This window comes from Canis lupus, chromosome 14 (genome assembly GCF_003254725.2).
Source record: "Canis lupus dingo isolate Sandy chromosome 14, ASM325472v2, whole genome shotgun sequence".
NCBI classification, from domain to species: Eukaryota; Metazoa; Chordata; class Mammalia; order Carnivora; family Canidae; genus Canis; species Canis lupus.
In genome coordinates, this window is record NC_064256.1 from 30947323 (window position 1) to 31091264 (window position 143942).

General features: G+C 37.3%; 2 protein-coding genes across 5 annotated transcripts; one reads left to right on the plus strand and one right to left on the minus strand.

Moving 5' to 3' along the window:
* Nucleotides 1–293: 293 nt before the first annotated feature.
* On the minus strand, nt 294–37308 carry ANKMY2 (ankyrin repeat and MYND domain containing 2). Of its 2 annotated transcripts, none has more exons than XM_025464258.3 (10): nt 37000–37308; nt 31755–31819; nt 24224–24362; nt 22205–22303; nt 13225–13385; nt 8732–8946; nt 7859–7994; nt 4830–4958; nt 2723–2852; nt 294–1445 (listed from the first exon to the last, which is right to left on the minus strand). In XM_025464258.3, the coding sequence occupies exons 1-10, from the start codon at nt 37064–37066 to the stop codon at nt 1261–1263; spliced, it is 1326 nt and encodes a 441-aa protein (XP_025320043.1). In that variant the 5' UTR covers nt 37067–37308; the 3' UTR covers nt 294–1260. The 2 variants fall into 2 exon arrangements, with proteins under 2 accessions (XP_025320043.1, XP_048949603.1); XM_049093646.1 differs by lacking the exon at nt 37000–37308 and adding an exon at nt 34389–34450.
* A 313-nt stretch (nt 37309–37621) lies between these two features.
* Nucleotides 37622–100950, plus strand: BZW2 (basic leucine zipper and W2 domains 2). Of its 3 annotated transcripts, none has more exons than XM_025464262.3 (12): nt 37622–37779; nt 61681–61745; nt 70006–70182; nt 74879–74982; nt 76955–77020; nt 80364–80499; nt 83768–83877; nt 88564–88734; nt 91076–91222; nt 92575–92713; nt 99399–99521; nt 100488–100950. In XM_025464262.3, the coding sequence occupies exons 2-12, from the start codon at nt 61688–61690 to the stop codon at nt 100514–100516; spliced, it is 1260 nt and encodes a 419-aa protein (XP_025320047.1). In that variant the 5' UTR covers nt 37622–37779; nt 61681–61687; the 3' UTR covers nt 100517–100950. The 3 variants fall into 3 exon arrangements, with proteins under 3 accessions (XP_025320047.1, XP_025320046.1, XP_025320045.1); XM_025464260.3 differs by lacking the exon at nt 37622–37779 and adding an exon at nt 59067–59090; XM_025464261.3 differs by lacking the exon at nt 61681–61745 and having other exon boundaries at nt 37630–37779.
* Nucleotides 100951–143942: the final 42992 nt, after the last annotated feature.

The window sequence follows — 143942 nt, forward strand, 5'->3', positions numbered from 1 at the left end:
GAATTCGCTCACCTGATGTCTTTCTGGAGCAGCGTGCTAGAGGGCGTGCAGAAGGTGTGGTGCTGGGGCTGGAAGAAGTCACTGAGAGGAAGGAAGAAGAGAGCCAGCAACTCAGAAGAATATGACCAGTGCAGTGAGGTGGGAAATGCAGTCATTTTGATTTACAATTGTACACATGGAAATACTCATTACTCTGTTTTCTAGTCTTGGCTGAATTTCCCAAAATGTAAGTTCTCTTAATATTTCTCTAATATCTGCCATCCCTCGATAGCAATGAGCCAGGAAACAAGATGTGGAGCTGGTTATATCAGTAGGCACGATTTATTTGACAATCATCACAAGAAACTCTGAAACGCAGTGCTATCTTCGGCGATCAGGCCCTAGCTCTGCTTCTGTACTGCATATGCTAAAAACTGGTGCCAGCACATTCTAAAAGTGACAGTTATAAATCAGTCTCTGGGCAGGAAGAGCCCAATGAAAAGCTTACAGGAAGATAAAAGTCTTTCAAGTAGAATATGGCACATGAATTGGTGTTATAACTGGGGACACACTATGTTTAGCCATTATTTAATCTGAAATTTCATGAAACATCCTTTTTAATGCACATGCTGAGATAATCGTGGCTAGGCCTTAGTTCTGACATTTCTGAAGGTACAAATACTAAAGATAAAACGTGACTGCAAGAACCATATAAAGTTTAGACTGCTCAGGATTGTTTCTATATAAATCTACAGTGAGCTGAACTGTGACAGATCCTGTAACATACAACTTTTTGCTTCATGTCATTGCATCTAAATAAGACTTCACTATTGTAAATGCTATTTATATGCATCTTATTCACATATAAGTTATGATTCATTTACCCATCTCAGTGGCTAGAAAATCCTTTCTGAAGATCTCTCTCCTACACCTGTTTTGCTTGTCCCTTTGTTCCCCAGAGCCTATATTTCTTCTTTAAAGGGATTTCTTTGGCTTTGAGAACAATGGCTGGGAAGCTGGCCTCAGAAAGGGAATAAAAATGTTTCTTTGATACTTTGAAATAAAAATTTTCCCTTGGAGTATCTGTCCAATTACAGTACAGCAATCATTAGGAAATCAGGGCATGGTAGACAGAGCTTTGCTTGAAGGCATCTATTCTAGGAAACATGGAATCCTGCCATGGTGCCATGCGGTGTCACGAGGCAGTGAGGACACAGTCACATGAGCTTTCCAGCTACCTGCCAGGGTATGAACCGTCCATGATGGCACCTGCTCTGGCTTTCACTCCTCAGATTCCTGTGGACCTGCAGGAGCATCCTGTAAGCCATCCAACCCAGCTGCATTCTGAGGGTGTTCTTTCTCCCCTTCCACAGAATCCTTAGGGTTACAATCCTCTTGGGAGATTCCTGCTTCAGCCTCTGGCTGCTCTTCATTAACACAATTAGAATTGACATCAAGTTTGCCATCTGATAAAAAGGGGGAAAAAAAGGTCATTTTGTTATTCCTACCAGGTATCAGTCTCTCTTCTAAATGCTTTACTTGTATTAAACTATTTAATCCTCACAACAGCCATGTGAGGTAAATGATTTCTGCTATCATTATTATCATGATTTTTAACAAATGGGGAAAACGAGAGAGAAGGGTTTGGCAACTTGCTCAGAATTTCACAGCCAGTACAGCAGCAGCAGCAGGATTTGGACTCAGGCCTCTGGCTCCACAGCCAGGCCTTAAATCGAAATGCTTGTCTGGGTCTGACAAAATGTGCATTCAAATCCAGCTTTGCCATGAATTAGCTTGAAGTCTTTGGGTAGGTTATTGCCTGTGCAGGGTTGTTTCCTTGGTCCAGAAAACAGAAGAAAGCACAGCAGTCAGAAGGCCTGACTATTCTGTTAACAATTTATTTGTACAAATTAAGTTTAATTTTGTGCAAATCATTCAATTCTACTAATAGCATTTTTCAAGCAGGTCGTAAAGGCAATGCGGTCTTCTGAGGGGGGATGTGGAAGTACTTTGTATCAGAGTCAACTGGGCAACTTTTTCAAACTAGATGCACTCTGCAGAACCTATGATATATTCTCAGGGGTGAGGCACAGGAGTGGAGGTGGTTTTCCACTATAGTCTGTGAATCATTGCTGAAGCAATTCACTTTCTGGTAAAAATGAGTCATACACCTCATAAGGGAGGGAGAGAAAAAATAATATGGAACTCAATGCCCAGACACTTATAGAAACTTAATCTGTACATTTGATCTGCAATGTAATCTGTAATTTATAAATTTACTCTATAATTTCACCAAACCTTTGTACTTTAATTAAAATAAATAGATAAATAAATGTTCCCAACCTTGAAATCCTTGGGTAGCCATGAGGGGAAATTTAATTATTTCCTTAGTCAAAGACCTTAACATCCTTTGTGAGCAAATATAAGTAAATACTTATCTAGAGTCCCATTGCTGCAGAGCATTCTCATGAGTCAGAATGTAGAATACAGAATAAACTATTCCTTAGAATTCTATACCTCTCTGTCTTCCAGTGACTTCTAGGCTAACCATATTCTATACATTATCCCAACAACCCTAAATAAGTACACATTTAAATGTCATTCTTCTATTGGTCATCTCCAAGTCTCCTTGGTCCCCCCCACCCCAAAGAAGACTTGGTTCCTTGGTGCCTGTGTTAATATCATTAATAATATCATTCTTCCCAATGAGGAGCAGTATATATATCGCTTTTTATATACTTACTGTTTTCCTCTTCACTCTTTTCTTTGGCAGCTTCCAATTGTTGTTTTTCATAAATGTCCTTTAGATTCTTACAGATTTTCTTATGTGCAAACCAGTGTGTTTTCTGGCAGGTTTGATCACAATATATTACCTGAAAACAGTTGTAAGTTTATTTCACTTCAAGAGCTGTGATTGCATGATATTCCAACTACGTCATTAAACCAAGAACTATACTGTAAAAAAATGTGGTTTCCCGTGCTTTCCTTTATTTTTATTTTTTTAAAGATGTATTTATTTTGATAGAGAGTGAGCATGCCAGAGCAGGGAGAAGGAGGTTGAGCAGAGGAAGAGAGAGTCCCAAGCAGTCCATGCTGAGTGTGGAGCCCAACACAGGGCTTGATCCTACGACCCTGAGATCAAGACCTGAGCCGAAACCAAGAGTTGGACATTCAACCAACTACACCCCCCAGGTAGCCCCAAGCTTTCTGTTAAAACCATGATGCACACTAATTTATATTTTTAATTTTTAGCTTACACTTTATAACAATGGATATATAATAAGTGGTCTACCAAAGACTAACAAATGATTTATGAAGAGCCTACTATGTGTCAGAATTATACAATGACAAGGAAGATAGTTGTCTCAGAGGAAACTAGGGTTGAGAAAAAGCTGGATGGAGCAGCATTGAGAGAGGCAGATACTCAACAACATGATTTACATCCTAGTATAGGTCATAACAGTGATAGGAGCACAGAGGAAGCAGTGACTCACTCTAAATGAAGGGAGTCAGTCAACAGAGAAATGGGAAAGAAGCATTCCAAGCAGAGAGATTATCTTACACAAAAATGCAATTAGGAAAGTGAATTATATGTTGAAGGACAGCAAAAAGTTTGTATAAATGGAGTTTAGAATTTTGCTAGATTATATGCCAAACACCATGCTAAGCCCTTTATATAAAAAGAACATATACTATAGATTGTTTCATTGGTCCTGACTCTTATTTTTCCCTTCATGTATACACTTTCCCATGTGACTTCAAAGTTCTTTTCACTGAAGGGAAGGAGAATTCACTTTAAACTTGGCTATGTGGTGTGTTTTGGCCAAAGGAATGTCAGAGCATGACAATTTCAAGACTAGACTTCCAAGGGATCTCATGTGTTTCTACTTGTTCACTTTTACCTCTGCCATCATAATTAGAGCCGGCTCAGCCTGGTCTGCTGGTCCAAAGAGGATAAGCGATATGTGGAGAAAAAGTGCCCCAGCTAACCCCAGCCAACTGCCAACATGGGAAATTAGCAAATGATTGTTTTAAGTGTTTTATATGCAGCGACAGTTAACCAATGTAGATGGTCTCAATGAATTCTCACAACAACCCCATTTCACATACAAGGAAATTGAGGTTCAAAGAAGTAATTAAAGGAGATGAAGCTGGAGGACTAATTAGTTAAATCAAAATGTAATGGGTATGATGAAGATGCTTAAGAATGCTAACTTTACAAACAATAGGAAATTAATATAATTCAATTAATTAATTAACATAATTTATAGGGTACACTGAATGTACAGATGAATCCTTGTGATAGTGTGTGTGAGAAGATACATGCATTCCAAAGATAATGCTGCCAGAAGTGGGGAGTATAGTTCAGAGAGCTTAAAGATTGGTGGCAGTAGGAAGGGAGTTGTAGTTTTACAAGGGAGAGATGACGAAGAGATTACAGTTCAAGTCACCATCAGAAGATTTAAGATTGCATATTTATGAACTGTCCTATTCTAGGTCCTTATATCAGCACCTGTCTCAATCCCTTACAGAGAATCTTTCCCTCCTTCATTCCTTCATTTACTCATATTCTTTCTCTCCTAGAAGTGGTCTGTGCAGAAGCTGGGGCAGCCTACAAGACTGACAGAAGATAGGGCACAGACCTACATTTATCCCATACTTCTCTTCCAAAATTACTTTTAAGTATTAGATGCATTGAATTAGAATTTACACTATATTAAAATGTATTAGAAAACTAATGTCAACCATTATATGTTTTTTTCAACCATTCTATTTAGAGAATATTAAAACTTCAAGTTGGATATGAAATCTAAGCCAGATCAATGAACTTCAAAGAACTTCACTCTTACCATCTTGCATACGGAACATCTTTTACTTGCTCCCTTTTCGCCACAGGTAGTGCAAAATTCAACATCCACAAAACCCACCTGACCAGTGATGGCTTGGGTAAGTACAGAGAATGCAGTAGGATCAGAACCCTAGAATAGGTATGAAGAAGAGAAAAACACACTTGAAAATCACCATGGAAAGACTACAGAGATGACACTTCATAAACAATGTTGTCTAGAAGCAGGCACACAGAGACAATATCTATATGGCTAGCAATGACACAGACTTTATCTGCATTACCTTATAAAAGCATGGCCGTTTGTGTGAACTACTGCTTCAGAAACGAATTGATGGTATGGCTGAATAACGACATGGCATCTTGTCACTGTTAGGTGGCAAGAACTCTTTCTTCTTTTTTTTTTTTTCTAAAGATTTTATTTATTTATTCATGAGAGACACACACACAGAGAGAGAGAGAGAGGCAGAGACATAGGCAGAGGGAGAAGCAGGCTCCATGCAGGGAGCCTGATGTGGGACTCGATCCCGGGTCCCCAGGATCAGGCCCTGGGCCAAAGGCAGACGCCCAATCGCTGAGCCACCCAAGGATCCCGAACTCTTTCTTACATAAAGTCTCATCCTCTACCTTAAGTAAGAATTTGTTTAGGTTACCAGAGCTCTTCCCATGGAAAGATATTCAACTTAAAAATGAACAGGATGCTTTACTCAACATACCCTATAAAATCAGAGACATTAGCTAGTCTTTCAGAAGTTAAAATATATGCTGTCAGTTGATAAAGCAAAACATCTTTAATAGAATTCTCTGTTACAATGCTGATGCAACACTTCTTAAATGCAGCCATGCCCCACACGTCCTACTGAGCTTTGTGACAGGGAGAGGCCACAGACCCACCGCAGGCAGACAGGTCCAAAAGCTCTGCAGGAGGGCCCAGGCATCCACGGTGCGAGAAAGTGCCACAGGGGATCCTCATGGCACAGCAGCCAACCCTGAGAATTACCAGGCCACAGGAAATAATACTGCTTCAGAGGCTTGTGAACTCGTGAGTTGAACAAAACGCATTAGAAAGTAAAGAGTGGCTAACTGGGACATTCACAACCACAAGTGTTCCAGATAAATAAAGTTTTCAAGAGAGAATATGTAACTCTTAAAGAACAAAAATTTTAAGGAGAGAAAGTTTTCTAAAATGCATGATATACCATCTCATCTCTATTCATAAACCTTTTCTCAATGACTCATATCACTAAGATAAACATTAACAATTACACTGCATAAACTTGAATGATAATCATTCCATGATACAGAGCTACAATGAATTGTTCAACCCCACAATGGTCTGCTTTGACTTTTTTTAAAGTACATCTGGGCTATTTTTAGTTTTGCTGTTTTCCCCTTGGAAGGTGGAATGTCAGCTACCTCTTGTTAGTGTTGGAAACACCCCCTGGAGGCAGTGCTAGCTGCTTCTCGGCATCTGTTCCCACAACCACTTCACTAAGAGAAGCATAATTTCATTCAGCATAACATGGTTTAGGCCAGCCGAAACTGCTCATTGCCCCCCAGACAACCTGTGAAGCTAAGAATAGTCACATTGCACAGGTTTCTGAGAGAGCTCGTGTTTGCCACGATAGACCCCTTTCCTTTTTCTTGCCTGCCTGAGATAAAAATGTGAGCTTGGAGGAAGAGCATCCGATGCATTGCAACCATGAGGTCATAAGCATGTGTATAATCATCTTTACAGCTAAAGAATATTGGGTGAAAAAATGGGAATCGATTCTTGAGCCACTGTGACAGATCTTGCCTACCTACTTTTACACTTCTGAGTATATGGGAAATAATAAACCCTACTGATTTAATTTGTGGTTAGCTAGAGTTTGATAGGTGTACCAAAACACATTCATAATTGACAAACCACCCTCATAAGCTGCTAAATTTAATCTTCTAAATGCCCAAATGCCAAATAGCCAACTATATTAAAAAGTAAGGGTAAAAAAAAAAATCTCTATATGAAATCATGGAGAACTCTCAGGGACAAATCAGTGCGTGAACTTCATGAAACCATCCAGTCTCTTGAGGTCTTTCTTATTTCATGGTTCTGAATAGATTCTTAATGTAGGAAGAAACATCTAGAATCCACTTGTCCTTATTTTTCTCACTGAGAAGGATGGGACAGCCTAGAGGAGGCAGAGAAGAACCCACACTGCCTGAGGGCAGGAGGAAGCCATGGATGGGACTAGTGTCAGGGTCAATTTCTTACCCAATAGAAAAAGGCTGATAAAGGTTTTGATTGAAATATATTAAAGCATGACTGGTGTAGCTACAGTGAACAGAAATGTGTTCAAACAGGGAGTATCTTAGGAAATACTACTTAAATATATGGAAAAAGGGCAATAAATAATTCAAAGAACAGATAATAAGTTGACATTTACTTCCTATAGCTGGGAAGTATGAATGTAATTTTGAGAAGTATGGAAAATTTGTATCAGAGGCCTGAAGGTAGAATATAAGAAGCTGAGATATACCTTGAGACTGTATGAGGACATACAATGAGCCTCCCCATGACTCATCCCTTCATATCTCCAACCAAGCAGACACCATCAATAATCATTTCCTACTTTCATCCAGTGTGGGACTTTGTACTGGTTTTTCATGAGTTACAAGTGTACATGTGTGTATCTGTATTACATAGCAAGTGTACCCACGTTTACAGATTTCACAGAGGTCTTTAAAATGTAATTTTCCATGTAACCATCTACATTCCAACATAGGAAAATACTATTTATTAAACCATGAGCTATATATATAAAAATGAAAGAAGGGGATCAAGAGTGGGAAACAGATGAACAGAAACAGGGTTAAAGGTATATCCATTGCCATGTCTATTCCTGAAAACTGTCCAAAATAACAAATAATTATTTTTCTGTTAAGTAAATAAATTATTAATAAACTAATGCTAAAGAGAACTTGCCTGTGATTGTACAAAATAGGGTAATTAGGTCTTACTGGTAGAGTTAACTTAGTTATGAGGAGCCTTACAATTTCAACAGGAGCAATGCTTCGCACCAGCTGCTGGAGGAGTGTGGCTTCACAGTAAGGAAATTTTCTGATACTTTCTCTTATGATCTTTTCTTGATATACGGGAAAGCCATCAGAAGCTCGGCCTTTTAACAAGCTGAAAGATATTTTTTATAAAGTAACTGAAGTTGAATCTCGAAGCATTTCCTCCCAACTGAACCCATGAACTTTTAGTTTCTTTGCTACTTAAGATTTTCATGGTCTCTTCAAATCATGAGGATAGACTAATTCAAACTGCTGTTCTACCTGCATGTTAGGCTAGCCCATATCAGGTTTACAGGCCCTGCCATAAAACACACTAACCACCGTTACCGGATTAGCTAGTTACTTATTACCATGCCAGTTATTTGTACAAAGTGTGAAAACTCTCATTAAGTTACACCCTTCTGACATAGTTCACTTTTCTCAGTAAAACTATGGAGGAATTTGACCCTTGGTGGTCAGAGAACAAGGATAACATGCAGCTCTCCCAGGTTCAGTAATGGAGATAAGCTGAGCACCATTATGAATCCAGAGCCACAACCTACGGCATGGCATACCCATCCTCAAAGTTGGACTTGGGTTACTTTCTACCTTTTACACATCTACTTAACTTCTCCAAACTTCAGATTCCTCACCTGTAAACTGGGGATAACAAAAACATCATTGAAAAAGTAAAGTACTGAAAAATCACTCAATCTAAATATAGCATTGCCTCTTATTTCCTACAGACTATGAACCCAACAATAACAACTACTGCTAAAATGCTTAATATTTTAATCTATAATGAGTCTTCATATAACAAAACATTATCCATTTGGGTATATTTTACACATGACATGGGAGAAACAGTACCTTTTGATCAGAGTGTCCAGTTTATTCTCTCCATCTTTTAAGAAGTTAATGCATTTCTGAAAGATACAGCTGATGTAATGCATTTTCATAGCCAATACTTCATTCATGTCTCTTTGCTTCATACATTTCTCACAAATTAAATCCATCACTTTGTAGCATTTATTCAGAGCGGTTTCTTCTGCCAGCAGAGGATTCTCATTTATAAGCATCACGATCTAGAAGAAATTCCAATGACCTTAGAAATTCCATGAGAGGCTTTTCATTGTACAAATTAGATTTTTAGTTTTGGTTGATTTCAACAGATAACCAAATAAAATCTTTCTTAGGGTTATACATTTACTAGGTTAATTCAAATTAGAATGCAAATTGCCAATGATCAAAGTGAAAAAACTAATATAGAAGGACCCTGGCATCATGAGATTTCTTGAAATCTGTATATATAAGCTGTCCCATGATCTGTCATCAGGCTGAACCAGGTGTTAGTATTCCACTGAGAGTTATGGCTTTAGATTCTCTGTTAAAAGCACTTTTACTAAAGCTAAACACAGCATATTTACATATGCTTTATATACAGAATCAATTCAAGCAATCACTACTTATAGCTAACATTACTAGAATTTCACAGCTAGGAGTACTATAATTCTCATTAATTCTTATTAATTCTAAGGAAATGAAATTTTAAAGGAACTAAGTCTAAAAATAAAAAGTGTATTACTTTCCAATTAACTATATTTCTCTGTGGAAATTTTTATGATATGCTTCTAATCTTCTATGGTGATGAGAATAGGTCAAAGAGGAAAGCAAAAATAGCCTTAAAAAGAGGAATATTAGAGAGTTATCAAATATGATGCATTATGAGTCCCACACATCTTATATATGCACAGATTAAGTACAAAATCAGTGTAAGGAGTATTTTTTACTGGCTTTGTAATCGGATAATTACCTACCTGAAGGTCTGCACAGGGTATGACATAACAGTAATGTAAACACATGCATAACATGGGCACAATTGTATTCACAGAGAAGTCAGTGTTTGTTAACCTATGTGTTACAGCTAACTACCTATCCTGGGTAATGTAAATGTCAGGGAATTACAGATAGCAGATTTCATGAATTAGATCCTTTTCTTCAGACATGAAGAAAGACCATTTGTTAACTTATGTAAATCCTATGCCTAGTCTCCCACCTGGAAATTTAACATAGATTAAGTATTCTTGTGAAATCAAAATATTATTTGTACTTATTTTTGATACTACTAGATTAATATATAATCTAATATTTTACTTAAAGTGTAGCACTCAAAAATAAATGAGGGGTCAAGAAATAAGTATAATGAAAAGCCTTGTTGATAAATTTGCCGATGACTTATCAAAAATTAACTTTTGGCAGGGAAGGCTCATTAATTACATGTTTATATTTCTACTGTCAACTGCCACCATTTGAAACTATTCAATATTTTTGTGTAAAGCATTTATTATCAAACCATAGGATGTTAAACTTAAAAGTAAAAACTTAAAAAAAATCTCAGAACCCAGACTAATGATTTTTTCTTTGTTATGACAGTAGGCTTTATTTATTTCATAATATGCACCACTATACCTAAAGAAAAATGATATACAACTACAGCTTTACTATGAGCTTACTGAAACATTTCATAGATACACACAAAAGAATAATATTTGAACTAGTTTCCTTCCTTTAATCTCTGTAGCATTATAAAGCCATCCATTATAAAGAAAATCTCATTATTAATTAGTGAAGAGAAATAAACATATTCCATTAAGCATAAAAGCCTGATACCACTCATCTCCCAAAGAACGTTAGAATATATTCATACAGTGGCATTTTTTTTTTTTATACAGTGGCATTTTGAATTATTTTTATTTTTTAAATACCTTTAAGAAAAAATTATCAAACCAACGATTCTGGGCTTAAAAAGTTAATAATCAAAGACAGGATCACTTGGGTACATCTGTCTCCTGACTACTTAGGGACCCTGCTCAATTCTGTTGTAATTTTTTTCTGTGATTCTGTTTTTTTTTTTTTTTCCCCTATAACCTCTGTATTCCAGGCATCAGCACAATTCCCAGAGTCCCTGTTGAAAACAAACATCCTTAATGCTACAAGAGCCATTTACCCTTGACGCAAATACAGCTGTGTTAAGTGCACTGTAGTGAAAAGGTGAATTGTGTATCGAGGAAGATTTCTGTGCTGCTTTTTAAAAGGTCTGGGACTTTATAGAATGGCTGTTAGTTACTTTTTTATAATATACCCCAGGAAGACCGTGGCTGGCTTGGAAAGGGGTAAAGCATTGAAAATAAGGCACCACAAAAGCACTGTACAACTTTTATCCAAAGTGTGGGAGAAAAAAGGTTTTCAAGTGAATAGATCATTTATACCTACAAAAAGCAAGGTCTGATGTGAAGAAAGGAACTATAATCATAGAATAATGTCTCTTATAAGACCAAGTGTGCTAAAAAAACAAAACGTAGGCTATTTCAGTTTCTATATCTTTACCATTTATTGCCTTCATAAATATACCCTTATTTTAATTTATTCAAACATGTGCTTTTAAAAATAATTAGAGATACAATAATTCTTAAGCCATTTAACTTGAGAGTCTAGGTTCCATGTAAAATAAAAAAAATACTCCAAAGGCTCAATTATCACAATTATTGAGATTATTGCAAGCTCAAGGGGGTAGAAACATAGATATAAAAGACAGTGAATCAGAAAAACAGAGAATTTCTTTAGTCTAAACTAGAAGATCCTATAATGCTCAGGCTGGAAGGACCACAAGGGCCTTGTAAAACCACACATATTTTCTACATCGAGAAATACTATATCCCTAGGAAAATTCTTGTCTTCCCACCCCAGCCTGTCCCACCTCTAAAAAAAGAATGCCATGGACAAGGAGTTAGTTCCTATATAGAGGTTCTCTCTTCACCTTTATATGCTGGGGGAAAAAAAACAAACAAACTATTGATACTGAAGCTAAATATTTTTTAAAGGTTAAATTCTAAGTTCCATGTAATCTCCATCATAAATATAAACATTCAGTTCATGGCTGAATTTCTTTTTTTCCCCACTTAGGTTCACAACAAGTGTTACCTCCTGGGGTTCTTTCAGGATGTGTAGTAAAACATTTGAGTTTTGAAATAAAAAACAGAATAGACTCCACTAGTCTATCTTTTGGAAGAGGATCTGCTAGTTTGTCATCCTTCTTGCTGGCCAAGAAAACTCATTTGGGTGGAATGCCATATGACAGGTATATTTTGTTGGTTTGTTTCTTAAGCTTCAAAGTCTGTATGCAAAGTGAAACATCAATAAAGTAATAACCGGACATATAATTTGGAACTTATACCTTCAAAATGAGTGTCAGTCTTCAAAAGAGTCACTTTATGAGAACTGTCCACTTATTTTAATGGTGTTCCGGATGTTCCACAGATTCACTATAATAGACTTTAAGGGAAATCTATTTCATTGCATTTAGAGTAACATTTTGTATTAAGGGAAAACCTCAATCTTTGATCCAATTTACCATCTTGCTCACCAGATAGTTCTGAATTACTTTCAAATCTACATATATTATGAACAAAGATATGAATAATTGAAATTTGAAAAAGAATTCTTTTTTTTTTTTGAAAAAGAATTCTATGGGTAGCACACACAGAGTTTTCTGTAACGGTTCCTTGAGAAAACTATACTCATTTGGATTGATTTATAAAAAATAAAGTTAAAAAAATTTTTTGTAAACAAAAAAAGGCTGTATGTAAACTATGAAGAAAAGAGCACTGAAAATAGTTCAGAATGGCTCTTGAAGTGTCTCTGTTAAGCCAAATGAACTTCCAGGTTGGTCTAAAAAGTTGGATCATCTGTGTGATTTGACTAATACTGGAAGAGCTATATTACTTAAGGGCATCAAATAGCTACTTGCATTAAAATACGTGCTCATGATTTCAGAACATTTGCTGATAGGATAATTGTTATATCCTACCCTTCCAAAATCCCCACACCAGTCTGTGTACCAGGTTCCAGCTTCTGCGAGTATTGGCTGCTATGGGCTCAGAGCTGCCTCCTGCTCCAGAAACCTGCCTTTATCCATCGGTAGTTGCCTTCTTGGTTGGCAGTACCTGGGAGCATGTCCTCTCCTTCAGGGGACAGGCCTCAGTTAATGGCAACTGAGTGATACAAAAGCCTGCTCCCTTGCCTCTCTGGAGCCCTAACAGCTCAGAGCTCCCAGTGAGATGAGGTGGAAGGTAGGCTTCAGCTGAATCCACCTCTTTGCCTAGCTTTTCCTCCTGGTCCAGTCTGTGTCCCTCACTCTCTTTCAGGTTTCAACTGAGAGCACCCACCCCTTCACTGTAACAACTGAACAACAGGCCCCATTTCAAGCTCCACATCGGCAAGATCCAACCAAGACGACGATGATCTTATATAATTAAGAGCAGTTTAAACTCTGAAGCAATATTTAAATAAAAAGCAAACACTACCTTGACAGGATGAAGGTTTGTTGTAGTAATAATTTTGTGCAGTGGGCCTGCCAACTTTGGAGGCAGTTTTGGCTCTTTATCCAGTCCCTGGGGTTTAGTGTAATAATCCAATCTCTCTCGAGGAAAGAAATTGTTGATTATAGTCACACAATCATGTTGACCTTTTAATAGAAAAACAGGAAATTTGTTATTTTATTATTCAAAATGTGACATTTTCCATTTTTTTATTATTTATGTTGCTGTATTCTCATGAAGTAAACATGCATCAACGTCTTTAATTTTCAAGAAAAGAGAGTAGAAGAGGAGAAGGAGGGGCAAAATGTTTTGAGGAACATTTATAAGCATGCTTTGTGAAGTCCAAAACATAATTCCCTTTTAAAGACACAGAATCTATAGTACATATGAAGATTATGTGGATACAAAAAAAATGGATTTCAATTTATAATTGACCCTAAGTATTTGATATAAGTTGCTTGTTTTCAATTAAATTTAAATGTATCTTCTTACACCCTTACAGAAATGGTCATTCTTTCCTAATCACATCTAGCTTTCTTTACACAAAATATAAATTTATTCTATAAAAAGTTAATAATAATAATAATAACAACAATATACTCATCTCCCCAAATTTGAGAAAAGCTTGGTCTCTTTGTAAAATGAATTAGAGGGATCCCTGGGTGGCGCAGCGGTTTGGCGCCTGCCTTTGGCCCAGGGCGCGATCCGGGAGACCCTGGATCGAATCCCACGTCAGGCTCCCGGTGCATGGAGCCTGCTTCTCCCTCTGCCTGTGTCTCTGCCTCTCTGTCTCTCTCTCTATCATAAATTAAAAAATATATATATATAAAATGAATTAGAGAAAAAGTTTTGCTGGCATAAGCTTGGAATTCACAGTATGGCTTCTTAAAGATCCCTATGCCACTTGTCTAAGCCATCTCTAGAGGTAAAACTGGTTCTATGAAAGCAAAACTGTCTATGGAAAAGCTGGTGGCCTGAATGTGTATTCCTGTCACTTCCCCATCTCCAGCTCCCTCACCACTAACTCTCTGGGGCAAGGAAGTGGCCACTCTAGGACAAGCAGGCCGAACCTGCAAGGCACTTTCACAGGTGCAGGCTTTTGGGATCTTTGGAGGAGAGACTTCTTCCTCTTTTCTGCCTGCAGAAGGCAAAGGAACCTGCCTCCCAGCAGCAGAGAGTCCTGGGAAGTAGGTTCAGGCACTGGGGCTCCCAGAGAGTTGGGTGGCCTGTGTGGTCCCTAACCACTTGTGCATAGTCTTAGGAGTGTCTGCTTGATCCAGCTGACAAAGGTGATCTGCAGGGGGATGCACTGCAGACAGGGTGGACTGGGGTACTTGAGGCTGGTAGAGAGCCCTGCTTGCCTGGGATTTCATAGAGTACAGCAGTTTCCCACTTGTGTCTCAGTGAGGGCAAAATATCTACTGATTTGCTGACCCTGGGCCCACAGGTGTAGAGACAGTGGCCCTTCCCTTCACTACTCCATAATTATGTCAGCTCTACCTGGCTGCCTAGAAGATATAGAGCAAAGTACCCAAGGGGATCCAGCATCACAGAAGACTATGCATTGCCTCCAACAGATGGCTTCTGTGGTGGGAAGTATACTTACAACATGGACCACAACCACAACCGAACCACAGCCGTATCACCAAATTAGAACACTGAAATTAAGTAGACCAATTACAAAATGTAAAGTTTTGTGGACTACAGAAAGATTCGAAAATTTAAAATAGACAAAAAAAAATTAAAATAAAATTAACAGACAAACTGAAAGAGGTAATCCAGGTTACTACTGAAGACTAGAATAGTAATGTTGAAGATGGAGTAGATGTAATATCTCAAAACAGAGAAAAATGAGGAAATGGAAATAAATTATTATGGAAGAGATGAGAGCTGTAGGGAGGATCCAGGAAATGTAAAGGTGAAAAATAATAGAAATCCCTGAGAGAAAAAGAGAAATGGATAGGGAATTAATAATTAAACAAATGATAGAAAAATATGTCTCTCATGTGAAGGGAAATTTTAGTGGTGATCACAATCTCGTTTTTGGTATTCAATGCTGTTCTTAAGTACCGAAACACCAGGTTGGTTTGTTTGTTCTTCCTTTTTGCCTTTCCTTTTTTTAAATTGATCAGAAAGCTCCAACATATGTATCTTGAGAAGTCAAACGGTAATAGCATACGTTAAAAATATGAGATGCTCTGTTAGGCAAACAATCATCTCCACCTCCATAATGTTCATAAAGGGAAAGACACTTAGAATCAAGCAAATCCCCTACTATAAGCAGGAAATGAACATGACAGCATCAAAATTAACACAGGTCCCTGTGTGTGGGAATTTATAACTGTACAGGAAGGAACGAGAGATGAAGACAGACTACATTGTTTTCTTAAAACACAACCTATATCCAGCTTCCATTAGCAGATGTGTGATGCTATTTAATAATAATAATTTTAAAAAGCGTTCTAAAATCACTACTAAAAGGGAGTGAAGGGATGGGGTAACTGGATGATGGGCATTAAGGAGGGCATGTATGTAACGAGCACTGGGTGTTACATATAACTGATGAATCACTGAACTCTACCTCTGAAACTAATAATATACTATATGTTACTTGAATTTAAATAAAATTAAATTCAATTAAAAAAATAAAATAGCTCCTACAAAAAATCAAAATCAATAGAGAAAGAGCTGAAAGTAAAGGAAATGGGGGGAAATATGGACTAAGCTTGTTGCTATATTTTCTTGTCAATCTCTCCACTAATATAGTCAGGAAAATCCCCATGAACAGTTGGCAATATTTGTACGTAAAAATACTGATATAACAATGACACTATCATTGGACTAGGAGTCTCTTTTGTAAGAAGGACAACATAATATTACTTTATTTTTACTTAACTTCAGGGTTAATCTTTTTTACATTTTAGATAATGCTTAGATTATCTTAATATTTTATTTTAACTAATCTGCTAACAATTAATGTTATTAGAGTGATATATATTTAAAGTTCATAAACTTTAACTTAATTTACATTTGTGTTTACAATTGAAACAAATATTTAGTTTTACTGGTGTTAAATTAAATTACTTAATTCTGAATAAATACAAATAAAATAGTACTATTATTACAGAAAATAAATGCTGGGCGGGACGGTGGGCGGTCAGTGTATCATCTGGGGCCAGTATTACCTTCTCTAGACTTGAGTCTTCCTGACTGAATGGGCTCACTGAGTTGGTCCTGGGCAGGATTAATGAGAACACGCACACACACAACTAAACACATCTTAGTAAAAATTTTTTTATTTTTTAGGATAAACTGAAATTGAAACACCCTTCCAGAATGAGAAATGGAAAGTTTACAAAGGAAAATAAATTCTCATTTCCAAACATTTACAAAAGCATGAAGTAACTTCTATATATGACTGAGGAACAGAACAGATACAAGGACCATGAAACTAGCCCTGGTACAGCTCCCATTCCAGAGAGAAAAGTAATTTCGGTTATGATAGGTTCCAAACCATATTCCAACCATATTCAATCTGAGAAGGTCCTGTAACCCAAAACTAAATGGGAACAGAGAGCTGAAGATGGTGGGGGAATGGAGCACACCAGCCGTTAGCAGCAGAGATGGTTAACCCGAATAATGGGTGGCAGCAACACGACTCAGAAATTATTGTGTTGATCGTGAGGATTAGTGAAAGAGAAGTAACTCATGGTGAATGACAGTCTAATAACATTTTGATACTAAAAATACTAAACTCTCTCAGCAAAGTCCACAGCTGGTAGCAGTGGTGGAAGAAGAAAGGAAAGGCGTGTTGTCTGACAAGGCAAAAACAGAAATTGTGGAGAAATACATGACTTAGGAGGATTTTCTCATGTTAGAACTGCTAAATAGGCAAATGCAGTGCCTTGGGGGTGGGCCATGGGGATAGTTTTGTTCTTGCTTTCAAGGAAGTGACAAATACGGGTTTAATTAGGAGTACTGTGAATAGGAGATAAGCATTAGTGGAATGGGAAAGCATTCTTGACCTTTCAAATTAATAAAAGAAGAAAAAGATGTACTCTGATATGACCAGGCCAGCCATGTTAAGGAAACACACACACACACTACACGCAAGCACAAGCAAAAACATCCACCAACCATGAAGTAAAACAAAGCGTAAAAAAAATAAGGTAAAAGAGGAGGAATGCAATCAAGTTTATCAGTAATCCTATATACACATAAGCTAAATATCTGTTAAAAACCAGAGACTATCATTTTGGGTTAGAGAACAGAGCACACCTACACGGGTTTATAAACATAGGAGTATAGCAGTAGTTACCCTACTAAAATGAAATAATAAAGATTGAAAATAAAGAGATGGGCAAAGAGATTATTGATAAATGCAAAAACTCAAAAAGGAATCAAGAATGGCTATAACATGTAAATTGGTGCAGCCACTCTGGAATGGGTGAGCGGGCAGGGTAATTTGGGTGATGAGCACTTGATGGATGTTATTTGCAATTGATGAATTGCTAAATTCTATCCCTAAAGCAAGTAATACACTACATGTTAACGTGAATTTAAACGAAATCTAAAAAAGAGAGAGAGAAAAGAACAGTCTATCAGAAAAAGTAGAAATAAAAACTAAAACAAGACAAAGAGTGGCATTCAGCAATCTAAAAACAATAGCAATATCATAAAAAATAAAGAGCTAAAAATACTTCTATTAAAAACAGGAGAAAAAAACAGACATGCCAATTTTCACTATTATTTCTTCTTACTTGGAAGCCTGGAGCTAATTCAAATAGAAATAAACTCCAATTAAAAAATATATAAACAACAAAAAAAAGAAATTGAGATTCTAATAAAAATGACAAGAAAAAAACAGAAATCCATAGCTTTCTCCTTATTACCTGTAACCAGCTAGAAATGACAGTGTGGAAGTAGTGGGGGGAATTCTCCTTACAACATGAGCAATAACTATCAGCTATTTAGAAATAAACTTTAAAAGAATGTAGTTTTATTTAAAAGAAAGAACATATGTGAAGGGAATCTGATGAATATGACCAAAGGACCAAAAACAAGTAAAAGAAACAAACAAACAAAATATATATATAGGTATACCATGCAATTGAATAGGATATCTTATCATAGAGTTGTCAATTCTCTGCCAATAATTACATAACCATTTAATGAAAGTCCAATAAGAACAAACAACAAAAACAAAAAAACAGGGGAAACAATGAAGGAGGAAAGTATTCAAAGAGAAATAACTGAAGGGAACATTTTAAAGTCAATGTGATCAAGGGGGATCCCTGGGTGGCTCAGCGGTTTAGTGCCTGCCTTTGGCCCAGGGTGCGATCCTGAAGTCCCGGGATCAAGTCCCGCATCAGGCTCCCTGCATGGAGCCTGCTTCTCCCTCTGCCTGTGTCTCTGCCTCTCTCTCATGGCTATCGTGAATAAATAAATAAAATCTTTAAAAAATAAAAATTAAAAAAAATAAAGTCAATGTGATCAGACAACGTGGTATTAATATAGAAAATGACAAGCAGCCCCATGGAAGAGAATATGGGATCCAGAAATAGATACCACATATAAGAGAATTTAACGAACCACAAAAGTGGTATTTCATTTTCAGTGGGAAAATGTTGAGTGGTTTCGTAAGTGGTACTTCACAATTAACTAAATATCCAGGGGGAAATGAACTTTAAAAAATTAAATCTTGAAAACACACATACACATAATCTGAAGGATATTTAGGAGAATACTTATCTAACCCATACTCAAAAACTCTTTTGTCAAGACAAGAAACATGGAAGCTATAAAAATGAACTATTTGAAACACATTTGATAAGAAGTTAGCATCCAGGGATCCCTGGGTGGCTCGGCAGTTGAGCATCTGCCTTCAGCTTAGGACATGATCCAAGAGTTCTGGGATCGAGTTCCGCATTGGGCTCCTGCATGGAGCCTGCTTCTCCTCCCTCTGCTTATGTCTCTGCCTCTCTCTGTCTCTCATGAATAAATAAATAAAATATTAAAAAAAAGAAAGCATCCATAATACACATAAAGCTCCTCAAAGCAATACGAAAAAAGACAACCCAAAGAAAAAATAAGTAATGAGTATGAGCAGCCACCCACAGAAAAGTACAGATGACCAACAACAAAAGCAGCTGAATTTCATGAATAATAAGGGGAAAGTACATTCACAATGTAGCATCTTTGCAGCTATTAGATTGGCAAAAATGAAAGAGTGAAAACACCCACTTCTGATGAAGACATTAATAGGAATGTGAATTGCTATGTCCTCTTGGAAAGCAATAAAGACTTATACTAAAATTAAATATATTCAGACCCTGTGTTTGAGTCATTGTACTTCTGAGAATGTGTTGCATGTACTTCTGACAATGTGTTGCACATATTAAAGCATCACCATGTAAAAATGGAAGATCAAGGATCATTATTACTTTATTCATTGTGAAGTGATTTTTAAAAAATTGTCAGCTGGGCATCTGGCTCTTGATTTCGGCTTAGGTTGTGGTCTTGGGGTCATGGGATTGAGCCTTGCATCCAGCTCTGTGCTCAGTGGCAAGTCTGCCTGTCCCTCTTCCTCTACTCCCCACTCACACATGCTTTCTCTCTCTCTTAAATAAATAAATATAATCTTAAAAAAATAACCTGTAAAATTTAGCGATAGGGGAGAGCTAAATGAACTCTGGGCACCTGTATCAGAGAATATTATGTAGCTGCTGGTATCACTGAATTGAGAGCTACGGAGATGATGAGAGGGACTTTCAAGGCATACTGGTCAGTGAAGGAAACAAGTTACAGGAAATATATTTGTATGATAAATCTTTAAAAGATAAAATTTTTTAAAAGATAAAAATCCTGCACATGTGTGCACATATTTATGTAAACCTTTCTGCTGGAGGGCAATAAAAGGGGACAATGACTTTTTAAAAAGAGTAACCATAATGGAAAATATGTCAATCAAAGAGTTTAATTTTTGTCCATGAAATTAATCTATACAGATTAAAATGGAATGAAAACATCATTCTTAGTTCTTTCATTTTAAGATGGGATTGTGGCCAATTTCTACCTTAGATTTTTATGGATATAGTAGTGTTAAGAAAAATAAAAGGAAAAGAGCATTGGATTTATTTTGGAAAAATAGGCTCCTCCATTTCTAGCCCTGTGATCTGAGGATAGTCAGCAAATCTCTGTCTGAGCTCTGTTTTGCTACATTGTGAAATAATGAAAACTTACAGAGTTAGGTAGAACTTTCTTTGATCTAATTGTTGAGCATCATGGCACAGGTCAGAAAATGGAGGTCTCTGGAGGGGAATGGATTTGCCTATGATCTTGTAATGATTTAGCAGCAGACATGAACTAAAATATGAGAATCAAGATTCCCAGATTAGTCTTATTTTCCTCTTGTACTGACACCCTCAAAATTAGCTTGGAGGTGAGTTAGGGACAACCAGAGCACCCTTAATTGTGGCAAATAAATATTATTCCTCTGAAGTTTGTACTGAAAAACTATACTCTTCTCAAATCCTCCTAAAATTGAGATAAAATAATATTTGCTCTGACAGAGGTGTCATACAGTGACTCAGTGACTATCTGACTTTACACTGGTAGCTACCATTAGCTACCATCTAGTAGTTTTCAAATAATTTAATAACAAAATTAAACAAAATATTTGGTTAATGCTTCCTATATCAGACTAATTCCCACTAGATCTCAACTTAAATGTAATTTCTCTCGAAACCCCCTTGGAATAGGATAAAAGATCCCTCTCTTTGGTCTATTTCTATGAAACTCTTAAGTTTTCCCTTGAAGTATATTTCTACAATGCTTGTCACTGCTGTTAGCCTCTAACTGCTATGAACACCACTGTAACCAAAGTACCTAAAGTGATGCTTGGTGTGTAGACTATGAACATTAAGTATTTGTTTAACAATTTATTAGTCTCACAAAAGCCCACTTGCTGCATTCTCAACAAATCAGATATTTATATATCTGCTTCTCCATTTATGGGCCATCGTCCTTAACTGCCAACTCAATGGGACCAAAATACCAATGATCAGATATTCATGCCACTTTCTTTAAACCCCTCATATTATGCCCAGTAAAAGGATTAATATACCAAGAAATACTAGGCACACACAATAAGTGTTTGCGCTTGATGAGGATGATAATGAAGTGGCTATATATTATTGCTAATGTTCCTTCCTATGAAAAAAATTGTACTGTTGAAATTTTTATTAGGAACAGTAATTGATGGCATCCATTCAGTGGTACCTGTAAAGCTCCTTAGGTCAGCATCTCATTTAATCTTTTCAATAACCATGAACCAAGATACGATGAGGAAAGTTAAGTTTAGAATAATTAAGTAACCTGCTACTGAGTGGCATAACTGGAATTTCAATTGAGGATTATTGACTTCACAGTTCATGTTCTTGACTTTAGATTAAACTACTTCCCTTAAAGAAATAAAAGAAAAAAAAAGAAATAAAAGATACTCATTCAAAGCATTTAACTACAACTAAAATGGTCCCATTATTCTTTGTATTTCATGAAGTAGAAATTCAAAATAGCTTTCTCATTTTCTCCAAAGTGTCACTGGATAGTTTACTAAGTTAGATAAACCCTAGTAAACTGTAAACATTTTTCTTTTTAAAAAATAAACAGGGCAGCCCTGGTGGCTCAGTGGTTTAGCGCCACCTTCAGCCCAGGGTGTGATCCTGGAGACCTGGGATCGAGTCCCACATAGGGCTCCGGGCATGGAGCCTGCTTCTCTCTCTGCCTGTGTCTCTGCCTGTGTCTCTGCCTCTATCTGTCTCTGTCTCTCGTGAAATAAATAAATAAATAAATAAACAAACAAACAAACAAACAAACATGACAGCATTTGCACTTTGAGAAGCAAAATGATATTTTTTCATGGAGGACACTTTGGATACAACTTAAAATTGCCATAAAAACTCACCCACAAAGGCTGCCATCTGAGCTGCTGTTCTTCCTACAGAGTTTACAACATCTGTCTCAGCACCAGCTTCCAACATTACCCACGTGATGTCTTTGTTACCTGACGTTAAAAAGGAACATATCAGTTAATATTAAGGAATGGATAATTCAAATACCCTCTTCTAATTTACCTGTACCTTTTTCTCCATTTAGTTTTAGGTTTCTATCTTGTGAATATTTTCATTTTTTAAAACATCATAACTACAATAGAGGAAAATAATATAAAAATTCTCATAAAAATTAACCTAATTTTTTATAAAGCCCCTTCAGGCAATACAAAAATAGGATAGAATTATCACTTTCTGTTAACAAAAAAATATATGTTTCTTAAATATAATGCTTAGTGTAAAGTCAAAACAAAAAGTATCAACAATAAAGAGAGATAAAATGAAGTCTCAACTTAGAATCTACTAACCCATCCCAACCCTCATACCCACAGGCCCTGGAATAATGATTTAACAGGTGATGGTCTATTTTTCTATATTCTTTTATCTCTAAACATCCATTTGCCTTTATTCTATTTGCATTCTATTACTAATGTAATCATTACAGATATTTTGCTATTATAAACTATACTCAGTGGCCAGCATTTTCCATTAATTCTTGCAAGTTCAAACTATGATTTCCTTAGGAACAGTTCCTAGAAAACACTGCAGAATCAAAGTTATGCATATTTTAAATGCATTTTGCTAGGCTGACTTCCAGTAAGGTTGGGCAAATGTGCATATCCCAAAATGGTACAGAGAAGTCCCTATGCCAGTGCTGGATATTATCACTCTTTCTTAATCTCTGCCAATACAGTAAGTGACAAACGACCATTTATTCTTCTAATTTGCATTACTTTGCTTATTAGTGAAAATGTCTTATATGCTTATTAGCCAGTTGTATTTCTTTTGCTCTCTACTCAACTTTTGGTCCAATTTTCTATTGCAGGACTTGTTTCTATATGATTTATGAGAAGTCCTAATATATACTGATATAACCCCATAAGACATGAAATAAATATTTTCCTTAGTTTTTCACTTGTATTTTACTCTATATATGGCATATTCTATATTTGGAAATGTTAAAATTATATATAATCAAATTGGTCAATGTTGTTCTTTTTTTTTTTTTTTTTTAAAGATTTGTATTTATTTATTTAAGAGAGCATGAGAGAGAGCACAAGCAGGAGGAAGGGCAGAGGGAGAAGCAGACTCCTCGCTGAGGAAGGAGCTTAATGTGGAACTAGATCACAGGACCCCAGGGATCATGACCTGAGCCGAAGGCAGATGCTTAACAGACTGAGCCACCGAGGCACTCAATTTTGTCCTTTTTGAATTATATATTTATATATCATACTCAGAAATGCTTTCCTGTTCCAGGCTTATAAAAATACACATTACTGTTTTTAAAGTGTGAGAATATTCTATTACATCTTAATTTTCTTTAAAAAATGTACAATTACAAAAAAAATAAAAAATAAAAAATAAATAAATAAAAAATGTACAATTACAGATTAACTCCACTTAATTTTAAATATTTCCCAGTTGTCTTTATTCAAAATCATAAGCAACAAGAGTGAGTTTCTGATTAGATCAGCATAATTTAGTACATAAATCTAAGTGAAGCAAAGAGGTCTATCATAGCAGCTATTTTCTTAAGAGAACAACAAAGAAGTTTTCAAATTACTTCAAAATACAAAGATACAGAGCATCAATATAACTAACCTGAAAGAATAATGATCCAACTCCTTAACTCTACACAAAATAAATTGTCAATACAATCAGGTAATTTAAATACATAAAGAAATATAACACCAAATTAACTATATAACATATTTCACACATTATAACTTTTCAAAAACCAATTCCTACATTTTCTATAAGAACTGATCTTAAAATTACTAAATAAACATATACTTTAAAAGTATTCATGTACTTATAACAAATTAGAATGGGTGACTAAAATTAATATATCAGAATAAATGTTAAAACTTCACCAGAAAGTGCAGCAAACATGAGGGCTGTGTATCCATGTTCGTGTTGATGACAATTTACATCAGCTCCATGTCGTAAAAGTAATTTGCACATATCAAGTTTTCCTTTATATGCAGCATGCATTAGAGGGGTCATTCCATTCTTTAACAGAAAGGAAAAAAAGTATTAATTTTACTTATTCACCTCTTCCCCTATAAACAGCTCCTGCAATTAAATTAAAAACATAAAAAGAATATGAATTAATAAATTCATCTTTATAATCTGTTAAGTACTTTTATATTGATTCCTCACTTGGATCTTCCATAAACTGCTGAGGAAAATCAATGGTTTTGTTACTGATTTTTTTTCATGGGTTAGCAAACAGATTTAGAGACTTGCTCAACCTCACATAACCAGTAAAATGGCCAGGCAGGCACCAAATCTAGATCATCAGGGCTCTCATCTCTATCACATATATTTAGTTCCTGGGAAAACAGATGAACCAACAGATACAAATACATAAATATATATTTTTTTAAAACCCTCAAAACAATTAGAATGCCTATCAAAGAGAAAGTTGAATGAAGCATGTTATATCCACAACATGGAATACTGTGAAGCTATTGACTGAATGCATCTGTCTCTATTGAACTGGGAAAATTTCCATAAATTACTACTGTCAATGAGAAAAACAAGACGCAGGAAATGTATATTAAATTAATGTACATTAAATTAAGTTAAAACAATGATCCCCAAACCACATATATATTTTAATTATATATATGATTTGGTCATACATGTGATTATATAAATATGAGAAATGGTGGTATTTACACTACCTTGTTTAGTCTTCATATGTTTTGTGCATATACAGTGTAACATCCAACCTTATTTGTTCTGGGTATCTGACACTATTTGGTAGATAAATGAACAAGCTGTTCTCTATAAGTGAATTTCCAAAGTAAACCAGGATAAACTATATAAATGCTACAATCTCAAAGCTGTTTTTCATTAAAAAAAAAAAAAAAACACTCCAAAACATAGAATCTGGGGATCCCTGGGTGGCGCAGTGGTTTGGCGCCTGCCTTTGGCCCAGGGCGCGATCCTGGAGACCCGGGATCGAGTCCCACGTCGGGCTTCCGGTGCATGGAGCCTGCTTCTCCCTCTGCCTATGTCTCTGCCTCTCTCTCTTTCTCTCTCTGTGACTATCATAAATAAATAAAAATTAAAAAAAAAAAAAAAAAAACAAAACATAGAATCTCTTGCTGTAGTAAGTCTCTGAATGTTAAAATACTTTGAATTATTCTTTATGATTCCACACTATTATTATGAACATAAGCCATCAATATTCTTGAAGGACTACTAATGTGAGAATTATAGGAAGGCTAGAACCTTTCAAGTGGCTCTCCAGGAGATATCTCAGTAGTAGTCAATGTCTAAGAGTAATAAAACATTAATAAGATTATAATGTTAAGACTCCCTTTACACAAGTATATACAAGGATGAGGTATTTCAAGGTTAGGAGTGGCTTGGGTGGATATAGGTAATCAGGATCTTACTACAGAGGCAGCTTTGAGGAAGTGGGAATGAACTCTATGGTTATTACCTTTTGAATAAGGCAAAAGTGTATTCAGAACAGGACTAGGGTGGTAGCCCCTGAAGGATGCGATAATCTGAATGTTAGAAGCTAGCATGCAGCATGGGTGGGGGGAGTGGGAAGGAAGGACACGGTACAGGCAGGTGGGCAGTTAATCACACAGCAATTTCATCCTACAAGGAAAGGTTATCTAGTTCTGAGTGAATAGCCTGACACTGCAGTACTGCCATATGTGTGTGTGTGTGTGTGTGTGTGTGTCTGTATGTATATATATACATACATACATACACACACATATAAATCTAAAGCAGCTTTCAACACAATGTGAAAAGATGCTTAAGAATGAAGATGTGCAAAAATTTTGGATATTACATTGCAAAGTGTCCTCATTTATTTATGTCTGCTTGTGTTTTAACTGTCCTCTGTATTGATCACTTCTGTCCATTTACCTGTCTGCCTCCCTGTTTCCTGATACTGTTTCTTCTTTTTTTTTTCTTAATTTTCTTTCTTTCTCTTTTTCTTTCTTATTTACCAGCAATCTTAACAGGGATTGATTTTTAGAGCCAATCCATGAGAGATTTTTAAAGAGGCAATGAGTAAACCCAATCAAATCATTTGTATAATCTCCGAACTGGTTATTTCTGTCATGTCTATAACACAGTGTATGTTTTCTCATATCAAATTTCAGTGCTGGGTTGGTTGAGCCTGGGTAATAGAAGCCAAACATGTGTTAAGTGATAGTTTACACTAAGCTTTTCTTTTCTTTTCTTTTTTTTTTTTTTTACTGAGGTACAAATACATACAGCATTGTGTTAGTTTCAGGTATACAACATAATGATTTGATATTTGTATATATTATAAAATGTATATAAGCTTTTCAAGTAAGTGGGTATCACATATACTTTCCTATTTCTTAGTTTAATAGGTTATAAGAACAAAAAAAATTACACATTTTGAATTCAATGATTACTATGCACTATCTTACTTATAATACTGTTTGTTATTTGTGGAAGCATTTCAATGGGCAAAGAAAAAAGGAAGTAACATTAATAAATTTTGATGTTCTACACAGATATAAAGCTACCATCCTATAAATTATCTAGTCTTTCTAGTATTTTTATGTTTTCCAGTATAAATATACCAAGAGAAGGAACTGCATAATTTAAAAAGCTGTCAATCTATTAGACATAGAATATTCCCATGTTTAAAAGAAATTAAATTGAAAATGTCATATTCTAGTTATAAAAACAGACTAAGTTAGTATCAGTTAGAAAAATAAAATACCTAATGTCCATCCCTGTTCAAATTAGGAAGGCAGAAAGAAAATGTTTCATAAGATATTATCATAGTGTTATATATAATTCATCAGTTATAAGGGTTTTATTTTCATATTTTAATATCTTAATATTTAATATCTTTAATATCTGAAATTGAGTTGTACTTTATAAACACTGGAATCTTACATATTATCACCAATCTCCACCCCCTTCATTTTTTAATATCTCTGAAATCTGGATGAGTCTTAAAACCTATGGCATCTTAGATTCAATGAAACACCAAGACTAAAAATCCTCGCGCGGGATCCCTGGGTGGCGCAGCGCTTTGGCGCCTGCCGTTGGCCCAGGGCGCGATCCTGGAGACCCGGGATCGAATCCCACATCGGGCTCCCGGTGCGTGGAGCCTGCTTCTCCCTCTGCCTGTGTCTCTGCCTCTCTCTCTCTCACTGTGTGCCTATCATGAATAAATAAAAGTTAAAAAAAAAAAAAAAAAAAAAAATCCTCGCGCTTCCTTGTCATTTCCCAAAGGCAACTTTGGAAGAAGTCTGCTTCACTGAACTATATGAAAAGCAAGCAGTTACAATTCCTTTGATATTAATGACCCTAAAAAGAATTGAAGCTTCTCTCCTATAATTCTTATATCAAAGAATTTATCAATATTAGCCAATTATGTTACAATTCTCTATCGTTACCTAAAGCATTCATTCAGCAAACATTTATTGAGTGCCTAATATAAGTCAGACATTGGTGGGTAGCAATGAACTGATTCCATGCCCCTCCAGTCTAAGTCCCTGATATTTAAATTTCCATTGAAGTTACAAGGCAGGCAGTAATACAAGTGCTATAGAGAAAGAAAGTCGAGTAAAAGGGAAACAGAATGCCAGAGAGTAAAAGGAGATTATTATTTTTAAAATGACAGTTAAGAAATGTCTCTCTGGGCAGGTGGCATTTGAACAAATCCTTTCCGGAAAGGAGCAAAGACACAGAGGATTTAAATCACTAGTGGAAGAATGCTCCAGGTAAACAGAATACAGGTAGGAGACTCTCGGGGAGAGGAGTACTGCCTTCAAGAAACATCAAGAGGGGATCCCTGGGTGGCGCAGCGGTTTGGTGCCTGCCTTTGGCCCAGGGCGCGATCCTGGAGACCCGGGATCGAGTCCCACATCGGGCTCCTGGTGCATGGAGCCTGCTTCTCCCTCTGCCTGTGTCTCTGCGCCTCTCTCTCTCTCTCTGTGACTATCATAAATAAATAAAAATTAAAAAAAAAAAAAAAAAAAGAAACATTAAGGAGACTAAATCTGTCCCCAGTTTACTCAAAGCATCTCCAGGAATCTCCTTGTCTTGATCCTCATTCTTCTAAGGTTTTAACATTAAGTATGCTATTGTTTGTGGATAAAGGTTTCCACAAACCTTTATCTTTTATCAAGTTATAAACACACACACACACACACACACACACACACACACACACAAAACCTATTCAATCCTCATCTGTTAAGTGCTTTTACCATCAATGGATGTTAAGTTTTATCATCTGTTGAGATGATCATATTTGCTTCTCTTTTATTCTGTAATATAATGAATTACATTGAAAGATTTTCTAAAACTGAACCATCCTATCATTTCTGAAGAAACCTTACTTGGTTATTATATCTAATTATTCTTTTTTTTTTTTTGTGGTAAAGTTTTTTGGTAATTATTCTTTTCACACCTATTGGATCAATTTGGTAGTATCTTAGTATTTTTATGACTGAGTTATAAACTGAATTGGGGGTTTTCTTCAGCTTTTTCCTATTTTAGCATTAGTGTTGTGCTACTTTTATTAAATGAGTTGGGTAACTTCTTTTTATGACCTAACAGTACACTTTGTGTAAAATGAGAAGTCCTTGAAGTTTTTGTAGAGCTAACTCAGGTTTGCAGCTTTAGAAAGTGGTTAGCATTTAAATACATTTATACAAATTTTCCTTAGTTATTCCAGTTTTTCTGCTTCTATATGAGGTGAATATATTCATTTTTATTTTTCTATGAAGCCACTTTTATATGAGTTTTCATATGTCCTGGCTTAAACAAAAAACTTACGAAAATTTCCTTTATAACTACAGTCATGATCTTAGTTTCTTCATGTTTATTTCACTATTTTCTTTCTTAGACTTTCCAAACTGTGTCTAATATTTTGGTCTTTAGGTTGATAACTTTGTTTTTTCTTTTCTTTTTAAACAGGTTTATTGAGCAATATAACTCACATACCATACAATTCACCCATTTAATACATACAATTAAATGGTTCTCAATATATTTGCAGAAGTTATACAAGTATCATCACAATCAATTTTAGAATATTTTTATTAACCCCACAAGAAACCACATACCATTATCAGTCATTCTTATGTACCACACCCCCACCCCAAGCCCCTACCCTCTATCCCAGTCCTAGGCAAAACACTAGTCTAATTTCTGTACCTATAGACTTGCCTATTTTGGACATCTCCTATAAATGGAATCATATAATATTTAGTCTTTAGTGACTGGCTTCTTTCACTCGGCAAATGTTCTCAAGGTTTGTCCATGTTATGGCACTTACCAGGACTTCATTCCTTTTTATGAATAAATATTCCATTGTATGGATATATGACATTTTGTTTATCCACTGGTCAGTTAAGGGACATTTGGGTTGTTTCCAGCTTTGGCTATTAAGGATAATGCCACTATAAACATTTATAAGCAAGCTTTTGTGTTGACATATGCTTTATTTTTCCTAAGTATATCCCTAGGATTGCTCGGTCATATAGAAACTCTATATTTAATCAGTGGAGGAATTGCCACCTGTTTCCGGAGTGGCTGCGCCATTCACCCCCCAACAATTAATGAGGGCTCCAATTTCTCCACCTCTTCACCAGTACTTGTTATTATTTATCTTTTTTATTATAGCTACCTCAGTGGGTGTGAATTGGTGGTATCTCACTGCAGTTTTGATAGCAGCTAATACTGAGCATTTTTTTCATTTGCATTTTTATTATAGCCATCACAAAGGGTGTGAACTGGTATCTCACTGCAGTTCCTTGGCAGCTAATATTAAGCATTTTTTCATGTGCCCATTGGTTATCTGAGTATCTTTTGGAGCAATATCTATTCAGATCCCTTGCCCATTCTTTAATAGGATTATTTGTCTCTTTTTATTGAGTTGCAGAAGTTTGTAATAATTTATAACCTATAGTTATAAGGCCTTTATCAGAAATGATTTATGAAACCATTCTATGGGTTATCTTTTCACTTTTTTAATGATATACCTTGAAGCACAAAAATTTTTATTTTATTTTATTCTTTTGTTGCTTGTGCCTGATGGCTTTTTAAACTGTTTATTTCTATTTTAGTTCACTGGTTCACTTTCTTTATTCTTCGAGTATAGCCTAATCCTTTTTTAAAATCCCAAGGTAAAAGTTGAGAACACATAGATTGAAAGTACAATAATAAATGCTGAAAAATTTCCTCTGAATATCACTCTGGCCACATAGCACAGCTTTTGATAAATACTAGATTTTGATGAATGTTGTATTTTCAGTGTTAAATGGTAGACAATTTCTACTTCTATTCCTTCTTTTACCTAAGAATTATCTAGAATTAAAATAAAACTTTCAGGTTGTTTTATTATTTGGATCATATTTTTGTTTATTTTCAATGTATTCTGTATTAGTCGTACTTTGAAATTAGCTAGTTTCCTTTATAAAACAGTAAATAATACATAGACTAATTTTTATCAATGTTCCATGTAAAAGAAAATGTACTATTTTTTTTTCCATCTTACATACAGTGCATTGACTATCAATTAGCTATCCAAATTTTCTGCTTCTTATATTACTTTTTTGTTACTTAATCTGGTGGTTTCTCAAAGGTGTTATTGTGGCCTTACAAATTTCTTGTTTGAATTCTTTTTCTTTATGAATCTCAAAGCTTATGAACTTAGAAGTGAAGGTTTACACCTACTATATTCTTGGTGGGTTACTGATTATTAAATTAATCTATGAGAAAGGCATTTTATCTTTTTAAAAAATTTTTTAAATTTTTTGCTTTAAACTTTATTTTGTCTGACATTAATTTTGGTACTCATTTTTGGGTAAAAGGTCAATAAAACTCCTTCCCCTTTCTGCACGAGCAACTGACATTCAGTTAACTTTCTAGTACTAGAGCCACACTGTATCATAAAGTAGCTACTAGCTACACATGGCTAATGGCTGATATTGGACAGCTCAGAAAAGACATCACCATCATCACAGAAAGTTATTTTGAAGAGCAGTTGTTCTAGAAAGTTGGGTTTAGGTTTGGTTAGCTTTCCCTAGAAGTAGAATCACTTTATCAAAAGTATGCACATTTAAAAATGACAACAATTCCAAAATTTTCTCCAAAATGTGATGCCAATCTACACCTAATCCATTAGTATATAGAAGTCCAATATTTCCCACACTTTACAGAAATGATGATTTAGTTTAATTTCTTCTTATTTGATTAATAAAATTAAACATGTTCTTACATACTTTTTTGTCTTTTGTAAACTGTCTGCTTACATTTCGTTTAGAGATGAGTATAACTTGAGCACAAATGCTAGAAAACAACTCTTACCATTGTATTTTATATATTATCAATTCTTATAAAAATAAGCATTTTATTCAGATTTTTAAATTTTACCTCATCCAAACAGTTGACACGAACATTCTTGCTGGCTAATAATGTTCCAGCTTCTTGGACAGTACCTTTAAAAAAGAAAGAAAAGGAAAAAAAAAAGGAAGAAAAGAAAGAAATACAAAATTAGTTATTTATCATTACAACAGAAAAAAAACTAACATCATGGAAACAAATTTTAAAGGGTTATATGTAAAACTAAAACTAGTCTGGTTAGCTTGTTAGGAAATAAAGCATCAACATGTAGTATTTTTTCCACAATGTAATTATCCAGAAGAATTGATTTACAGAAGCCAAAATAGCTCCATCTTGTTTTTACTTCCAATGACCTTAAAGTATATTAAATTGGCCATATTTTCCCTTTGGCAGTGATACAATAACCACAAAGCATAAATAAGACTCCTAATACTGAAATCTTAAAGAGCATGTAGTCCAACCCACCATCTGAAGCTTAAATTCCAGTCAATGTAATAACTGGAGTTCAAAATGTAGTCAGTATTTATATGCCCTGTCATCACGAGGCCCTGTGAATTGATAAGAGCATTCTTATAATAGAATTCTTGGTTTAGAAATGCTTAGGTAAACATTTCTTTAAAGCCTGCTTCCATATAAAAGTGCCTTATGGTCAGCACTCAGACTGTCATACTGAACGTCCTCTAACATAAACCTGAAGGTTAGTCCTTTGTAAATTTGGAAATACACTGTAATTGGGCTGCACCTGTCAGGTTTTTCCAGTCTTCTGTAAGGCATACTGACATAAGCAAGTAGTTAAAGAGAGAATGTTGCTATTATCATTAATAACAGTCAGCCCACTCATTCTGCCAAAAAATTTCTGGTTTGACAGGGAAGGGAACAATGAAATTGAATGTTCTCAGAAAGAAAGGATGAGATAAGCCTCTCCTCCAAAAGGACATAAAAGAAAAGGAGCATCCCACAACTAGGAGTTATTTCTCTCTATAAACTGAAAATTACAGTTGCAGAATGTGCTAAATTCTGCTAGTTGCCCAGAGTTAAATGTGGAATGCAGAATAAAGATTAGCATGCTTCTCTCTCCCTGACCTGCTCCTTAGGCATCTGGTTGCCTCATACCAAGAGGGAAAAGACAGAGAAATGTCTCCCAGATTGACAGAGAAATAGCTCTGCTGGGAAAATGTGTCAAGTGAATGATTTACAAGTCCCTGGGTCATGACAGCAGCTATCTTGTAAATAGTGCATTTTTCTGACAGTGTACTCCATCTGAGGGCAGGTAATATCACTGGCTATAGCTCTGAAGGGCTACAGAGTAAGTGAGTAAAGCCCTCAAGCATGTAAGCAAGTTCTCTATGGAACATTATCCACACCTGGCCTTCTCATCAGAGACTTTCTCCTCCACCTTTAGAAAGGAATTATAACAGAACAAAAACTCCAGCGCCCCAATTTCACTTCAGGAAGATACTTTGGCTGATATCCATTATTCAGTGAGAAATAATTGAAGTTATTTTTCCACCTAGTCAGGTGTTCACTCAGTAAAGGGACAATACTATAGGGACTGTGAGCATGTCAAAGCATGCCACATGTTAGGGGGAGGATAGGGATTCCGATTATAAACATTTGGCTCACGTGAGAGAACAGGTCAATGATTCTATGAAATGTTTATCCCAATGGCCAACAATCTAAGTTAAATCTGTCTTGTTAGGGAGTAATTTAAAATAAATAAGTAAAGATGAGGCGTGTATACATATACCACTGAATACCAGTTAGCCTTTTGAAATGCAGGGACCAGGATGGAGTTTTTTTTCTCCAACTGTTTGGGCTTCCAGATTTTGGAAAACAGATGAGCAAATGAGGAAAATGTGTAATGAATTCTAATTTTATTTTCCTAATATAATGACTTTGGTAGAAAACTATAGGTCTAAATACACTAATATGCACCATCTATCATACTTTAATTATACCTAAACATAGTTGGTGAAATAAACCTTATTGTCCAAGTCTACTTCATAAATCCTTTTATGTAAATAATGAAAAAAAGTAGTAAATTTATTTTCTCATTTAGTCAACAATCTCAGAGATTTCAGGTACTAAACAAGTAATGGAAGATTTTCTGATTTATGCCCTTAAGGAAAGTTTAATGTATTTTGAAATAGTGCTTCTTCAGTGCTTAACAAAAACTATATCAGAATTTAGAAGAATGGGTCAATGTACACGTAACATAAACTCATCAGCTGTGCTTCAGTGATCCTAATTTTCTCTTCTTAAATGTAAAATGGATGCCATCATTAACTATGATATGAATGGTATATATGAAAGAGCTTCTGTTTTATCTGGAACTTCTTGGCATTCCAACAAATAGATAATCTATAAACTACCTAGCATTTGATTTGAAGAAGAAAGTGTTCTGAAAGTGTCTAGAAGCAATGTGCTGTATTCTCTGGATTGTAAGTCTCACTCACAGTCAGCTTAACTTCTGAAGGGCAGTAACTGGCAGAAAAGAGATACTCAATAATTTGCTGAGTTTATTTTGGATTGGCCAAAATGACAGGTCACACTTGGCTGAAAATTTATTGTTAGTTCCAACTACTAGTGCTGACTAATCTAGCACTTCTCAAAGTTAAGAATGTAACCAAGGGAAAAAAAAAAGAATTAAAAACTTCTACCCACCCACTTTAAAAAGTTTCTTATGCGTATTAATACAAGCTTTGCTTATGATCTTCATTCAACTGCAAAAAAATTTACAAATTAAACGCACACAAAACTATAAAATCAGTAACAGTTAAAATTAAATTAATTTAAAAACTAGTTAATTTTAAATTATTTTAAAATATTTTATTTTAAATAATAAGTTAAAAAAAATAATAAGTTAGATTAATTAATACAGATGATACTGCGTTGCTGAAATTAAATTGCCTCTAGAAGTGAATATGGAATGGGCTGCTATGGTTCTGGTTTCAGTTTTAGTTTAGTTTGTTTTCAAGTCCAGTGCATTTCTAGGACCACAGGCCAAATGATATCTCTGCTTTGCCACTTATTTTCAGTGTGACACCGGACAAATTATCTAACTTTTCAGTTCCTCCGTTTCTATGACTATAAAGTGGAGATCACTGTACATACCATAAAAACAGATAACACAAACAGCATTTTAAATGCTTTACAGGCACTAACTCATTTGATCCTCCCAACAAGAGTGTGAGGTAGGTACCATGGAGAAACGGAAGCTCAGTAAGAGTAAGTTGCCCAAGGCCACGTGACCAGCAAATGATTGAGATAGGATTCCAAATCAGATCTGCATGGTGAACCACCACCCCATGTGGTCTCAGCATGCTGTTGCTTAAAAATAATTCCTAGGGCATCAAAATCAAATATATCAAGAGATGTAAAGTGCTAAGTATTATGATGTAAAGTGCTATGTATTATGTCTGGCTCATATTCAATATTCAATAAAGGTAGATTATAATTGTTATTTTCTCATATCTCCCATTATTTTTCTTTGAGAGTACAGTGATGTCCCATGGACCTTCACCTGAAAAGAATGTATCACCGACTAAGTCCAGTCTCATTTCTTCATGGCTTGGGCCAATGAAATCGGTGAACCATACTGTGTCTGTGCACAAATGCAACGTGATGTACACTGTGGATCCAGAAACAGCAGCAGTAACCAGACTAAACTTTACATTAATTCTCGTTTATACCATCTTCAAAATAAAGACTGGTGTACACCCCCCCCCCCAAAAAAAAACCACAAAAGCATCCAAGGCTTCCCTTTCCACTTTATAAAACTGCTCACTTGTTCATACTTTGACAAACCGATAGCTCTGTACTGTTTAAAAGCAGAACGTGCATCTCTGGTGGATTCTGAGCGGATCCTGTTTCCTTCTGCCCAGCACAGTACCTGGCTCACAGCTGGCGCTCACGTGTTAGAACTGAATCCCAGAGCCAACCCGGGGAAGGGAGAAAGTAACCGCAGGACACAAAGCATGCAGTACCAAAAAAAAACAAAAAAACAAAACAAACAAACAAACAAACAAAACACAAAAAAGGGGCCAGAACCGTGCAGCACAAACGATAAAAGCACCAACTCCATGTCCTACAGTCCTGGGCAAAGATCACTTAGGATAAATGTAGCTGTGACTGGTTTAAAACTGTTGAGATCAGACGAGGTGGCCTTGGGCTCATCTGCACCAGTGGGGTTCAAATCCGATTTTTTTTTTTTTCTCTCTTTTCCGTCTAGGCTTCCCCTTGTCAGTATTAAGAATAAATCTGCCTTACTCTCCGAGGGTCCAGATTTGAGTCAGGCTGCCCGACAGGAAGAGGGCTGGAAAGTGGGGAGCCTGCATGGACAGATGTGCAGATGTGCCTGCCTCCATCCTGGAGCGTAAACTGTGTCCGCGGTGCCTGTGCAGGAGAAGCCACGTAGTCACGCTGCTGTCACCTGCCAGGTAACGGGACTCGGCAGGGGACTCCTCCGGGACGTCCACTCGGGGGCAGAGGGGAAACAGGGCCCCCGGCCGGTCCCCGCGGCCCTCGCGGCCCGGCACCCGAAGCTGCGGAGGTGGGACAGGCGCCGGGAGAGCGCCAGGGCAGGCGCTGACGAGCACGCGGCGGGGAGCGGAGCTGGGCGAGGGCGCCGAGGGCTGCGGGCGCCCGGCCAACCTCCTGGCTTCCCCGCGGGTTGCAAGGAGGCCGCGGAGGCCGGGACGCAGACCCCTCCAGGTAGCAAAGGACAGACCTAGTTCTGTGCCCTTAGAAAGAACCCTTCTCTAGAGGATTTCCCTCCCACCCCACCACCTCCCCCCCAGGCGGGGGCGGGGACGGCCAAGGCATCCAGATTCTTCGGCCTCCGGAAGTCGAAACGGCCCTTTAGACAGACACCCTTCCAAGAACCCGAGGCCTCCCCCTGTCGCCAAGCCCGGCGAGGGTCAAAATCACCTGGAGAGTTTTGCAGAAGGCGCACCATGGGACCCGCACCCAGGGGCCGCTCGTTAACGATCTGAGCCGGGGCCTGGAAATGTGTTTCTTTCCAAAAATCGGATTCGGAAGACGAACCGCCGCGGCCTCCAGCTCCTGTCGCAGCAGTGCTGCTGGCTCCCCTCCTCGCCACCCCCGCAGCCGGTCCCGGGCCAGGCCGGGAGACACGCTGCTTTCCCGGTGCGAGGCCACCAACGTCGCCGGACCCGCGGCGGAGGGTCCGCCCGGCCAGGGCCGCCTCCAGGCTCCGCCACGCCTCCAAGACCAGGCCTGCGAGCGCCCCGCCGCAGCCCAGCAGCGCCCATACCTTTCGCGATGACTTCTAGCAGCTCCTTTTCTTCCCGGGTCAGCTCGCCTTTCGTTATGTGCACCATTGCTCCCGCCAGCTTGAAGACGGTTCTATTTCCTTGGAGGTATTAGAAAAAGAAGCAGTGTGTGCGCGCGTGTTAGGAACGCCGAGCGCAGCGGGGCAACTCGAGGCCGGGGCGCTGAGCAGCCAACCGCGGAAGCGCCCGGAGGCTTGGCCCCCTCCCGCGGGCTGGCGAGCAGCTGGCGAGCTCCGGCGAGCCGGGAGGTCCTTGGGCCGGCCCCGCGGCCGCCGCCGCCCGCCCGCCCGTCATTGGCCAGGCCGGGGGGCGGAGCCACAGGAGGCGGCAGCCGGAGACTCCCATTGGCGCAGCCCGGCCGGGAAGAACCCAACGGAGAAAACCAGGGGGGGGGGATGGAAGTCGTCTTCCGCCTTCCCCGCCGCGCCCTGCCGCTCCGCTCAGAGGTCTAGGCGCACGCAGCCTTCAGGCTCCCTCTCCTGAAGTTCTGGGCCCGGGCCTGGCTGCTCGGGGCGCCGAGGCCCCCGGCTGCGGCGACGAGGCCGCGGGTTCCCCCGGGAGTGGCGCGGCCCGAGCGGGGGGCGGCCCGGGGGGCGGGGCGGCGCGGGAGGCGGGGCTGCGCCGGGCTCCGTGGGTCGGTGTCAATGTGTCTGTCCTTCACTCCTCCATTGTCTGCCGCCGCCACTGCCGCGGGTGCCACCGCCGCTGCCGGGATCGCCGCAGCCTGCAGCCTCGCGCGTCGCCGCTACCTCCTCGGACAGGTGAGGAGCGACTCGGGCGGTGCGGGGGGCGCGTGGGAGGCTGCGGGGAGCGCGGCCGCCGCCCCGCCCCGCCCCGCCGGGGGCTCCCCTCCGGGCCGGAGCCGGCGGCAGGAAGCATGTGCCCGCTGGGGCGCTTCCCGGCCCCGGGGTGGGGGAGCCTGCCCGCCTCCCCCGCGGCCGTCGCAGATGCCGCGCGCCGCGCCCCAGGCTGAGGACCCGCCGCTCGCCACGTCCGGCCGCCGCGGGGAGACCCCGGGACCGCGAGGCGGCGGGGGCGGGCCACGCGGCGGGACGCGGTGGGTGCAGAGCGGCGGGGGCGTGGACCGCCAGATGCGGCCCCCCGGAGGCCGGGGCTGGGGCCTCGGGCCAGGGGCGCGATGGGGGAGTGCGGGCGAGCTGAACGCGGCGCGGGAGGGCTCTCCAGAGGGGGTAGTTCTCCTTCGGCCAGCCTCGACCGCCTCCCCCCCTCCCCTCCCCACCCCCCTCCGGCCAAAGCACACACACTCTGCTTGTCATCTCCTCCGGCCCCTGGGGACGCCGCGGAGGAAAACCGGATCTGAGCGCCCCGTGGTGCCTGTTGAGGATGTTTGGAAGCAATTCACACTTAAACTAATACTTGGTTTAGGAGCGATGGCCCGGGGGGAAGGGGGAAGGAAGGGCCTCCGCTCGGCTGGAGTTCCCGGTCTCTTTGTAACTCAGATCTTGAGATTTATGGAAACAGGGAGGGGAGGGGGAAGAGGGCGGAGATTACATTGGTGTTGCTGTCTATATATAGCCGTAGATTAGCCTCCTAATCCAACCTTCATTCAACCGTTGGAGGTTGCCTCGAGCGAGCTTGCAGTTTCCCCCGTAGGTAGTAGCTAGGGGGTAAGTACAAGTGTGAACCCTCCTGCGGCTCAGAAGCGAGACTTAGTAGCTAAGACGGAGTCTGTCGTTGCTCCAGGGCGCGCCTCCGCAGCATATTTACGGCATCAATGAAAGCTTCCTTAGAAATTAACGTTCATGTGTTACTGTGGTTTTCTCTGCCGACTTGTATTGATTTTTCTTCCTAGACGCATCTACTTCAAAGAGAAATATTTGAATAATTATGGAGACTTTTTTTTTTTTGCTAAGCATCCCCACCAACCACTCTTTCTCCCCACAGTGCCACATATGAAATGAAATGCATTTTCATCTGGCCTTATAATGCTTCTATTTCTTTTTCTTTCTTTCTTTCTTTCCTTTTTTTTTTTTTTTTTTTTTTTAAGCATTCACGAAAGCTTCTGAAATCCTGGAAGATGTTCATCATTATTTCCTGCATTTAGCAGAATCTTTTCTAAACTCCAGCTGTTTTCTTTTTAAGGCTTCATCTTTACAGGCTGAGGCAGATCCGAGCCAGAACATCTCACATGAAAATACTTTGTAATTATTCATCTCAGTGTATAACAAAGAAACTGTTGTGTGATGATGCTTTAATAATGATGTCCCTGTTCAAACGACCAAGTAGTAAGGCTTTTGAGAGTGACCAATCTTTTGTAACGCTCAGAATGCTGTTCCTGCTACAGTTACAACTGATTTAAAACATAAGTAGCATGCAGAAGAAACCCACAAATGCTTGCAGAGTAACCTCCTCTAACATGTGATGTAACATTTTCGGCGGATCCCTCTCTAGAACTGGGTACTTCATTGCCAGTATTTCCATCTCTTGTGCCAAATTGGGGCCATGGTTGCTTGAAGGTCACACCTGTTTGTCTCACTGAGGTTGTCAGTTCCTCAAGGATAGCAACTTATTGCCTATTTTCTTGTTGCTTTATGGCATCTGGGTGGCATTTAGTCCTCTGAATACATGACTTCAGTGAATTTAGTCAATGCCATTTAAAAAACTTAACACCTACCCAGAAATGCAGATAAATACTATGTTTAAATTCCTAGAAACCGGTGCGTAATGGATAGCATTCATCTGATGGATTACATTAATCATTTTGTACAGGGCAAATATTTAATGTAGGAATAAGGTTAGCTAATGAGCATACCTTAAACTTGATCAAGGAACTTTTCTTGTACTATGAACGTATTCATGTCAAAGAAGTTTTATTGGTAATAAAATAGCTACCACCCACTTACGGAGTTTTTAGTTTGTGCCAGATATTCTAGCAGATGCTTTATTGTATAGAATCTACTTTTACCATTGTTATAGTGACCTGAGTTAGTCAATGTTACCTCTATTTCAGCAGAGAAAGAGGACAGAAACTAAAAGAACTTAGTAAGTTTGCCCACAGCCCCACAGTTAGGAAGTATCAGGGCCAGAATTGGAATCCAGATGTGCCTTCAAAACCTTTCTCTTTCTGCTATTTTCTGCCTACGTGGATGGCAGTAAAGGGGAAATTCTGTAATCTTCAAGTAGTCAGGAGAGAACACATCTGTGTGGTTCAGCATGCCACAGGTACAACAGCCTCCTCCCTACCTCTTTTCCCAGTCTTTTCTCCATGCCCAGCAACCATTGGTATCTGTTTCTCTCAGATCCTTCCTGAGAAGTTTCATATAAACATAGTTTATATGGTTATAGCTTATATGTATATTCCCACTTTTTGAAAGAAACTGGAGCATACAAACACACTTTTCCACACTGCATTAAAAATTTGCTTTGGTCTCTCTTTTTCTTTTGTCACCTTTTAAAAAATAATATTTTCTGAAATGTCTGAAATTGTTGTGTCTCTTTTCTATTACTGCCACCCTAGACCTCTCTCCTGGCCTGTTCCAGCGGGTTCCTAAGAAGCCTGCTTCTCTCTCAACTCTCCTCACCCAGCTAATTCAAGATGCCACCAGTTCCGTAAACCTTGAACACCCACCCATCATCCACCCAAGCATGATGAGACATAACTCTGTAAAGACGGAATTGATTCACTTAAAACATGTCAATAGCTTTCCACTGGCCACAGAACAGAGGTTCAGTTCTTGCTTGGAAGGCTCCAACTTCTGGTCCCAGCCGGCATTTCCAGTCAGCCAGCCCCTCCCACACACTAAGGTCACCACACTTCTGGTTCCCTCACATGCCAGTAATTTCCACCTCTTTGTTCCTGCTTTTCTCTTCCTGGAATGCCCTCCCTTCCCTCACCACAGGGCTCTCTGTCTCCTCAGATCTGATGGACTGCTTAACTTTCAAAATACCACTTCATGTAAACTCTTCTCTCCAGCTTTCATGATCACCTCTCCCATCTCATTCAGTGAGGGCATCACAGGTGCTAGAAAACACATTACTTCATAGGTTTGAAGGGGGGGTAACTAAAAAGCTCAAAGTCTCTACTCTAATCATTGCTTCTTCATCTGGCTCCCCATGAAAATACCTGAAGCAAGTACCTTTTTCGTGACATTCTATGACAGTTCTTATTTATCTGTTTGACCCCTCCTCCTTCTCAACTATGAATTAACTAGGACTAATTTACTCTTGTTTCTCAAAATCGTAACCTAGTGTCTGGCACCCAGTGTATACTCACTGGTTGCTGAGTTGAATTTAGTTTGATCTCTGAGTTATTTTAGGTGGATTTGTTTCCCTACTTGACTAATCCTTCCTGGCAATATGAGGTGATGTGGCACGGAGCGCACACAGCCATAACCAAGGGCAGAAGGTCTTTAAATGTTTCATTCTCAGGCTTCTTGACATTCTGATTGATGAATGCTGTCAACCAAGGAATAAAAAAATGTTAATATGCACATGTTACACATTTTGCATGCCATTCCTGGATTTCCCCCATTATAGCCCCAGACCTCCAACTCTCTGCTTTTAGAGAATGCTGTTTCCTTTTTGTTGCAGGGGAATAGCTTGTTTTTGAGCGTTGCATCTTTCAGGATAATGTTTCCTTGACGTTCGATTTTCTTTTCTTAGGTACATTTTTTTTTTTTTTGAGAGAATATTTGACACTTTTAAGGAATTTCATTTTAGGGGATCCCTGGGTGGCTCAGAGGTTTGGCGCCTGCCTTTGGCCCCCAGGGGTGCGATCCTAGAGTCCCAGGATCGAGTCCCACGTTGGGCTCCTGGCATGGAGCCTGCTTCTCCCTCTGCCTGTGTCTCTGCCCCCCCTCCCCCCGCTCTCTCATGAATAAATAAATAAATAATCTTTTTTTAAAAAGGAATTTTATTTTATTTTAGGTTTGAAAGAATTATTGTAGCTATATTTTTAAAAGATCCCTTGTTGGGATCCCTGGGTGGCGCAGCGGTTTGGCGCCTGCCTTTGGCCCAGGGCGCGATCCTGGAGACCCGGGATCGAATCCCACGTCAGGCTCCCGGTGCATGGAGCCTGCTTCTCCCTCTGCCTGTGTCTCTGCCTCTCTCTCTCTCTCTGTGACTATCCTAAATAAATAAATAAAATATTTAAAAAAAAAAAAAAAAAAAAAAAAAAAAAAAAGATCCCTTGTCTTTTAGAGATATACTCTGAATTATTTGAGAGAATTATATGGCATCTGAGATTGGCTTCACTATAATTCTGTGACCATAGGAGACAGACACCGAGTAAGAGTATTAATGAAGAAATTGACTTGTGTTAACACTTGAAGCTGGGTGATGAGTACATTGATTTCGTTAAACTGTTCTACTCTTGGGTATGTTTGAAATTTTCCATAATGAAGTTTTTAAGAGGAGGATTTGGAAGTATTACAGCCTCTAAAAATTGTTGTTGTTGTTTAACAAAGCAGAAGAAATAATATGAATGCAAATGTTCTTTCTCTATACTTGGAATTTAGCTTATGCAATTATTCATTTAATGTTAAAACAGTTATACCTAAATCTGCAAAGGATGATCTTGTGAACAATGCATTTCCATAAACTGTTCACATCACATTTTAGCTTCTCCACAAAACTAAGAGGTAGGTGGCATTGCTCAGTGCTTGTGTCACAGGCTTATGAATATCTCACTGGAAGCTAATTTTCATCTTTTTTGGAAAATGACAAAGTAATTTGCAGACGAGTCTGAATAAGGGGTGTAAATATATTGAATTTAAAGGAAAAAAGCAAGATGTGAATGAAGTGGAGATACCGATTTTCTTCTATTCCTTATAAACCATTTCCGAAAAAGAAGTACCAAAACTGTTGTGAGCAATATCAGCATTTTTAGGACAAGTATATTAATGTAGGAATATAAGACTCAGAACTTGTGCCTGCAAGATTCTTACTCAGGGTTTGCTTAACTAAATGCTTATTTTCACACTTACTTCCTGGATTCTTACAACTTTATAATTTAATATATCCTGGTATTTAGGTTTCTTTTATTATGTCTTGGACTTTTTAAATGTTAATGATTCCCAAGGCCGACATGGAGATTTTTTATATCATTTTTAACATGTCTTCCCAGACTTTGACGGATTTTTAAAGATTTAATTAAGCTTCAAGGTGAAGTCTTCACAATGTCTAAGGACAATGTAGCCAATCCAATATCACTGCCAGATATTGCTGAAGTACACATTAGTATATCTCTAGCTTCATCTCATATTTACATTACCTATATCACTGTGCAATTTAAAACTATGCTGGTGCCTCTTATCTGTGTGTAACAGAACTGCTCCAATAATTAAAAATAGAAAGCTATTTCTGTATCAGAAGAAAAAAGTTAGTACCCCCTTCCCAATATTAGGCTAGAAAATTGATGGTTTTGTCTCTTGTCATTTGATTGTCTATTGTGGGATTGTGTTAAGCCTAGAAGACAAAGCAGCTCTTTAAACTACGTTGATCACCCTCTGAGTAGAATTTCTTCCTGGTCTGTTGATCGTGGAGTAAAGCAGGCCCACTAAGTAGCCTCTTCTGATCTGGTAGGAAATGATTATGGATGGTCTCTGGGAGACAGCCAAGCACAACCAGAGCTCTGGGAATTGGAGGGAGAAAACTTTATTTATTTATTTATTTATTTTATTTATTTATTATTTATTTATTTGTTTATTTGAAAGAGACAGAGAGACCTAGTACAAGCAGTAGGGAGGTGCACAGGGAGAGGGAAAGGGAGAAGCAGACTTCCCCCTGAGCAGGGAGCCAGACAATGATGATGCATGGCTTGATCTCAGGCCTTGATCTCAGGCCCGTGAGATCATGACCTGAGCCCAGGTAGATGCTAACTGACTGAGCCACTCAGGCACCCCAACATAAAAATTATTTTTAAGGAGACAGTCACAAGAGATACAATTCTAATAATTAAATCTCAGAATTGATATGTTATTAAGAAAAATCTTGGTGTACATCTGTTATGACCAATGAGTCCCAAAGAATAAGACATTTTTTCCTCCAGGAGGATGGTATGATATCTTTCAGGAGATAGGCCAACCCCTGAACCAATAGGAACTGAATGAAGTAATCATCCTAAAGCTTTGTCCTGCTTATATCAGTCCATAGGTTAGATACCTTTGAGAACCCTTTGCTTGTTCAAGTGGCGTCTCTGATACCTACCTGCCTTTCAGTTCTAATTGGAGCAATGTTTTTACTCCTCTACCCATCAGGCTTCCTGATCCTGGAATGCCCACCTCCACCCATTTCTGTATCAAATTTATTCAAATCCTTCTCAGCTCAAATGATCCCTCCTCCCCACAGCCTTCTCCAATCCCCAGCCAGAGCAGTACAAACAGGAGTGTGAATTCCAGAAGGAGTGGAGCTCAGTGGGAGGGCTAATTCCTGGACAAAGTGGGATTTTGAACGAAGTCTAGAAAGGACTGGTAAATTTGGCAAGCCAGAAAATGGACAGCATTCCAGGGAGAACAACCCCCTAGAAAACCAATTATAAAAAATATAACATTAAAATATTTCCAAGATAAATATGGGCTGCAGTTTTAGGGTCATCCATACAGGAACAAGCAATGATTTCACTCAAAGACATGTTTTTCTCAATGTCAACTTTTTAAGATCATAAAAGTAGTAGATTATGTTTTAAAGCATACATTGATGATGTTCTTACTCTCAAGTACTTTATAAAGCGTGACGTCACATGTTAAGACTAAATCAAAATTACAAACCACCGCGTTCAGCATTGGTGATAGCAGAAAGTTGATACTAGGCATGAGAATACAATGGAAAAGAAAATCATATACCTATTAGAATTTTTTGCCCTTGATTACACAATGATTTGAAGTTATCCAAAACGACTAGAATAAACAGCTAGAAAATAAGTAGGAAATTCTTTGTGAAGCTTACTTTTTAGATAAATTATATGAATATCTGATCCATGGAATTTTAAAAATCTATACCTTAAAGGAATTTTAGGACTTTTTACTGTCTCAATTTGACTTTGTTTTCCGTTTGGACTATTCTGATTTTGATGTTGATTTTTTTTTTTTTTTAACACTTTTACTCAATGGAATAAGGCCTTGCTGAAACAGTTAAACCTGAGAGATATGACAGGGATTTAATAATCAGACTAATGTGAATCACTTTAATGCAAGATTGTGGTTGTCATTAGGAGTTTCTGCAGCATTTTCCCATGGTGTCTATTAGGGAATAAAATATTTGATGATTTAGAATAATTTCTGGGTTTTTAATAGAAAATTGTACTAATATTAGCAGAATATACACAAGAATACTTTTCATTCTTAGCGCACTCTAATGTTGATATTGATGCCGTGAGTCTCTTTAGAAAATGTTTTTTGGATAGTTAAATGCCAAATGGAATGATTGGGCTTATTCTGAATTTGACATGCATTGACCAAAGAGTGCCAAAAAAATGTTCTGAGGGTCATATTTGTAAACTATCTACTTCGAAAATAAAGGTTTAAGTAACTCACTGAATGAGCTATTCTTTTGGCAAATGCAAAAGAGACCGTGCTTTTGTTATTCTTCCTTGATTTTTTAATATCAGGTGTATCTTTTTTATGCAAAAGAAACAAAAAATAATGTAATGATAACATTTAAGAAAGCATAATGGCCCACATTAATAGTAAAGATAGTGTCTTAGGGCACCTGGGTGGGTGGCTCAGTCAGTTAGGCATCTGACTTTGGCTCAGGTCCCGATCTCAGGGTCCTAGGATCCAGCCTCACACTAAGCTGGTAGCCCACTTGTCCCTCTCTCTCTGCACACCCCCATTCATGCACACACATTCTATCTCAAATAAATACATGGGGATCTGAAAGAAAGAGTCATTTGGGGCTACCTTTAGTTCTCTTAATTGTGCAAATAACATTTTAGTAGGAAAACAGTAACTTACATCTGTGAAAGATGTAGAATTATATTTAGTCTATTCATATTTCAAGTTATTTTTATGTTAGATGAGGACTTTCAAAAAACAGTTGTTATAGTCACCTGGGTGGCTCAGTCAGCTGAGCGTGGGACTTTTGGTTTTAGCTCAGGACGTGATCTCATGGGTTGTGGGATCAAGCCCCACCTACAGCTCCAGGCTCAGCCAGAAGTCAGCTTGAGGATTCTAACCCTTTGCACCTTCTCCCATTTACATGTGCATTCTCTCTCTCCCTCCCTCTTTCTCATAAATAAATTAGATGGATGGATGGATAGACAGACAGAGAAATGCAGTTGTTAGATGTGCTGTTATATTTGAGGATTTCTAAATAAATCACAAGAAAACTACTGGGCAGAAGTGAGTAATAAGAAGGAATACCAACCCTTAAACACTGCAGGGAATATATCATAAGCCACTGTGGGGTGAGCAGTTTTAGAATATTCTACTATTATCCTGTTCTTATACATTCATGCAGAGGACCTTACTGCTTTTCAAACTTAACTACAACAGTTTCCTGGGTTTGTGATTTCTTTTTTCTGCTTTTTTTTTTTTTTCTTTTTTAGATTTTCTTTAAATTCAAGTTAGTTAACATATAGTGTATCTTTAGCCTTAGGGGTAGAATTTAGTGATTCATCAGTTACATGCAACACCCAGTGCTTATTCCAACAAGTGCCCTCCTTAAGGCTCCTCACCCAGTTACCCCTATACCCACCCTCCTCCCTTCTGGCAATCCTCATTTTGTTCCCTATAGTTAAGACTATCTAATAGTTTGCCTCCCTCTCTGTTTTTTTATCTTATTTATTTTTCCTTCCCTTTCCCTAAGTTCATCTGTTGTCTTAACTTCCACAAATGAGTGAGATCACATGGTATTTGTCTTTCTCTGATTGACTTTGCATAGCGCAATACTCTCTCGTTTCATCCCTGTCACTGCAAATGGCAAGGTTTCATTCTTTTTTTGGCTTTTGGTTTCATTCTTTTTGATGGCTGAGTAGTATTCCATTGTGTGTGTGCACATATATATATCAATTATAAGTTTTTTATGTATATAAATATATATACCACATCTTCTTTATCCCTAGTTTTTTATATATATATATATAAATATATATACCACATCTTCTTTATCCCTTCATCTGTTATTGGACATTTGGGCTCTTTCCACATGTACCCATTCAAATCACTATTTTTGTATCCTTTGGATAAATACCAAGTAGTGCAATTGCTGGATGGTAGGGTAGTTCTATTTTTAACGTTTTTAACCCTCCATACTGTTTTTCCAGAGTGGCTGCCCCAGTTTGCATTTCCACCAACAATATAAGAGGGTTCCCCTTTCTCCACATCTTCCCTGACATCTGTTATTTCCTGAGTTGTTTATCTTAGCCATTCTGATTCCTGTGAGTTGGTATCTTAGTGTGATTTTGATTTGTATTTCCCTGTTGCTGAGTGATGTTGACCATCTTTTCATGTGTGTTGGCCATGTGTATGTCTTCTTTGGAGAAATGTCTGTCCGTATCTTCTGTCCATGTCCTGGCTGGATTTTTTCCTTTTTTGTATGTTGAGTTTTGATAAGTTCCTTATAGATTTTAGATACTGGCCCTTTATCTGACATGTCATTTGCAAATTTCTCCTCCCATTCAGTAGGTTGTCTTTTAATTTTGTTGATTGTTTCCTTGGCTGTGCAGAAGCTTTTTATCTTGATGAAGTCCCATGTCATCATTTCTAAGGGGGAAAAAAATAAAAGATGTGTGTTTTCCTCAGTATACAAGGTAATAGAACTGGATTATTATAAACAAGAAGGAGAACCCCACATTGCTGGGACAGAGGAAACCGCTGGCTAGGGGAAGGGATGTGGTGTTATTATTCAGGAGTGGGAAGATTGTTTTTGGTAGAGGTGAGCCTCTACAGGAAACAATATGATAATCAGCTTCTATAATACTAGAAACCATGGTGCCATAAATTTCCTATTGTTTACATGTCCCTCGGAGGCAGAGCTTTTGTTAAATCCTCTCACTAAGGATTTTTTTTTTTTTTTTTCTTAATAGAACTCTGGAAAACTGTTTGGCATTTAGGAGATGATGAATGCCAATTCAGTTTATCCAAGTGCTGAACTAGACTTGAAAATTAATATTTATGCTTTATCTAATTCTAAACCATAAAATCTATGAGGCAAATAATGAAAAAGGCTGCCTTTGAGTATCATAGAAATAATTGCCCAAGACACGGCAGCAATTTTGGTTGACTTTTAGGAAAGTGCACTAAGTGGAGTCTGGGTTGATCAGATTCTGGCCCTGACTGTTCCTTGTATGTAAGCTCCTGATACACAGGAAAATTTTTTTTTTTTTTTTTTTTTTTTTTTTTTGCTTTTCTCTCTTATCACCAATGTTAGGATGGAATGCGTGACCTCAGGCAAATGGTATGGTACCCCAGAGCCTTATTGGATTGTTAGATGAAGATCTGGTTTTAAGTCCTTGGTTTTCAAAGTGTTGCATGCTTCATGGATATCAATTATAAGTTAAAACATTAAAAAAAATGTATTTAATTATTAAAACCCTCATAAACACAACTGCAGCTCCAATGGATTGTATGATCACTTTAACATCTTGAACACCATTACTTCTTGTGAACTCATACTTGCCAGGCTTTGTGCAGTGCTTGAGTACAATCTCCACCTGCTAGAAAGTAAGAACCATGCAACTTGTTTGATTGGCCCCTGTTGAATTCCTGTTGTTACGTTTGAGCCTTTAAAAAATGTACTTGAGAGAATCTATAGGTCATTGCTGGTTTGTTTTGTTTGTTTGTTTCATTTTGGGTTTTGGGGGGCTTTTTTTTTTTGTATTTTCAATTTTGAGTTTGTGTAGTCCACTGCTATAAAATTATGTCAGGGAAGACAGTCCCATATCATCAGTGTGCTGTGTGTCATTAAGTCCTAGGCTTGGCTTTGGCATTTCTGTACAGTACATGCTCTGCCCATTGTGAAATACTCATGTATGGTAAGTGTTTTTGTTGTGCAACCCTTCAAATAAGGCTTCATCTGCTAAACAGGCTTGGGCAGGTCCCCCCCTGGGAGGTTTGGTGGCAGGAGTGGCTTGGTTGAGAGAACTCATAAATGCGGATATTTGGATGCCTGCCCACTACCACTTTTGAGTTTCCTGAAGGTCCAGTATCATGTTTTTTAATTGAATGCTCCAAAGCAAAATTCTCCCATTGGTTACTAGTCAGGGTGGTTTGTTTGTTTGTTTGCTTTTTTCTAGAAGATTCTATTTTCCTCCCCTTTATTAAAATGCTGAGAAGAATGGAATATACTTCAATCCCGTTTGCCATAGTTACATCTTCTAACTTCCCACTTAAACTAGTAGTCATACACACTCTTATAAGTTTTTCATCTGACAGAAAATCAGCTTCAAAAAACTGAGTTGCTCTCTGGCATTTGGCATCACTCCCTGCTGATTCTGTCTTTTTTTTTTTTTTTAAGACTACTTTCTTTTTTTAAAGGTTTTATTTATCCATGAGAGGTACACACACAGAGGCACAGAGACCTAGGCAGAGAGAGAAACAGGCTCCACACAGGGAGCCAGATGTGGAATTCGATCCCAGGACTCCAGGATCACACCCTGGGCCAAAGGCAGGTGCTCAAATGCTGAGCCACCCAGGCATCCCTTATAGACTACTTTTTTAGAGCAGTTTTAGTTCATAGCAAAATCAAGAGGAAGGTGCAGAAATTACTATATACCTTCTGCTCCACACATACATAGTCTTTGCCATTATTATCATCCCCTTCCAGAGTAGTACATTTGGTACAACTGATGAGTTTATGGATCATTTGATAGCACATGGTCTGGCATATCTTGAGTTCCCATTATAAATCTTCCACCCATTTTCTTTCTTTTTTTTTTTTTTTAAGATTATTTATTTGAGGGGGTGGGGGAGGGGCAGAGGAGAGGGAAAGAAAGTCTAAAGAAGTCTCGTGCATCTGGCGCCAGGCTCTATCTCCAGACCCAAGATAACAACATGAATGAAAATCAAGAGTCAGCCACTCAACCACCTTGCCACCCAGGCACCCCTCAATGTATTTTCTATACAACCATGTATGTGTATTTGTTGACATAAATGCATAGACATTTTCTGAAAGGATACATAAGAAAATGTCAAATTATTTGTTAACTGTTTCTATGAGTGGGATTCCACTTTATGGACATATATCATGAGTGAAAGTTGGAAAGTGTTCTTTATTTTTTTACTGTTATGCCCTTTTATACTGTAGTAGGTTTTTTTGCCATCAGTGTATTAATAATACTTTACAGATTAAGAGACCTATAGGGGCAGCCCAGGTGGCTCGGGTTTAGTGCCGCCTTCAGCCCAGGGCCTGATCCTGGAGACCCGGGATCGAGTCCCACGTTGGGCTCCCTGCAGGGAGCCTTCTGCTCCCTTTGCCTATGTCTCTGCCTCTCTCTGTGTGTCTCTCATGAATAAATAAAATCTTTAATTAAAAAAAGGTATTTTTATACCTTATTCAAGTAATCAAATGGCATGCATTATAACCTATAAAATATATGACCATATATTAATGAGATAAATAATGGGTAAAATAAAAGGCATATCTTGGTAGATATTGCCCTCCTAGATCATCACCTTGTGAGATTTTACATTTACCCTGTTGATAATTCAGTTGATCAAAAATGTGTTACATTTATTTATTTATTTTAGATAATCTCTACACCTAATCTATGACTTGATTTGCAACCCTGAGATCAAGAATCACATGTTCTACAAACTGAGCTAGGCAGACACCTCATCAATAAATGTTTTATTTTTTTAAAGATTTTATTTATTCATGAGAGACACACAGAGGGAGGCAGAGACATACAGAGGGAGAAGCAGACTCCCTGTGGGGAGCCCAATGCGGGACTCAACCCCAGGAAGGACCCTGGGATTACAACCTGAGCCAAAGGCAGATGCTCAACCACTGAACCACCCAGGCTCCCTCAATAAATGTTTTAAATTACTTTTTTGAAAAGTGTATTCAGGGGCCCCAGGGTGCCTCAGTTGGTTGTCTGTCTGGCTCTTGGCTTTGGCTCAGATTGTGATCTCATGATCATGAGATCCACATGCTCAGCACTGCATCCACTTGGAATTCTCTCTCTCTCTCTCTCTCTCTCTCAAGTAAATACATAAGTAAATTTTTTTTAGAAAAAATATATTCATTGCCTTTGAACATTATACAAAGGAGGAAATTTTTAAAATATTAATTAAAAGAAATTTTGATTAGTGGCAGCATAATTAGTTTAATGAATAGTTATCCTATATTGAAGGAGGGAAATAATTTGACAGGTAAATTTTGGGATGTAATCTTTTTAAATCAGTTATTGTATAACATTTTGTACTTGCATGTTTTTTGCTTTGATAAGTATTTTTTTATGTATATACAGAAACAAAAATGGACTGTTTTATTTAAAATTTTTAAAAGCCTTTTCCGTTCAGGAACTGTAACTTTGCCTTTAGGTATTTGTTTGAATCAGTAAAAGTTAGAACTTCTTACTTTTAACAACCTTACCTCTTAATTTGCATACATTCATACATACACACTTTTTTTTTTCCACTGTTGCCTTTATTCTTTCTATGATGGTAATCTTTAATAATACTCTTTCATTTTATATAATTCTCAATCTCTCAGTCAAGACTGTAGTATAGAAGATGATTTCCATGGCAGGAATAATACATGTAGTTCAGGACATGGTTAAACAGGTCATGGCTTGCTTATGCCAAGGATCTTGTGTAGTCTGTGTATACAACAGTATAAAGAATCCCCATTCTGATGTTACAGTAAGGATATTTGAGGGGAGTGTTTTCTTGTATCTTCAGATAGTCAAATACAAGGAAATATGCTAACCAGAGTAGTATATTATAGGCATCTTCAAATCAAGATTTGACTTTTGCTTTGCTTGCCTTTTTTTTTTTTTTTTTTTTGCTAAACTGTGCAATCAGTACAGCAGGGTTAATTTAATTTTTACTTCACAGCTGACCATATTCTGAAGTATCTGGGGAGATATAGTAAGTCTCGTTATGGCAAGCTTTATTTCTAATCAGTCCCAGAAAATAGAAAATCCTCATGTTATTTAAGTTCCTGGCTTTTTCAGCCCCCTGAATTGTTCTCCTTGCCCATCCTCATTCAGAAAGTACATAGGACTTCAAATGGATGTTTGCCTTTGCTCCTTGGTTCTGTATGTATATGTTCACTTTTTTTCTGAACCATTTGAGAGTGGGTTGCATGCCCTTTGCCCCCTATTATTAGAGCATACTTTTGATAGAGCCACAGTGCAATAATAAAATCCTGTGAATTTAACATAGATATCATACTTATCACCATAGTCTATACTCCATCAATTGTCCTAGTAATGTCATAAAAATATGAAAATTGTATATATGTAACATGTATGATTACCTCACAGCACATACACTCAAGGATTGTATGCTGCATTTAGTAATGTCCTTTTCATTCTCCTTTTATTTGCTACAGTTCTTTGATTTTTATTTTGTTTTTGTTTTTTTAAGACACTGACATTTTTTAAGAACACAGTTGTTTTGAAGAATGTCCATAGATATGCATTTGTTTTCTCATCATTAGATTCAGATCATTCATTCATTTTTGTTTGGAATGCAACATAAATAATATTCTGTTATAACTGCAAACATCCAGAGCCACGTGATGTCTGTTGTCTCTTGGTTAAGGTGTTATCTTGTTTCTCCACTGTGGAGTTTTTCTTTCTGTAATTTATGCAAAGATACTGGAGGCTCTCTGAATATCCTGTTGATCATCAAGCATGCCTGCACACATGTCAGGGCACTTTTAGTATACATGGATGATTCTAGCAAGGATCCATTTTTGGTACAATGATTGCAAAATGATGATTTTCTACTCCGTGTTTCCTTCTCTCTGTATCAGTTGGCATTCTACTGAAAAGAAACTTTCATTTCTGCCCATTTACCCTCCTTTCCCTTGTGCCCTGATGTATTTTTCTTTCTCTGAAATAAATGAGTATAGGGGATCCCTGGGTGGCTCAGCGGTTCAGTGCCTGCCTTTGGCCCAGGGCATGATCCTAGAGTCCTGGGATCGAGTCCCATGTCAGGCTCCCTGCATGGAACCTGCTTCTCCCTCTGCCTGTGTCTCTGCCTCTCTTTCTCTCTCTCTCTCTCTCTCTCTCTCTCTATATATATATATATATATATATATATCATGAATAAATAAATAAAATCTTTAAAAAAATAAAATAAATGAGTATACACATATAGATTCTTCCTTTATTCACTGAATTATTGTCCAGGCCGTTTTCCATTATTTTGATGGCCACATTATCTCAATTATCCTCAGGATGATTTCTATGTAGTTTGATCTGTTTTTATCTTTTTTTGTTAAAAGCAATTCACTGTTTTTTTGATATAAGACATCTCTAGCCTTGGAATCAGCCATTTATCTTTTTTTGTTAAAAGCAATTCACTGTTTTTTTGATATAAGACATCTCTAGCCTTGGAATCAGCCATTTATCCAAAAGATCTTTATTTCTTTTAGTAGGAAATGATACTTGGATCTTGTGTCATATTTCTTTTTATGCACAGATGATATTATTACTTGTGACCCTTTAGGGATTGGTTTAAATTTCAAAAGAGGTTAAAGAGTTTCTGTTTAAACATATATAACTTTTTAAATTAAAAAAATATATATCCTTATATTATAGAAAATATAGACAATTAATGTAACAGGAATAAAATGCCCTTTGAACTTAGTGCTCATGTTGACCACTATTGAGTGCTAGTGTGTTTTATGTAGCTTAGATCACATAATAAATATATATATATAGAGAGAGAGAGAGAGAATTTGTTGCATTGTTTTTGTTTTGTTTCTGTTTTTTGTTTGACTGTTTTTCAGGGTATTCTTGCTGTTTTTACCTAACGTATCGTTTTCTCCAAGTTTGAAAAATTAAACAATTGTAGTTTTCAATCTTCGTTGTCTTTCTATACTCATTACTGTGATATCCAAAAGTAGGAAACATTTATTTACTTGGCCTCCTCCTTTTCTGCCTCCCTCTTCAATCCCATATTGTTATTTATACTCCATCTTTCCCCTGATCATCAGAGGATATAAAATTATCCATGTGGAAAGACAGCTATTAGTATTAAAGACTGTGGGAATAATTTATTTTGTATACTAATTGCACTTTTGATTTTAGCTATGACAAGCTACTCAGTGATAAATGTGTTTTCTCTAAAATTAACATCACTGTTTGGCAAACAAATAAGTGATTCGAGGAAATATCCGCCTGGTTGTTGCTCTGGTATGTTTCGATATATGTGGATAGTTTTTAAATAGTGTGAACAAATCTCTGGTTTTGCAAATAGTATTTTTCCTTTTTAGTGTAGGATTTTTTAACCTTAGCACAATTAAAATTTTGGACCAGAGAACCCTTTGTTTTGGGGGAACTCTCCTGTGCATTGTCCATTACTTAACAGCATCCATAGCATCTACCTAGGAGACATCAGTAGCATCCCTACATCCCCAGCATGACAAAATAAATGCCTACACACATTGCCACCTGTTCCTTGAGGGGATAGAATTACCCCAGGATGAGACCCCTGCCCTAGAACAATGCTTAACACATAAGCACCCCAAAATACAAATTAATACATATTTAAACCACAACTGCCCAATTTTTGGGCATTTCCTGGTTTTATACCACTATTTCCTCTAAGCTCTCAGAATTTATGGTTTGAAATCTTGTAGGTATACAGTCATCACAATGCTGTTATCTGGTAGACAAAAGTTCCAAGTGTCTTCACTTACAAGAACAGAGGCTTGAGGGCATTTTGCTGCTAAAATACTTTGAAACATTTTATTTGAGGGGTGGGTTTTCTAAAAGCCAAAATGTGCTGCAATGTCTGGTGTGTGTGTTTGCCTGTTTCCACCTTAACAGGATTTGAGAGACTTAATAATCACATCAGCAAGATTAGCCCATCTGTAAAGCCGAATGGAGATGCTTGGTCAGTTATTAAGAGAAGGGAAGGACCTAGGAGAGATTGCATCTAGGGCAAGTGGAAGCCCAGAAAAGGGAATTTGCATGCCCCCCAGGATACTTTTTAAAAGTCAAAGTAAGCAGAGGGCATGGATTGATAGGATGAAAGTATTTTAGGATTTTATTTCCAATTCTTGAAAGTATTCTAAATTAACTTCACTAGAAAAAAATAAATGAGCTTACACATTATCTTAATTTATTTCAATGAAAAGGTTATATGTTATGCTTCAAATGCAATTTTTAGAATATTTCTGTTTTTGCTAAAAGGAAAGCAAAATATCAGCATTCAGAAATAAGGTAGGTATACTAATAAATTTAAGGTGTAAAATTGTGAAATGTGATAATGAAAATTTGACCATGATGCCTTTATATCTTAAAAGATTTAGATAAACAGCTCTTTGTTCTCTTTTTTTCACAACATGATTCCTTTGGGCATTGGCCATTCTTTCCTTGTAAGGTGGTTGCTTAGCACAGTCTAGTTTCCACCATTTATGTCCCTCTGGAAATACATAGTTGTAAATTTTTGAGGAGTGAACTATTAAGTGTGATGCTCTTTAAGAAAGATTATTTTTCTTCTTTTATACCATTAAGGATAAGAGAATAAAAGGATACCTGGGTATGGCTCAGTGGTTGAGCATCTACCTTTGGCTCACTCAGGTTGTGATCTTGGGGTCCTGGGATCCAGTCCCATATCAAGCTCTTCACAGAGAGCTCTCTCTGCCTATCTCTCTGCCTCTCTCTCTCTGTGTCTCATGAGTAAAAAAATCTTTTTTTATTTTTTTTTTAAATGGAGGGCAGCCCCGGTGGCGCAGCGGTTTAGCGCCGCCTGCAGCCTAGGGCGTGATCCTGGAGACCCTGGATTGAGTCCCACATCGGGCTCCCAGCATGGAGCCTGCTTCTCCCTCTGCCTATGTCTCTGCCTCTCTCTCTCTCTCTCTCTCTCTCTCTCTCTGTCTCTATGAATAAATAAATAAAAAATCTTTAATTAAAAAAAAAAAAGGATAAGAGAGGGATCCCTGGGTGGCTCAGTGGTTTGACACCTGCCTTTGGCCCAGGATGTGATCCTGGAGTCCCCGGATCGAGTCCCACATCGGGCACCCTGCTTGGAGCCTGCTTCTCCCTCTGCCTGTGTCTCTGCCTCTCTGTGTGTCTCTCATGAATAAATAAATAAAATCTTTAAAAAAAAAAAAAAGGATGAGAGTAAAGGGGATATGAATATAACAGTAGTATTTTTGTACTAAAAAAGAGAATATCTGATTTTATTTAGAAACCTTTTTCTTTTATAGGTAGGCTACTATTTTAAATTTCATTGTTGTTATTTTTTTTCCAATTATCATAAGAACTAAAACCCACATAGAATTTGCTTGGAGATACAAAGAAGCATTTTGTAGAGGCTAGGTGATTTTGATTATAGAGAGGCTGTTTGGTACAGAATCATGATAAGGACATTATACAAGATAGTGTTATTCTAGGCAACAAAGTGCAGTGTTATTGTAAGCATTTATCTGGTCTATTGCTTTAGAATATTATAATTTACACTTTCTGAGTGCAACTTAATTATTTTTGCTTCTCTTGAGATCATTGTTACCAACCCAAATGACTCCTGGACATTACAACTTTGTTTCTGTGAAGGATTTGATGTATGTTCTTAGTGTTTTAGCTTTAATGGAAAAGAGAATAGTTTATAACTATGGGCAGTTCTTTTTATTAAATGCTACATTATTTTGCTCATTTGGAATATAGAATAAAAGATGGTTTTGTGTTCCTAAACACAAAGTACTTCCTGAGAATGTTGCAGTGAAGTGGCTCAGTTATATTACTAGTTTTGTGTGCTAGTATTACTATCTTTGTGAAACACCTTATATTTTGGAGATGATATTGTTGCCCTATAACTTTTATTATCTTAGAATTGAAAGTTGTCGTCTCCTCCTCCGCTGCCGCCTCCGCTGTCGTCGTCGTCGTCTTCTTCTTCTTCTTCTTCTTCTTCTTCTTCTTCTTCTTCTTCTTCTTCTTCTTCTTCTTCCTCCTCCTCCTCCTCCTCCTCCTCCTCCTCCTCCTCCTCCTCCCATGGTTATTTACTACACACAGAGACTTTCACTTTGAAGTTTGTTATTTTTTTCTTTCTCACGATAGCCACCTGGTTTTGAAATTTGAGCAAAATGTTCCTCAGAACTACTTAATTTTTTTTTTAATTAATGAAAATCTTTCTGTTCTTTATACTTTCACCTCTGTTATAGAATTGAAGTGTGTTGGCCCATAATGAATTCTTAAAAACTGGATTGACCAACATAACCACTAGTCGTATTGGCTATTTTCATTTTAATTAATGAAAATTAAATAAATTTAAATTCCTCAGATACACTAGCCACATTTCAGGGCTCAAGGACTATATGCATCTAGTAACTTCCATTTTAGACAATATAGATACAGAACATTTCCACCATCACAGACAATTCTGTTGGATACACTGCTTTAGAAAGCAGGTATGGCAGACCACAACCTGAAAGACCAGTCTGATCCACCACTTATTTTGTAAATAAAGTTTTATTGGAATAACTGGTTTACATGTTGTCTATGGCTGCTTCCAGGCTCTAATAGCAGAGCCACACCATGTGGCTCACAGGACCTAAACTATTCTCTTTTCTCCCTTATAGAAGAAGATTGCTACCTCACTTTATGTAGCATATCATATTCATAATGTTGAAGTTCTTTGAATCACATAGTTATATGTATATATTAGCAGTATAACATATGATATAAGGCAGATTATCATAGTTCAAAGATGATCCAGACTCAAAGAACAGTCATCTCCTTCTAGAAACAAGAAAGTTAGTCCTTCTCTGGTAGATCAGATTCTTTCCAAAACGAAGGGAATTAAAGAAGAAAAATACCAGGCAAGGCAACACACAATGTAAATCTACTCAAAGTGCGCTGGGCAACTGCAGAATTAGTACACAGTTGCCAAAGAGGCCAATCCATTTGAGCTGCTGGTCCATTGTCGCACATGGGCCCAGAGTCAGTTTGGGAGTAAGGGATATAGAATCTACAAAGGACCCAGGGCAGCTAGGATATTAACAGAGGGGAGATGGGTGAAAATTTATTTTCTAATATGTTAAACTTTAAAAAATCTTTCAATTGGGCCTTTCAATTTAGGAGTTTATTAAAAAAATGCTTATTAATAAGGTACTTAATTTTGAATTTTTGATGGATTGAATCTTTTTAATATTTTATCATCTTTTGTGGAGTATCCAAGAAATTTAGTCTCTTAGGTAACATGAAATATTTAAATCCATTCATCTTTTAACCATTTTACATACAGTTTTCTTGTAATACTATTTTAAACCATGTCCCCCCCCAAATGGAGCTTTTCCATTTGGGGAGGACATGAACTTTTGTTTGTATGTTTGGCTTATAGTTTTTGAATGTGTGTGTATATATACACATATGTTGTACGCCAAATAAATTTTGCCTCTGAGGATTCTGTTAAACTCTGATTTAAAAAGTGCATATTGGTAGGGCAGCCCGGGTGGCTCAGCAGTTTAGCGCCGCCTTTGGCTCAGGGCCTAATCCTGGAGACCCGGGATCGAGTCCCACATCAGGCTCCCTGCATGGAGCCTGCTTCTCCCTCCCTGTGTCTCTGTCTCTCCCTCTCTCTCTGTGCCTCTCATGAATAAATAAAATCTTTATTAATAAATAAATAATAAATGAATAAAATAGTGCATATATACGTATGTGTATATGTATTTTTAGTTAGTTGTTTTCAAGTTGTAAATTATAATGTGACCTAATAAAAATAAGCTTTTGGCCTCATAGAACTGTCTTTGTTATTCTTCGTTACTTTCCCAGGTTTAAGCTAGCACAGTTTCTTATTCAGAGTGCCCCTGCTTCTCTTCCACCAGAGCTTCAGTGAGTGCCTTATAAAGCCTGACCCTCACTGAAGCAGATTATAATGTAGCACGAACTGCTAAATTTAGAGACAAGCCAAGCTTCTGCTCTAAATAGTAACAGCTGAGCAATACAGACTTTTGGTGAACAGAATATCTTCATTTAATCTTTCAATACCAGTAGGTGAGTTTCTGTTTGTGTTTGTTTTAAATTGTACTGCTGTACACGTCAAAATCTTTGTATGCTTTTTTGTTTACACGTTATTATTTTGTTTTCCACATGTAGTATAGGAGGCTGTGAGAAATAAGGTCACAAAACTAAACCATGAAGAAACAAACTTGTATTTAGAACTGAAGAAAGTGTAAATGGAGCTAAAGATTTTTGAAACAGAGTAATTCTGTCATAGGCTGTTTTGTGGTAATTCTTCATCAGAAAAACAGCAACAAAATGCCAAGGTAGAGTTAGAGAATTCTGTGAGTTTATATTCTGGACTGTAAATAAAACTTTTAGAAAAGGCTCGCAGTTCTTTTTTTTTTTTTTTTTGTTCCAAAGTAGAGACATCTTTAGCAAACAGTAACTTTGCAGCATGTTCACTTGCTAGAAAAGCTTCAGGCTACTTGGAGTATATTTTTGTTATATCGCAGTATGAGATCTAAACTCTTTAATAGATATTTTTTCTTTGCTAGCCCAAGAAAATATTTTATGATATTTGTAGTGTTTGGGAGGTGTAGAAACAAGGAACACACACATTCATTATAAGTACCCCAATGAAATCTTTGCTAATCTAAAATGAATCTACTAAAAATGCCAACAAGGAAATTTCTGTGTATTGTAGTGAATGTAAATAATGCAGCTGTATTTCCAACCTCCAGCAAATAAAATGAGATTTCATTGATGACATTTATTGCGTTTATAACTATTTCAGTATGTAGCTGCTACACCACCCCACCCCGCTGTGCCGCCCCCCCCCCAGAGGATCACTTTCTCTACTCTTTGTTCTAGATCTGTAATGCTATTCTATTGTAAATGTTTGTGGATTTTGTCTCTGCCAGACCCTGTGCACATTGAGGGCATGGATTTGGGCTTAGTCAGCATCTTTATGTCTCATAGCATGATATATTAAGTTCACTATAGGATTAATAAAACTTCTCTTTCCTTAAACCATAAAAGAAATTACTTTTTGTGTTTGTTACTTTATTTTTTAAACAATTTCGCTTTTAAAATTATGATTAAAGTTCAAGTGATAAACAGATTACTTTCTGTATGAGGATAGATTTTCTTTCATGGTGTAGAAAAGTTTTGGCATATAAATTGAATAATTTTTACATGTTCTTAAGGATCTTTTTAAACTTTGAGACATAATTAGTTTGCTTAAACACAGTACATTTTCTTGATTGTTTAATAGTGACTTAATTAAAAAATCTAGACATTTTCAAATCACAATTTAAAAAGAACTTTGAAAGGCAATTAAATAATTTGCTTGACATTTTCTTAATTACATCGTCTTCATAATTTTGGCAATCTGGATATATTTTCAAATTATAATATTAAGGTCACAAGGTTATTCTTAATTTGTAAGAGGTCTTATGGGGCAGGATTTTTGTTTGTTTGTTTAAACTTTTTTTGAAGATAAGTTAGTCATCCTTGAATTTTCCTTGTAGAGAAAAGCAAATATTATGTATATTCCCTCTTTAACCAAAAAATTACACTCCACACTTTTATTCAGCTTGCTTTTTTCCATTGACAGTATGCCTTGAACATCTTTCTATGTCTGTGCAACAGCTTATTTGACAATTATTTGCCAAATGTGAACTCTTCACTTGGTGTTGTTTTAGGTGCCAAACATACTGTTTTGAGTAAAACCTACAAAGTCCCTGCTCAGATGGCGGTTACACTCTAGTGGGAGAAATGGACCATAGGCAAACAGCTCATAGTGAATGGCAGTAGCACAGTGAAATGCTACTAAGGGCTGTGAAGATAAATAAAGCTAGATAAGGAGAGAGAGAGTGTTTGACAAGGGGCACCAGTAGTGGAGGGACCAGGGAAGACCTCTGAAAAAGGAAGCACTCAAATGAGGGCAGATAGTGAGCCATGGGAATGGCTGGGGAAGGCCCAGAGGAGAGGCAGCCTTGTCTGGCAAACTGAAGAAGACAGCAGGATGGCTGGAGCACAGTGAGTGGTAGGAGAGACACAGATGTCTGAAACATGATCAGAGAGACAACCAGGACAAGAAATGTAGCATTGCATTTAGACCCTAACTCATTCCTCTGTAAAGCTTCATAACTTTCCATTTGATGGCTTCTTACAACTTATTTAACCAAACCACTGTTTATGGGCATTTAGCTTTGCACATTTTTATTCAATAATCCTGCAACTAAATCCCTTTACACACGAGTGCAAATGGGCATAAATACGCATATCTGTGTGGGTAAAATAGTAAACTTCTTGTAAAAGAATTGCTGAACTCAGGTTATGCACATGTAAATGTTTACATTTGCCAAATGCTTTCCCCCGAGTACAGCATGGAGTTTATTCCCTATGCCAAATTTTATGTCTGTGGTTGCTTTCCCTCTGACTCTTGTCAACACTAGATGTTATTCAATTTTAAAAGTTTGGCTAGTTCAACAGTTAACAATCACACCTTGCTTTAAAAAAGTGTATTCAGGATAGCTGAGGTTGAATGTATGCTTATTATCCATACAATTTTTATGTGAACTGCTTATTTGAAATACATAATCTTTATTTTCTTTGTTGTTTTTTTTTTTTTTTTTAGAAATTTTATGAATAAGCATCAGAAGCCAGTGCTAACAGGCCAGCGGTTCAAAACTCGGAAAAGGGGTAGGTTGTGCTGTGTATTTGCGTGTGTATGGGGCTTTTTGAGAGTGAGTTAAGTTCTGACCAAGTTATGAGATTGGGGAAGGATTAGAATTATCCTTGTTTCCACTGAACCTCCCTACTTACCTTCTTTTGAGCTCTGGATGTAGAATCTGAAATTCTGTGTTCAAGCCTCTGAACAGCCAGTTATTTGTGTTTGATTTTGGACAGGTCATTTAACTTGTCTGAACTTGGTGTCTATCTACTAAAGGAGGATGATTCTATCTGGTCAGGTTTCCTCGCTCTCCTATGAAGCTATGAAGATAATAGATAATAAAATCTACTCATTTTTGATCTCAGCATTTGTATCTGAGTTTTGCTGTCTCTGTTGCTCTTAAGAAAATGTTGAGAACAAAGATGGTAAAGCTTAGGAGAAAAGTAAATTCAGGAAGGAGATATTGATGAGTTTTTACTCTTAAGGACTTAAGAAGTCAAATTAAATTGACTACCTAAATATCTTTAAAACTCAGGATATTTTCAAGTGTCTTTTATTGTGGGAAAAGTAGTAAGAGGCCCCGTTTGGTGACCAATAACATTTCTATTTGTATGAGTGGTTTCTTTTTCTGTTATGTTCATCTTACCATCCTCTCTGTGTAAAGAATAGTTTTACATTTTTCATCAGTTTTGCATAATTATATAGAAGTCCTTTTGGGCTTAGAAAAAAATAGTTGAGCCATAACTTAATAAGGAAACTTTTTTTTAAAGGGAAACGTAATATGAAATTATTATGTTGACTAACACTGAGGACAATAACTGAAACATTTAAGAAAGTATCATATAGAAAGATGAATGATGATTGGATATCCCTCTGTAGGCCTCATTGCTGATTATGAAGCATAACTGCATATAATGGACAGCAAGTGCTAAATTGTTGAATCGATAACCCATGTTATATGACTTTGGCATTTCCAACATTGAGGTAGCCCCTGCAGCTTATGCTCTCTTGCGTAAATACTATGTCTGCATAAGTAGCAAGTCTAACCGGGCAAAAGGTAAGGAAGTCTCAATGCAATCAGTCATTTGGAGTAGAGGAGTTCACCAGAGAGTCACTGGATAGCAGTGGAGGCTACATTTAACTCTTAAGTGCTGCTTGCTGGGAATTCACATTCCTACTAAAAAATGAACATTAAAAAACCGTGAAGTAGCCAAAAGGTGGTCATTTGGCACAGTATGTCTTGTGATTTCCCCTTTTCCTTTTTTTTTCATTCCTGTCTCATCCCTATAAGGTAATACACATGGTCTGAACCATCTCCCTCTGCTAATTCCTCATCTTGGTCTTACAAACTGTGTCCCCACCACATTTCCCGGTTGAAATCCAGATGCTGGTATCAATACAAGGCATTACAGTCAACGCGCCTTCATTATCTCATTGTTTAAAGCTGTCATGGGGAAAAAATGATATGGATAATTTCAAAAGGACTTCATCAGCAAGGAATGATGTAGTTCAGAAAGCTAATTATAGTTAGGGTATTGTTGAGCCTGGTAATGTGATAATATCTAACATATGCCCAACTGTGAGGTGCAGAAAGGTTCGCCTTTGCCTGCCCACTGGGGGAACGTGTTAATCTCAGACCTGGATCTCCAGCTCGAACAGCTTTAGAGCAGCTTTATTCGTGCGACGCTGATTCACGGTAACTGAGCTTAAAAGCCAAGAGAGGGCCCAAGGATTGCACAACAGCAGACTTGATTCAACAAGTAAACTGGCCTTAGAGTCGGTCTTTAGTTTTGAACTGGAAAGGTTTTCTCTGATTCTGAGATGGTTTGTCATTTGGTGGGCAAGATTGTGCCTGTGTCTTGCTGTGCTGGAATACTCTGAGAGAGCTACCCGGAAATATATATTATTTGTCAGTTGATCTGGATTTATATAACTCAAGTCTGTTGGGGATTTAAGTGGCACTTGAGCTATTTTGTGCCAAACTGCTGGCTGGAAAAAAAAAAATGGAGTCAACCTCATTTTCTACACTTCACAATGGTGAATTGCCTCCTGATGATTTATCATGTTTTGGCTTTTCTTTTGCTATTATGATAAATCTGACTTCAGATAAATGGTTGGCAATTTTGTAGAGCTGAGGCAAAAAAAAAAAATCTAGTGAGGATATTTCAAGGTCATTTTCATAGGCTGTCTTCTGAGGTTCTGTCTTCAGTTTAAATCTGTTTGCTAGCAAAGCTGCTAATGCTCTTCCGTGCCAAGCTAGTAAAAAAAAATGTATTTTTTATTGCTTAACATCAAAATTAAACATTATGATAGGACACATTTAGAAATCCATTCAGACTCTTTCTTTATGAAATATACACATCTTGTTTATGATACGACTTCAAAGAAATTATGTTTTCTAGTGTGGCTTGTGGGAATTTGAAACAATGGAAATTTCTCCCCTGAGCCATTATTATGTTTAGCTAAATGAAATATTTAATAACAGAACTAGCCTCCCTATAAATTTTGTAGAGAAATTGGATTAAAATTAGTGAAAATAGGAGAGAAAAAAATGAACAACTGCAGGCATCCAGAGTGAGCATATACCCTGGGTTCTCCCTGAGATTTTTCATCTGTCTTGGCAGTTTTAAGTCACTCTTGGATTTATAATAAGTGTTAGCAACTAATCTAGTATACCTTCAAATGTTGAAATATATATGTTTGTATGTAAATATAAATATGTAAATTATACAGGTATGTGAATAGTTAGAAAACCCATGATTGTTCTTCATTTACTACACTTAAGTGACATTCAAAAAAGGATGTAAAACAAAACAAAAAAGGATGTAGATTTTGTTTTCATCACTTAATTAACAGTAGGGAAAATGTTCTATTAACCAGTTACGGAGGTTTCCAGAGAAAGAAATATGGTTAGGTAACTTGCAGGCATATTTGAGCATCAGAAGTAAGCCTGTTTCTCTGTCAGTATAAGGGCCAGCATGACTAACTCTGTAGTGTCACGCTTGTGATTCACCAACACAGTGTAAATTTTAGACCCTAATTATATAGTTCCCGCTTCAAGGGAGGTTTGACCTGCCAAACGGAAACTCAAGGAAGTTATAGCATATTTTCACTAGGATTTTATTAGTATTTTTTGCTAGACTGTCCTCAAGTGAAATACAAAGTACGTATAATGTTTCAGATAAAAAAGGAACTCGGGAGTAAAATGTCCTGTTTCCCCAAACTTTAATCAGTGTTCTTGCCATTTTCTTGTTGGGGAATTTTGTATTCCTCTGGATGGACATTTTATCAGGTCCTTTTCAACCTACAAAAGAATGATTAATCCTCGCATGCCATCACTACTTTGTAAGATTCCCAAACTGCACAGGATTATCTTGATCTGATGCATGATTGCTCACTGTTGAAGTATCTTCGGCCATGACATACTGTCTTCCTTCTCTTACTTTCCTCTTCCTTGGCAAATCTCTTGGGAAAACAGAACTGAAACGAAGGGCTTTGTACAAACACAAGTTTTTTTATGTTGTCTCTCTGATTCAAAACCGAATGCTCTGCATGAATTCTTAGCATAGCCTAGATTTTTACCTGGTTACTAACTTTCATTTTCCAATGCCTCACATTCATCATTTTCAAACCATCAAAGTCTGCTTCTCCACCGGGGCAGCATTCAAGAACGTTGTAGAGCCATCCCGGGAATGGCCTCAGTTGGTTTTGAAAGCCAGTTACGGGACACTAAACAACTTGTGGCATTTTGGCTTCTCCTGTTCTCATCAACAGAAAGAAAACTTTTTCTGTCAAGGGGGAAGGAGAATTATCTTTTGGCTGGACCCCAAGTGTTAGGGGGTAGTGTCCCATGCTTGCCAGTGAGTTCCTTCTGTGCAGTCACCATTTCCTCCTCTGGCTTCTCGTCATCTGTTCCTCTGGAGTTCCCATTCTTTTCCTCCCCTTCTACAAAACAAGCCCTTAATTATATTTTTTTTCCACCGTCAACATTTGCATGTTCTTGGCTGCATAATGTTTTGCTTAGGGCATCAAAAGGACTTTTATCTCTTGTTCATGAAAAATAATGTTCAAGTTACATCTGTCTTTATGGCATCTTACACAGTGTGACTCTGGTACTGGGAATGCCATTCTTCTCTGGCTTCTCTGATGCTGTGGTGTTTAACCCCTTACAACTCACCCTTTCTACTTGACCGGTCTAAGGAGTCAGTCTGTACAGACCAGACAGGCACTGTCTGGTTTTCAAGGAGTTTTGAAATGTATCAGAGTCACCTGGTTTAAATGCTCAAACCATCCTGCAAAGCATGTTACAGCAACAGCAGATCGTCTCCCCAGAGGAATGCCTTCCACTCTTTATATGCTTTTTAAAATTTTTACATTCATGTGACCATGTAACATTCTTACATGGTTATTTCCTGACTTTGCTGTGGGGGGGGGAGGGTATTATATCTGCACTTGATACTATGGAAGATAAGGATTTAGCTCTCTACACAGCCCTACCCACCTGCAGATGTCTCTTTGTTTCTCTTTACTATGGGTTGGTTTTAGTCAGACCACTGTTTCAGGTTTGTATTACTGTGACTTTGTGCATGCTAGTCACAGTTCAGCTATTCCTTGATTATTCCTCTTTTTCTGAACTTCATTTTGTCTTTGGAGTTAACATTTCCTAATTTATCCTTTTTTGTCAGTCGTCATTGGCCGTATCTTAACACTCAGTACTGACATTTCCCTTCATTGCGTAAAAATCTTTGAATACAAAAACTTTAGGAATTCTCATCATATATCATTATACTATCAGAGGGAAATACCCTCCCGGGCGGTTTGCCTTCCAGGTCAGCAGTACAGCTGGCAGTATGAAATGTTGGAAATGTCTTTTTACCACTCTCCAGGAGAGTCCTGTTGCCTGGCTCATATTTTTTTTCTCTTTTTCCTGGGATCTCATGACTTAGTAAGATCATGAGATCATGAATGATTCTCATTTTGGTGGAGTGTCTGCTTCAATAGCTTTTTAGAAAGGAGTGTATGAGAAACATCATTTTCAAGGCCATGAATGTCTCAAAATCCATTTATTCTGCCTTTACATTTGGTTGATAGTTTGAATCTCAGACTTAAGAGTTTGGAAATCATTTTCCCATAGAAATTTGAAGAAATTTCTTCTGGTTTCTGGTATTTCTATTGAGCAATTTAATGTCATTCTGTTTTTTGATAGTTTGTATTTGCTTTGGGGTTTTGCCCCTTAAACTTCCAATAGCTGCTTTGTTCCCAGCATTGAGATTACATGATAAGATAGGAGTCTTATCGAGTGTCCTCTTTGAATCTTTGTGCTGGGTGTCCTACAGCTGTTTACTGAGAAACTCATGTCCTTCAACTGTTTAAACCTTCTTGGAATTTTTAAATCATTTCTTTCCTTTAAAAAAAAAAATTCTCAGAGTTCCTGATTGGTTCAGTTGGCAGAGCATGCGACTCTTGATCTTGGGGGCTGTGAGTTCAAACCCCACGTTGGGTGTAGAGATTACTAAAAAAAAAAAAAAAAAAGAAATCTTAAAAATAATGTCATTATTATTTGAACATTTGACTGGTCTGCCCTTTTTCTTATCTTTTTTGCTCCTATTTAATAGGTCTTTTTTTCTTGACTTTTATTCTAGTTTCTAAAAAATATTCTCAGCTTTCTCTTTCAGCTCTTGTATTTAGTTTTTAACTTTTTCTATTATACTTTCCATTTCCCAGAACTTCTTTATTCATGAAAGGATTCTTCGTTTTTTGACATTTTATTCTTCCTTTCCTCTTCCTCCTCCTCCTTAACAGTTGCAGTGTCCACTTATCTCTCTAAAGGTATTTATGATAGGATTTTTGTGAAGTTTCTGGTTCATCATTTGCCCCTCCTTTCCACATCTAAAATCATTTTCTGAAAGGGGAGTGAAAGTGAAGTCCTTTGAATTGAATCCTACCTTTACCTTTAATTTAGTAATTTTTTTTCTGCCTCTTCTGACCTCTGATTTGTCATGTTCACTTGTTTTCAACAGTATGTGATCCTTGCTTTGTTTAGGATCTGGCTCCAGGAGCCCCTGATTGGTTCAGTTGGTAGTGCATGGGACTCTTAATCTCAGGGTCAAGAGATAGAACCCCACATTGGGCACAAGAATTAATGAAAATATAAATAAAAAATAAGATCTGACTCCAAATTAACCTTCCACAAGAAGTCTTTGAGTCTGCTGAGGGTAGGAAGCTCCATGTATCTATATCCCTAAATCCTCTGAAGCCTTTTCTGGGATTCTACAAATTCAGAATTATTTTCATTATAATAGTGAGATACCTTTTGCCTCTTTCACATATTCACTCATGGTTTATGGTGGTTTCCCAAAGGCTACATGATGTGTGATATCACAACAGATTGCACTCCGTGGATATGGGAATCCATCTGTCTGCTATTAAGCCAAGCATTAAAGAGATTAAACAAAGCCTGTCTTCACACTATTTTAATTTGATAAATATTTCAAAATTTTCTGTTTTAATTTCTATAGAGTAAGTATCCATAAAAATAACCTCCTTACAGAAAAAAGCTCTTTGGAATCCTCAGTATTTTTTTAACGGTGGCAAGGGGTCATGAGACCAAAAAGATTGAGAACATCTGCTCTGAAGCAATATATATATATATATATATATATATAGCTCATGGTATATATTAAATATTTAAGTGTCCTGGAATAACTTATCTTATAAAAAGAAATAAGTGTTCATTACATGTGGAGAAAAGGAAATCTTCATGAAATGTTGATGAGAGTGTAGAGTGGCATAGCTAGTATGGAAAACAGAATTAAAGTTCCTCAAAAAAATTTAAAGGGGCTCCTGGGTGGCTGAGTTGGTTAAGTGCCCAACTCTTGATTTCAGCTCAGGTCATGATCTCAGGGTCCTGGGATCCAGCCCCGCATTGGACTCTGCTCTGCAGAGAATCTGCTAGAGGATTTTCTCTTCCTCTTTCTTCCCCTTCCCTCCCCTCTCATGTACACACACAGTCTCTCTCTCATAATAAATAAATCTTTAAAAAAATAAAATAAAATAAAATAGAACTACCATATAATCCAGTAATTCCACTCCTGGGTATTTATCTGAAGAAAATGAAAACAGTAATTTTGAAAAGATATAGTCACCCCCATGTTCATTGCAGCATTATTTACAGTAGCCAAGGTATGGAAACAGCCATACCTTCTATCCATCAATGGTTGAATTGATAAAGAAAATACGATATATATATATTTATAATAGAATATTATTGAGCCATAAAGATAAGGAAGTCTTGGGACAACCTGAACAGTCCTTGAGGGCATTATGATAAATGAAATAAGTCAGAGACAAATACCATATAATCTTACTTATGTGTGGAATCTTTCAAAACAAAAAACCTAAACTCATAGAACTGACAGGTGGTTGCCAGAGGCAGGGAGTGAGGGGCAGGCAAAATGGGTGAAGGTAGTCAAAAGGAACAAATTTCCAGTTGTGAAATAAATAAGTTCCAGGGATGTGATGTACAGCATGATGACTAAAGTTAATGATACTGTATGGTACAATAGAAAGTTGTTGAGAGGGAAGATCTTAAAAGTGCTCATCACAAGAAAAAATAATTCTAACTATGTATGGTGGTGGATGTTAACTAGACTTACTGTGGTAATCATTTTGCAGAATAGACAAATACTGAATCATGCTGCACATCTGAAACTGATATGTTGATTATAATTGATATACTGATAATTGAAACTAATGTATGTCCGTAATAATAATAATAATAACAAATAATAAAATAAAAAAGAGATGTCCCTCTTTATTTCCTCTCTCCTAATCTTTATTTTGTTCATTTGTTTATTCTCTTTTATTCTGAGGCACTTCTTCCTGAGTCATTTTCTTCTAAATGAAACAAAATTTTAAGTTTTGATCGTTACACCTTATTTTTTCTCAGATAGTTAGGGTTAATAGATTACATTGGCCAATCCTATGTATGAAAGAAATGATCAATTATCAATTTTATTGTATGTTAGAGTTAATATACTCTTCTGGAAAAAAAATATACTCTTCTGGTCCTTTTAAATAGAAAAATAAATTATTTGATCAAATAAATATTTAATCAAGGGGTTTCAAAACCTGTAAATCTAGCAGAAAAGCTTAGTTGTCTTCCAAGTTTTAAATAATCAAACTGTCAAATATAATATCAAACTATCCAATGAACAAAGCAAATGTATGGTTGCATTTGGGAATAGGATTGTAAATAAAAAGAATAATTTTGTAACTTCTTTATTTTAGATGAAAAAGAGAAATTCGAACCCACAGTCTTCAGGGATACACTTGTCCAGGGGCTTAATGAAGCTGGTGATGACCTTGAAGCTGTAGCCAAGTTTCTGGATTCCACAGGCTCAAGATTAGATTATCGTCGCTATGCAGACACACTCTTCGATATCCTGGTGGCTGGCAGTATGCTTGGTAAGCCGGGCGTTATAGATTCTTCTTGTAGTACTTTAAATTCCATTGAAATGTTTCCTTACAAGATAGAATCTTTATAAATTTACATTAGTGAGAGTTAATAAAAAATAGAAATGGGAGTCTCTACAATTTTTACCTAATTTACAGTTTGGGGTGATAGTAGTTTGTCTGTAGAAACAGTTATTGGTTAAGAAAGGCATAGAAATGACTATTTTTGTTGATGTCACAACACGGCCACTTTGTTGTATAGTGAAAGGCCAGGTTCCCATGCATCTCTAATTCTTAAATGATCTGGAGCAGATATAGGAAGAGTAATTGCTGTAGTAAAGTATAACTTGGTGTATGTCTGCTAGTTCCTTCCAATATATTTATTTAACCCCCGAATGCCTAGTACCTTTTTTTTGAAGCCATCCTTTTTTCTTGTAGTGAAATGTAACTGTGTCAACAAATTTACAAGTAATCCTCTGTTTTTCATTAAATGCCATTTAATCCATAAATAATAAAATATTGGAAATATGGTTTAAATCTGGTTTTTAAAAAATGTACAGTTGCGAATATATAATTAAAAGGAATAAAGATAAAAGTTTAAAAAATTATTAGAGATGGATTAAAAGCAAAATAATCTTATAAAGCAGAGGCATTAGAGAAGAAGGCTTTAGAATACTATTTGAGTGACCTGGTATGTTGACCTAAATGTTGATTAGATATCATAATGACCCATTCGTCTCATATTTATTCCTTAGAACTTAGTTTTTATAAGTAGTTTCTGTGGTAATCATAAATCACGAGAAGTGGTCAAATCTGCTAGGCCAGTGATTTTTCAACTGCCTAGAGGATATTTGCAAATGCGTAGAAATGTTTTGGTTGCTGAAAAGACTTGATGGTGGAAGTAGGTATGCCACTTACTTTCCCATGCAAGGGATATTCAATATAATGAAAAATTGCCCTGTCCTATGCGATATCAGCACCTTTCACTGAGAAACACTGTTTAAGCCAGCCTACTTTAGGACAAGATATATACTTTCATCCATTTTGAAGTAGAGCCATACCTTAACTCTTCCCTCTGAAAAATCTCTCCATTTTGGTACATGCCTCCACTACTCCCAGGTCCCCTTTTGATCTGTATAGCTGGTTTTCACTACATACCACGTTAGTTTTGTTGCTGTGATTCATAGTAAAGATCTCACCTTTCCACTGGATAATTCAAGTCCAAGTATAAGATCTATATGTAATGTGTTCAAATCCCATGACCCAGAGATAACAGTTGTTAATATCTTGATTAATTCCCTTCTTGAAATCTCTTTACCTATGCTAATTTTTGAGAATGGGATGGTATTATAGAAGTGATACTCTGCATGGCTGTTTTTTGTTTATTCAACAATATATTATTGCCTTTCATGTCCATGCGTGTTACTTTAGATGATTCCAAGAAGAACCAAAACCATACTAATTTTGAAACATATTTAATTTGTTCCTAGTTGTCTTTATTGTAAACAACAATATAATCAGTATCTGTATACACGTAGCTTTATATTTTCTTATTATATCTTTATATATTTAGCAAGGATTAATGAATTGAAGGATATCTCTGTCTTTGTCTACCTATCTGAGAGAGAAGACCAGCCCTCAAAAGCAATATTCTAAATAACATTTTATCAAAAATCGTGTTCCTACAATTTACCTATACCTTTAGCAATATTAGGTACTCTCAAGCTTGTCAGTTTTAAAATTTTTGCCAATTAAGTAAGTGATATTTTCATTCAAAAATTTTAAATCAATGGTGAAGCTGAACATTTTCTGATGAGATGGTTCGCTTTGTATTTCATTAATTATGATATACTTTGGTTGATGTACTGGTAAATTCTCTACAAGAATGGTCTTCTGCAGCCCCGGTGGCTCAGCGGTTTAGCGCCACCTTCAGCCCAGGGCGTGATCCTGGAGACCTTGGATCGAGTCCCATGTCCAGCTCCCTGCATGGAGTCTGCTTCTCCCTCTGCCTGTGTCTCTGCCCCTCTCTCTCTCTCTCTCTGTGTCTCTCGTGAATAAATAAATAAAATCTTTAAAAAAATAATAAAAAATGCTTTAAAAAAATAATGGTCTTTGGCAAGTTTTGATTTGCCAAAGTCACTCATGACTATTAGTCAATCCTGTAGACCATTTTCAGTTCTTAGTGCTGACCTTCTGTCGTGCTGGAAAAGTTTACTTTTTTCCCTTACATGACCTGTATACTTCACATTGATAATCTCAAAGCTTCATTAACCATCTGTATAATGATGGTCAGCAAATTGATAACTGTGGCCTCAATTTTGCTTCTTCACTCTACATGCATATATCCAAGAAGGTAGGGTAAACTATGTGGTAAGACTTAAAAGCACAGCAGGTCCAACCCCTGGACACCTACCAGGTTGAGGCCTATGATGTAATGGAGAAAGCCAGCCAGGAATAGTCTTTTTATATAAACACTTTGTTTACTTATTGAGTATGGGAATTGTCCTCACACCTACACAAAAAATTTACCTTCGTGCATTGTTCTTAAAACAATAGTCCTCATGGTTTTTCAGTTGTATTCTTTGAAGAGTAGATACAAGAAATATTTTTTCTTTCACTTCTATTTTGAGAAAAACAGCAGGCCCACCAAAATTTTAGAAAAAGCAAATAATATTTGGTTCTAGCATCAGAGTGAAAAACTTAATGCAAGCTATAGCAGTATTATTAATGTGTAACATGTTTTGTAAAATAATGCAGTTTTTAAAACTTGTCTTTTACGGGACCTGGATGGCTCAGTTGGTAAGCATCTGCCTTCTGCTCAGGTCATGATCCTAGGGTCGTGGGATTGAGCCCCACATCAGGTACTCTGCTCGGTGGGGAGCCTGCTTCTCCTTCTCCCCCTGCCTACCACTCCCCCTGCTTGTGCTCTCTCTGTCAAATAGATAAGTAGATAAAATCTTTTTAAAATTTTTTTTAGAAAGCAAAACTTCCTCTTAAGGAAAAAGACTAGTTTCAAAATCAGACTTTTCAGTTATGTAACTTCTGTCAGACAGGAGTCATTAGCCCAGAGTTTTTAGATTATCATCTTAATAAAATTTTGTTCCAGGTGGTTGTATTCATTACATAGGGCTAATTAAATCATGCATAAATTAATTGCATGAAAATAGATTTCTGAACAAGCTGACTTTTCTAAAAAGTAATTTGCTTATAAAACTGTATGCAAGGGCAGCCTGGGTGCAGGATCAAGTCTCACATCGGGCTCCCTGCATGGAGCCCGCTTCTCCCTCTGCCTGTGTCTCTGCCTCTGTGTGTGTGTGTGTGTGTGTGTGTGTGTCATGAATAAATAAATAAAATCTTTAAAAAAATAAAAATTAAAAAAAAAACTGTATGCAGGAGTATGAAAAAGGTTGGCTAGGTATAGCACTTCTCATCCAAAGATCTAAAATCACAAGTTAAATCAAGGCAGTTATATAAATAAATAAAAGAAGTAGCTGATATATATTCTTCAAATATTTGTTGAGTGTATAAAAGGCATTAGTCTAACTTGGCTTATTCAAACTTCCTGCCCTAATTACAATGTAGAATCAGAAAACAAGGAGCACCTGGGTGGCTTAGTTGGTTGGGCAGCTGCCTTCGGCTGGGGGCATGGTCCCGGAGTCCAGGGATTGAGCCTGGTGTAGGGCTCCCTGCTCATGGGGAACCTGCTTCTCTTTCTCCTTCCCTCTACTGTTCCCCCTGCTTCTGCTCTCTCGTTTTGTCAAATAAAAATCTTTTTTTAAAAAAAATCAGAAAATGAAAATATCTAGCGTTGACTCTGTTCTAATCAACCAGTGTTTGTAATGGCCATCATTGAAATTTACAGGAGAAGCCTTTGAATGTGCAAAGTTGAGTCATAGAAAAAGACATTATTTTGTTCTAGTCTGCTTATTCCATGACATTGTGTAGGCAATAAGGAAGAAAGATGAGAGAGAATAAAATATACCCTTTCCTAGCCAGCATAGCTACCCAGTGATCAAATACAAATAACAAGGAGTCAAAGTGTATACTGTTCAACCCTGTGTGGATAACTGCCTTGTTAAAGAAGGGAACCGTTCCAAGTCTATTCAAGTAGGAAGTCATAAGGTCTGCTACAAGAGCCAAGTCTGGCCAACCTCGCTGTTGGTGACCTGGAGTCCAGCAAAATGTTATCAAGCCTGAAAAAGTGAACCATATCCTGATGTCAGACACATCAGGAACTACATTGAAAATAACTGAGTCCGGACTTCTAGTGATAGTATCCTGGTAGAATAATAATCTCACACACTATGGCAGTAGTAGAAAATGGAACCAGTTTACATTGTATTAGAAACATACACAAATATGTAACAACATATGCATCTACACAGACACCCCATCCTATGAATTTTTCTGTGCTTCTAGATTTGTACATCTACTTTTATTGTGTTTTTTTTTTTTTTTTTTTTTTTTTTTATGATAGTCACAGAGGGGTGGGGGGGCAGAGACATAGGCAGAGGGAGAAGCAGGCTCCATGCACCGGGAGCCCGACGTGGGATTCGATCCCGGGTCTCCAGGATTGCGCCCTGGGCCAAAGGCAGGCGCTAAACCGCTGCGCCACCCAGGGATCCCTACTTTTATTATTCTTGGTATGCAGGATGCATATGCTCCTGTCATTTCACAGTTGTCATAGTAATCACCTTTCCCTTTTCAGCCCCCGGAGGAACACGCATAGATGATGGTGACAAGACCAAGATGACCAACCACTGTGTGTTTTCAGCAAATGAAGATCATGAAACCATCCGAAATTATGCTCAGGTAGAGTCCATCATTGAGAGATTGTTGTATAAGAAGGGACACATTTGAGCAGGAATTAGGGAAACATTAGGTTCAGAAATTCTATAGGCTACTTTTTAAATAGGAATGTTAGCTCTTAAACATATGAAAAGATAACTGCATTCATAATAAGGCAGTGGGCATTATAACTTCGCAAAGGTAGACTTGTTTTCTTACCTCTCACGTATACAGACAGAGAATTAGATGCTTGCATAAATTCTCATGGGATTATAAATTGGCACAACCTTTAGGGAGAGCAATTTGGTGTACTATCTTTTAAAACTAAAATCACACACTGTCTTTGACCCAGCAGTTCCATTTCTAGGACTGCATCCTACAGATATGTTTGCATGTGTGTAGAATGACACAGACAGTGGGAGTAATCAGTGATGCTTGTACTAGCATCATGGGGTGGAAACAGCATGGAAGTCTTACCAGTAGAGTACTCGTTAAAACTTTCTAATTCATATTAATAGATTATTATGTAGCTATTAAAAAGAAAGAGAAGGAAGGTATTTGTGATATATAGAGAGTCTGTAAAGGATTCATATCCATATTAAACTAAAGAATTGCAAGTCAGTAAGAAAAGGATAAGCATCCTTATTAGGAAAAGATGTATGGGCATTTCAGAGGAGAAGAAACACAGGTCTCCCCCAAAACAGATGAAGACATGTTCAAACTTATTAGTAATTAGTGAAACTTCAAATAAAATCATGCACTATCTTTTTTGCATTTGTTACATTGGTAGAAAAATAATAATAATAATAATAATGTCAGGAAGTGGTGGGATTATAAAATCGAACAGCCTGATAAATGTGATCTTGTAAAGCTGAACATACATGCATCGAACACAGCCAATCTAGGATTGGTGTGTTCCTGTTCTGTACTGACTCTTTAACAGTCATTGTTACTCTCAGTGCCAATCCAATCCGATTTGTTGGATTTTAATGCCATTTGTTTTTCTTTATTGCATATTAGTTTCCTGCCTGGGTCATTGTCCTTTCTTCATAAAGGGCAACACCGCACTGCCATTTTTACTCTTGGACTCCATCTTGATCACATTAAGGAATAAATATACTGTTTTAGATGGGAGTATATTATATGGATGTAAGAGAAAGGAATTAGAATCAGAAATCATTTTCAGTTAGAAAAATATTATATTGATAAAATCTCTATTTAAATAAGAACATTATATTATTTTCTTCAAGCTACCATAACAAAATACTGGAGGGCTTAAACAGTAGAATTTTATTATTTCCAGTTCAAAAGGCTGGGGAGGCATGATCAAGGTGCCACCCAATTTAGTTCCTGGTACAGTCTCTCTTGTTCTTACAAGGCCATCAGCCCTATGAGATTAGGGCCCCACCCTTATGGTCTCATTTAACTACCTCCTAACGTCCCTACTTACAAATACAGTCACATTGGAGGCTAGGGCTTCAACATGTTTATTTAGTAGGAACACAAACATTCAGTCCGTAGCAAACGTCATTCCACTTTAAAAAATAGCCCAGAAATCCACTGACACAGTTGCAAACCCTGCATGAGTGTTCTCAAGACTGTGGGGGCCAGTAATCTTTTATAACTATTAAGTTATACCAATTTTCACTTATCTGCCAAAAAACATGTTTGTGTCAGCCAAGAGTCAAATTTCTCTGAGGTCTGCTCTCCTCTCCATCATATCCTTGATTTATATGATTCTGTCTGCAACCCCATTCATTTCAGTTGTTTTCAATCTCTGCATCCCACAGTTTTAACATTATTGTATTTTCATCAAAGTCATGTTTGATTTCTTACCTATTTTACTCTTGACTGAATTTCTTTTATTCTACACGGTTGAATTTAACTACAATTTTTCTTATTATTAGAGGTCCATGTTGTGGTTATTGTGAGTTTCTATACCTATTGCCTTTTTAAATTATTTACCTAATATTAAATGGTTCTCTTTTATGTTTAGGTCTTCAATAAACTCATCAGGAGATACAAGTATTTGGAAAAAGCATTTGAGGATGAAATGAAAAAGGTAAAATTCAAATGTAATGCCTTATCTGCTTAAAGTAACTAAATGGAGGGGTTGGAAATTTTGCATCTACAGCAACAGTGCAGAAGTACCAGGGACATAGTAAAGTTTTTAATAAACGTTGAATGAATGAGTATGACAGATCACTAGCTAATAACTATAGGAAAAAATACATGATTAACTTAGACTTTGTTCATTCATGTTTACTGTCAGATAGCATGCTTTGCTCCAAGAAATGATTTTATAGCATCTGATCCCTGACCTATATGGGCTTAAAATAAAAACTGGAGATTCCAAATATGCGAGAAAAATGATTATATCAAGGGAAGAGTCTAGATACGGTGATTTAATCAGTTACAGCGTATGAGAGAATATATGGACAGCTAATACCCAGAAAAATTCTTTTAATTTCCAAAAGTACAGTTTAGCAAAGGGATAAAAGCATGTCTTTGGAGATAATATATGAGTGGCAATCTCACTGAGGTTTCTCAACTGTAAAATAGCTGCAATAAGATGACATACCTCATGGTTGCTGTAAGAAATGAGATAACACATAAGGTAGTTTAATAGAGTAAGTAGCCTCTAGTACATATGGAAATAAATAGTACCTCATTAAGGAAGAGCTCTGTTCAGTAATTGCAACATGTTCCCTCTTCCAATTTCTAAATCTTGTGTATTTATATCTAGCACTCACTACATTAACCTGTTACAGATGTGCATGTTGCTTTCTCATTGTTTCCAGTTTTAGATAACTGCAGAATTATAAACCAAGAGAATAAAGGAACCATAACATCTATTTTGCTACTTACTTACTTCCCCCTATTCAAAGTGGATCCATACCAAAAAAAAAAAAAAAAAAAAGTGGATCCATACATGATGGAAGATTTTGACAGTAAAATCTTTCTTCAAACAATGAAGGGTAGCCACTTGAATTGATTAAGGAGAATATCCATGATAAATTCTACAGGGTGCAGAGCAACCTTTTGGTAGCTTAACCTCAGCAAATCACTCAGTTTCTATGTGCCTCAGTTTACTTTTCTGTGAAATGAGGATCCAGGCTTTTATAAGTAGTAACACACAAAGTACTCAGAAAAGTAGCTGGTACCCTTGGCAAGTTTTAGCTGTTACAAACGTATAATTCAGTAGAAACACTACATTTTTATATATATAATTATTTATAATATATTAGACCTATATAAGTGCATTTAAAAATCTGGAAGGATACCTATCAAACAATTAATAATGTTAATTCTAAGGAAGCCGGACTAGAGAGATCACATTTCTATATTATTCTGAGGTGATAGATTTTATTCTTACTTGCATGTATTAAAGCTTGCTTGCTTGCTTTATTAAATAGGAAAAAACTTAAATGGAAAAAAAAAAAAAAGTCCATTACATTGCTAGGTGCCTAGAAAAATAACAATGCTTGATTAAATTTAAAAAATGGGGGACGCCTGAGTGGCTCAGCGGTTGAGTGCCTGCTTTTGGCTCAGGGAGTGATCCCGGATTCTTGGGTTTGAGTCCCACATCAGGCTCCTTGCATGGAGCCTGCTTCTCCCTCTGCCTGTGTCTGCCTCTCTCTCTCTTTCATGAATAAGTAAATAAAAATCTTTTTAAAAAAATAAATAAAAGAATGGAAATAATGGAGGGAAATGATGTAAAGCATTTAAATAAGCACTTTACTACTTTTGTCTAATGTATTACCTGTCATGTTTTTACTTCTATTAGCTCATTGGCATCTTGAAAGCTTTCTTAGTTATTTCATTCATATAATGAATATACTTTCAAAAATGATTCATTTTTCATGGTATATCCATTTTTTAAGGAACATTCTGGAATACACACAGCATCTGATTTTAACATTGGTTAATATAATTGATCGATGTGAATATTACTTTTATAAAAGATCTAACTTTTGTACTATTTTGTTAAAATGAGTATTTTTAATGAGTGCGAGTGTATTGATGTGCTTAAAAAGTACTGTTTAAAAGTTTATTTTGGAAACTATCTTTCATTATCCACTTGAACCTTAATCATCTTTACAATCAGAGGAAAAGACCAGATTAATGTGAGGTGTGTATGATTTTGTCAGCCTTTTTACTCTGCCTCATTCCTGGTGCTCCCTGGAGCTGTATCCATTGATGCTCTCATTCCCTCATTGTTTTCTTACAAACTTTGAAGGTGACTTTTTTTTTCAATTCTTTGCAACTTTAATAGGCATAACCTGGGAGTGAAATGGACAAGTTTGATTCCAGTTCTGCCACTTACTCATAATATAAACATTTAGAATCACATAACTTCTCTGTAATGTAATAATCCTATAACTGTCAGGGATGGTAAATTAATATTGCTCTACGTGCTGCACAGAGTTAATGGAATTTCATTGGTACAAAGTAATGAAAAAGTCAGCAATGCCCCAGTTGTGATGTTGAGCCCTGGGGATCTTGGTAACATGCCCAAGGACTATGATAGTCATGGAATAGAGTCAAAGCACTAGGTGGGGAAAGAGGGGGACGTTGCACATGACTGAATATACTCTTAGAATTAAAAATGGGAAGTGAGGTATAATCACTTTTGCTTAGGTTTTCCATTAGCCGTTCTGGGGTTGCTACTTTTTCAATTACCCCTCCAAAACTGTTCTTTCTAACACATCAGAGGTCTTTTCTCCATTAAGAACTTGTGTCAGATCCTCCGTTACCTCATCACCAGGGCTGGTAAAACTGCATGATCCGAGAAATACCAAGTTTGAGTCTTGTTATTTTTACAAGAGCATCAAGAACTTAAGAAACCCCTTTCTCACTCAACATTCTTGCTTTGAAGAACATTATATGCTCTGAATTCAGAAAAGTCTGTGATGATGTCAGAGCTTATTGACTTTTTCCTGTTTTTTGTTCATTGTGCCTTAACAAACCGAAATAAAATGGGTAGATCTAGTGGGGGCACAGGATACCCACAAAAATGAAAAATGTGAAGGACAGTAATATACGTCAGTAAATGCTGTGCTCATTATGTAAAATGTACCATCTGTCCTCTACAAAGTCAAATGTAAATTTTTTATGTAGCCTATTTACACTGTTCAAATGTCTCTTTTTGTTTCCGTGAATGGTATCTATAGCTATGTGTAAGTAAGTAAACTTGGAAGAAAGGAACCATGCCTGAGAAAATCACTTTCCTTAGCCTCCAGTTTACGAGTGAGCATATGTGTGTGTTTCTAATGAATAATAACTATGCTCTGCATATGACCAGCTAGCTGTTTGCCATCTAGCCATGCGTGCACATTCCATTTGTTATTTTCCTACTTTAGTCCTTGGCTTTATAGACATAATTTCTTTTGTTTGACCCACAGCTTCTCCTCTTCCTTAAAGCCTTTTCCGAAACAGAGCAGACAAAGTTGGCAATGCTGTCGGGGATCCTGCTGGGCAATGGCACCCTTCCTGCCACCATCCTCACCAGTCTGTTCACCGACAGCTTAGTCAAAGAAGGTAATTACTCTCGTGCTTTCTTACCTGGCAGATATAAAAAGTAATGCCACGGATGGTTAGAAAAATACCAGTACCTCTTCTTATTGTGTTCTGCTACCCAGCCATCCTTCATGTAAGAGAATTTCTGTTTATCTTTAAACAATAAGAATTGTATGTGCTTATTGTAGGGAACTGGAAGACAGAAGATGCCCACTCCTACAAAGACAAATAAAAACTAATAATAACCTGAAATTTGGGCTGTAGGACTTTAATGTCTAGGTCAGATAACCCTGAAGTTGATGTAGTCTAAGCCACTTCTCTCCATTTAGTTGCTACCGGCATATTTTGCTGGGAAAATGCTTCATTGTGCTTTGTGGGAATTTAACCTTTTTGACCTTAGGCACAAAATACCAGCGTGTAGCACCCACCTCTAGTATAATGAAAAAAAGGCCCCTTCATGTTCCCAAATGCTCACTCCTCCCCACGCCCCACCAGGATGTTATTTCCCTGGTTAGGACCATTCTTCTAAACCATTACTTCCCAAAACCTTGTGCTCAGATGTTCATTTTATCACATTTTAAGATATTCATTATCTCAGTTTTAGAAAGAACGTCCAGATGGTTGCCTCAAAGTCTTGCTTTAATTTTAAGGCATTAAGAGTTTGATAAGCATATATACAATCACTTGGTTATAGAATAAAACAAAAGTGGGCTCTTAGAGGAGGATAATGATATTCGAGTTATAATGCAACACAAAACAAAGAGTTATTTTTTTCTTAAAAATAAAAGAGCTTTTGTGAAAACATCTGCTTCTTAGAACGTAGTTTTTCTCCTACAAATTTGAAGTCCCAGCCTCGTTCATGCTTACAGTGAAATGGATTCTAGTTTCCTTGTAGCTGAAAGAAGATTAGTAAATTTAGAATCAAGTGATCTTATTTAGAGATTTTCTATAGTTTTTGACTTAACATAGCTTAGATTTGTGACAGTTCAGATTCTGTGATTATTAGTGTGTTGTTAATATGACATTTTAAAGTGTTTTCCTAAAGAGAATTTGTGATACTTCACATCTTATTTATGTTGTGAGCCATTTTACACTTAAATAAAACAAGGTAAAATGTAAACAGTAAATGCCAATTATATTAGATTATCCTAGGCTTCATAAAAAAATACTTTTCTTTCTAGTTGTAGTAAAATTCTAAGTGATACCTACAACTTCCTTTGAAATGTATCAAAAATTATTAGCCTGATGGACAGTGATGGAGCAAATAAAATTCTAACAGGTATAAAATTTAGGTAGTGGGTATATGAGTGTTTATAGTCAATTTATTCAGTTTTTCTTTATATTTGAAAATTTTTATATTGAAATTTAAGAAAGAGGGGGGAAAGAAAAATACATTTGCTACGGAATGACAGTGTTTGTGTCATATAATTTTTTCTGACACTCCACCATCTTTAGAAGCTAAAGGCTTAAACTTTCCCTTCTTCGATAGGAGTATATTGATAAATTACACCTTTTTCCCAACTGCACACAATAGCTAAGGAGAAAGGATTATTCCACTCAGAAGAATCTTGAGTATAGAGAAATTTCCCAGATTTTCCAATAGGAACCACTGTTAATGCAAAGTGATAGGTTTAAGCCAAGATTTACATTCCTGGTTTAAAACATTATTTTTAATGAAATACAGATTATACTGCATCTTAATTTTTGATTTAATGACATAAATATATACTAAATTTTACATTGACTTGGTGAACTGAGAGTATTAAAAATTCATGTCAACAAATATAAAATTCCCTAGTATATAGCACCTGTTCTATTGTCCTAGCCATAGTTTTCAATTTTTTTTCTTTTTTGACTAGTTCCTCTGCTTATTCAAGTGAAGAAAACTGGATAAAGTTGGCGTTTGCCTAATTTATATATCAATTGGATGCTTTTACATGCAACTAACTTCGAATACAAGACTCAAATTGCTATATAAGAACATTTGTTGACATATAAGAACATTTTGTATGTAACAAAAAGTATAGAAGTCGCCTCGACTTCAGGGTGAACAATAATGTCATCCAGGTCTCAGATATTTTCTCCCATTATTTCTCACTACCATTTAATAGCATCATTCCAAGTATGATTTCCCTTGTCATTGTAAGATGTCTGCTGGCACATGCTTTCTTGTTCAGATTCAGTGAAAGAGTAATTCTCAACATAGGATAATTAATTCATCTTGCTTTCACCTAATTGGCTGTCATAGGCCACATGTTTTGTTTTGGCTCAGTAGCAGTTGCCAGGGAGATGCCCTGGGCAGATTAGCTACCCATGAGGTCTCTAATCATTGCAGAAGGAGGTGGTACCAGGACTTAGACTAGAAGTCACCTGGCCTAAGCAAAGTTAGAATACTGTTAGGAAAAGAAAAGGGGAATAGAGCTGCTTAGACCAATAATAGTGAAGCTTCAATTGAGAAAAATCAATTTAATATTTCAACTACATTTTAACTCTTAAGTAAATGTAACATTAACTTGGAAATTTGAAGTGTTCACAGGAGAACTGTCTACTCGTTATCTAATTACTTATATTTGGAAATAAATCTTAATGTTAGTATGGATATGTAATCGAGTGGTTTTCTGATTACTGTGGCTCTTTTAGTCATCTCTTTAAAAATATCCCGAAAAAAGTTCAATTTGAAACAGCCTCAATGCTTTTATAGTTTAGCTCATGAGTATTTCAAATGCTTTTTATAAAAAGTAAAATTGTAAAGTAAATAATGTACTGTCTTGCATAGCTGTATTTATAGCCATCACCAACAATGGTTTTTGACTGGTATTATTTATCAGCAAAATAGTTGACATGTTGCCATTTCATTTTTTTGTTTGCTATACCTCAGGATTACTATTACACACATAAAATATTGGTGAGCCACATAGTGAAATGGAGGCAAAAGCACTAGAAAGTACTGGGTTTTTAATCTGTTTGAAACCAAGGTAAAAATAAATAAATAAATTTACAATTATACCAGGTTGGAATTAGGGAGTCCCACTTTGAAAACTATTTTAACTTTTTCCCTCTTATAAAAAATACTCTCTTGAGTAATGAAAATAGAACTGTGCCTAATGAAGAGAACTGCACCTAGAGAGCTATGCTTTACTCAACCAATTCAAGTATTTGAGCAGTTTACTCATTTCAGGAAACCTAGGGCCGGGTGGCCTTGTCCATCATCACAAGTGGTTTTGCTTATGAAAGGAATGAAACTCTCACTTTTTTTCTTTTTCTTTTTCTTTTTTTTTTTTTTAAACAGGTATTGCAGCCTCATTTGCTGTCAAGCTTTTTAAAGCATGGATGGCAGAAAAAGATGCCAACTCTGTTACCTCTTCTTTGAGAAAAGCCAACTTAGACAAGAGGCTGCTTGTAAGTGTTGTCTAGACAAGGGATTGTATGCTTGATGTGTCAGTTGTGGGTTTGTCAATCCATGACTGAAATGCTTGGGTCTTTGTTAAATTGGAGCGTGGTTCCTTTTATTTCTGTATATTTGGCAGATCAAAACTAATTCCAACTTAATCTTTATAAATAAATGGTATGATAAAATTAAGGAGTCCAATTTTAAGTTGTAATATTATAAAGTCCCATCAGTCCCACCTAATTAAACATTTATGTGTTAGGTTAGAGATGGATGACACTGATCTCACATGATTGTTAATTTAACAAAATAACAGTTTAAACAGGATTCCTTGTTTATACCAAGATACCTTGGAAATACTTGGGTATTTGCAATAAACTGCAAATAAGTTTATTGTGGTTGATTCTAAGTTTCTGTGATCACAATTACTTGATTATATTTTTATTTCTCTTTGTATTTAAAAAAGAATCAAGAGAAAAATTTTGTTCTTATATTTCTATCTGCTCACTATAATTTCTTTCTGCTAGAAGCAACAGATGTGCAAATGACAGAAATTTCTCCAAGTGACATTGCTTTTGAAATCTAGGACAAAGTCTAAAATTGAAAGACACCTTTATCATCTTCTCTTCACCTGGTCTTTCCTGTTTTTCACTTCTGAAGTGTTCCAGTGCGCAAGGGTATCTGCCTGTCTGTAGGGTAATTCTAAAAGTGGGCTCTTCCCCTCAGAAAACCCAAGGATAATTTTAACTATAAATGCTTTCACTGTCCTTTTTTTTTTTTTTTTTTTTTTTTAAGATTTTATTTATTTGTTCATGAGAGACACACAGAGAGGCAAAAACATAGAGGGAGAAGCAGGCTCCCAGCAGGACCCCGGGATCACGACTGGAGTTGAAGGCAGGCACTCAACCACTGAACCACCTGGGTCCCCCAATGCTTTTATTTTCAATCACTTAAAATTTCTTATCTCTTAAAGCTTCCCTTAAAATAGCCCTTTTGGGTCTTTAAAGTCTTAATATGATTAAGAAGAAAATTTTAAAGATACAGAATCTAGCTAATTTCTGGAGCTAATAATAAGTTGTGTGTGTGTGTGTGTTTTAAAGGTATTATTTATTTATTAATTCATGAGAGACACAGAGAGAGGCAGAGGGAGAAAGAAGCAGGCTCCTGACAGGGACTCTATCCTAGAACTCTGGGATCACGCCCTAAGCCAAAGGCAGATTGCTGAGCCACCCAGGTGTCCCTAATAATAAGTTTTATTCAGCCTATATTTGAGTGCCTGTTCTGTGCCAGGCATGGTCCTAGAAGCTGAGGAGCCAGGAGAGAACAGGATAGAAAAGTTCCTTGCCTTTAAGAACCTACTTTCTCAAGGACTTCAAGTAGATCCTATAAACAGAAGGAGAAAACATAAGTGATAGGTGTCAAAGCTGAATGGAAGTTCATGGGAAGACAATATATTCTTGTTCCTAGGTCTGTGGATAGGCTATATCTGGGCCACGTCCCACTGTGATCCATATACCTTTTCATTCTGAGACCTAGCCTGCAGCTGCACCTCCCAGGTGGGCCATTCTGTCCTCATGGCAAAGGACCAGGAGCACAGGAGATAGAAGTGAATCACTCCAGTGTAGTAAAAGCTCAGCTCTTACTGGCCAAAAGAAGTCCTCGTGAAGCCTAGAAGTGGGGTGTGTGGGAAAGTTCATTCTGTCGTAACCTACTGTTCCACCTCTGCACACAGACACAGCAAGGAGGGGCTTTCTTAATACTTATTTAAAGGAGAGAGGGCAAATGATTGGGAACAAATATACAGTCTATTATAACTTGCCACAAAAGACTCAGTTATTTCTTAAGCCATGATTCCTTAAAGATGCCAATAGGCAGAGCTTGGTTAACTTTATTAAGTCACTTAATTTTTTTTAATGTCTTTCCTTTTTGAAAAGTATATTATTTAACTGTTCCTATGAGGTTTCCATGTCAGCATATGTTTTGGATATGAAAAGCACAGGTAGACATTTCTACAAGAATCACTGTAAGCTTGACAAGAACAGAGTATTTCTCTGTGGACCGTGCCGCTTGCTATTTGCTAACTCAGTAAATGAAGGGGAAACTAGAGGGTCAGTTTCACCATCAAAGAGGAAATTTTTTGTTTCCTTAACACAACAAAATTCTCTCTGACTGTACTAGTACATTTTAGGAAAAAAAGCATATCTCAAAGTTCAATAGTTACCCACTTCTGTAATATGGAAGCACAAAAAAAAAATTATAGCAACTCTGAAAAGAGGGGATGGAAGGCAACAGACTAAATCAACCATTAAAATATGTAGTTCAGGAGCACGTGGGTAGCTAAGTGGTTGAGCGACTGCTCAGGTTGTGAATCCTGGGGTCCTGGGATCAAGTCCTACATCAGGATCCCTGCACGGAGCGTGCTTCTCCCTCTCCCTATGTCTCTGCCTCTCTCTGTGTGTCTCTCATGAATAAATAAACTCTTTAAAAAAGAATGTAGTTCAATAAGAAATTAAAAGTGCTATGAGGAAAAAATGAGCTAGGGAAGCTCTAAGGAGTGTCAGAGTAGGATGCGATTTTCAGTGGTAAGAGAAGGTCTCTGACAAGGTAACATTTGTGTAGACTTGAAGGAGGTAAGGAGTGAGCAATCTAGGTATCTCTAGGAAGAGTTCTCCAGGCAAAGGAACAGAATACAAAGGTTTTGGGGCATAGCATGTTGGGGGCAGTAAGGGGGAGAGTGGTTGGTAAGAGTGAAAGATCAGCTCAGAGATGTAGCAGGTCGATAACATCTAGTAACTTTGGTTTTTATTCTGATGGAAAACTTTTGGGAAATTCTCAGCAGGATTGTGTATAATTGTGTTTAGGGTCTAAACGGGATCACTCTGGCTTTGCTTTTGGGAATAGACGCAGAAGCGGGGAGACTTTAATCTGATGGACATTTGTACCTAGATAGGGTTTTTCTAACAAATACAAACCATATTCCAAGCCAATAAATGTCGTGATAGGATTTAGACCAACTTTACTTCGGTTTAATCTGAATAATAATCTTCAGTGTATTATGTGTCATTTATAAGGGCTATGGATATAGTTCATAAATAAGCCACCAGTAATATGTTTGATGATATATTGCTCTGAACATAATTTGCAGTCCCATTCTTACTAAATTGAATATTGAATACTTGTGTGGAGTAACAGAATAATTGGGTGTCCTCAGCTGTGACCTTAAATATAGCTGGCCACATAATTTCAGTCAAGCTCCTTAGCCTTGTTGAGACTTCAGTCATCCTCTATAAAAATTTTTACTTTACATAATTATGAGGAATATGCCCATCACATTTTGATTCATAGAAGAAGCTCAGATTAGTTCCCAGCATCTCAGATTTGGAAGACCTCTTGAATGACAGAACAAATGTGCCAGAATTTCAGTCTGATATGAAATGTTTGCTTTAACATGAATATGTGTTTGTTTGTTTGTTTGTTTATTTTAAAGATTTTATTTATTTATTCATGAGAGACAGAGAGAGAGGCAGAGACACAAGCAGAGGGAGAAGCAGGCTCCCTGTGGGGAACCTGATGTGGGACTTGATCCCCGGTCTTCAGGATCACACCCTGGGCTGAAGGCAGGCGCTAAACCACTGAGCCACCGGGGCTGCTCTGAATATGTGTTTAATAGCTGCTCCCATCAACTCTTCTGACATTTTGAAACTCGGAACTCAACAAGACAAGTTTGGGGATGATGATATAGAGAATATTGAAATTTGAGTCATGTCATAGAAGGCTTTGGCTCTGTCCCTCTACCTGGTGGCAAACCTGTTACAGATTTTTCCACCGAGATTTTTACTGGAGCAATATAGCCCGTTGACCATACATATGCAAATCTAACCACCATGAATGTTTGGATCTATTTTTTTAGACTGCAGCAGTCTGAAAAATGTGAGAGTTTTAAAAACTGTCTTAATATCTTAGTTGGGTGTTAAAGTCACACAGGATTAGAACATGACTAAGTGTTACTGAGACTCTGCCAAGCTGTGTAAGGTAAAATGGAAATGAGGTAAAAATATGCAAGCAGCCATGGTATACTGCTCTCTTTAAAAATTTCCAACAGAATTATGTAATGAACTGAAGAGTTGATAGGGTTGGTTTAGATTAGATCTTGCTGTGACTTAATTTAGAGCCACCATCATTAATAGACAAAAATTTTCTTTCGCTCCAAGCTAGTATTAGAATAATAGCAGCATTTTCTCAGAATGTGAATAGAGGTTCTTGAGATAATAGTCAATGTTGTTTTTCTAATGTTATCTCAAGACATCTCAGCAGTATTAAAACTGGCTTTTGCCTTTTGACTCCTAAGTTATATTATTTGCATTTAATTTAGCAAGTTTACTTCTGTATTCATACATGCTACACTTTGATTAAAGTGAAAGAGATAGTAAATATTGGTTCACAATGAGTGAAGCCAGTTTATATAAGTTGGTTAGCATTTTTTTCTCTTTTTCTATAAAACTGCCTAATTTTAGAAGGTGCTTAGTGAATGCTCAAGAAATATACCCAAGATTTGTTCTTTTGACAATCATCCTTTGTTCTGGTCTTCCAAATATGAGATGGCCTGAGTGCTATTTTAATATGAAAATGTTGTCCTTTATGCTTACTGAAATATGAATAGTTTTTTGTTTAATAGTCTTTGTCCTTTTGTCTTTCAGGAACTCTTTCCAGTTAATAGGCAGAGCGTGGATCATTTTGCTAAATACTTCACTGACGCAGGCCTAAAGGAGCTTTCCGACTTCCTCCGAGTCCAGCAGTCCCTGGGCACCAGGAAGGAGCTGCAGAAGGAGCTCCAGGAGCGTCTTTCTCAGGAATGCCCAATCAAGGAGGTAGGAAACCATCGGCTTGTATCACTGCAAAACACATGAATGGGAGCAGTAACATCATGTGGCACAGACTTGACCTTCCTGAAGGAGACTTCCTTTTTTACTTCTGTGAATTTTATGTATTTGTTTATACCATTTAAACTAGCATAATTGCAAAGTTTTGATTCAGAATCCTCTAGCATGTTCCAGAAATTGATGGTCATTTCCACGCAAGTGATTTATTTTATCAGGCTACTGTGATTAGCCGAATAGTTCATCTGTTAAATAGAGTTGCCATATACACCATTACATATACACCATATACATATGGTGTAAGGTAATATACATATACACCATTATATATACACCATATATACACCATTATATACACCATATACACCATTATAGAGTGGGTTTTCCATTTTATCGCAGATATTATAATATGGCTAAGTATATGGTTAGTATTTGAAATCAACACTGGGGGATCCCTGGGTGGCGCAGTGGTTTGGCGCCTGCCTTTGGCCCAGGGCGCGATCCTGGAGACCCGGGATCGAATCCCACATCGGGCTCCCGGTGCATGGAGCCTGCTTCTCCCTCTGCCTGTGTCTCTGCCTCTCTCTCTCTCTCTCTCTCTCTCTCTCTCTCTCTCTGTGACTATCATAAATAAATTTTTAAAAAATTTTTTAAAAAATTGAAATCAACACTGGGTATTTCAGGGATCACTGGGTATGAATATGTAGGGGGTTTTTTTATTTTAAGACAAAAAATTTTGATGGTTTTTTAATTTATATCTTGGGAAAAGAGCAGTTGGGCCAGTGGCTTATTTGATCATACTCGCAATAGCTGTGTATCCCTGTAAATGTAAATACTACCTTTTTTTATAATGGTAGTTTGTATAACTGTGACTATATATTTTTAATTTTTAAAAAATTTACCATCTGGGACACCTGGGTGGCTCAACGGTTGAGCCTGTACCTTTGACTCAGGGCATGATCCCGAGATCGAGTCCCTGCATGGAGCCTGCTTCTCCCTTTGCCTGTGTCTCTGCCTCTCTGTGTGTGTGTCTCTCGTGAATAAATAAATAAAATCTTAAAAAAAAAAAAAAAAAAACTCCCATCTGCAGAAAACCTCCTATCTGAACTTTAACAGTTTTTACATGATAATCCAAAATTAAATCAAGTCCTTTCCTTTTGCCATTCACTTCCAAGTCCCAAATGCTTAGCGCTCTGTGCTCTAAGCCCCACCCGGTACCTTATGTGGCTGGAGAATTCTGGACCAATGCTATCCAGCAGATGGAGGTGTTGTGACAAAAATATTTCTAAGTCTCACGGCATTAAGGTCAGTAATGTATTCAGGAACATTTCTCCAAGTAAGAACTTGAACATGACTTTTCGATGGAGGAAAAAAAAGCAAAACCAACATCATAACACTGATGCTTCTGGATGCAAGGATGTCACCTATCTTGGCAGCTTCCTCCAGCCAGCTCAGGCACTGGGACCTCCCAGTCCCCTCTCTTCTCTAAGGCCACTTAACCCATTTATGACACCAGCCAGGAGGAAAGAAAACTATGATATTCACTGATAAGTGGGGACCAGGCCCGAGAGTTGTGCTATTCACAAAGCAGTAGTATACTTGATAGAGATTATGGTGTTTCATCACTGTCTTTATGATTATATTTCAAAAGGGAAAAGACTTTTCTAAACAAGTTTGATTAAGCTAGGCAGACCTTTTATTCCAGGCCATCTGATTGGAGGATAAATTTGCATATTTAAACATGATTCTAAGGGAGAAAATAACCTGTCTGTTGTTGTTGGATTAATATGTATCATATTAAAAAAATTGCCTCTGCACTTTACAGTTTATTCACATGGGGAATCAGGGTCATCAGAAATAATCATTAAGGAATAAATTATAGTGAATGGACTTGCACAAACCCAAGACATCATTCATCAACGGGTTTAAAGTTGAGAGTTGAGGATCGGAGGAAAAGAGTCCCGGCTCCATCCCCTTGTTTGAAACCCCATGAGAGAATCAAATTGGCCCACGTAATCTGCTCTGCCGGACCCAAGGGGGGTTGCTGCATGTAAAAGAATTAACTCCTAAGGAACAAAGATTCCCTCTTATTTCTTACTACCCAGCAACTCCTGGCCAGAGCTGAGCCTATTAATTTTTGGACTAAAAATAAATCTGCTTCGAGAACACATCATTGTGTTTTTCCTCCCTCTTGTCCTCTGAGAATATGTCCCAGGAAAAGAGGGACTGAGCAGAATATTTATCCACCCAAAACCTTTTACTGACCAGGCACAGTGAGAGGGAGCCTCCTATCTGCCTGTTCCTCTTTGACCCCTTCCTCCCTGAAATGTAGGTGGTGCTCTACGTCAAAGAAGAAATGAAGAGGAATGATCTTCCAGAGACAGCAGTGATTGGACTTCTGTGGACCTGTATAATGAATGCTGTTGAATGGAACAAGAAGGAAGAACTGGTTGCGGAGCAGGCCCTTAAGCACCTGAAGGTACAGACTCAAGAGGGCACAGTCGTGGCTGTAGACCTATGGCAGCTGTCAACTCTACATTTGACACATGGGTTCTAACTGCACTTCACCCAGGTTTAGGCCAAAGATAGATGTCCATTTTTTTTCTTTGATTCTGTTGTTGTTGTGGGTTTATTTTGTTTTGTTTTGATTTCAAATTTGCCATTATCTAAAATGTCTCAGAGGTAAGGGCCTATGAAATATCAAAGAGTAAATTCTTACTAAACACAATGTCGGGGGCACCTTGGTGGCTCCATTAGTTAAGCGTCTGCCTTTGGCTCAGGTCATGACCCCAGAGTCTTGGGATCAAGCTCCGTGTCGGGCTTCCTGTTTAGTGGGGAGTTTCCTTCTTCCTCTCCCTCTGCCCCTCCTCCTGCTTATGCTCTCTTGATCTCAAATAAATAAATAAATAACCTTAAAAAAATAATGTCAGAAATGTCAGAAAATTCACAGAATAATCATATTCAGTATTTAAAGAAAAATATGGCCTATTGTTTTGTTTTTGTTTTTGTTTTTTTTCTTTCTACATGACAAAAATTCTTGGTAATTTTAAGTAGACTACTGATTGGCATTAGAATTTGAGAAGTGTCTGATTGGTCGGAAGTCAATTCATTGTGTAAATTGCATGTTTTTTTCATGGATACATGTTTTTGCTTGTTTACTCCCTATAAACCTATATTAAGATGAGTGAAAGACTTAGATCCTTCCTTCAGAGTTTACATTTGAACTAGTAAGTCAAAAACTACCTAGTAGAAATTAGGTAGAATGTAAATTAAAGAACTCTCAGGGTTTAGAACAGAGCAGTGAGTAAAATCTGCAGGTTAACTTGATCCGGGAGGGCTCCTTGGAGGAAATTTGTGAATGGGGTTAGTTAGGTCTTAAGAAAAAACGGTGGCTATACATCAGGGACCGGAAACCAGGGACAATTGGGACAAAAGGAGCAATATGAACAAAATGAACAAAACCACAAAGATGACCTGTGAGGGGGGTCCGGGATGTATGGAAAAGAAAACTCCACACTCCACCAATACCGAATGTGGCCACTCCAAGACCTCACTCTATTTTCTTTTTATAGTGCCCAGTAGATGACGTAGTACATGGCCTTTAATAAAGTCAGAATTTCATATTTGATCTCTTCTTCTTTTAGTGGGTGCTGTGAAGAAATCTGATATGACGCTAAGATAAAAGATAAATTCTGATTGGACACTGTTATAATCCTAAAAATAAATGCTTTCTAAGCAAATCCCCCAGATTCCAGCTGTGATTCAAGTATTGTTGGCCCTGTACTTCCCATGAAAATTAATGGTTGGTCTTATTCCCCACTTCTGTTCCAGCAATATGCTCCACTGCTGGCTGTGTTTAGTTCCCAGGGCCAGTCAGAACTGATCCTCCTCCAGAAGGTTCAAGAATACTGTTACGACAACATCCATTTCATGAAAGCTTTTCAGAAGATCGTGGTTCTCTTTTATAAAGGTATCTGTCCATGTTACTCTACAACGTTTCCATGTTTTGTTGAAGCTCTTTGAGGCCCAGCACAGGGTTGGGGGAGGCAAAGGGGGAAATGGGGTTCATGCTAATTTTTGCAAGTTTTAGTGAGGCAACCATATTATGTGAAAAGAGAAAGTGCAAATGCCATATAGGCATGATTAGGCCCCTGGGCCCATTGCCAGAAGGCTGATGATAAACTGGTTATTATTTTGGGTGGGGAGGGATGGTGAAAAAGACTGTACTAACAAAAAGTAATGAGGTCTGCTTTTGAATTTTAAGGATTAGCTCTAATAACAGTGACTACTGAGGGCTGCCTGTAGTATATTCAGACCTGCTCAGATGCTAAAAAGCTGACTAAAATTACTGAAATAATTAGCTTTTTACTTTGTATTTTAATTATCTGGTCCAGCCATTCTCCTGTTCTTCATGGAAATGATTATTTTTAGAATTTACACTTTACTGTCTTTTCATTGTATTTGGAAGGATTAAGTTGTCATGACAACTAGCACTGCCTTTAATAAGTGAACACTATTAGAATGTTAACTGATCTCATTTTCTATACCTGTAGTATACAAAAAATGATCCTGGGCTATTCTTTGGTCTGAGTTCACATAGTTTTATGGGGGGAAGAAGGAGCACTTAAGAAATGATACACTTTGAACATTATAAAATGATTAACATCAACTAAATGTTTCTTTTCCTTTCTATGCGTTTTTAAATTTGTCTATTTTGAATGATAATTTGGACATGTGGAGTGTAAGAATTTTATATTATTGATTAATAGCTATTTTTAAAATAGCATTTCACAGAGTTCTAATTATCCAGATTCTTCGATGCACATATCTTGGCTACAAGTGTTTGGGTAATATTTTACTTTCTCAGCATGAGGGTATTCAGCACAATTTTTATATCAGTAGGAGTATGTGCTTACACGTCCCATTTGAAGTTCAGTACTTGGTGTGTTTCTCTGGCCAGATCTGAATTAGGTCCTCTTGGACATGGTGTCAGGAGATATTGACGTCCTAAAACTAGGGCTTAGAGGATGCCCAAGGTGACCCATCAGAACCCAACCTGAGGGTCATATGGCTACCCACCTGCGGTACCCAGTAGCCAAGAAAGAGAAACCGTGCACACCCAGCCCGTGGCCACTCTGTCCACACTAACCATTGCTCACTTCACTGTAAGCTGGTAGAGAGAGACCTCTGAGACAGGTTTCACATTTGCTTTGTGAGTGGCCAGGATTATCCCCTACAGAAAAGCAAACTGTTTGTAAACTACTAGCCTAAGCACACAGTTTACTTTCTTGTCACTTAAGAGCTAACCCAACTGAAGCGAACTGGGGGTGGTGGAAGGGGAGGTGGGCGGGGGGTGGTGGGGGTGACTGGGTGATGGGCACTGAGGTGGGCACTTGACGGGATGAGCACTGGGTGTTATTCTGGGTGTTGGCAAATTGAACACCAATAAAAAATGAATTTATATTTAAAAAAAAAGCTAACCCAACTAACCAAATCTTTTTGTAACAGAGACATACTGTTTGAGCCTTATCTGCAGGAGCACTTCATTTTATTAATGAACTTGATTTTCACACACACACACACACACACACACACACACACACATATACACGTACTACTCTGTCAGTAATGGCATCTATTAAAATTCTTTTTCAGATTTCTCATTTTAACCATTAATGTCAACATTCTTTCCCACTGTACTCCTTATAACATCTATTGACAACAAAACTGGATGCTTTGAGTGATTTCTTATTCTTCATCTCCACATGCAAAAAAACAGAGACCTGGAATTACAAAATTAACAGAGAAGTGGATACCAAGAAGAAAAAAAAAAAAAGCAATAGCTCTTCCTAAGGCCATTAATTAACTAGGTGGTCAGGTTTTAAGTAGTTAAAAGTCAGGTCTGTGGAAAGTATGAGCGAACCCAAGGGAACACAGGAAGGTGTCAACGTCAGTTTTATTATGGCTTAGTTATTTTCGTGAATGAAATCAGGAAACCATAAAATGGAAACCGAAAATACATCACTGAGGAATGAAAACTAAGTGTTATTTCCTAGGTAGTTTCATAATTTCCCACAAAATTATACAGATAGGCTATTATACTGGATGAAATAATTAGATTTTTTTTTTTCCTCTTGGAAACATGGAATCCCCGAGGAATGATCTTTCCACCCTACTATTAAGAGTTAGTGTTTACCTTCTTACCTTTTTTTGGATAGTGGTTTTTTATTCGACCTAATTTTATCCAACAAACATCTGTGCACCAGGAAATGTACATTTTTTGTTTTACGAGGACTTGGATATTCTTATTCTGTATTTCATATGCCTCGAAATGCTTCAGGAATAGTGTGTATGTATTAAAGCACTCTCTTCCCCAGTGCTACTGTGCATATGAATCACCTAGAGAGCTTATTAAAACAGATTCCCCAGAGATTCTGGTTCAGAAGGTCCAAGTTCAGGCCCAACAAATTTGCATTTTAACACATTTCCAGGTGATGCTGTGACTGTTGGTCAGGACCAGTGGTCTAAAGAGTTACAAAATGCCAGAACTGACAAATTCTATGAACTATAAGAACATGCATGCTCCAAGATTATACTTCTGTTTAATTCCATGTACACACACACATTCAACAAATACCAAATAGTATCTCTTTTGCTTCTTTTATGTAGTAATGTGGATTCCCTTTATTTATTGTAAGGAATATTTTGCTTTAAAGCAGGTTTTTAAAAATGTAATAGAAATAAATAATTTCTCCTGTCACTTTTAATCTCTCTCTGTTAATATACACACATACCTTCCCTTTATTTCTAGAATGTTTCTAGAATGTGAGGATAACAGACACTTGGGGGTATGATTTGCCCTGTCTCCTTGACAAACTTAATTATTTTTAAATGAATGCCAAATTGAAAGATTTTTTTTTCAAACATGTAAATAACAAGGGAGTGAAAGTGAATAAACTATAAATAATAGTGCTCTTCTGGAATGAAAGAAAAAGTAGGGATTGGTCATTAAGTTAAGATTCACTTTCAGTATTAAAATCTAGATTTTTACATTTCTATGCAGTAAGAAAAATAGTAAGATAGTAAGCCCATCACTAATTTTCAGACATTAGTCACCTCTTAAAATAATTTCTCTTCCTTTTGTCCCAAAGCTACGTACCCATATTCTCAGCATGTAGATCTGAAAAATATAAAACTCCCTTCTCAAACCCTGTTAGTACCTCTATCATGGATTGTGTGGTTTGCAGATATTTCTGAGGTTAAGTTCTGTCCCTCATGCACATTTTTGTGAAAGAAACTTTCTTTTCTCATCCTAAAAAAAGGTGAGTGGCCTTCTCACCATAGCATTCTTAAGGTAAATTATTTTTGACTTGTATGTCTATGTGACATCCCTAAAATAATGAACTTCATAAGTTTTAAGTGACATCGTTTTGGGTTTCTGTTTTTAATATATATTTTTTAAGATTTTATTTATTTATTTATTTATTTTATTATTTTTTTTAAGATTTATTTTTATTTATTTATGAGAGAGAGAGAGAGAGAGGCAGAGACACAGGCAGAGGGAGAAACAGGCTCCTTCCGGGAGCCCGACGCGGGACTCGATCCCGGGACTCCAGGATCGCGCCCTGGGCCAAAGGCAGGCGCGAAACCGCTGAGCCACCCAGGGATCCCCAGATTTTATTTATTTATTTTAGGGAGAGAGCACATACAAGAGTTCACAAGTGGGGAGGAGGGGCAGAGAGAGAGGGAGAAAGAATCTTAAGCCGACTCCATGCTGAGCAGGGAGCCTGACAAAGGGCTCAATCCCACAACCCTGAAATCCTGACCTGAGCCAAAACCAAGAGTGGGACACTTAACCCACTGAGCCACCCAGGCACCCCCGCAAGTGACATGAGATTTAACGTAAATATCTAAGTAATCTTTCTTACAGCTTTGCCATTCTCAGACCACTTGTACAGTCTTCTCTCTTTGATCCTAGTGAAAACCCAGCATTTAAATTATAACTCTGCAAATTGAGAAATATGTAGTTTTTCTCATCAAGTTGGATTTGTGCATCATACATTTATTGAATGCGTAGTAGATGGCAGATCTTCCATTAAATGCTGGGAATGAGACGATGAACAGAATAGATGCTAAATTTTAGAGTGTAGAAGAAAACCAAGAATTAAAGTCACCATTTCATTTCTAAAATAAGACTCACACAGAGGAGGATGAGAAGTGAGATAGGATGTTAGAGGCACATAGTATTAAGCCAGATAGAATGGAAGAAGATATTTTGTAATCTGAGAGAATTCTACATGCACTTGTAGAATGTTTTTCTTACTGTACTTTTACTGATATTCTATTCCTAGCAGGCATTTCTGGGAGATCCCGACAAACACTGTTGTTCTTCAGCGTTAATGAACTCCTCTCCCCACTTTTCCTTAGTAGGGGAGGAAGTTATCTCTTTGTACCTCAGGAAGTTCTTTCCTCTTTAGATTAGGCCTTTCACTAAACAAACGTTGAGTTTCTTCAACTTTTTGATGTCTGTGCTTTTGCTTCCTAAGCTGTCCTGTGTAGTTGTTTTTGCCCCCTCTTTATTATTTCTTCCCTGGTACTAGAAATTTGGTCTTGCAGCAAGTATTCATTACTAAATTAGGCTCTTCTAGGAACTCAACTTTGCAGTTTGTCTCACTTTCTGTGGACAGTGCTTCTGATAAGTTTTACCTAGTGATTCAGTGTCTGTTTGACCAGCATTTTAATAGTGACATGGCCTCTTGCAGCCTCTGTGGGGCAATAAAATGCACGGAGGAGCTCTTAATCTTCAGAAGGAAAACCTGAGGGAAAAAGTGCAGTCTCCATCAGCTTTCCAACATGAGCATTGCATCACACATAGTTCATTAAAGTAAGGAGATAAAATAGCATTTCTCTATGTGTTTGTTACATTTTAAAATCTGTTTATTTTATAATAATAGTTCTGTAGTGCTTGCCTGTAAAAAAAAAAAATACATATGTTAGATTTACATGCTAAGTGATCTGATAGGAAAGCATGACCAAAACAGTTTGGAAATTGAGTGATCTAAATCATAAGCCTCTTAAAAAATGTCATAAAAACAAATTCTCTAAAAAGGACTAAAAAATCCATGTTTGAGTCAATAAGTGTTCTTGAAAAATCTGCAAAGCAGCCTTGCACAAGAACAAGTCATGTCCTTGGGCTATGTATGAACTGTCTGCTCCTCACCTCTGCAAACACTGGGCTTTGATGGCAAATGGCCAAAGTCTTTTTATCATTGTGAGAGAAGAGTAGGAGCTGGGAATGGGAGCGAAAAGATGAGATGCTAAGAGTAATTCTATAGGACTCTTGATTATGATTTTTACACCCAGCTTTTATGAATGAGTAAATCCAGACTTTCTTCTTCCCTTGCAAAATGTAGTGTATTTAATGATGAAAATAAGGAAAACAAACTTGATATTTTCTACAATCAGTTGTGTGCATTTTTAGTCCATTCACTCTCTTCCACTGAATTCAAACCAATTAATTTTGAAAAGGACTTCCAGTTTGGGTTATGAAAACATTAGTGATGTTTTCAAAGAAAACAATATCAAATTATTTTGCTTGTTTTTTTAAGTTAAAATTATATTTTAACTGCAAAACCTCATTAGTGTGATTTATCAGCATTTCTAATGGATTGGGTGGGTGTTGGGGACAATAATAAATTCTTTTTATCTGCTTCCCATCTCATTTCTTACCCTGAAATCCCAAAAGACAACCCATTGGAATGTTGGCAAAATACATAGACCATTATTTTCATATTCTCCTTCCTGTTCTTAACATTAAGTAGTCTAAATTAGTGGTAACTTGAGGGTTTCATGGCACATCTGTGGGATTTAGAATTTAAGGTAGAGTAGTTAATAGATAATGCTTTTTGCTAGAAACCTATAAGAGTCTACCTAATGTCCCTGTTTTTCTCTTAATGGAGTACAAAGAAAACATTGCTCTTGTGATTTAGGATATTATAAGAAATTCATGACTTTGTGATAGAATAAATGTAGAATTTTGAGTAACATGTATATTGGTCCTATGATACACCCAGATAGCTCATCTTCATACTTGTTTGTTAATAGCACTATTATATTCTACTTATGTGTTTTTATTTGCCTTTTTTTTTTCTCTCCTAAGAGAGTAAATCCTCTTAAAAGACCAGTCATTTGAGGTTACTGCTTAATCAAGACGTGTTTGAAGTTGGCAGAACACAGAGTGTTCTGAATTGCTGGAATTGCTGATTCATTTGCAAAATTACAAAATAACCCACTTTCCTACCAGCAAATTAGCACTGGGAAAGATTTCCAAGTCCCAGTAGTGACTCACAGATGAGCCTGCAATATATCATGCCTGATGGGATATATCATCATCATCATCATCATCATCATCATCACTTAAGTATTTGCTAAACTAACTCCCAAAATACAGCACTGTGCTTGCTATATGGAAATGAGCTTGATTCCTTTTCATCTTGATACATTTCAGATATGGGTTTGTTTTATAAGAGAGCTTTTAGTATTTTAAAGTGATTGGTTTCTATTAAATTATAAGACAAAAATTGCTTTAAAACAGGACATTTTTTAAAAAATGACATTTATGTAGTAACTTTGAAATCTTTGGTTTGAAATTGCAGCTGATGTACTGAGTGAAGAAGCAATACTGAAATGGTACAAGGAGGCTCACGTTGCCAAAGGCAAAAGTGTCTTTCTTGACCAGATGAAGAAATTCGTTGAGTGGCTGCAAAACGCAGAAGAAGGTATGATGCCATTTAACAACCATTTTAGCAGACACTTTCTCATTATAATTAAAGGTATCTACCTCTCCCACAGGTTTTTCTGGCTCTCCTAAAACTAAAGTCCTTAGGGTATTTTCCATATCGAACATCTTGCCTACAAACTTAGCCTTCCTTTCTGAAATGAAAGCAATGAAATGTCCTACATGGTTTAAAAAAAAAGATAACCTGTTAAATTGTCCATCCTAATGGGGGACAATGGAATAAATCATCAGGCTTTTGTGAAAGGGGGAAAAATTGACTACCTTACTGATTATGGGATTATGTAGGTTTTTATAACCCCTTAACCAGTTCACTAGTACTTACAATGGGAGTACTCAGTGAAAGAATAATATGTATGAGTATGGTACATTTTTAGAAAGGCAAAGTTCATTGAAAAGCAAAAAACAGTTTGCTACTGCCCTCGTGTGACTCTCTTCCCTAGTAAATGCATGCCTGTAGCAAGAAAATTTCTTTGGGAGGTTGGGGTTGGGGTGTGAGACAGATTAGAAACTCTTCCATGACTTTATTTAAAGGAATCTCTGGGGGCATCTGGGTGGTTTACTTGGCAGAGCATTTGACTCAGGGTCATGAGTTGGAGTCCCGTGTTTGGCCTACAATTTATTTAATTTTTTTTTTTTTTTTTTTAGTATATATGATGCCTAAGCGAGCACTACTTAATAAAAATTTTTTTAAAAGGACAGGTGCCTGGGTGGCTCAATCAGTTAGGCTTCTGGCTCTTAGTTTTGGCTTGGGGCATGATCTCATGGGTTGTGAGATGGAGCCCTGGTCAGGATCTGCGCCCAGCAGGGAGTTGACTTGATGAGTCTCTCTCCCCCACCCCCGTGCTTGCTCTCTCTCTCTCTAAAAATAAATAAGTAAATCTTTATCTTATTTTTTTAAGGAATCTCTTAATAAAAAACCTGACTTTTCTCTCTCTTCTCTCCCCAGAATCTGAATCGGAAGGTGAAGAAAATTAGATGGCTCAAGAAGCACAATACCTAGGCTACCACACAACACTTTTACTGGGAATGCTGAACCATTTGAGAAGAGAAACTTGGCTTCTGTTTTCACAAAGGAAAAAAAAAAAATAGGATAGGTTTCCCTCATGCCGAGGGGGAAATGGTTTTTGTTTTTGTTTTGTTTTTAAATGGAGCCCTGAGGCATCAGCTATTATACTTGGGACTCTACCTCTCACTCACTATATGCTAACTTAAAGCCATTCAACAAGGAGTCAAGTAGGTATCTGAAATTAAATACTCAACAGACTCCTCTTTTTTAGCTGTATTTTTCAGGTACTGTGTGGTGAACGCCCCACTGGTGTCTATTACAGGGCCACTTTGGTAGTTGTGTATCTGCTCGTATATGTGATTTGACAAACCAGTTTTTTAAAATAAATGGCTTTTTAAAAATCTGGGCTTCTATTCTCAGAGCTTTCTTTAGTGCACATGACTTTTTACACAGATGACCTTTCATCATTATGCTTTTTCCCTCCAACCAAAATTGTGAATGGTTACATTTGTCATCTATAGAAACAACTCTGTTTCTTTCACCATCATAAGTAGTACATTTCATTCTTCTTCATACTGCAATAGAAATTGACCCAAAAGTCCACAGCCATACACCATCCTGAACACACTCAATTTTGTCTGATCTCAAAAGCTAAGCAAGGTCGGGCCAGATTAGTACTTAGATGGGCGAAATCAACCCAAAATACATGCACATTAGCACTAATACCATGAAGCGATAGTATTTTATAATTATTAGGTATGTAAATATATAGTTCCACACTTCTCATGTTTTCTCAGTACTATTTCCTCCCTGTTTGGAGGGGTAATTGATATACATATGTAAACAGATCTTTGTTTATATTTATAACTAGGTGAGTTTTGTCTTTAAATTATCTTGTCCTCAATAGTAACAATGTGGAAACATCTTACTGTTTGGGAAAGCTCATAGTTTTGTTACAGGGTTCTTTCTTAACTCTTGAAAAACTTAAGGAATGCACCTGTTGCTATTGGGGCAATCAATGGTTATCTCCAAGACATTTTATCTAAGTATAAGAGTTGAAACAAGGAGGATACATGCCAAACAACATTCAGCAAATTAAGTGTATAAAGAACTTTATCATTGTCATGTCACCATCCTGTATCAAAAGACAGGTTTCTAGTCAATCTATTTGTCCTCAGGAAGAAAAGGAAATCTTTTCCATATGACAACTACACACCTAAATCTGAACATGATGGTTTCCTCCTGTATTTTAAACACTCAGCCTTTGATTGATTCCTTTCTCCCCATTAGAGCACTGTCAAGTTCTCTGTCCCAACAATGGATAGGGAAATATTAATTTGAATAGATCCTTTTGAAAAAAATCCTCTGTATGTGAGAATGTCATTTTCATTACACAGGAATAATGACTGAATAACTAAGCCAGGAAGAAAGAGCTTTACAGCACCTTGAAGTGATTAGAATACCCCTGGTTGTACGTATGTCTATCCTTGAAATTCTGCTGAGCGATGCCCCTCTTCCGAACTAGATTTCTTTTGTAGTCTGCTTGTTCACAATTTCCCTGTATTATAAAAGAAAGTATTAATGCCTCATCTAATTATGGTACACTGCCCTGGAGATGAACACCAGCTGGTACTGGGACAATTCTAGAATGTGTTATTCTTCTAGGATAGACGTTTGAAAGAAATGCAAAAACCTGAAGGGAGAGGGGTCTGATACCTTCCAGGCTATCAATTCATGACAAGCCTCCATTATCTAGCTACCCCTCTTCCCCCTACCTAAAAATTAGTAGTATGAAATGGTAGTTACATCCTAGAATACATGCAAGTGTGTTTGTTTAAATTGAGAAAAATGGAAAATTTTAGTTGGAACATAAATTTGGCCATCTAACTTGATAAGTGCTGACTGCCAATTAAGATACATGGCATATTTCAGAAGTGGAATAAGTTAAATCTGTATCTGATATTTTGACAAAAATAGATTTATTAAAGGTAAAAATTTTGAAAATGACATGCAATTTGTAATAAAAATTTTATGTCAATTTTTATGTCTTATTTCATATATATCATGTTTAATTTTATATGTCAATGTGTAAAAGACTTTCCCCTTCAACTTGGGGAAACAACAAAAAGTGTGTTGGAGGATACCTGACTTTGTTTTCACTATATCAAAGGTGAGCACACAGAGCTAGAAAGGCACAGAGTTGTCCAAAGCCTTAAAGTTAGTGACCAAGATAGAACTAAAAGTCCCATCTTCTGAGTCCCACACCTAATACTCTTTCTCCTCTATGTTCTTCTGTCAAATTATAATGAAAATATGTCTCTACAATTCAAGCAAGTGTTTTTTTTAAATAGCACTTTTTCTAGATGAATAAACATCTAGAGACTCCAGAAAATCACTTTTCTAAATTATAAAAAGTAGCACTGATAAGATACTCAATACTTAACATTTTCTAGCACAGAATATTTTTTTCCAAACAATTTAAGGTAGTGATTTTAAGGTAAGCAAGCATGGAGGGGGAAAATGTTCAAATAGCAAGGACTGTATCAATAGATAAAGACAATATGGCATAGATATAGATATTTGCCATTTGTGACAACATGGATGGAGTTGAAGGGTATTATGCTAAATAAAATAAGTCAGACAAAGGCAAATACCATATGATTTCACTAATACGTGCAATCTAAAAAACAAAACAAATGAACAAAAACAAGAAACAGACCTATAAATACAAAGAATAAATGGTTGCCAAGGGGTGGGAGATGGGCAAAATGGGTGAGAGGAGTGGGAGATAAAGACTTCCAATTATGGAATGAGTAAGTCATCGGAATAAAAGGTACAACATAGGGAATACAGTCAATTGTATTGTAATAGCGTATGGTGATAGATGGTAGCTACGCTTGTAAGCTTGGCATAATGTATTGAGTTGAATCACTATGCTGTATACCTGAAACTAATGTAATATTGTTTGTCAACTATATTCAAATAAAAAGAAAAAAGCATCTTAAGTATTTTTAAAACTAACAAAATAAATAAAAGTTTCTGGATAGTCACAAGTCTTGATTTAATGTTAAAATAATGAAAACACTGAAAGAAAATGTAGGAAATACCTACATAACAGGCATGGGAAAAGCGTAACAAAAAAAAAAAAAAAACCCAAAATCTGATTATAAAATGTCAACACGTTTTTTCATATTGAAGCATTCATACATGAGTAATAAATACCAAATATATGTGGGATCAGAGTTTCAACAGATTAGATGAAAATATTTTTGATAAAAATAATCAACATAAAGAGCATCTATAAATAATGAAAAAGTGAAAAAAAATCCAAAATGACTGAAAAGTCCATTAAAATGGGCAGACAATATGGAAAGATGCTCAATCAAAGCATGTGCAAATAAATCACGACCTTTAGAGCTAAAACTTACAATAAATATTAACACTTTAAAAATCTCATATTCTTTGACTCAGCACTTCCATTCTGGAACCCACTCTATAGGTGTGCCCACAGACATGTGCAGTGATCATTCTGTTAATAATGAAACTGGAATGGACAGATTTTTAAATTGTCTAGTGGAATAAATTATGATAAAGCCATATGAGGGAATGAGGTAGACTCAAAAAGTTGCTCATAATATATGATTAAAAGAAAATGTAGGTTAAGAATATTTTCACCATTAAGAAGAGCTGTGTCTATATAATATACCTTTATAAATACATAGAAAGGGAATGATATTTTCTAATTATTTCTGTATTAGTCTTGGGCAGAGCTGGAAGAAAAAGAATTTTTCCCTTTTTATTCTGTATACTTGAATTTCTTTAGAAAGAACATGGAAGGGATGCCTGGGTGGCTCAGCCGTTGAGCATCTGCCTTTGGCTCAGGGTGTAATCCTGGGATCCAGAATCGAGTCCAGCATCAGCCTCCTTGCAAGGAGCCTGCTTCTCCCTCTGCCTGTGTCTCTGCCTCCCTCTTTGTGTGTCTCTCATGAATAAATAAAATCTTTTAAAAAGAAACGATGACATAGTTTTCTGCTACAGAGATGAATACTTCCAATGTTTTTATATTCTTACAAATACTAGTTTTGCTTAATTCTTTAAATAATGGGTCCATTCTACATCAATTTTATGTCTCACCCTTCATTAAATACTATTCTGTAACATTTTTACCACATCAATAACTCTTCAAAAACGTGATTTTACAATATATGTAATTGTTCTTATTATGGATGGGCCGTATTTATAGCCATGGTTCAATATGAGACATTTTATAACTCTGCTTTTAAAAAGCATTCAAAAATATTTGAAAAATATTTAAAAGCGTAACCATTCAAAATATTTTTACTTAAATCTGTTTATGATTATTAAGAAAAATAGAAATGGAATTTAGGATTAAATAATTTGAGTATTCTTAACACAATGTGGTCTTACTTTCTGAATTTGCATTTATACATCTGAATGCATTTACTCCCATATTGGGCATAGTTCAAGGCAGTATCATTTTAGTTAAAAATTTTAACATTTTAAAACTCTCTGTTAGCCTTTAAAGATATGAAAGTTTAAACTTCTAAAAAAAAAAAAGTTTAAACTTCTGAAATTCAGCAGATCTGATTTATAAAACTGTAGGAGTAGGAAAAAGTAAAATATTTCATTTACAAGCCAAGGAAACCAGCAGTCTGGAAACACCTCAGGTCTTGTCTGGCTATAGAATCATCTGATTTGAGCCAACGTGGTGTCCTCACCTGAGGTGATTCAACATCTCTGACCTCACTTTCTCCCAGCGAATGGCAATTACCTCTCTCCACTCTATTTTTGAAAGATGATGGGCTTCAAAGGCCTTCCGAATAGATGCTTTCTACACTGCCGTGGCCCTCTTCTTGTAAAATGAATGTGAGTAAAACAATTCTTGCATGAAAAACACCTTTAAAAAAAAAAAGAAAAGAAAAGAAAAACACCTTTTAAGAACTAGTCTTTGCACATCTAAAATCTCTACATCTTGGTTTTGTGTCTTTCAATTATTTATCGATCAATAAATAAAAATGCATAGTCTATGTCTTGAATAGAAACAGCACATCTTGAATGTAATCAGCCATCAAATGAGACAGAGAACATTAGCAGAGTCTCAGAAGCACCTCCCCCCCCCAGCCCCGTGCCTTTCCCAATCTCCACCTTCACTTCCTCAACATAAATCATTACCTTGCATTCTGACAGCATAGAGGCATTTTGCCTGTCTTCGAAGTGGTTGCAGACAGTGTTATTTTGTTTATAACCTTCTTTCATTCAACTTTGCTTTACCAATTTTGTTGTTGTCCTTTGTTTAGTTCCTTTCTGATATGTAATTAAGTAAATACAATCTTTCTACCAACAATAATACCCAGCTCTTTCAGCAAGAACATGTGAAACACGAGAACTTTTTTTTTTTTTTTTGAGAGGGAGTGGGGAGGGGCAAAGGGAGAGAGAGAATCTCAAGCAGACTCCATGTCCACCTTAGAACCTGATGCAGGGCTCAAACTCATGACCCTGAGATCATGACCTGAGCCAAAATCAAGAGTCAGACCCTTAACCAACTGAGCCACCCAGGTGCCCCAAGAACATTCTTTTTCTAATGAGCCAAAATGTTGCACTATTTTATTTTGGTACAGAGAATATCTGTTATTTTGGTACAGAGAATATCTGTTTTTCAGAGATAGTTTTGGAACGCACACATTTCCTCATGGTAGCTATTACAAAAAGAAAATCATGCCTGCCTTCTCTGAAGCAGTAGTCGCATTTTATGTGGGCAAGATCAATTCTTCAAAAATTAAATCAGAGATTACTGTGGCTTCAATTACATGTTCTGCCTCCCACATTTTGCTTTTGCTGGTGTGTAGGCAGAGGAGTACAGAGATGAATTTGGGATTGTCTGGCTTGAGCTTGGAGGCAGCATTCTGCCATTAATTAGCTGTTTAACTAATTAGCGAGTCACTTAATTCTTGGTATTTACTTTGCTTAATTGTAAAATAAGGGTCTGGATAAGATCATTCCTTAAACTAGGACTTCACAGCTCACACTACCCAAAGTTATATGCAAGACTCTGCTGGCAGCAGATTCTGAGTGGTCTGTGACCTAAGAAAGGTAAACTATAATTAGGGTAGGTTGATGGTTCTCAAAGCTCAGTATGCATCCAGATCACTCAAAGGGATCACCTGGATTGCTGGCCGCAACTCCCTGAACCCCAGTACAGGGAGTTTCTGACTCAGTAGGTCACCTGGGCGAGGTCTGCACACAAGTTTGGGGTGATAACTGATCATCCCGGTATCAGGATATTACTGAGAACCACCAGGGTCGATGGTTACTAAGGTCCATTTCCGTGCTGATTCCTGCAGTCTATGCTGTCTTCAACGGTGGGGATGGGTTGTATTTTGCTCAACTGTGTATCTTTGATTGCCATACAGCACAACGCATAGCTTGGCAAGAAGTTGGTGTCAGTAAATGTTTGAATAAATAAACCCGCAAATGTGCCTTAAGAATTCCTTTTGAAAGGGTTGATCATAAATTCCATCTAGTGTTTTCCTATATCTTCTTTTAAAAGTTCAGCATTGGGACCGCAGCCTGACTGCTACTCAGTAAGAATTTGGATTATTGCACTTTACAGAAATGCATCATTATTGATTGTGTCATTTTCTAAAACAGATCCAATAAAATATAGGCCCATAACTTACAAAATGATCCTAACACTATCCCTTATCGAAAGGAGAGAAAATGAGTAGGAAATATCAGAGAGGGAGACAGAACATGAGAGACTCCTAACTCTGGGAAATGAACAAGGGGTGGTGAAAGGGGAGGTGGGTGGGGGGGTTGGGGTGACTGGGTGATGGGCACTGAGGGGGGGCACTTGATGAGATGAGCACTGGGTGTTATGCTATATGTTGGCAAATTGAATTCCAATAAAAAGAAATTTTAAAAATAAAAAAAATTTTAAAAATTAAAAAAAGAAATTTTAAAAAATTAAATTAAAAAAAAAAACACTATCCCTTATCTGTTTCCAAAAGAAGCAAAAATATAGTCTTGCATTTTCTAGCCAGACTCTGTGAGAGTGCATTCTGAGTGTTGACAACACCGTATTGAACAACTGTGAGCTCCTTAGTCTATGTTCCCATCCTAGAACAGATCTAAGAAAGGCAAAAGGTAGGATCATTAGCTTTCAGACTTTTGTGTGCATCCAAACATGGAGGGCATGTTAATTACTGATTGTGGACAACAGCCCCAAAGCTTCTGACTCATACACCTGGGGTGAGGCCTGAGGATTTGCATTTCTATCAAGCCCCAGGTCCTGCTGCTCCTGCTGCTGGTCCAGTGACCATACATCAAGAACCACTGGGATAGATGGCTTCTGATCCCTTAGTAACTGGGATGTTGAAGCAACCCAATCCCATCGAATGGAACCTTAAATTAGACGAGCTGGAAAGTTTTTGAATTTCTATAATTTCTTCCCTAGCTCTCTCAAACTCCTATCTCCTCTGAAATTCTAAAATATCCTAAGAGGTGTGAAAGGATTTGACACATCTCAATCCAGATAGCTTTGACTTCTTACCAGAGAAAATCAGTTGAGTAAATACTGGACCATTTCTTAGCATTCTCTTTCCCTTTGAACAGGAAAATCCTGTGGTTTTCTATGTGTGGAACCCCCAGAACCAACAGCATCAGCATCATCTGGGAGTTAGAAATGGCTGTTGTCAGAATCCACTCCAGATCTACTAAATCAGGAATTTGGGGGATAGACCCTCCAATCTATCTTAACAAGCACTCTGGTGTTTCTGATGCAGGCTTAGTTTTAAGATCGACTAGCTGGACCTGAACTTCAAGTGGCAGACCACCGTGGCACACATCCCTAAAGACACAGGGTAGGAAGACAATTAAAACTGAAGCAGGACAGGCTTTGGTACAAGGTAAGAGGTGGTCAGGTGATATCATTTTTTTTTTTTTTTTTTTTTGAAGGCTGATCAGAGACTGAAAGCTATCCCTGGAGGGAAGATGACCTGGCATCCTTCAGTGATATAAGGGAAGGGGATAGAAGATGTCCCTGCCCTGTAGCTATATGGCATTGATCAAGCCATGGAGGAGCTGGCAGCTAATAAGAACTTATTCCCAAGTGTGTGGGAATGCCTTCTGAAAAGAAATAGTTCTTCTGAAAACTGATTTTTTTTCTTTTTATCTTCTTATTGAGCAATGAAATGAAAATATATTTCATTTTTTTCTCCTTTCCAATATGCTCATCAACAAGCACAACAGCAGGTTCTGTAGTAACAAGCAGCAGCTTTTTCAAATGCAATGGAATCTAGAAGATAAGTATTCCCAAATATATCTCAAAATAGACTTCTGAGTAATAAAGTGGAACATAGGGGCAATGGAGTAGTGAAAGAGGAATTCTGCATGTACATGCATACATAGGAGAATTACATTTAGGCTAAGTAGCTTGTAACAAAAGATTGTTAAGGGGCGACTGGGTTGCTGAGTTGGTTGAGTGTTTTGGCTCAGGTCATGGTTTCAGAGTCCTGGAACTGATTCCCAAATTGGGCTCCATGTTCAGTGGGCAGTCTGCTGGAGGATTATCCCTCTCTTTCATCCTCTGCCCATCCCCCTGTTTGCTTGCTCACTCTTTCCCTTCTCTCTCTAAAATAAATAAACCTTAAAAAAAAAAAAAAGGATTGTTAAGTTCTGATACCTCATTAATGCTGGGGATAAATAACAGATGGACTATCTGATCACTGATCTTCTTTTGGCCAAACCTTAAAGCTTTGCCATGGAGCTTAGAAAAGCTGTTTACTTTGCCCATATGGTCTCTAGTCTTTTGTTCACATCAAAACATGTTTCACGTCATAGCATGAGACTACTCAGTGGCTTCTGAAATATCATGAACAATGGCAATGGCCCAGTGACTGTTTGCAAGTGCATTTTAACATTTCCAGATGTTGGAGTGCCTAGCTGACTCGGAGTGTGTGGCTCAGGGTTATGAGTTCGAGCCCCACTTTGGGTACAGAGATTGCTTAAAAATAAAATCTTTAAAAATAAATAAATAACATGTTATTGCTTTCTGCCATAATTTCATTATGGTCAGAGAACATACACATTACGATTTCAGAGCTTTTGTGTGTATTAAGAAGGTTTGTTTTACAGCCCAGCATGTGGTCTGTCTTGGTGAATGTCCTATGTTCACTCAAAAATAATGTTTAATCTGCAGTTGTTGGATGAGATGTTCTATAAATATATATGAGATCAAGGTGGTTGATGGAGTGGTTCAGAGATTCTTTCTTCAATGATTTATTTGTCCAGTAATTATATTAATTGCTGATAAAGGGGCACTAAAATCAACCTTAATTGTACACTGTCCATGCTCTGTTTAAAGTGACCAATTTTGCTTCATATACCTGGAAGCTCTGTTATTAGATGCATATACATTTATGATTGTTATGTCTTTCTCATGAATTGGACAGCTTTTCATTATGAAATGTCCTTCTTTACCTCTTGCAACAATCTTTACCTTGAAGTCCACTTTATCTGTTAGTATAGCAGATACTCCACCCTTTTTAGGCATACAATTTGTATGGCATATCTTTTTTCATCCATGCTCTTTATGTCTTTGTATTTAAAGGTTGACTCTTGTACACAATATACAACTGAGTCTTGCTTTCTTTCTTTTTTTCTTTTTTTAAGATTTTATTTATTTATTTGACAGAGAGAGCGTAAGAGAGAGTACAAGCAGGGGGAACAACCAGGCAGAGGGAGAGGGAGAAGCAGGCTTCCCGCTGAGCAAAAAGCCAGATGTGGGGCTCAATCCCAGGACTCTGGGATCATGACTTGAACTGAAGGCAGATGCTTCATAGACTGAGTGATCCAGGTGCCCCCTGAATCTTGTTTAAAAAAAAAAAATTCATCTTGATAATCTCTGCCTTCCTAAATGGCATGTTTGGTCCATTACTAATACAGTTAGATTTAAGTATACAATTTTACGATTTTTTTTCCTACTTCTACCCTCTAGTTTTTAGTCTTGTCCTTCTTTCCTACCTACTTCTATAATTAATTGAATTTTCTTAGAATTCCATTTTAATTTGTTGCCTTCTAGCTATGCCTTTTTGTTATCTTTTTAGAGATTGCCTAGGGATTACAATGAACACACACAAATTTTCAGTCTAGTTAGAGTTAATATTGTAATACTTTACATAAAATATAACTATACAGGTCTATTTACCCTCTCTCCCATCCTTTCTTGTAACAGTTGTCATATATACTGCATCTATAAACAGTAAACACTCCAGAAGACAATACCATTACCTTTTGTTTTAACAGTTCTATGTATTTTGGGGGATCCCTGAGTGGCTCAGCGGTTTAGTGCCTGCCATTGGCCCAGGGCGTGATCCTGGAGACCGGGGATCGAGTCCCACGTTAGGCTCCCTGCATGGAGCCTGCTTCTCCCTCTGCTTGTGTCTCTGCCTCTCTCTCTCTCTCTTTCTCCCTCTGTCTCTCTCTGTGTGTCTGTCATGAATAAATAAATAAAATTTAAAAAAACAGTTCTATGTATTTTTTTAATTAAAAAAAAAAAACTTGTATACCTATCCATTTATGTACCATTTTGCTGACTTCTCTTCTTTCCCAAAGATCTGAGTTTTTAAACCTTGTATCATTTCTCTTAATGAGAAAGCAAAACTAAAACCCAAAAGCCCTATTTTGAGAATTTCTACAAGTATAGACCCGCTGACAAATTATCTTAGTTATCTTTTACTTGAAAATGTCTTTATTTTGCTTGGATTATTAAAGAATATTTTCACCGGATCTGGTGTTCTGGGACTGCAATTTTTATCTTTCAGCACTTTAAAGAGCTTGTTTCACTGTATTCTGGCCTCCATTTTTTCTGATCAGAGGTAGGGGGAGATTCAGATCAATGTGCTGGAACTGCCCCCACATTCAAAGCTTTTACATACGCATACACATGTGCACGCACACACACACACACACACACACACACACACACACACAGAGGCATGTACATGTTTAAAAGTTTGGAAGAGACACACTCATCCAGTGTTCTTCTCTTCCTCTAAGTATCAACTCCCCCACAATGTGTGCCGCCCACCAGTATCTGCCTTATTGTTTTGTCATTCTCCAGTACCTCCAAATAATTATTTTTCTTACTTTGTTTTTTTCTTTTAAGATTTTATTTATTTATTCATGAGAGAGACAGAGAGAGAAGGGCAGAGACACAGGCAGAGGGAGAAGCAGGATTTCCACGGAAAGCCGGATTCAGGTCTCAATCCCGGAACTCCAGGATCACAACCTGAGCTGAAGGCAGACACTCGACCACTGAGTCACTCAGGTGTCCCTGTTTTTCTTACTTTGTTTGGAGTTTGGAGTTGGTTCCTATGAGGAGTTTGGTCGTATAGACACTACTTGGCACTTACCAGAAGCAGGAACTTTAACAATGAATTATTTTGGGAATCTTATTGACCAGCTCATCATTCCAACTTACAGCTATATACATACAACACCCACACCTATCCTCGTTCATGTATATATTTATTACATGTAAGCTTTTTTCAACTTTGTTACATTTGTCTCATTAAAAAACCCGGGGGGAAAAAAACTATAATTTCCACATCTGGAGAACTAATGTTAGAAACAATTTATCAGGTTCTTGTTAAGGGATTAAAGTGGGGTTCAGCTCATCGCAAAAGTCAAGAAAGACCTAAGAGATAACAAGAACCTATGTCTGCTGTGAACTTGGCACCTGACTTTCCTAAACTCAAACAATAATTCACATTCTATTCCAAGCCTAGATCCTACTCAGAAATAATTATGAAAGTCCCTTATGTTCAGCTTGATTGTTCACAGATCCAAGGAGAAGGCTCTGGTTCTAGAAATCCTCTTTTTATATCATTTTTAAGTTCCATAGGACAAAAATCTCTATTAAAACTTAAACAGGAAGGCAGCTATGCTTACCACTATTTAAAAAAAAAAAATCAGGAACTGGGAATTTAGGCTACTGTGGAAAAGAGAGAATGCCTTTAGGTTATAATTCATATAATAAAATTAATAACAAACAGTGAATGAGCATCAATATCACACCATAGGATATGGGGGTAGTTGTCAGGCCTCTGATTGTTTTTTATATCCTGATAGGCACCTTTAAAAGCTATTATATCTTGTTATGCTCTAGTTGATAGGAAAAACACAAAATTATAAATAAAACCAGATTTCCTCATAGTTTTACCCGGAAAACTGATAACTTTAAAAATAGACCATGAGGTCATTATATTACAGAACTTATTCAATGATTGTTTTTATTCTAAAATTATATTAAAATAAAGGATACCAAAATCTGTGTTGGTCAGAATTCTACCAGAGAAATAAAACCACTAGAAGATAGATAGATAGATAGATAGATAGATGATAGATAGATAGATAGATAGATAGATAGATAGATAGATAATCACTGATTTACTCTTATAATAGCTTTGGAAGACTATGTTTGTTTAGGTTCAGAGTCTGAAGTAACGTCATTTTTGGGACAAGTGCATCACATGGGATTCAAGAGACTACAATCTCCTCCCAAATTTTTTTAATTAAAAAAAGAGGCCATATCCTCCCTGTTGTTCATTCTTACCTTCTCTTGACTTGAGTTACTTCTCTTGCAAAATCAGGTAGTTAATTATGATGAACTCTAAGAGTACATATCTTTCTAAGTGCGTGATTCCATAATTTCAAGCGTAAGTAAGACCTGAAATTTGGAGATATTCCAGAACTCTGACGTCTTTGAACCCTATCCCTATGCTCTCAGGATACCATAAAAGAATATTAGAATAAAAAGATTTAAAGACTTACTAAGGCCGCAAATCACAATTTTTAAAAATGCTCCATAAAATTCATAAAAGCCACTGGCCAGTTCCTCCACTATCTTGTGGTTAAAAATATTTGAGTCAAATGTTAATTCCTGAAGTTGTTTTAGATAACGTCCAAAGGTTTGTTTCCTCCCCTTGTGTATAAAAGAAAAAACAGTTTCCATATACAATGACCATCTACGTTTCAAACAAACTAATTCCCCAGAGGTTTGTATGATTGGTGCATTGTTTTAGATGTGGGGAAAATATTCTGGTCCTTCAACTCATGCTGAAAATAAAGAACAATTCTAATAGTGAGAAATTTGCAAATAACTAAATGAATACAGTAGATGCCTCTGAAGATTGAACTGCAAAATATGTTAGAAATGTGTGCATTCAGGAAAAGTACATAGAACTCATGCAAGAATATGTGGATTCAAAAATAAAAAAAATAGCAGCCAGCTGGCTAGGGTTTGCCCAATAGTGGTATCAAGTTAACTCCTGGCAGAGTTACAGCTGGACAGCCTAACTCCCAGATGAAATATGTTTGCATCATCGACTCCCCCACTCTCCTCACATTTTTGTCCTGGTGCTATTTGTCTTTCTGATGTATTCTCATAAGGGAAAAAATGAAGAGCAAAGGGATCTCAAGGTATGGAGAAGTGAAGGGACAAGCAAAGGAAGGCCCAGGCCTGATGGAACGAAGCACCTGCTCTAGTGACTCACTTACTCTTTGTCCATCTCTGTTAGGAGATGGCCTGAGAACATGACAAGGTACTGTTTCAGAAAAAGTCGTGGGCCATTTTCTAAGAAATATGAAGTAGTTTATGTAACTCACTGTACATTTTTTACTTTAAAAACTCAGGTAGGGCAGCCCTGGTGGCCCAGTGGTTTAGCGGTGCCTTCAGCCCAGGGTGTGATCCTGGAGACCTGGGATCGAGTCCCACATAGGGCTCCGGGCATGCTTCTCCCTCTGCCTGTGTCTCTTCCTCTCTCTCTCTCTCTCTCTCTGTCTGTCTGCCATGAATAAATAAATAAAATCTGAAATAAATAAACAAATAAATAAATAAATAAATAAGTAAATAAAAAATAAATATTAAAACTCGTAATAAACTTGAATTGTTCAAAACAGTAACAAACTAAGGAATATGGCTTATGAGTCTCCTTTTTTAAAGCAGCTCTGCTCACCATTAACCAAGGCTGTATAGACTAGTGTCTGTTTGGGATAAATTGAGGTGATTTTTTCTCTTTGCCTTATTAACACTGAATAAAATTTTAAAATTAAAACACAGTGCGAAAGATCTAATTTTTGAAACTTGATTGGGATGTTTGGAGGTGGTGCTAACATCTAGAATAGTAAAACCCAGAGTGAACTAAATATAACTTCTTGCCTTGTTAAAATCTCTTCTCCTACAGGCCATCTCTCAGCAGAATTTCAGCAGAAAATACTGGAGGACATGGACACACATGTACACACATACACAATCAGTCCTGAGTTTGTTATCTTGGAAGGCAGATGAGAGATGAAATGAAAAAGCAATCAGAGAATCCAGCTCAGAAGAATAACAGGAAACAGAATAATATTCCTAATTCTACATGGAAGCCCAAGTAAGCCATAGACAATCTGGGCTCTGAACCAAATGGGAAAGAGGATAATCAGAGAAAACCTCAAAGATCGATATTTAATTAAGGAGAATAAAAGTATTGCAGTCGGGTAACATTTTTCATATCATTTTGGACTGATTGTTCCATACTTATCTTGAGATAATAAAGGTTCAAGATGAGTATATTCTACTCAAATTTACGGGAAACTCAAATGACATTAAGCAGTGATGAAGAACACATGAAACTTACTGATTAGCGTCACTAATTGCATTTAGGTATTGTCATTTCCTTCAATTGTCCTCTATGATGTCTGTCTTATTTAAAGTTAATTTGTTAGTGTTTTTCATTATAGTGAACAGCTTTCTAGTCTATATCTGAAGCCGTCACACGTGGGATGTTTTTAGAAACCCAGCTATTTTTAGAAAGCAGCTTAGGTGGCACCATTGCCCTCATGTTTCAACCACCTTTTAGGCCACTAACTGGAGGCACTTGTGTGAGCAGCACTGGCCTCACACACCTAAAAGCAACAGCATAGGCAACATATTTGGATCCCACAAAGGAGATGAGTGAAAGCTTCTTCCAGACCATTCTGATATTAATTTCCTACTGGCACTGTAACAAATCACCACAAATGTCATGGTTTACAACCATACAGATTTCCTATCTCACCCTTCTGTGTGAGAAGTATAAAAGTAGTATAAAATGGGTCACCAGAACTGTGTTCCTTGTGTGGGCTCTAGAAAAGAGTCCAGGGCCCTGCCTTTAACAGCTTCTAGAAGCTGCCTGCTTTCTTGGCCTGTGGTCTCTTCCTCCCTCTTCAAAGTTAGCAGCATAGCCTCTCCTTCTGTGCATCCTGCTCTCCCTCTTGCAGGACACTCGTGATTCCATGGTGATTCCATGACACCTGAATAATCCAGGACAATCTCCCATCTCAAAATCCTTAATCACATCTGCAAAGCTCCTTTGCCCTATAAAGAAACATATTCACAGGCTCTGGAGATTAGGACATGGGTATCTTTGGGGGAGGGTAGGGGGTATAGTATGTGGAGTATTATTCAATATACAACTGTCAAAATGCCAATAGAATATAAAGAAGCTTGGTTATATGCTCATTCACAATGAACCATTTTAAGAGGAAAAAGAAATGATTAGCCCAAGGTACTTTAATTCAGCCTTGATTAAGTTAAAGGGAAAAAGCCACTGTAGATAATGATTCCTGAAGTGAAACATGAGAGGAATAATAAACTAGTACTGAAACAAATTAACTCCAAGAACTCAAAGCACCAGGTCATTATTATATGTTTAGAGAGATAAGGAAGATAAAGAACAGAGAATATTTAGCCCTTATTAGCCATAAAAAGTAAGTTAAATCAACATTTAGTCTATTCCTTATCATCCTAAAGTGAGTATCTTAGTCTGTTTACTGAAAGAAGGAAACCTTCCCCTAATATTTAAATTTTTTATTTGTTTTTATGTATTTATATTTGATTTTCTTAAAGATTTTATTTATTTATTTATGAGACACACAGAGAGAGGCAAAGACATAGGCAGAGGGAGAAGCAGGCTCCATGCAGGGAGGCCAATGTGGGACTTGATTCCCGGAGCAGGATCACGCCCTAAGCCTAAGGCAGATGCTCAACTGTGAGCCACCCAGTTGTCCCTATATTTAATTTTTTTTTTAATTAAATATGCTCTAAGCACTGTTGACCTTAGAACTATTTTCTTTTATGAAAAGCAGTGTTTGTGAAAATATTTGTTTTGGAGAATTGTGTTTGTTCACTTAAAGTATAAACAATGTTTGTCGTAGGAGGTTGAATTTATTCACCAGCACTCATAATTACTGTAATTTAACCTATCCTGTTGGAAGTAACTCAGCCAATAGAAAAAATAAAAGTTTAATCATTAAATGAGTCCTATTATAGCCTTCTTATTGGTAAAATTTAATTTTGCAAGTAAACACTTTGTTGATTTTAAGAACAATTGTTTTCAAAACATAACAAAATCCTTTATTCCTCAGTAGCACAGTATTTTTATGAGTCTTTTGATCCATCAACTCTCAGTAGCGTGTAAGTGAATCTTAAATATGGATATCCGGTTGTCCCAGTATCTCTCTTCCTTTTTTAGGCATTTGAAGTTTTTCATAATTCAAAGTGAAAAAAATTAAATTATTCTTACAACTATTCTAAAATATACACTTAAAATTTTATTTTAGAATCTATTGGGAAGTAATTACAAATGTAATTTTGAAAGTTCTGTGATAATGCAAGTGGATTTCAAATCCACATAAACTTCTAAAATATCAAGTATTTCAAAATAACATTAAAGCTTTTATTTACCACATGGATTTTAAAGCAGCAGCACATCAGCTAGCCTGAACCTAATACTGCACACCATCAACCACAAATAGAGGGAAGCTCCAAAACATAGGATAGCTCAAAAGTCAGTGACATTTTAAGTTTTGATAATCTGAAAAGTATAAATGTCTCAAAATCTAAAAAAAAAAAAAAAAACCCAACCATTTGAAAAAGGAACTCATTTACATTTATTATACTTTCACACAGTTGAGAAAGTTTGAAAGATAAATTTTTTTTGTTGTAAAAAACTCAAAAAGTTTACCATCTTCACTGTTTCTTAATGTGTAGTTAAGTAGCATTAAATATACTCACATTGTGCAACCAATCACTGGCACATTTTCATCTTGCAAAACTAAAATGCCATACCTAATAAACAACTCCCCATTTTTCCCTTTCCCCAACCACTGGCAATCACCCTTCTACTTTCTATTTCTATGAATTTGATCCTGTAGATACCTCAAAGTAGTGGAACCATATTGTGACTGGCTTATTTCACTTAGCATAGTGTCTTTGAAGTTCATCCACATTGTAGCATGTGTCAAAACTTCCTTCCTTTTTAAGGTGGAACAAAATCCACTGTATATGTTTCACATTTTGTTCCTTCATTTATTGGGTTGAGCATTTGCGTTGCTTCCACCTCCTGGCTATCGTGAATCATGCTGCCAGGAATATGGGTATGCAAGTATCTCGTCAAGACCCAGCTTTCAATTCTTTCAATTCTTTTAGATACATATCCAGAAATGAGATTTCATATTCAATTTTTTTGAAGAACTGCCATTCTGCTTTCCATAGCGTGGGATCATTTTGCATTCCCACCAGCTGTGAACAAGAGTTCTATTTTCTCAATACTTAAGAAAAAGCGGGGCGGCGGGGGGGAGGGCGCCTTGGTGGCTCAGTTAAACATCTGCCTTCAGCTCAAGTCTTCATCCCAGAGTCCTGGGATCCAGACCTAAGTCAGGCTCCTTGCTCACCAGAAAGTCTGCTTCTCCCCTACCTCTACCTGCTGCTCCTCCAGCTTGCTGTCTCTCTCTCTCTCCCTCTCTGTGTGTGTCAAATAAATCAATAAAAATATTTTTAAAAAATAAACTAAACTTAAGAGTTGTAATTTCTCCATGTCCTTGTCCACACTTGTTATTTTTTGTTTTTCTTTGTTGTGCTGGTTTTTATAGTAGCCATTCTAATGGGTGTGAGGTAATATATGTCTTTGTGGTTCTGATTTGCCTCTTCCTAATGATTAATTATGTTGAGCAGATTTTCATATGCTTCTTGGCCAAAGAATATATTTTAATGTAATCATTGGTTTTATTCCATGTCTACCATTTTTAGAGGGACTAAAACATATTTAACCATTGATTTTTCAAATATTTCAAAACTAATTATAGAGTTATTCAGTCTCCCAAGTGATACTAATTCTGTAAGTTTGTATATCCATACTACTGAAGATACTAAAACTTAAAACTGAACTAAGACTTTTGGGATACAGTGTATATAAAAAGAGATATTCAGGTTTGCCCTTTGAAGCTGTACCTGGTGAGAGCCCCCACTGCACCTCTGGGCTTCACACGCCCCAACAGCCACACCTGGAACTACTTGACTTGCTTCCACCTGGAATATAATACCTACAGCTCCTGCCCCAGCTACTTTTCCGTGGTGGGCAGCATACCCTCTGTAGCTTTCCACTGCAGTAGGTGTCCAGGTAGCAGAACACCTCTCGGACAGCCATCAAGATATCAAGGCAGGTGGTGAATACCCATGTCATTCATTTTGCTTCTTGTTTTGGGAGACCTTGGATGCCCTTAAACTCTTCTCTCTTCAGGACCCCCTAAGGTGACTGACCCAGGCTGGAGGCTCTACTGGACTGGGGCCTCTGCCAGCCCCAGAGCCTGCCTGGTTACCGAGAAGCTGAAGATGCCCTGTTGCATTAAATAAGAGAGTCTTCTTTGTGTCGGTGTGATTATTACTTAGCTCTTAAAATTGTGTTTGTATTGGAGCACCTGGCTGGCTCAGTTGATGGAGTATGCAACTTGATCTCGAGGTCTCCAGTTCAAGCTCCATCATGGGCATGGAGCCCTACTCAAAAAAAAAAAAAAGTTTGTATTATCAATGTTACTGTCCTCCTGCAAGCTGGTAAAACTTTGGAGATCCAAATTGTTCTACACTTTTGAGTATTCAGAATACTTCCAGCATTTTTTGGCTTTGATCTTGCTAGAGATTGCACTCTCTGGCAGCTTTGTCTAAAGGCTAATGAATACACACACAAAGAAGGAAAGCCATAACAGTATTTTGAATTTGCCATGGGTTGTCATGTGTCAGCGGGCCCAAATCTCTAAGATGTGACTTACTAGTTCCTTCTAAATCATTTGAATACCCTGAGTGGTACATAAATAATTGAATAGTGACTTTTAATTAAGACTCTGTAGTGAAAGCTGCTTTATGCAAAATTAAATGTTTTTTAATAGCTAACTTAGAAATCACTTTTAAACACTGGAGGTATCATACCAGGAAACTCAACAAATTACTAATTTGATTTGGTAAAGTGTTCTCGGATGACATTAGGATTCAATTTCTTTCTGTAAATGAGTGTTGCCTTTCTTTCACAAAGGTCAGAATTTTATTTCAATTGCCTGTACTTGTTACAGAAGAGAAGATATCAAGGGAGAAAACCTAGACTTCAAAATATGTTAAATAATATTTTATATTAATGTGAAAAAATAATATAGCCTATAAGTACTTGAACTAGATACTGGTTCATACTTTAAGTGCTATAGATATTAAAGGTAACTAGGTGTTATGAATTGCACTGTGCCCCCACTCAAATATTGGTGTCCTAAACCCTACTATCTTAGAATGTGACCTTATCCAGAAGTAGGATAACTGCAGATGTAATTAGTTAAGATGAGATCATTCTTGCATAGGGAAAATTGAACACAGACCCAGAGAACACAGTGTGAAGATGAGGGCAGAGATCAGAGTGATCCAGCAGAAGCCAACCAATGATAAAGATTGCCAGCAAACCACCAACAGCTGAGAGAGTGGCACGGAACAGGTTCTTCTGCATAGCTCTGAGCAGGAACCAACCCTAATGATATATCAATTTCAGACTCCCAGAGTCTATACCTGGAAGACAATAAATTTCTACAGTCGATGCTGCCCAGTTTGTGGTACTGTGTCATGGCAGCCCTAGCCAAAGGTTACGGACTGAATGTTTGTGTCCCTCAAAATTCATATGTTGAAGTCCTATCTCCCAATGTGATGGTATTTAGAATTGAGGCCTTTGGGTGGTAATTAAGTTTAGATGAGATCTTGATGGTGAGGCCCCCATAACTGGATTAGTGGTCTTATAAAAAGACATCAGAAAGCTTGCAGTGTCTGTCTCTCTACGCTGTGAAGACAGTGACAAGGTGAGAGAGCTCTTGCCACAATCCAACCATGCTGGCACCCTGATCTTGGACTTCTCAACCTCAAATCTGTAAGAAATCAAGGCTTGTTATGTAAGCCACCCAGTCTATGGGAGTTTGTTACAGCAGCCTGAGCTAAGACACCAACTAATATATTAGGTAATCCAGGTGGAATTCTGGATGAAGCACCAACAGCTCTGCTGGCTGTCTGAAACCAAGTTTAAATAAAAATTTCTTTTAAGGTACTGGGTATGATTATGATTAAATGTCCAATTTTCAAGCATCCTAAAATTGATCAGAAATTTCTTCTGGAAACAGGTGAATATAACAAATACTATTAAATATGCAGCAAAGACCATTTTCTAAAACTCTTTAAAATTGGGAATTTTGTCATGCAGAGCTAATTTAAATATTTGCTAAATTAAAACCTATAATAAGGTTTCTATAAATGTGTCTAAGCAAATAGAATTTTCGTTTTGGTAATGAGGCTTCACTTCCTAAGGCCAAATAATTGTTATCTTTTAATTTCAAAGCAACACTGTAGGGTAGAGCTATTATTAATCTGACTTTGCTGCTGATGAACTAAGCAAAGCTAAGTTACTCATCTAAATTCTTACAGAAAACAAATCATGGAAATCTGACTTTACTTTCTTTGACTTGACTTCGCTTTCTCACAAATGTCTCCCAAGCTTCCCCTTATTAATGTTATTATAGTCCCTATTACAAAAGTTTATTAGCTTCTCACAGGGTCACAACTGAATGAGATGAAAATTATTTCATAGTACAATAACTCATATAAAGTTATGCAAATTACTTAACCTGTTACAAACTTGTAGTCACAATTAGATGAGTAAATGCATATAATATGCTTAGTACACTGTCAGGCACACAGCACTGACTGCATATTAGTTGTTAATAATAGCAACAAGATTCTTTTAATAATGGATAGAGACATTTGTCTTATAATAGTGGGTCATTATGTACACACTGATAATAGTTAATAAAATAATGGTAAAAAAAGGGAAATAAATCTTTGGCCTATGCTCAATATTTTTAAAAATATATAATTTTTTTCTTTATACCTGTACACCTTTGTACTTTTACCTCTTTATCAATAGGGATAACCCAGAAAGTTAAGCAGAGACCCAGCTTGCTCATGGGAGCTTAGACTGCTGTTGTGCTTGGTGTCTACAGTTGTTTCATGATGTGTCTCATTTTCCAGGGCTCCCCTGAGACCAGAAAATAGGTCTCCAAGTTGTGGATGACTCTCTTGGTTGACTGCCCCAAGATTGCTTCCTGTGCATTATTTGCTGTCTGGAGGTGGTCAATATATTGAAATGTGCAGCTCCTCATGCAGATGAATGAGTTCATGATTTCAGATGCCTGGAAGGATGAAGGTTATCCTTTCTTCTGCTGGGTTATGCTTTCCCCAGCAGTTTCCTTGGTGAGTTCTAGAGCCTAGTTAACTGGTCAGTGCCAAGTTGCTGAAGCTGGATAGGTTAGAAATCATGCCTACACTGTCTTCCTACATAGTTCTAGGTACCACGATCTTACCTTTTTTTTTACACTTACTATTTGCCATGAAAAAAAAAAAAGTAGCTTGTTTTTTTTTTTTATCAATGATTAGATTATTAGATGATTGCCAAAAAGAATGGATTTCTTTTTGATTGTTTTAATATCTTTGGGTCAGAATAAAACTGGCAGAAGCATTTTATATTTCTGTGAGTAGCCTGTGAAGCAGAAATGATTCAACTATTCTCATTGAGTAGAAACTGTAGTTAAATAGCTAATATTATACTGGAGGAACTTTAGTAATGTCCATGTGGTGGAAGGTAAGGATAATTCTAGATTGTATAGCTCCTCAAGAAGAGATGTATTGATGTTGCTGGACCAGTGAAGGGAGTCATCGAAGTATGTTAGTGATGGGAAATCTCTTGTTCCCCTGGTGTCAGCAGGTGACTCAAGTGGTATTCTTAGCTATCATTCCTCCCCCTCAGCTCATGTTCCATGAGCTACATCCCATCTCGCATGACAGATTTCTGCTTTAGAATAATACTCAACAGTAATCCACTAGGACCCTTTAGGCAAACAAGCACATGCTTTTATGGAGGAAGATTATCTATCAAAAATAGGCTGGTTAAAAGGGCCCAGATTACTAGGAAACCTCATTGCTATACCTATCCAGTGAGGATCATGTCTAAAGTTTCTTAAAATCTTAAAAAAATAATAATAATAAAGTTTCTTAAAATCTTGAGCTCATCCTCAGCAACTCCCCATGAGAGCCAAACTGGGAATCATAAGTACTTATCAATCTTCCAGTCAAGAGAATCTCATGGATACTATTACCATGAAAAGAGGAAGCTCCAATTTTAATCATTTGTTTAACAAATATCTAGTGTTCAAGGACCAGAACTGTGATCCATGGTGGGGACTCAGCACTAATGAGATAGACCTAGTCTGCGACTTCGTGGAACTCAGGTTTTACTGGGAAAGAAAAATATGTAAATACAAAAATAATTACTTAATTGCAATTATTGAAAATGCTTTGAAGGAAGAATAGAGGGTATTCGAGCATTTATTAAATGGACCTAATTTAGAATGAAGGTAACATTTAACTTGAAAAGCAAAGGGTACACCGAATTTAGTCAGGCTAACATGATAGGGAATTGGTACAGGAAACAGGAGTATGGGGTTGGGAGAGAAAAGACGGGAGGATGCTTGATTCAGGCCGAATGAACAATGATCCTGCATGGAGGCCACACAGGAGACCAGATTTGATGTGGCTTAATAATACAAAAAGAATAAAGGTCTGTGAAGACACAGAGCAGGGAGAGTTAGGGGAGGAGGTTGGGAAATGAGCCTGTAAAAATGAACTGGGCCTAGAAGGTAAAGTTAAACAATTTGGATTTTATTCTTAGAGCAAAAGCAAATATCTTTTTTCCAGTTTTATTGAGATATAATTGGCATATAACATTGTGTAGGCTTAAAATGTATAACATGTTGACATGATACATTTTTATATTGCAAAATGATTACCACCATAGCATTAGTGAACACCTCCTTCCTATCACATTATTACCATTCCATTTTTGTTGTAAGAATATCTAAGGTCTACTCTTGTAGCAACTTTTAAGTATATAATACAGTTTTATTAGCTATAATCACCATGCTGCCCAAAGATCCCCAAACTTGTTAATATTATAACTGTAAGTTGGTGCCCTTTGGCTAATACTTCTCCAATTCCTCCGTCCCAACCCTGGTAACCATCAAGTCTAAGAAAGATCTTGAAAGCTCCTGAGCAAGAGTGAGTCCTAACCAAATTTATGTGGAGGATGAATTGTAGGAAACCAAGAGTAGAAGAAGAGAAGTAGTCCAGAGACCATCCTACTAACCCAGGTGCGTATGAGGGGGCACTGGAGTTCTATGAATACAAAAGAGACCCAGGGAAGACCGATTTCCCAAAAGTAAAATCAGCAGGACTTGATGACTTATATGGGGGTAGTGTGAGGTACAGTAAGATGTCAGGAGCTTTATCCCATGAGTCAGTGGTGATGATGTTTTTTGCAGGGAGAAAGATACCTTGGAGAGGGCAGACATAAGAAGAATGAAGTTGAATTTTGGGAGAAGGTGTAAAAATCGAGAATTAAGTTTTAGTAAAACAACACATGTAGTTACAAGTGTGTAAATTAGAAGAGAACTGTGGTGGTGTAGATAGTACTCAGTATAACAGGAGATTAGCTGATTGCCTAGGGCAGAGGTATTCAATTCTCAATTTTCATTAAAATCACCTGGAGGAATGTGTGTGTGTGTGTATGTGTGTGTGTGTTTAATATGGATGTTCAAGATGTAGTCTGAAGCAATTGGCCCAAAATATGTTGAAGTGAAGCCAAGAAACAAGTATGTTTAAAAGCTTTGGGGCACCTGGTGGCTCATCAGTTAAGCATCTGCCCTTGGCTCAAGTCATGATCTCAGTGTCCCGCCCTGGGGGGTGCCTGCTTCTTCCTCCTCTTGTACCCCTCCTCCTGCTTGTGCTCTCTCTACCTCTCTCAAATAAATAAGTAAAATCTTTAAAAAAATAAAAAATAAAAGCTTCCTTAGGTGATCCTAGTAAGCCACCCAAATTAAGAATTACTGGCTGAGATGAGGGAAAAGCTAAAATTAAGTTGGTTTTCACCTTATGTTCAAATTTTCTCATATTCTTGTGCATCTTAGTGCTAACATCACCTAACTGATGATAACTTCATTTCCTCACAGACGGTTTCTTTTGTCTCTGTTATCTCTGTTAGTCCCTATTGCCTGGACTAAATCTCCTGGGGTCTAACAAGAACAACCACATACAATGGAAAAAATCAAAATCAGGGGCACCATCCATTGAACAATTTGAAGGTTTAAGGATCTTCTTTTTTTTTTTTTTAAGGATCTTCTGAATAATGACTATTCAGAGGTCTCTTCAGAGAATGAATGCCTGTGGATGACAGTACCAAACACAAAGAATCACGGGGGAAAGGAACAATGCTATTGCCAGGCTGTGTAACATCTCTTTTCAAATGCAAATGTCTCAGATACTGGGGTATCGGTTACTCATTCTAAAGAAAAGGTGGACAGCCTCAGACCCTGGCAGGACTTCACCCCATCACTCGGCTCTTGAGTCACTGTCAGTGCTCCTAAAAGATTAATTTCCTGCCTGGTGAGCTGCTGTGGCTTGAAAATTCAAGTATAAATAACAAGTGTCAGAAAGTCTTTAATCAGTGAATTAGCATTTCAAAGATCAAAGATAATAGACCTTGAAGTCTCTCTCAGCTCTATAGAGCTGTCACCAGGCTAATAGTTGAGACACTGCTGTCTCCTTCCTTCCTTCCTCCCTCTTCATAGTTGTCCTGTGGCTTACAGGGTGGCACCCCCCTGCCAGTGTAAGAAATGTGCTTGCTTATTCATTCCTTTTCCCTCTGTGGTTTTTCTATGAATGTCTTTTTCTATTTTCTGTTCTTGTCCAGCTGTCCTCTTCCTGTACCTTTCATGATACACATATTTATTGAGTTTCTACCTTGTTTTAGGCTAAATTGTTCTGTGCTAAATTCTGGATATTTTACAAAAAAGAAAAGAAACATGAGCCTTACCCATGATATATTATATATATATAATAATATATAATGTTTGCATTTTCCCTTTCCTTCGGTCTGTCTACCTTTTCTTTCTATTCTGTTAAAAAGAAAACCATAGGCCTGGAATGGAGGCCTTAAGGTCAAGGCCTCAAGTCAGTAAACCAAGATTTCACACATAACTTAGCTGTAATTTCAACCCCCTAGAAATGTAACCTTTAACCAGCAAATATGGGAATTTCCTGGCCAGCACTAGGAAATGTACTGATAGTTTCCTTCTGTCTCCCTTAGGAAGGCCACCTTGCCTGAAACAATGGATTCTTTGCCAGATGCCTGGGTGGCTCAGTGGTTGAACCTCTGCCTTTGGCTTAGGGCATGATCCTGAGGTGTGGGGATCGAGTCCCCCATTGGGCTCCCTGCCTATGTCTCTGCCCTCTGTGTTTCTCCTGAATAAATAAATAAAATCAAACAACAATGGATTCTTTGCTAATAATTTCCTTTTTCTCACACCCTCTCTACCTTCAAAAACCTTTCCTTTTCTGTAGTCCTTGGAAGCTGCCCTCTACTTACTAGCTCGGATGCTGCCTGATTCATGAATCAATTAATAAAGCCAATTAGATCTTTAAAATATGCTCAGTTGAACTTCTGTTGTTTAACTTCTTACATCTCCATTAACTGGCTGTAATGTGGAATTAAATTCTTTAGAAATGCAATTTATGTGTATTGAATCTAATCTCCCTTTCACTGTGCCATGTTTTAATGCTTTTTTTTTCCTTCAAAAATTAAAATAAAACAATCACTGAGGCTAACTGAGTAGAGTCTGGGATATCATCTGGTATTCAAGCACATTAATAATTCTCAGGAAAATGTTAAAATTATTCACATCAAGTAGAATAAAAAAAATACTATACTTAGTCTTATGTCCTTTTAGGTCAAGTTTTGCTGCACAAAGAATCTCTGCACCGGACTTAGAAAGATTTTATAACTTTCAGAGCCTTTTAAATTTTAGAATAAGGATAAAAGTCTTTAGATTTCCCCAGCACATGCCTGCCCATAGTCGGCATTCTTAGAAATATGTGTTGAATGGAATTTCATCTGCTTTATTTTCTTTAACACTAAAATAAAATATTTTAGCATTTTAATATTTAGTATCATGTAAGGATAAATATAAATTAAAAATAAGAGGCTTGATTCTATCTGTTGAAAATAAGAGATTTTCCTCCCTTTCTTTTTCCAGGAAAGTTATAATTGGAAGTACTCTCTCCTTTCTTTGAAGTGTACATGAATCCTTTTGAAGACTAGATTGGCACTTGGTCGGTGGTATGACAGAGAATGTGTTAATGTGTTTTTCAAGGACCTGGGAGTCATCTTTGAAATGTGAACATCAATGGAGGTAGGATCCCTCGCTTCCAGGTTCCCCGGGATGATGGTAGCCTAACTTAAGTGGGTACTTTGTTCCAAGTTGCAAAGCTACTTTCTGTCATAAGTGTTTTTCTTTTTCTTTTAAAAAAGATTTTAAAAATGTATTTATTTATCTGAGAGAGAGAGAGAGAGAGAGAGAAAGCATGAGAATGAGTGAGGGGAAGGGCAGAGGGTGAAACACACTCCTGGCTGAGCAGGGAGCCCAATGTGGAGCTTCATCCCAGGATCCCAAGATCATGACCCCAGCCAAAGGCAGACCCTGACTGAGCCACCTAGGACCCTATTTTTCTTCTTGTTAAAGCCAATTAGCTAACATAGACAGTCACCAATCACCAAGTAAGAATGAACTATGTGTGGCAAATGGTGTTGTCACATCTTCTTAGTTGAAGACTAGTTATTACTTTTCTTGCAAACATGTATGTGATGGGTTGTATCTGCTTAGTTACATAAAGGAATGTGAGTCCTTTCTGACCTTGCAGTCACTTAGAGGGTTTGCCTATGACAAGTTTCATATCATCCTGGTTTAATGCTAATCTGGTTAAAAAGATAAGTGTTTCTCTACTTCCTTTGTGGAGAGTATTTCTGGGTTGAAAGAAGATTTTATTTTTAATTCTATTTCCCCAACAATGTATACCATGAAACAGTAGCCACATTTTAAAGATAATGTCAGGGGTGCCTGAATGGCTCAATTGGTTAAGCATCTAATTCTTTTTTTTTTTCTTAAAGATTTTATTTATTTATTCACTAGAGACACAGAGAAACACAGGCAGAGGGAGAAGCAGGCTCCCTGCAGGGAGCCTGATGTGGGACTCTAGCCTGGGACTCCAGGATCACGCTCTGATCTTGGTACCAGCTCCAGTCTTGGTCTCAGAGTTGTGAGTTCAAGCCGTACATTGGGCTCCATACTGGATGTGAAACCTACTCTAAAATAAATAAATAAATAAATAAAGAGAATGTTCAGCCAGTTTTAACTCCTTTCTACCAAAAGTTTTGCTTGCTAAAGATAAATTTCAAAAAATAAAAATAAAAAATAAAATAAAATAAAGATAAATTTCAGTTAATGGTAAATTAACTTCTTTCATAAAGTATGGGTAATTGGTAGATGCCACTTGTAAAAGCAATATGTGTACCTCTTAAATATTGCTGCATAAGTCGGAGACTGCTAGGATGGAGTGGGTAAGGGATGATATTTGAGTAAAAAGAAAGAAAAAATAAAAGTCAATAACAAAAGGTGAAGAGAGAAAAGAAAAGGATCAGGGCTGAGCTAGTCTGAGAGAGTATTTAATGGGCGTGATGATTAATTTTATGTGTCAACCTGACTGGACTATGGGATACCCAGAGAGCTGGTAAAATCTTATATCCTGGTGGTTCCCTAAGTGTGTTTTCACAGGAAATTAGTATATAAATTGGTAGAATGAGTAAAGAATATCTTCCTCACCAATACAGGTGAGGGTCATCCAATTGTTTGAGGGTCAGAACAGAACCAAATGGCAGAGGAAGTTCAAATTCACTCCTTTTGTTGGAGGTTGGACATCCAGCCCTTGAACATCAGTGCTTCTGGTTCTCCAGTTTTCAGACTCAGATCTGGATTTAAACCATTGGCCCCTCTCTAATTTTGGGGGTTTTAGACTCAGACATACCATTGGACTCCTTGGTTCTCAGGCCTTGAGACTCAATCTGAATTACACAAGGGTTTTTCCAGATTTCAGATGGCAAATCATGGGATTTTTTGGCCTCCATAATTGTATAAGCCAATTCCTATAAATGAATCTCCTTCTCTCTCCCTCTCTGTCCTATTGTTGTTTGTTTGTTTTTTCTGGATAACTTGGACTAATACAATGAGACTCATTACAACGTTCCTATAGAATTACCAATTTTAACTCAATTAAGATCACAAACACATGTGCTCCTATGTAAACTTAGTTTTATCCAGGCCTTTGAATGAAGTTTCATTGGTCATCTCACTGCATATATTGGAAATTATACTACTATATAAGTATACTACTATACTACTTATACAACTTATGTTGTAGGCCTACAGGTATTTTCAGAATTTAGGTGTTTAATCAGTTAAAACATCTTTGGTTGCACAGAGAATATGTGACTCAATGGCCTTATGAAGACTTATGTTAGCTCCTCTATCTGCCAGTTTAGAGGTAGGACAGGGCTTCATGACTGACTGAATCCAGTGACTCAGACTCCATTTTGTCTTTAGTCTATTGGTTGTAACTTCTTTGTGTTATCATCCTCAGGCTTCTCATGGCATTTTCTATGCTTTACAACTTCCTACTATGACAGGAAACTTTTGCCCAACTGTTTCATGTAAGATTACTGAGATTCTCCTTAATCAGACCACCGTTTTTCACATGTCTACCTCTGAATCAGAGCTCCTGGCCAAGAGAAGCCTAATAAACCACTGAAGACCCATCCTTGTAGATAGAGTGAGATGACCTTCCTCTGTGTTACATGTACTGCTTGGGAAATTAGTGTATACTTTTATCAAGGGAGAAGGTAGCTGAAGTAAATGGACACTGGGGAGGTACTCAGCCCATAATGCATAGTATAGGTCAACATATGTCTGTACAATCTACATCTACTAAGGAATCCATAAGTGTGTTCTACTATGTTCTTGAGAAGACTCAGGGTATGTCTGCTTTGTGTATATTCCCATACCAGTATTATCATACTAGCAATGAGTCATAATGATGTGACATGCATGTGCATGATAGGAATAGTACTGACTACATTTGGTTTTCTGGGCAACTTCATAGTCTCTTGTAGTAGTTACTTAAGAAAATGAGCTATACAGAGTGGCTGGGGCATTTAAGAACTGGTATAAATTTGCCGCGCTTCCTCTTCCTGTGTCATGAGAACCTTAGAAACCTCATGTTGGGATACTCACATTGCTAGGTGATAGAGCCTCCATGAACCCAAATCGGGTGACAATACAGAGCAGAAGGCTCTGCAGTCTCTGATGGGACTGCATAAACAAGAAATAAACTTCAGGGCAGCCCAGTGGCTCAGCGGTTTAGCACCACCTTCAGCCCAGGGCGTGATCCTGGGGTCCTGGGATAGAGTCCCACTGTCAGGCTCCCTGCATGGAGCCTGCTTCTCCCTCTGCTTGTGTCTCTGCCTCTCTCTCTGTGTCTTTCATGAATAAATAAATAAATAAAATCTTAAAAAAAAAGAAAAACAGAAACTTCAGTTTTGTTAATCCATGAGATTTCCAGGTTAATATTACCACATCACAACCTGCTTATCTTGATTAGATATTACATTATTATTATATTGTATATGTGATTATCTGAGCATTATTATAACTTTCAAGTGTTTTTATCTCATATTTATAAAATAATATTTATATTGCTGGGAGTCAACTGCTGGTTCATTGAAATATTTTCTCTTATGGTTCAATCTTTGTCTCTTTTAGGGCTATAAATTAGTATATAAAATATGCCTTTCTCTACCCAGCCTTGCCAATGGGTCTATAGTTTAACTACGAAAGTATATGTTATTTTTATTACTAAAATTCTTAAGCTTTTAAGTTTCATGCTTAAGGATTAAAGTTACCACTATAAGAAAGTACACTTAAGAGCACAGATCTGCTACACTGAAAATATTTTGTTGCCACTAAGTTGAGAATATACACAATTTTCTGTATCTTTTATCCTCTTTTCTTTTCACTGTGATTAATAAGGTATTACAAGAAGAGTGTAATTGCAGGTTATAGATGAGTAAACTGAAGGTCAGACTTAACCAAGGTCTAATCCAAGATTAGACCCTAAATCAATGGTATTTATATCATGCCACATGTCAAAACCACTTCTCTAAACAAATATAATAGTCACATTCCTAAGATTTTCTAAAAAGATGAGGCAATAATTAGTCTTACTTTTAGCAACATAAACTAATTTACTGCATTTTGCCTTAAGCTAATTGGTTAGAAGGGGAAGTTTATGCTTGCAACAAGAATGATTGAAGAACTCTCTTATTTGTGCCATTTAGTAAGTAAACTTCAAATCTAAAACTATTTATTTCTAAAAATTAGCATTGTAACATTTTATTATAAAATGTTTGTTATAAAAAGTACTTATTTTGCAACTGAAGACCTAAGTTTATGATGAACATACTTTAGAACCGGCAAGGTAGCTGCATAGTGTATTAGATATTGTGCTGGGGGTCCCTGAGTCCACCCTCAAGTTCCATGAGTCACTGGAAGGATCCAGAAAGGTTAATATATGCATGCTTGTGGTTTATTACAGTGAAAGGATATGGATTGAAATCAGCAAAGGAAAAAGGTACGTAGGGAGAGGCCCAGGAATAACCAGGTACAAGTTTTCAGGAGCTCCCTCCCAGGAGGGGTCTCACAGGGACACACTTAATTCTCCCAGCAATGATGTGTGATGACACATGCAAAGTGTTACAAACCATGGAAGCTCACATAAGCTTCAATGACCTGGATTTTTTATTGGGAATCAATCGTATAAATGTGCAGCACAGAGTGACTAACCACAACTCAGACTCCAGTTCCCCCCTGCTCCCATCCCCTGCCAGAACAAAACAGACATTTACTATAAAAACACATAGCCCGAGGCTTCAGGCATACAAACACACATAGGTAAACTACTCCAAGGGCTCAGGCCATCTCCCAGGAACTGGTCTAGGGCAGTCCTCAAGACTGGCTTTTCTTTGAAATGCAGGTTGAGTGACTCAGGCCTGCACAAAATAGTGAATGCTTTGGTCCCTAGATATAGAATGGGACCTGGGATTAGGACAAAGCAACTCTGCCCTATGACCAATAATGGATCCCTCATGATCCCTAAAAACTCAACTTTGTGATCTTTAAAATGGAATAAATAGCATAAAAAAGCATACTTCATGATCTCATGAAGTATAATAAAAAACAAGTGAAAGAATAGATATAAATAAGTTTTATAATTTATACTTTATTCAGGTGATTATGGAGAGTAGGGGCTAGAAACCTTGTAATAAATGTGATCGTGTCGATATTTTGTGCATTTATTTATTCATTCAGTAAGCACAAACTGAATGCCTAGAATTTGCTGAGACTAGGAGAGAACAAAATGTTAAACTATACTAACATGCTTCCTTCACTCACAGAATTCATCATATGTTAATAATAAACATATGATACCCTTAATAAAGGGTAGAGAGATAAGTGAAAAGACCTGGGAGTGTTGTGATAAAGATGGTGATGGGCTGGTAGAGGCTGTGATGGGGGTTGCTTAGATGAATAATGTGACCAGGTTAGTGGTGTTCACCAATTATTCAGTTATTCAATTCATTCTAGTCAAGGGACAGTGAGCAGAAGTTTCATGAATCCCTTTTGAGTGGAGGCTTTAATAGCAGGTGTGTGTTCTCCAGGCTCTTGGGTCTCTGCATGGAGGACATTTGTTCTGACTTTGAATTTTGCATGTATGAAGAATAAATGTCTGTATTGTTAGGATTATGAAATTCAATGGTCAAACTTTTATTGCAGCTTGGTATACTGTACTTGACTACTGGGATACCCAACCTAGACCTAGGAGTTAGGAAGACCCAGAGTAAAAAAATATCAGGGAATTAAAATAATTCAGTGTGATTGGATTAAAAAGTGCTTGAAGGGCAGTGAGAAATACTAGGATGAGAGGTAGGTATGGTCCAGAGCTAGGTAGGTAAGGTCCAAAGCCTTGTAAACCGTGTTAAGGAATTGGACAAATGACAAAGAGCCATTGAAAATTTCAAGCTGACATGATAATCAGGTCACATTTATGTTTTAGGATGATTACTCTTGTTGCAGGACAGAGAATAGACTGAAGCAGGTCAAAATTTGAGGTGAGGGAGCTAGTTATAGAGGCTGGCAAAGCAAGGCTCCAGGAAAGCTATACTGGATTTATGGGGAGACTAGGGATGAAGGGTGGGAGTGGGGAGGAGAAAAATAGAAATAAATCTTTTTCACAGGCTTTGGGAGGGATTCTAGCAATGTGTTCAAATAGATTAATGTTTTTGTAAAATTTACAAACATAAGATATTTTAACCCTAATCAGCTGACTCTCTACTCCAACTTCCCCTCTGCTAATCTTCTTCCTGTTGAATGGCTTTGTAGAGGCTGTCAGCATATTTGGATTCAGTTAGGGGAAGCTGAGTTGGGGATATATTTAGTTTGGGCTTAGTGTGAATAGTTTTGTAGCCTGCAGCCATTTCCATATGTAGTTAGTTAGTCCATATATATTTCACATATAGTTTAGCTATTCCCATGTAGGGATGGCTTCTAGGAGAATTCATACTGACACTATGTCAACTCACCCCATGAAACATGAAGGTGCAGTGCCAGAAGTCATAATGTGTTATGGATTTTTCCTATGGAACCCAGCACAAAAAGACTATGGAAAAGAAAGAAGGTTTGTGATTTATAGGGCCAGAAATCTGTAGAAAATTTTTTTCAGTTATCAGATATGTAAAATTGTAAATGGAAGCTACTGTCTCAACCACACCTCATCAAAATGGAAGTTTTCTCATATCAGATAGAATTACATGGAATTCATCATATTTCACTACACACAGACATCAATGCAAATTCATGGAGTATTGTCAATTCAAGAGTATTAAACAATTATGAAATGCCTTGAAATGAAATAAATTTGTTAAGGAATGACAACTAGCATCAAAGATAGCCACCAGGGCCTCCTGGGGGGTTGCCCTTATATAAGGGCTGAGTCTCCCCCCCCCCCCCCCCCCCCCCCCCGTATCAGGGGTTTGACCAATAAAGTATGAATAGAGGTGATTAGGTGACCTTTGAAGCTAAGTTCTAAGAATTCTTGCAGCTTCTGCCTGGATCTCTTGGAACATGTACTCCAGGAGCAGCTATATATTGTGTAAGAAGTCCAGTTACTTTGAGATTGTGTGACGAACCTCATGCTAGTCACTTGAAGAGCCTGCATTCCCCCCTCCCCCCACATTCCCACCTGCTTCAGCCATCCCAGCTGAGGCTGTGGTGAGGAAGCCATCATGTATGTCTGGCTAATTGGAGCCTCCAGATCACTCTAACTTTAGCCTCCTAATGACAGCAACAGAATGAGGAATCTCAAGTGAGAAAATGCCAAGCTGAGTATACAAAACACACAGAACCATGAGAACTGATAATAAATTATTGTTTTAAGATTCTGTGCTTTAGGGGTGGTTTGTTAGGTAGCTTATAAATAACAAGAATCACTGTGTTATGATTAAAGACAGCCACAGGGAATCCCTGGATGGCTCAATGGATTAGTGCCTGCCTTTGGCCCAGGGCCATGATCCTGGAGTCCTGGGATTGAGCCCCACACCAGGCTCCCTGCATGGAGCCTGCTTCTCTCTCTGCCTGTCGTCTCTGCCTCTCTCTCTCCTCTGTGTCTTTCATGAATAAATAAATAAAATCTTAAAAAAAAAAAAAAAAGACAGCCACAAAAATCCTTGCCACACTCCTATCAAGAGTTTGAGTCTATTTTTCTCTCCCCTTGAATTTGGCCTGGCCCATGACTGCTCTGCTTGATAAGTACAGTGGAGGTGATACTGGGCCAATTCTGAGTCCCATCTTTAAGAGGATTGTTAGTGTCCCCCTTGCTCTTAGGTTGTAAATTCACAAAGATTGCATGGAAAGCTCTTGAGATGACATGGAGAATGTTCCAGGTGAACCCCAGCATGTGAAGATGGACCCTCCAGACCAGTGTGGCTGCTACATGAATATCACCAAATGGCCCTGTTAATACTGTATAGAGCAAAAGAACTGGCCAGCCAAGCCCCGCTCAAATACTTGACCTATACAATTGTGAGATATAATAAAATGGTTATTGTTTTAAGCTATTAAATTCAAGGGTAATGTGTTATATAGAAATAGATAATGATTAGGGGTTTTCCCCAAATATATATAGCATTACCAATAATAAATTGTGACTGTAAGTTGTAAAGTAGAAAATGTTAATCTAACTTATTGATAATAAATAGATTTCGATCAACCATGCTAGCAGAAAGACTGAATTAGGTTTCTATCCTTTTTGTGGAAAATACTACAAAATGATTATAATATAAAGGAGAGATCAGAAAGTAAGAAGACAAAATGCAGGGGAAATGTATTATAGAATTGTATAAGATGGTTAATTAATACAAACAATATGATTTTGGGGGGCATTTTGTAGTACTTATTTTAAAAATCTAAAATCTAAAAATTTGTTGTGTTTTTTTTTTTTTCCATTTTAGACAATTGTGTTTTATACCTAGGTTCATTCTATTTTGTACCTTGGTATCCTTTTTCTTCAAGAGCTCCTCCAACTTTTCAGAAAACTGAGGTCAAAGGGAAGATTTTACAAGCTTCCAAAGAGCATAAAAACTACAAATTGTCATAAGCAAAGTATCAGGTGGGACACCTCTGTGGCTCAATCAGCTGAGTGTCCAATTATTGATTGATTTTGGCTTAGTTCATGATCTCAGGGTCATAGGATCAAGCTTTGCTCAGGCTCCATGCTCAGTGAAGAGCCTGCTTGAGATTCTCTCTCTCTGTTCCTCCATATGCTTGTACTCTCTCTCCTTCTCTCTTAAATAAATAAAAATCTTCAAAGTATCAGGAATTAGAAAGACTGTGGAATTTTCAAGAGCACCATAATATAAAATTTATTATAGAAAGACCTTTCAACTTATAAGAAGAAACAAATTTCAACCTGGAATTCAATATACTAGGATCCATTAATAAAATGACAAAGAATGAAAACATTTTCTGACCACTCTTATGGTCTCAAAAAATTTACCATGCTCCCTATTTCAGGAAAGTTTTAACAACTTGTGCCAGTATATTTAAACTTGTGTAAACAGGATATGACTTAACTCGGCACATTTTTAATTCCAAAAACTAGGTCTCTTTGCCCTAAATTGTACCTGGTAGGCTTTGCCAAAAATATCATGAAGACACAATTGGCACTTTATGGCAGTAACGGCTAATATACAAAACCCTCTGATGTGAAGTGACAAAGATCAACTTATTAGCTCCATTCCCTAAAAAAGTTACCGTTCAAATGGAAAATTTGTGCAAGAAACCAATTTTGAAAATACATAGGTGGTTTTACTATTTTGTTCTAGAAGAACAATAACATTATTTATATAATATAAAATCTGAGATTACTTCATGCTGTAAGTTTTTCTCCACTCCGCCACTCTTCACAGTATAATCACAAAGAGATACTCTAGGACCATGATTGACACCCCAGGAGTCCCCCATTACCTTTTTCCACTCACTGTTTCCACACATACTTCCTCAAATGCATGACTCACCTGACCTTATTGTTATCAATCCCCTGCTTTTATTTCCAGTCTTGCTCTTCAGCATTCATCTCTAAATACTGCATTAAAATAGACATTCTTGAATTTTATATGAATGGAATCATACAATATACATTCTTGTACTTCTGTTTTCTTTTAACTCAGTATTTGCAAGACATATCCATATTGTTGAGGTAGCTGCATCCTGTTCTCTTTCAGTTTGGAGATAGGTTTCCATTATGTGATTGTAGCATGATTTCATTATCCATTTCCAGTATAGATGGATCTGAGTTGTTTCCAGTCTGAATGATTTCTAGTGTGCCAGGAACTACATTATACTACATCAATCTTCCTTTTAGAATTCATAAACTGTTTATAGGTAAGAGGCAGAAAGATAATTTTAAAAAGAATTAAATACATTTGATCACCCTTATAAATGTCAGGTTTCCTTCCATTTTCTCAAACATAATGACAGTTTATTTAAATAAATTCAGTTGACCCCTTTAATTGCACCTTTTCTTATTCATTTTTACCTGTTTTTCTCTGATATATGTGTATTAGCTAAGGCACTATTATTAGTTTTCAGATATAAAAAATTATTTACTGACATAGCCATCAGACTAAATAAATATAATACATGCTGCTTTACAAGACTCAAAATGGAAACAGATTCAGGCCTTCAAATCAATAGGGTAGATTTCTAGAAAGTTCTTTTAGGTATGATGGAATCTTGAAAACGTCAATTCATTTCAAATTGTACTCTCTTTGGTACATCATTAAGATATCACATGAAAAAAAAAACTGGAAGGGAGGATGTGGAGAAAACAGAGGCAAAGAGTAAGCAGATTATCCCATCCTTAAAACTGATTGTCCCCCCTCATTATAGCCAGCTGATCAGTGGTCTGGTTGGATTTGTCTGGCTATCAAGCTGGTTTTGCCCATTAGGCCCCAGAATTGTAAAATAGCTGAATATGCCGCTAAAAATAGTCGCAGAAGTTCAGAATTGAGATTTTAGTGCCATAGTATATGACAAGATAGTCCTATATATGCATACATTTTAGTCCCATTGACATTATGTGGAAAGAAAAAAAGGTTTGTAAAAAACAAACAAACAAACAAACAAACAAACAAACAAACAAAAACGGGCACCTGGGTGGCTCAGTGGTTGGGCATCTGCCTTTGGCTCAGTGGCGATCCTGAGGTCCTGGGATCCAGTCCCGGATTGGGCTTCCCGTGGGGAGCCTGCTTCTCTATCTGCCTGTGTCTGTCTCTGTCTCTGATGAATAAATAAATAAAATATTTTTTAAAAAAAGAAGAAAAAATAAAAAAAACTTCAAGTTTAATTTGTAGTTGGAAGAAATTTTCTGAAAATGAATTATTATTTGAAATCCTTTGGCATTAATAGTGAAACATCCTAGGGCAGCCCCTGTGGCGCAGCGGTTTAGCACCGCCCGCAGCCTAGGGTGTGATCCTGGTGACCCTGGATCGAATCCCACGTCAGGCTCTCTGTATGATGCCTGCTTCTCCCTCTGCCTGTGTCTCTGCCTCTCTCTCTGTCTCTATGAATAAAAAATAAAATTTATAAAAAAAGTAGTCAAACATCCTACATAGCAAAAGGGAGACAATATTGTTGTAGGACAGAAGAATATGTCGCATTCATTTGCTAAAGTCTGGCAAAACATCAAAAAGGATACCAGGGAAAATAGCGGGAGAGATAGACCTGGAAGGAGCGAAGCAGCTATTGATCAGCTTCTTTTGTCTTATTCTTGGCCAAGAAACTCCCTTCTTATGCTTCACTGAATTCAAAAGATTACAAATCATTTCAAAGGAAAGATTCTACAGTTCTTTCCTTTATTTGTCCTGGAGACAGAATATCGGAGGAATAATGGGCCAAAAAAATGTGTTTAAAAAAATCTAGTTGTCACTAGAAATCATTTACCTGGATCAATTTTCATTAAAATCCTTGACAGACATTTTAAGAATTGGCATTTGGTTTATTTAATAATATTTCAGGAAATATACTGGGGTTTAGCTATAGCAACTTAGTTGAAGTGATTTAAAATTTGCTATATCACTGATATTTCATGTGACTATAAGATGCATGTGAACAATTTCATGTTTATCTAATTTCATGTTCATATTTCTGAGAAGTCCAGGAAGTCTTTTGGTAGAGCAGTTAATGCTGTACAAAAATTTGGGAGTCATTTTGCTTAAGATTTATGGAACACAGGGACGTCTGGGTGGCTCAGCAGTTTAGTGCTTGCCTTCGGCCCTGGGTGTGATCCTAGGATCTGGGATTGAGTCCTGCATCAGGCTCTTTGCGTGGAGCCTGCTCTTCCCTCTGCCTCTGTCTCTGCCTCTCTCTCTTTGTGTCTCTCATGAGTAAGTAAATAAAATCTTAAAAAAAAAAAAAAAAAAGATTTATGGAACACAATGAAGTCCTTGTATTGAATTATTAAAAAAAAAAAAAGTTGACCTTAAACTTGAATGGCAAAAAAAAATAATAAAAAATTAAGACATGTCAAGCTAAATCTAAACCATGAAGGTGTTTTAATTTTTTATTAAAACATTTTTTAAAAACAGACTCTTATTTTTTCTCCTTAAGTAAACTTTACACCCAACATGGGGCTTGAACTCATGACCCCAAGGTCAAGAGTCACATGCTCTACTGACAGTGCACCCCATGAAGTGTTTTTAAATGTTTGTTAAAACTTGAAATCGATTACCCAGATGAAGTTAAAGAATTTTCTTCCCTGATAAAATGATGAGGACTGAAAAATTGAAAGATGATTTGAAATGTGATTACAGAAATATTTTTAGGACATAAGGGGAAAATGTAGTTAGAGTTATTTTTTAAGAAAATCCACCTCTCATGTCAATTGTGGAGAACATAATTGAAGCTAGTCCCAATGTTTTTTTTTTTTTTTTTTTTTTTTTTGCTCAATAAAACAATTTTATAGCAATTTATAATCAATATTAGTAAAAATGATTTAAACCCAAGCTAAAAAAAGTACAACTTTGCTGCCAGGGTTAACAAATATAAATCTAATCAAATATAAATCACAGCCTTTGTTTTGAATTGGAAAGTTCATTGGATTTTGCCCCATCTATAACCCACACATAATTATGGGTGACAATGTTAGGACACCCAAGGGTGACCACAGTGATGTCCATTTCAATGTGAGCTTATTTTTCAAAGAAGAATCACTCTAAATGGCCTTTGAAAAAAGAAGCTGTTAATGCCAAAACAGTATTTGTTTTTGAGAGAGAGAAGTGTGGGGAGGGGCAGAGGGTGAGAATCCTAGGCAGGGTCCATACCCAGTGCAGAACCTGACTCAGGGCTCAATCTCATGACCCTGAGATCATGACCTGAGCTGAAACCAACAGTGGGATGCTTAACTGACTGGGCCACCCAGGCATCCCAGTCAAAACAATATTTTATAACAAAACCCACAAATGAAAAAAGAATCCTACCCAAGAGAGTTAGTCCCAATGTTATACTCTGATATTCATCATTGCATTTGTGCTGGTGTTTTCATCCACTGATTGACTGAGGCAGGGATACTGAGGCAGCTGCATTACAGGGAAGCATGCTAAATTTTTTGGACATCTGACCTTGGCTCAAAGACCCTCTTCTGGCCTTGCCAAATCTTATAACTACCCTGAAGTCTAACAACGTCTTCTTCTATCTCTCCTTCTTTTTTCTTCTTCCCCTTTGGCTCCCTCTCTCCCTCCTTTTGTCCCTTCTTTCCTTCCTTTTCTACTTCATGGAAGTCAGACCTCCATTATGTTCTTTTAGCACTCACAACTTCCTGTAGCTCCTAGGAAAGCTCACGTATGTCTCTTCCAATAAATCTCTTGTACATCTTTCCAGTCTTGGTGTCTTCTCGGAGTATCTGGATTAATGCATAAGAATGCTGTTTCCTTGATTTAAAACAACAACAACATAGGAGAAGGAGAATGGAGTGCACCAATCTCCTGAATTGTTAAAAATTCTTTTCATATTAAAGAATTATTCAAGGGGTTGCCTGGGTGGCTGTCAGTTAAGTGTCTGCCTTTAGCTCAGGTCATGATCCCAGGGTCCCAGGAGGCTCTCTGCTCACTGAGGAGTCTGCTTCTCCCTCTGATCCTCCTCCTTCTCATGCTCTCTCTCTCATTCTCTCTCTCAAATAAATAAATAAGTAAAAATCTTAAATAAAGACTTATTCAAGGACCTAGAAATTACACGTAAAATTCATTAGTTTATCTTTGAGTTTTCAGGAGCTGTCTGATCATCCCAACATCAGGATCATCTCTGGGTCTGATTCTATTGACCATTTCTTCTTTTAAGCCAAAATTTTTTGATCATCCACACCCTTCATAATTTTTAAAATATTTTATTTATTTATTCATGAGAAACAGAGAGAGAGAGAGAGAGAGAGAGAGAGAGAGGCAGAGGGAGAAGCAGTTTCCATGCAGGGAGCCCGTTGTGGGGCTCGATCCTGGGACTCTGGGATCACACCTTGAACCAAAGGCAGATGTTCAACTGCTGAGCCACCGAGGCATCCCCCCTTCATAATTTTTTTATTTTGTGTCATAGTATATATAAAAGAACTGCTGAGAGTGAATTAAATAGTATTTACCCCCAGAAAATGGTACATGCCTTAATCTATCAGGCTGCTACTCTCGTGCCTAACGCAGTCTAAACTATAGTTGAGCTGGGTCAGAATTTGTTACAGGTTTAATTAGATTCAATCAGCATTGGCTTCAAATATTTTTGAGGGCATGTTGGGGACTATTTTTTCTATAGGAAGGAGGCCTTTGTACTTTATGCCCCGTCACCAGTTTTCTGAGCCTTGGAAGGTATCCTGTGGTTTACAATCTAGCTGTTACCATTTTGTTTGCTGAGGAGTGGTCTTTGTTCTTCAGTCATGTCCTTGTGAGATCTCTCCTTATCGTGATGCTCTTAGATTTGGAGGGCTGTTACAGTATATCATAGAGGAAATTTTTTCTTCTGCTACTCCCTTAGTCTTCAGCAGCCAATGCCCTGCATTAAAAACCCAGGTTATGCTGTAGGGGTCTTTCTCATCTTTCCTGTCCTGACCTCAGCTGTTAACGACATTTATTTATTTGGGTAAGATCTGTGAACCTTGAGAGAGGTGTGGAAAGAGCACTCTTCTCTGACACAGACTTTATTTTTTTAAAAGATTTTATTTATTTATTCATGAGAGATACAGAGAGGCAGAGACACAGGCAGAGGGAGAAGCAGGCTCTATGCAGGGAGCCCGACGTGGGACTCAAACCCGGGTCTCCAGGATCATGTCCTGGGCTGAAGGCAGTGCTAAATCGTTGAGCCACCCAGGCTGCCCAGACAGACTTTAAAATGTGTAACACCCTCATGGGTTAAAGCTGGCAAATAGTTGTAGACTCTCTCTAGGGCTGAGGCAACCTGAAACTGTCACACTAGTTCACACGTGGGCATTAAAAGATGGTTAAATGGTCAACTATTTTCTCTTTGTCTCTCACTCCACACAGTCTTCTTTCTACAGCCAATCCATGTGAGATAAAAGCAATTGTGAACTTTTCTTCCTAAGAATGTCTTATTTCTTCCTGGATTTTTGTTCTTTTAGGTATTTTTGGGTCTTCAGTTCTCTGATTTTTTTTTTTTTAAGATTTTATTTATTTGAGAGAGAGAGAGAAAGTGTGTGAACACAAGCTGGGAGGAGGGGCAGAGGGAGAGGAAGACTGCTGAGCAGGGATCCCAATGTGCGGCACAATCCCAGGACCCTGGGATCATGACTTACATGAGCTGAAAGCAGTTGCTTAACTGATTAAGCCCCCTAGATTCCCCATGTTGTTGTTGTTGATTTTTTTAACTATGAATTTGTAGTGTATCTGGCTTATTCTTAATAGGATGGGCCTAAATGGTGGTCTTTTATAAATCCTAAAGAGAAATTCATTATTTTTTTATTTTTTAATTTTTTTTCCAGTTTGCAGTAGTTCCTCGGTTTTCTATTAAAGCCGATAACTCTTAATCAGACAATGCTTCTACAGCTACAGCTCTTGTCTGGCTTCTGTAACTGTTCCCTAAATTGCCACCTAGACTTAAGGGAAATCGTAAATACCTGTTGTTGCTAGATCTGAGCTGTCCCACTATCCTTTGTTGGCTTCCTTTAACCCTGTCCACACTTTTTAAAACAGTCTCTTTATTAAACTCTTTGCAATTATGCTATTTGAATGAGCCATATCCTTCCTGCTGGACCCCTGACCAATATATTGGTGGCATTTCTCTGAGATGAAAGAGATTCAACCCGCAAGGAGATGGGAGAAGGTATTATGAAGAAGACAAAGAAGAGTTGCCATGGTTGGGGGAGCAATTAAGTGGTATCAACATTGGTGGCATCCAGGAATGAGAAGAGGAAGAACAGATCTCCCTGCTAGCACCTCCTTAGTATGTCTCTGGCTTTTAAAATGGAAAGCGGATGGGCAGCCTGGGTGGCTCAGTGGTTTAGTGCTGCCTTCAGCCCAGGGCCTGATCCTGGAGACCCAGGATTGAGTCCCACATAGGGCTCCCCGTAGGGAGCCTGCTTCTACCTCTGCCTGTCTCTCTCTCTCTCTCTCTCTCTGTCTCTCATGAATAAATAAATAAAATCTTAAAAAAAAAAAAAAAAGGAAAGCTGAGGGGCACCTGAGTGGCTCAGTGGTTGAGCGTCTACCTTTAGCTCAGGTCCTGATTCCAGGGTCCTGGGATAGAGTCCCACATCAGGCTCCCCTCAACGTGCCTGCCTCTCTCTCTGTGTCTCTCATTAATAAATAAATAAAATCTTTAAAAAATAAAGTAAAATGGAAAGCTGAGCAACACCTATTGTTTGGGTTGGAAGGTCATTTTCCATTTGTGGAAAATGGAAATGGAAAATCATTTTCCATTGATTTTTGGAATACTTCTGGGTGTATACAAAAAGTTAATGTGGAATACAAAAGCTAAATAATCAATGGAGTTTTCTTGGTACGGTGAGGTTTGGGGAGGTTGGGAGGGGAACAGGAAATTACACGAATGCTATTTCAATTAGCTGCAGTGTTCTACTTAACGTATATTTAGCATCTCCTATCACATAATTTACTCAGCATGAACCCTTAGGTTCCATATGCATATCTGAACATTTCTTAATATAATAGGAACCTTTTTTGGTAGAAGGTACTATGAAACAACCAAGCCTTTATTGGCTTAGCTTAGTGGCTGTAACACAGTAGGTTAAAAAACTGTTACATCTTACTAATCCCAGCTGACACATGCCAGGCACTTGCAAAAAGTGCTCACCATAATAACTCAATTTGTGGCTGAGGAATCTGAGGATACAAGATGTATTTCCACAGTAGTCACTCCATAGCGTTAACAGACTCAAGA

Bases quoted from the DNA above. Each gene is read 5' to 3' on its own strand.
- ANKMY2 (XM_025464258.3), bottom strand. From the start codon at position 37,066: ATGGTGCACATAACGAAAGGCGAGCTGACCCGGGAAGAAAAGGAGCTG. The intron at 7,995-8,731 runs GTACTGTTTCTC...AATATCTTTCAG, and splicing joins CTGGACACTCTGATCAAAAG to CTTGTTAAAAGGCCGAGCTT. The intron at 4,959-7,858 runs GTAAGGCTCCTC...TACCTATTCTAG, and splicing joins GCATTGCTCCTGTTGAAATT to GGTTCTGATCCTACTGCATT.
- BZW2 (XM_025464262.3), top strand. From the start codon at position 61,688: ATGAATAAGCATCAGAAGCCAGTGCTAACAGGCCAGCGGTTCAAAACT. The intron at 77,021-80,363 runs GTAAAATTCAAA...TTTGACCCACAG, and splicing joins TTGAGGATGAAATGAAAAAG to CTTCTCCTCTTCCTTAAAGC. The intron at 91,223-92,574 runs GTACAGACTCAA...CTTCTGTTCCAG, and splicing joins AGGCCCTTAAGCACCTGAAG to CAATATGCTCCACTGCTGGC.